At 40.4% G+C, this 118,143-nt stretch overlaps 2 protein-coding genes across 3 annotated transcripts; one reads left to right on the top strand and one right to left on the bottom strand.

Annotated features, from left to right (window-relative positions):
• Nucleotides 1-55,500: 55,500 nt before the first annotated feature.
• On the bottom strand, nucleotides 55,501-103,186 carry TBC1D22B (TBC1 domain family member 22B). Of its 2 annotated transcripts, XM_063297654.1 has the most exons (14): nucleotides 102,960-103,185; nucleotides 97,329-97,385; nucleotides 95,302-95,469; nucleotides 91,714-92,015; nucleotides 89,666-89,845; nucleotides 89,107-89,177; nucleotides 88,306-88,434; nucleotides 86,823-86,888; nucleotides 82,640-82,754; nucleotides 60,238-60,344; nucleotides 58,896-58,971; nucleotides 57,805-57,932; nucleotides 57,124-57,219; nucleotides 55,501-56,488 (listed from the first exon to the last, which is right to left on the bottom strand). In XM_063297654.1, exons 4-14 carry the CDS (start codon nucleotides 91,976-91,978, stop codon nucleotides 56,360-56,362), a joined length of 1,362 nt encoding a protein of 453 aa, XP_063153724.1. In that variant the 5' UTR covers nucleotides 91,979-92,015; nucleotides 95,302-95,469; nucleotides 97,329-97,385; nucleotides 102,960-103,185; the 3' UTR covers nucleotides 55,501-56,359. The 2 variants fall into 2 exon arrangements, with proteins under 2 accessions (XP_063153724.1, XP_063153722.1); XM_063297652.1 differs by lacking the exon at nucleotides 95,302-95,469 and having other exon boundaries at nucleotides 102,960-103,186.
• A 186-nt stretch (nucleotides 103,187-103,372) lies between these two features.
• Nucleotides 103,373-112,716, top strand: TMEM217 (transmembrane protein 217). The gene is made up of 3 exons (XM_063300103.1): nucleotides 103,373-103,467; nucleotides 108,293-108,399; nucleotides 111,831-112,716. Exons 2-3 carry the CDS (start codon nucleotides 108,397-108,399, stop codon nucleotides 112,422-112,424), a joined length of 597 nt encoding a protein of 198 aa, XP_063156173.1. The 5' UTR covers nucleotides 103,373-103,467; nucleotides 108,293-108,396; the 3' UTR covers nucleotides 112,425-112,716.
• The last annotated feature ends 5,427 nt before the right edge of the window (nucleotides 112,717-118,143 follow it).

Below are 118,143 nucleotides of genomic sequence, written 5' to 3'. Positions count from 1 at the left end.
GTCTAACTTTCACAGGCATATGTGGCAATTGAGAAGACCATGGCATGAGTCAGACACACCTTTGTTTTTAAACTGACATCTTTACTTCTGAACACTTTAGATAGGTCTTTGATGGCAGATTTTCCCAGTGTGATGTGTCGTTTGACTTCTTGATTACTACTTCCGTTGGCATTGATTGTTGATCCAAGTAGAATGAAATTGTTGACAACTTCAGTTTCTTTTCCATTTATTGTGACATTGTTTATTGATTCATTTGTGAGAATCTTCATCTTCTTCACATTCAAGTGTAGTCCGTATTGCTGACTACAATCTTTGATCTTCATGAGCAAGTCTTCTTCATTTCCAGCAAGCAAAGTTGTATCTTTGCATATTGCAGGTTGTTAATGAGTCCTCCACCAATTCTGATACCCCGTTCTTCTTCGTACATTCCTGCTTCTCAAATTATTTGTTCAGCAAAATTGAATAAGTAGGGTGAAAGTATACAACCTTGCCGCACACCTTTTCCAATTTTGAACCACTCGGTATCACCGTTTTCTGTTCTAACAACTGCTTCTTGATCCGTGTACAGGTTCCCCATGAGTACAGTTAAGTGCTCTGGATTTCCCATTCCTCATAATATTAGCCATAACTTGTTATGGTCCACACAGTCAAACACCTTTGTGTAATCAATGAAACAGAGGTAAAAGCGAGTATTGCTAAAGGAACTCACTAGATACTGGTATTGACCTATTGGTAAATACCAGTATCTAGTGAGTTCCTTCAGCAATACTCACTTTTATGCAGTTCAGTGGCAGAATTAGAAGGTGCAAGGTGGGATATATTACTTCAACCACAGGGTGGTGACAGTCTCTTTTGGGATACCTGTCTCCCCCTTCTTGGCCTGTCTTGCTCCAATATTAAGCAGTCCGCTTTGGGGTTCATGCTCTTTACGATTTTGCGTCCTTCCTGGGTTGAAAGACATTCTTCCAAAGTCTTATGAGCCAGATTGACTTTCCTTCATTCAAATGCAGCAAAGAGAGCCTCTCCTTCTCCATTGTCGGCTTCTATAATGACAAGTGCATACCTTCAGTCCTGGCCCTCTCCTTTGAGTTGGGGGAAATCAATATATGTGTTCCACTCCAGGAGTGCCTGTGACTGGTTTGTTAACTACGCGGGACCCTGAATGAATAGCACTCAGGTGGGTAATTTACCATCAGATCTGTGGGGATAAAGGGAAACCAATATAAATAGTCAGTAATAAAATTGTTTACTGACACTAGGCGTTCTTTAAAGAAGATTTGTATGCAGAGGAGTCCACCTCTGATAAGCTCTCCAGCTTACAATTATTGACTCTCTTGTTCAGTGGTGCTGGGGCTATTATTAGCATCAGAAAGCTGGGAGTCTTTGTCTTCATAAAGCACCTGATAATATTAATAAGGCAGGCAACCATACCTGAGTTGAAAAGAAGCCCGAGCACAAGTCAGCATTATTAGTCCTGCTTAAAGAGTAATCGTTGAATGCTGTCAGGGCCAACATTTTTTTCAAGGGGCAATGCACCATGATCCATTAGATTTCTATTGATTTTTCATCAAGTGCGAAGAATGCCAGAACTGCACAGGACTGGGCCTAAAATGCAGACGCAGGAGTGTTGCAGACATTCTGTGGGTGTGGGTGACCATCTCATATCTGACATCTGATATCATAGAATCTGACTAAATTGCATGGATTTGCCTCAGATTAATATGTCAAAAAGTTGCTTTCCCCCCTGTGATCTTATTTAGCAGCATGCTTGCTTATATGATGGGAATTTCAGAAGTTGGCAGGATGTATTTCTGTGGCGAGGACCAAATCTATTAATATATTAAACTGCCCTGCCTTGGGAGCTGTTTCATGTCTGAATGGCTGGTTGCCACTCACCACACCAAAGGAAAAAAAGTCTATAGTAGTCTTCATGTCACTTGGCATATTTTACACCAAATTTAAGAGATTAAGTATCTCAAGAGATACTGGCTAGGATTGTGCAAGACAGTTACACAAAATGTGATTGACAAGAACAGATTTAATCTTGCAGCAGTGGAATAATGTAAAGCTCCCTTAAACTCCAAAGACATTGGCAGTAGCCATTTGGAACTGTTTTTTCTAAAATGCATTTTCCAGGAAAATGTAGCATTTGAAAAAGCAAGATTTTTTAGAACCCCCTTTTTCCCATTCCTCTGTCCCTTTCTAAGAGGTCTCCTGAAAGATGCAGAATCTGGAAAAGTGAATATGCTGGACACCAATACCAGTGAGGTCTGAGATGTCTTTCAAGGTGTTTACCAGGCTAGTGAAAGTTGTTAATGAGATCCTAATTAAAATCAGTTGGGAGAAAGGGTTTCCAGAATTTCAGGCAAGAATCTTTCCCAGCCTTACACGGAGATAACAACTGGTGCTGCACTGAACCATGACCCTTCTCTAGCAAGAATATTTGGGGTATGAAGAAACTCCCATTTTTCTTTGCAGCCTTAAGAACAATGTGAAGGAAGGCTGTACAAAATAATGATAAGGAAAGAGGATTAAGGAAAGATCTTAAAAGAAAAGACAGAAAAGGTAATAAAAAGTAGCCTACTTCAAGCTCTGCTGGAGTATAAATCTCTTTACTTCTTTACAACAGTTTTTATAGTTCATATATTTTAATATCCTTTTTTCCTAGTTTTAAAAAAATTACAAAATCTTACGTCTTGTAATATAAACCCATTTATGCTGATCTGATTAAGATAAGTGTTTCCATGTTATCTTTTGTACACTAAATTACACATTCTTGCATTGCTAATTTGAAACAGATTGTGATTGCATGTCATATTGAGCCATAATTCTGGCTTGGTAGTCAATCTGTTGCCACTGAGTGCTCACATGAGCTATCTGTAGCTTGGTTAGCCAAATGCAGTATGATGTGTGAGCATGAGATGCTGACTTTACCATAGCATCATCCTCTGACTTTTCCCAGGGGAACAAAGCCAGACTTTCACATCTGCATATTAAACTAAGTTTAGCAGAACATGTGACTGATGGCTTGCCTGCTTGCATCTACTGGAGCTTGTGGTACATCCAGTAATAAACCAGCTTCATGCCTTAGCATAGCATGTAAATTGCTTCTCCATTCCTTTATTTTTGCAATTACCATGGATTTTCAATTAAGTCACGTAATTCCTTTGGTAATTAATGATGTACGTTGAATCCAAGATGTTGTTGTTGTTGTTGTTGTTGTTCTCATGTTCTTCTTTTGAAACTTATGAAAACTTACATATAAAGAAAGTTCAGAAACCCCAAGGAAGCTTCATTGATGAGTAGGAGTCACTTAAATAACACACACACACACATGTTTGTCAGATGAACAAAGCAATGGAATTAATTTGGGAGGGGCTGCTGGATGTGCTAATAGCTGGATGAGATGGTTAAGAACAGAGCAAATACATAGTTGTTACAATTTAGGGAGTGAAGTCTTATCTAAATAGTGTCATTTTTGTGGTTGATGAGCAGTGATAATGCACTAGTTGATGTTGTCTGTCAAGTTTGGGGTACATGTGTGACCCTCACTCTACAGTACTATCTAAAATTCTACAACCACTTTTGCCCAAAAATCTATCCATAGGAGGGAGCTGAGGAACTACCCCTCAGCCCCCCCCCACCCAATATTGACAGAAAAGGCAGTAGCAAAGGCAGCCTTCTCCCCCCAATCCCTGCATCCTTGATCCTGCAAATTATACAAACAACATTCAATTAAGTAGGTTTAGATAATGATTGTGATGATCATTATTATTCAATTGTTACCCCACCTCTTTTTATATTTTGGTCAACTCAAGGTGGGGAACATACCCTGCCTCCAATTTTCCTCACAACAACCACCCTGTGAGGTGGTTTGGGCTTTGCCTTCCCTTTATGTGTTGATTTTGGGGTGAAAAAATGTCTGCATAGAATTTCTGAAAGTGGGGCAAGATCGGGACAGTTGGTTTACCACTGTTTTTTTGTTTTATGTTTTTGCCTTAAAGCCATATCAATTTCTCTACACTTTGGATGAAGATACAATTCTGTGCACTCCTGAGAGAGTTCAGATAACTAGGACTGAGTTTGTTACTAAGCTTTCCCTAAAATTGTGCCTGTAAACCAGTAATTGTTCATATTTCTGTTTAACACAAGACAGCCAACTTAAGCGAATGTGGGTCTTCTAACATTTGGAAGAATTAAATATTTAGAATGGTTGAACTGAATTCAGATATAACTCAATGGCAGCAAAGGAACAATGCATTCAAATATATTTATTATTTCTTAGAGTTTTACCCCATCACAGTCTAACAGACTCTCAGCAGCTTACAAATAGAATATAAACCCAATACCAAAAGCAAAAATAGTCTAAAAACCATAAAGAAAAATAGTCTAAAAGCTAAAGAAAGAGGTATTGTAACCCAAATGCCCTCTGGAAGAACTCTGCCTTCAACATCTTTTGGAAGGTGGCCAAGGTGGGAACAGTTCTGACCACAACCCGGAGACCATCCCAAAGGGCCAGTACTGCCACCAAAAAGCAACACTTCAAGCTTCAGCTCCCTAGACCTCAAAAAATATACAATGCTTGGCTCTTATTTGATGAGCAAAGAAGAAATGTGAAGTTAAATGCCCTGAAATCAATATAAAACCCATCTTAAATTTTTTTGAGATGTTTCAATCATTCAGAATTTAAAAAGACACCTGCCATAGCTGGACAATTCATTCAGTTGTCCAGCTGACAATGAGCATGCAAAAATGACATGAGCGGCAATTTTGGGGCAATGAAATGGTTTATTAAAAAGTACCTATGGAGTGTTTCTAACTAGGATTTTATTGCACAGAATAGTTGCTGGGCTATCAAATCTCCATCAAACACAGAAGTACTGTATGGTTATATAATTTTAGACCCTGGACTTAACTGTCTTTTGGTCGGGACGATTTGTTAGATGGAAATGTCTGTTATGCCCCTGCTCATTTTGCTGAGCAGGGCCTGAGGCCTCTGCTCCTAAGTCCTGTCCTAAATGTATCCCTGCCTCTGAAAAGGATTGTCCCTAAGAGAACGGTGTTTCATACTACTACTTATTTAATTCACAGGTGCAAACTGCATTTCTCCCTTCATCAGCATGTATTAGAACTTGAACTGCAATATCCTTCAACTGATGTACTATAGTAGTTAGGAATATGAACTGGAATGTCCCTGATTCCAACATTAGCTGAGCTATAAATTCTCTAGCTATTCATTTGTTCTTCATTCAGTCATTCATTCATTCAAAAACATATATCCTTTTTTCCCTCTAAAAAGTAACTGAAAGCAGTTTATTGCTATAAAATATGCATTCCATAAAACTAAACCTGCAGAGTAGAGAAACAAAGAGGAAATAACCAACTTCAGAAAGTAAATCAAAAACTGAAGATCACTGTAAATGATAACTCATAGCCCACCCTGTTCTACCAAGTGTCCAAGCAGTGATCAGGTGCTCAGACAATTGGTTCTTTTAGATCCAGAGATAATAAGCACACCAGTGGATAAAGAGAGTTTAAGCTTTATTATAAACTTAAGCAAACAAATTTAAACAGAAACACATTTTAATCAGAAACTCAGTTTAGACAGATTAAACAAAAGCATAAAAAGCATAGCATAAAGAAAGGAAATCATAACATACCCAGCAAGTTGAAACCCTATCCCCTTAAGCTGTCAAGAGTCTCTTGACCAAGACAGCGGAGATACCCCAGGATGGCTTAATTTTCATAGCACCCAGCGTTCAGGTCTGTGCAGAAGCTCCCAAACTCAAAAAACAATTCTAAGGGTTTTATCAAAGTCTGGCCCTAAAACCTTGTGACCCTTTTTCCATGGTACCAAGGCTGCAGGACCCAACCTTGACTGGGATAGTTCCCAGAGTCTGGAGCACGTGTTTCCAAGAGCCTGGGAAGCTATACAGATAAGCTAGTGCTTAACCAAAACAATCTGGGGTTTTTCTCTTATCTCCCCCCTACTCCAAACAGAGAAAAAACAAGCCAGCTAAATGTTAGTATAACTCAAAATAAACTCTAATCTTCGTGTGAGGGAGAAAATCAAACTATGCCACTTAAACTCCTTGAAATAACAATGGTCTTCTGTGTTGCCACTACGCACCCCTAACTTATGCAAAGGCATAGATTAAGGAAAACACCCTACACACTTATAATGAGGAAAGAAATGTGTATCAGTGGAAGGCAGTTCTTGGTCATAAGTTTAAAACCATGAAACTCTATAGAGTGTAGTGCAGGGTGTAGTGGGGTAGCAGTCACAGGGCTGTATTGGATTGCAGAGAGCCAGGTTCAAGTCCACCATCAGCCATGGAAATTCTCTAGGTGACTTTGGGTCAGTTATGCTGTCTCTCAACTCCACCTACTTACTACACAGGGTTTATGTTATGCAAAAAACTTGGATGCACACTACTTTGAGATCCTGGAGAAAAAGTAAGAAATAAATCTAACAATTTGGCAAACTACTCTTTCCTCAGCTTCAGCTGAGGTCATAGTTAGGCATGCCACATCTGGACTGCAAATGTCTACATGGCTACTAGGGTGGCAGGGTGCATAGGACTCTGGCTCATTGCTACTATCTAGCGGCCCTCAGGTTTGCAGCACAGTATGGTACCCTAGTAATAGTATCTGCCTACAAAGAATGCTCTGTATATGGAGCCTTCTCAGTTAGAAAAAGAACAATTGATCATTTTTGTTGTTAAGGACCAGAGACCAATCTAAGCATGTTTTATGTGGCATAGCTAGCAACTTGGCTCACCTGGAAGAGCAATGTTAGAAAATGGGTAAATGTAGCTGTATGTCTCAGCACGTGGTAGCAGCTGGCTGATCTTGGTGGCTCAGCAGGATTGTGCCTGGTTGATCCTTGGATCGGAGAGTCCCACAAAAAGGCAGTAGCATGTCTCTCTGTACTATTACCCAGAAAAGCTCTAGACATGGCCATGCAGTCATCAGGAGCTAAGCAAAACTTGAAGGAGGCTTTGCTTTAAATCTGTGTTTTTCAAAGTTGGCAACTTTAAGGTATATGAACTTCAACTCCCAGAATTCCCCAACCACACATTTTGAAGTTGCCAAGTTTGACAAACACCGATTTAAATGTAACTGAAGCTTCTCTTGATCTCTCCTAAACCCTGAAAACTATTGTACATTTACCTAAGATTTATTAGAAGATCTTGAACCTGGATGAACAATATTCAAGTCTCTGATTTGGTCTCATTTGAAACTTGCCTCAGCTCTCTATCTGCAAAATGGCAACATTAAGGAGATGCCTCACAAAATTGTAAGAATCCACAACCTTAGGGTTTTGCGTCAAAATGATTAATAACTACAATTCAAATCATGTATACCACTGCCCTCTGCTGCAAAAAAACAGAATTGCTGTGTTGATCATCCATCAGGAAGAGGTGCTTGCTCTTTCTAGCATTTAGGTTTGTCATAACCCGAAAGCAGAAACTGGTAAGGTAGGCGGACTGTATGCATGTGCATAATCCTTTGGTTTAGCAAAACAAGCACAGCTCACCCACCCCTCCCCCACTCTGCTATTTGCACAGAGTGGCAACTGTTGGCAAGTTCCCCTACAGAGGACCCACACATGGCAAGTCGAACAGAGAAGAGGACACTTGATTGAGTTTTATGAACTCTTACTTCCTTGTTTATATGTGGGCGTTAAAACCAATCAATGCAGATGATACCACTTTGATGGCTGAAAGCAAAGAGGAACTGAGGAGCCTTATGATGAAGGCGAAAGAAGAAAGTGCAAAAGCTGGCTTGCAGCTAAACCTCAAAAAAACCAAGATTATGGCAACCAGCTTGATTGATAACTGGCAAATAGAGGGAGAAAACATAGAGGCAGTGAAAGACTTTGTATTTCTAGGTGCAAAGATTACTGCAGATGCTGACTGCAGCCAGGAAATCAGGAGATGTTTAATCCTTGGGAGAAGAGCAATGACAAATCTCGATAAAATAGTTAAGAGCAGAGACATCACACTGACAACAAAGGTCCGCATAGTTAAAGCAATGGTGTTCCCCGTAGTAACATATGGCTGCGAGAGCTGGACCATAAGGAAGGCTGAGAGAAGGAAGATAGATCCTTTTGAACTGTGGTGTTGGAGGAAAATTCTGAGAGTGCCTTGGACTGCCAGAAGATCAAACCAGTCCATCCTCCAGGAAATAAAGCCAGACTGCTCACTTGAGGGAATGATATTAAAGGCCAAACTGAAATACTTTGGCCACATCATGAGAAGACAGGACACCCTGGAGAAGATGCTGATGCTAGGGAAAGTGGAAGGCAAAAGGAAGAGGGGCCGACCAAGGGCAAGGTGGATGGATGATATTCTAGAGGTGACGGACTTGTCCCTGGGGGAGCTGGGGGTGTTGACGACCGACAGGAAGCTCTGGCGTGGGCTGGTCCATGAAGTCACGAAGAGTCGGAAGCGACTGAATGAATAAACAACGACAAAACCAATCAGAAGCAAGGAACAACAACACCCTGAACACTGGGTTGGCAGAGAAAGTGATTATGTGATTTGACCCTTTATGACAATCCTGTCTGCTAGGGTTTGCCATGTCCTTTTTCTGAATCTTTTGGAAGTGCTAGCTAGCTATTCCCAGAGGCAGAATGTTTATCTTGTTTATGAAAGTTTTCCTTCAAGAACAGTTCAGAAGTTATAGCAGATATAAAAGGCGCTGGTCTGGTAGGGACACTACTGCACACATTTAAGAGCAGGTTGAAGGTTTTCCATGGGCTGCCAGTTAGTTTCCAAGCCATGTTACAGATATTCGTTTTGGTTTATATGACTACAAATAGCTGGCACCAATTCAAGATCTGAGATGCTGTCTGTTCAGCTGGTCCTTGTATTCTACTGAGGATGTTTTGCTGAACTTCCAAGAGCTTGCTGATGCTCCATACCCTTCATGGAGAAAGGGAGTCCATGTAGTGCTGCCCACTATATGAAATGAACTTTCTGGTAAATGAGGTGGGTTTTCAGCATGAAGAATTTCTACCATCAAGTACAGATTTATCTGTTTACCCATTATCCTTGACCAATGAATTGCCAGCTGTCCTCATGCAGGTGATAGCATTGTTTTCATGTTTTAGGGATTTGTTTAACTTATTGAATTATTAGTGTATTTCCGATGGTTTTCACTCTGAGTTTTTAAACAAAATGGAAAGCAGAGCAAGCATTTTTTTAAAAAGTATTTTTTTTTTAGAGAAAAGGAGATTCAGAAAGCTTGTGTTACAACTCTGCACTGCATTTCAGGGAAATTATGCTTTAGCACTCAGCACTAATTCTACATGATATGTTGAATTACATTTACAAACTCTGAAAAACATAGCCTGACAGAAAATAAGGGGCATTATCATTATCTCAGTAGAAGAATGGTTATTTTTCCCCATCATCCCACTAAAAGCTACCTTGCTTTGGATCTCTTGTGTGCAACCAGGGAATGGATAGAGGCTGAGGGAATCAACCTGGAAGTGGTTGATAATAGCTCCCTTACAGAAGAAGCAAAGTGGGAACTTAAAGGCTACATTTGTTTTTTTGCGCATACAATTTTGTGGACTGGAGTAAATACGTGGAGTCATTCATGTGCAAAATACAATGGGAGAAAAGTTTTTAAAAACAAACAAACAAGGAAGAGGGCAAAGGCCATGAAATGGCAGCAGTAGCAATTGGAAAGCCTTACAGGTTGTCCTCAACCTATGACCATTCGTTCAGCATCCATCTGAAGTTACAACAGTGCTGAATGAATGGTCATAAGTGGTTACGACTGGTCCTTGGAGTTGTGGTCATCCCAGCAACCCTACGGTTACATGATCACAATCTGGGCGCTTGGCAACCCATTCCCACTTACGACTGGTTGCCAAACACCATGCAATCATGTGATTCCCCACCAGCTTCACCAGAAAGTCAATGGGGAAGCCAGCAGGGAAGGTTGCAAGTCACTGAGGCAAGTCTTTCCCACCCATGCACCCTCCCCAGCTCCTCTGTTCTCGCGCTGCAGCAGCCACTTGTGCACCCCTATGCACCCTCCCCGACCTGTATGGCACCTCTCACACACCTCTGCACACACCCGTGCACCCTCCCTGACCCACATGGTGCCTCTTGCGCACCCCAACCTGTGTATGCCTCTCATGCACCTCCTTGCACCCTCGTGACCCTCCCCAACCCTCCCCCACACACCCTCACTCCCTCCCCCACCTGGCAACAGCCATTTACCTGCATACTGGCGTGGGACTTGCAACTTCCTGATGGCTTCCCCACTGACTTTGGTTGTGGGAAGTTGGCAGGGAGTCGATTTGCCTAACAACTGTGGGATTCAGTTAACGACAGCAATTGGGACTGCAGGGATTGCCATTGCTAAGCAATGCAGTCATGCTTTATGACCACATTGCTTAGCAATGGAAATTCCAATCCCAACTGTCGTAAGTAGAGACTACCTGTATTGCCATGCTAACTGAGCCTGAAGGAATGGGTCTGTCGTATTGAGGGCTGTTTTTGTTATAGCTTTATCTTACCATTACAGTAAATCCTTAAGTTAATAGACCTTGGTTTAGCAGACTTTGGATGCAGTGGCAAAATCTGTACACGGTATGCTTCTGCACATGCATAAAACCCCATTCATCAAGTTACTCATGCAAAAAATACATAAAATAGCATGCATAAAATCCCATTCCCATCTTTTGTATGCATAAAATACATAAAATATGCATTTTGTGTTTGCATAAAAATGTGCAAAATACAGACTTAATAGACATTTTGCTTAACTGATAGCCCTTGCTACTATTTGTCTGTTAAACGGATAGTTTACCATATCACAGTGGGCTCTGGTATTTGTAATTTTAAGAAACCTTGTAACACTTTTTTTTTTGCTAGAGAATTTAAAAGTGTTAAATATATGCTAGGAAGGCCAAATATGTGGTCTGAACAGTTCAGTGTACATCTCCTGAAGGCAGATGTACTGACAAAGGTAGATGTCCCAAAGCTATATTCATTCTTTCAAATCTGGTGAATACATTAATTGCTTCTTTGGGCTGGCATTCTCCCAGTACAATTAAGATCCTAATAGATCAACAATTACAGCCATGCACTGTGGGGAAGGATTAAATTGATCCCAGTTAACCCTAAGGCTCTGAACTGCATCAAGTTCTAATATCTTGACTGTTTTACTGTTAACAGCTTGAAAAAGGCTTTGATTGAGAGGGCCTTTTTGTGGCCTTTGCTATGTCAGTTCTTCCCATCCATCCTGCAGAGGTCTGAATGCCCTTAACTCCAGGCGTCATCACTCTTTCTAGCAGAGATTTCCCAACCAACCTTCCACCCTCCAGATGTTTGGGGACAGCAGCTTCTAGAATTTCAAGTCAGCACATGTAAAAGTACATGCTGGCTAAGAAGTCTGACAATTGCCATCATAAAAGCACTGAAACTTCCAAGTCTTTCATCTGCTATTGTATCAACCAGTAGCCTTTGCCCAGAATTACTCAGCTGGGATTGGATTTATTCTCCATAGCATTTGACCCTTGATCATGCCTCCAAAACAAAAAACCTGGTGGCAATTTTTGCCTCAGAGGCAATTTTTTTTAAAAAGGGCAGAAGATGAGGATCCCTGATATGGTGGCTGGGTGTATTTTACTCTGTTAGACTGTAAACATAAAAGAAGTAGAAAGCTGTAATTGTACCACTTAGCCTTGCCAACTGTCCTCACTGCTGAGCAGGATAAAAGAAGTTTTATTGCAGTCAATGACCAGCAAATAGCAATATAAAGTATAAAATATAGTAGGATTCAGTGAGGCATAGTTATACAACTATAAATACAATGATATACTATAACATAGAATTATGAGCATTAAATCTATAAAAAGAATAATTGAACAATACAGGAGCCAGAATACAACCCTGCCTAACAACTTTACTGATCAGGATTCCCCTAGTATAATGGCCCTGGACAGAGTACCTAACTTTTATTCACAAGTTGTCATGGAGTTTTTGCAAAAGTAAAAGTAAATATTTATCAATAGAAGATTCCTTCAGTTTTTGCCACAACCTATTTCTGGAAATTTACAAAGGCAGCATATAATGTTGACCTTGGATTATTTGTGTATTTTTCAGCCAAAAATTGTATTATTAGGGCTTGGTCTATATGGGACCATCTTTCCCTAAAGCCAGCTTGCTCATCTGCCAATATATTTTTTGCTTCAGGCCATCAGCTTCTCTCTTAAATGAATGGCATACCTTTGCTGATGATATTAAGTAAGCTGATAGGTTGATAGTTGGAAGGAACATTCTTTTTGCCTTTTTTATATATAGGCCCTAAAATTGCTAGACTTTCCCTTTCCCATGGGAACCTTGCAGGATAATGTATGACTTTCATCTATTGTTTTGAAAATGTCTAATAGTTCCAAAGGCTTGATAATAATGTAATTTAAATACCTACCAGAATACTATATCACCTGTGATGCCTATCTTTCATCCCTAGGTAATGTATGCCCAGTTCAGCTCCTTGAATTGATTAAACATATTGATATCAAAGGTCTCAGTAAATTAGAGCCTGTGCTCTTGTTTCATTATCTGGAAATTAGCCATTTACCAAATGCTCCCAATTCCTTAAATAGTCCATATAACACATGACAGAAGAGAGATGCAACTGAAAACTTTATCCCCAATGTGATTAAATGGCTGCCCACTTTTGGAGACAGAATGCTGGACTAGGTGGAATTCTAGATAGATGCAGCAAGGAAATTCTTAATCTTTATAAGCAACTGTTTGGCTAGGTTTTCAGAAAAGTAAAGGTATCCCAATAGTGATTTCTGATTTGGAGATTCTTGCTTGTGTGTAGGCCACCCTTTTCTACCATGGTGCCTGCTCACTGTACTGCACTACGCTCACATCACGCCCTGCAAATGTGGTAGTGGGCATCACAATCCAACACATCTAGATGTTATTAGTTTGGAGAAGGCTTGGTATTGATTCCAGAAAGATATTGACAGGTTAGAGACATTCAGTAGAGGGCAATAAGATGGTGACGATGATGATGATGATGATGATGATGATGATGATGAAGAATTTGATTTAATATAGCTGCCCACTCCAGTGGATTCAGGGACTTGAGGACATGCCCTATGAAGGAACTGTAACATTCGGTCTGGAGAAAAGAAGAATGAGGGGAAACGTTCAGGTACATAAAGAGAAACTACAGAAATGATAGTCAAGAACTCTTTTCCATGACTATAGAAACTAGGACCAGAAATAATGGGTATAATCTGCAGCTACCTCAATTTTATTTAAAAATAAGGAAGAACTTCCTGATAGTAAGATGTGTATAATAATGGAACAATCTACTTATGGAGGTTGTGGGTTCTCCATTCCTGGAGGATTTTAAGAAGAGGCTGTAAAACCGTATCTCATGGATGGTTTAACTGGTTTTCCGGCATTGCAGAAGGTTGGACTAGAGGACCTTTCTGGTACCTTCTAACTCTACAATTCTATAACTCTATGATTCAAAGCAAAACATTTCACAAAGAAAAGGCAAACATAATATCATTTCACTTGAAGTATTCCTCGTAGCAAATTCACTAATTTGTGGGAGTTCTGTGAAATACAGGGCTTGAGGCAACCAGAATAGAGCTATGGGGCAGCAGAGAGAATGCCATGCATTAACATTCCATCCCCCCACTTTTTAAAACAAGGCTATATAGGGAGCTATTAAAATGATCATGGAGTGCACAGAAGAAGAACTAGAAAATACTGTGGAGGGTCCTTGATGATTTCAGTTGAACTGAACCTGCTGGCAAATGATTTAAACAAGTGAAGCCCCAGCTGGAAGCACTGCGGTAGGTCCTCATACCCTGAAGAGAACCTGTATCTTCTTCACAGTTTTTGAGTGACGAAAGTGAGGAGCTAAATTTGTGAACTCTTCATAATGCCAAGGATTATAAGAGAGAATAATAGTGTTTTCTCAGCAGCACTTTGGGCTCAAGTAAGTATTCTGCAGTGAAATGAAAGCACAAGAAAATGCTGGGATGCCAGCAAGTTGCGTGTGCAGCCTAGCTCTGCTTAGCTCCTGAAAGAGGCAGGAAACTTCTCACTAAGAACTGACATACCATAATGCCACTGCAACCATCTGTGGAACCAATTGGATTGCAGCTCCATAACCTCTGCTAATTGGGAATGGTGAATGTTGCAGTCTATCGTATCTACAGGGCAGTAGGTTGGAGCAGACTGACCCAGGCAGTGAAAGCATCCATAACCAACCAGAAAAACAAGAAGCAAAAGAAGAGTTCTCATGAATATGGCAGAATCTGTTGTTTCCTTGCCTGTGATGTGGCTGCATGCCCACCGTGCAAGTTACCACCTAATAAATGATGCTCACCATTAAATGGCTGGATTCACCCAACACACTGAAACAAAACACAAGTATTAGCTATATTTACATAATACATAATTCACAAGCAAATAAGCATACTGTTGTTGGAGATGTTAACAAATCAGCATGCCTCATGTTAGCATATTTATGAGTTGCTCTAGGATGCAGACCCTCTATGTGTGAGGAAGCTGTTTGTTGCCACTCCAACCTCCTCTCTCTCTTTCTCCTTCACCACCAGGAGAGAAGCATGTGGCTGCTGCTTTCCCTCCATCTCTGGGTGCCATGCAGTGGGCCTAGAATTCCCCTATCTGCATGCAGCTCTTAGCAGCTATAAGGGCTAAGAGTTCATTAAGTTTAGGGAATGGAATAAACAAAGAATCTTCATTTTTCCACTGAAGATGGATGTAACTGAACCAAGAATAAAATCAGTAAAACTCTTTTTACTTTTAAACCTACTTTGTCTAAGCGTGTGATTCTTTATGCTTGGGAGGGCTGAGTGTGTAAGATCAATAACCTGTACTTCTCTGATGTGCTCATTAAAGCTATTTAAGATAATATTCTTTTTTCTGTGTCCAGCTTCTCCACTGTGTTAAGCTCTGTTCCATTCAGTGGTCCTAGCTGTCCACTAATGGTTTCAATAGTAGCCTTACCAGATGCCTGGGAAGACAATGCTCAGTTTCCATCAACACAATGAACCACAAACTACTCAAACCCACTTTAGCCAAGTTTAGTGTGTTTTATGAACCTAGCCCCTGTCATATAGACATTCTGACATATATCACTCTTTTGTTCAAAAGCCAACTATGATCCAATATTGTTTCAAGGTGAAGTGAGAGAGACTGACTTACAGATGGCAATCCTGTAATGGTAAGGTTTTTGTTCCATGACCAAAGCTGTCTTTTCCCACTCAATTCAAATGCATTTCATACTGTATAAAAAGTTTTCTCTGAGAAGGATCTGGTCAGTAAGACCCAGAGGAATGACAAGCGGCAATCTGAGATGGTCTGCTTGCATGTAGCTGAGCTACAGCTTCCCATGACGTCATTTTTGACTAAAGGACAAGAGCATCTCTTCTGTCTTGTGTTGTGTGGACTATTTAAGGAAGTAAAATACAAGCTTCAGAAGGAGTTAAACAAGGGGAGGTGCATTTTTTTTTCATCCAGTGGCAAGTTCCCACAAGAAAAAACAGATCACAGTGGGATCCCAAACTGGCTACCACAATTCTGTTGTTTTTTGAGCTGGAAGATGCTGGAATGACTTGCAATTCCTTACAATATGCTTGCGCTTCCATAATTTTCATTTCCTAAAAAGGACAAGCAGCAATTTGGGGGCCCTGAGGGTCTGACATTCACTTCCTCAACCTGCTGCCTTCCAGATATACTTTACTATAATTTCCACCATCCCTCTCAGAATGGTGGTCATGCTGACCCTGGAAGTTGGGAACTACATCTGGAGAGCAGCAACTTAGGAAGGCTGGTTTAACTCAACGAGGAGCATAGAAAGTCAAGTATATAAAGGTGAGGAGCAGAAGCTACAAGTAGTAACTTTTAAAACTGTTTTAGCTGGCAGGTATTGTTTCCAATGTTACTGGGAGCTGCTACAAGAAAATGGGGTCAGAGGGCTATTTTTATAACGTCCAGAGGTCTATTATACAAATTATACTATGAACAAGGACTTTTCATATCAATGTTTTTAAAAACAGGAATAGGATAACTACAGTATATTGAACAAGGTAGGATTAGATGCAGATGAAGTCCTACTCAAAGTAACCCTATTGAAACCAGTGGAATATTAGGCATGTTTAACTTTGATTGATTGATTGATTGTGGTAAATCTGACTCCATCTGGATCCAATCCATTTAAAATTAAAATGGTGTTTCTTAGAAATGGGACTATTCTATGCAAAGTGGCTGGTGCATACATATTCTATAGTTCTTTGATCTGAACAGCTGTGCCTTATATGGTCTCCAAGGACATTTTTATCATAGAGAAATACGATAGCTGGACTTTTCTCCTTGAGGCGCTACCTCTCCTGAACTGGCGAACAGTAGAAGTCATAATTTCTCACAAGGCAGAATGCCAACATCTATAGCGAGGATGCGTGTGATGTCATAGCAGAGTCATGGAATTTTTTCAGTAAGCTCTTGCTTCTGAAAATGAGCTTAATGTCTAAAGCCAGACTGCATTTAATCAGTTTAGTTGTATTATTATATGTTCTTCAATACCTTGTGGTGAGAAGCTGCACAATTTGCTTTCTCTAGAAAGAGCAACCAAAGCTTCTGTAATGATAGCTTTATGTCTGCATGTACAAGCATAGCAAAAATGGAGGCAGAGGTACTCCAATTTTTTACTGATAATCTGATCCAAAAGGTATGTTCTCTCCAGACATCAGTCCATAGTTATATTAAGGCACTTTCAGCTTGCTCACATTCTCTTCTGCCTCTTCAGAATAACAAAGTGCTGTTATTCAGATAAACATGTATACATACTTCAGCAGATGTCAAAGCTCTTCTGTATACAGTATGTGTGTGTGTTATACCACTGAAGTGCCAAGATTGCTGTTATCAGAAAATTATTTCCTACCCTATTTTGAACTATCAACCAAATATTCTGGACTATTTTTTTTATCTGTCTCAAAAAAGAAGCAGTCTTATAAAAATACAGTATATTTGCTTGATAGTATCACAGTTGAATATCCATAGGCTCAAATGAACTTGCTTAAAGAATTGGCCTGTGTGCACTAACAAATGTTCACAGATTCTATAGCCCTTGAGAAAACCAACTCTGCAGGCTTTTGAATACATCTATATGAACAAACACAAGGAATAATGTGATTGTTGCATTTATCACAATGCAAATGTAGTCTTATGAGCTGAAAATTGACCTGTGGAAATTAATTATAATTTCCAGGGGATTGAAAGGACTAGTCGTAAGTCACTTTTTTCAGCACCTTTGTAACTTTGAACAATCACTAGTTTTAGAAGGGGGAAGAAAGACCTTCTTAAAGGCTTCTTTGGTCCAGAGCTACTCTCTAAGATGGAATGTTAAGAAGAGATAATAACGGTAGGGTTGTTATACACACCACAGAAATGCAAAGAGATATATCCCTAATTTACATCAACCAATCAAATATTCTGCTTTTCTTGTTTCTTCCATCTCCTTCTCTGAGCCTTCCTAGCACTCCAGTGTATGACCTATAACTCCATCCCCAATTTTGATGGACTCTAGTTAATGCAGACTCCAAGTCACTTTTGTTACAACCAGCATCAACTTCAGGACAGCTTGACACAGGTACATCTACCCCCAGGTACATCTACCCCAGTTCACAGGTACATCTACCCCAGTTCACTTTGCTTGGGACACATCAGCAGCAATCTTCTGGCCTCAGAGAGCTATCAGCTTTCTAAATCTCTTTCAGTAAGCCCCTGTACACCCATCCAGACTCTGTATCAGCCACCACTAGCAAATTTGTTTGTCTTTGTGGGTAATGGTAATGCCAATTTCATAAGTCAACTTTTTAGATCCATTTCTCTAAACTACACCTTGCTTCAGAATGTTGAATTCTGTCCTGAGCAATCAATATTCACCTAAGGCTACCCAAGCACCTTAAGACCATTTCTTATATGAGGAAAGGACTGAGAACCATCTTATATTTTACAAATCAACTGGGAGGTAGGAAGCATCTTTAATAGACATAAAGGAAATCTCACTACGTTCTCATCAGCATTCATAAAAATGTATTGACCTGTATAGCTGATCAATAGTGCTGGACTTAGTGACCTTCTTTGAAGAAAGCAATAATACTAAACCTACAACTCAAGTACACAAACAATAAAGAGCCTAAGGGCACCTTAATATAAACAATGTACTAGCAGCTTAGAGTTCAGTTCATCAGATACAATTAACATTATTACTTGCCTTTGTGTTTCATAGAGAGCCAGTGGTGAAAGTGTTAGACTGTGGGAGTGGAAACCTAGGTTCAAACCCACCCTCAGCTGTGGATACCTACGGGGTGACTTTAGTTCATGGACCCACTCTCAACCCAGCCTGCCTCACAAGTATTTTGTTATGGGAAAAAATGACAGTGGGAGTGTTATATATACCTCTGAGTTTCTCTGGGAAAGGTGGGGTCAAAATCTAATGAATAAATAAAAATAATAAGGCCAGATGAGATGTTTACAAAACAGTCCTATACATGTCTATTCAAAACTAAGAGTGTCTTTTGCTCCCAAGTAAATGGATATAAAATTATTGTCTTATTCCACAGAGCTACACTTATGCATATTCAGAAGAAAGTCCCTTTCAGTTCAAAAGGGTTTATTTACAGGAAAATGGGTATAGGGTTTCAACTTTAAATTGCAATTCTGTGGCTTCCAGGCAAAAAACAACAATAACAAACAACTCTCCTAAGATATTCTTGAGTCCTGCACTAGAGCATTATTCAAACCATCAGGTGGAATTGCTGTGCCTAGGGTAGAGAAATAGTAGGCCGCCTTCCCCAACCTAGTGCCCTCCAAATGTGTTGCACTACAACCCCCACAATCTCTAATGCTGTAAGGGAAATTCTGGAAGCTACCCAGCTCCTCTGGAGGGAACTGTGTTGGTGAAAATCATTTTGAAAAATAAAACAAGCAAACCAAAAATTAATGTTCAAAAGCTCCATCTTGTTTTCTTGCCACTGAAAGCTGTGAAATCCAAAAACCCTTCCCCGTGGTTTTGTGGAGCCTGTAATAGATTGCCATTCTCTTGCAGGGCTCCTTTGGCAGTAACTCCCATATTCTGACATGCACAGCCATTGGATTTTTGCAGCTGCCCTAACAGTGACCTGTTTGCTTCCCATAGACTATTGCCTTTCTTTGTCTTGGGGCTTTGCACAATTTGTCAAGTCAAGCTGCCAAGAAATTCTCTTTTTTGAGGCTTCTTTTTGTGCATGTACAGTACATATAGGCACATACCTAGGGCGCTCATAGGCTCATTCCTCCAAGTTCTTGTTTGATGGCAGGGGAATCTGGGAAGGTGAGCTTCTTCTTTGGGACTGACCTTTTTCTGTTAGTATAAGAAAAAGCTGGGACAAAAGCAGAGCTGCTGCAAGCATTCATATTTCTCAATTGAGTGAAGCATTGGGTATCATCAGGAATAAATCACCATAGCAAAGACCTGGTCAGTATGAAGAGCAGTTTCCATAAACTTGCCTAATATAATTCACCCATTGCTACTGCCTAAGGGTATTTCCTTCCTTCCTCCTCCCTTCCTCCCTTCCTCCCTTCCTTCCTTCCTATACTGTATGTATATATGTGTGTATATATATATATCAATCTTGGCAAATTTAAAATGTGTGGACTTCAATTCCCAGAATTCCCCAGCCAGCTGAAGTCCATGCATCTTAAAGTTGCCAAGATTGAGAAACTCTGATATATATTCAGGTGGTGACGGGTTGGGGGTGTCATGGCAGGGGCCAGAGAGTGGGCCATTGTTGGGGAAGGCGCCCCCAGTGTTTGGTACCAGTGGCATGTTCTGGCCCTCTGTGCTCAGACCCGGGCCCTGGACAGCAGACCCATCAAGGCCCTGGCTTTCGGCTGCTGCTTCTGAACACCAGGTCGGTCAATAACAAGGCTCCTCTCATACGTGAGTTGATCATCGAGGAGGGGGCAGACCTGGCATGTATTACCAAGAACTCGCTGGACTCAGAAGTGGGGGGTTCCCCTTTTGGAAATGTGCCCAGCCGGGTTTACAGTATGGCACCAGCCAAGACCCCAGAGTAGGGGAGGAGGGGTGGCTGTTGTCATCTGGGAGTTTCTGGTGGTCTTCAGGGGCACTGCTCCACAAGTGGCCAGTTGTGAGACCCTGTTCTTCAAGTTGGGTTCCCGAGAACAGTTGGGAGTGTTGCTACTGTGCCAGCCTCTCTGCTCTGTAGCAACCTCCCTACCTGAGCTGCTGGAGACTGTCTCGGGGTTGGAGGTGGAGTTTCCCAGACTTAAGGTTCTGGGAGACTTCAACCTGCCATCCCTGGGGCATGCCTTGGAGCCATGGGCCTGTCCCAGATTATTCAGGATCTGACTCAAGACAGTGGTCTCACACTGGACTTGGTTTTCTTGTCAGAGCAGTAGCAATATGATCTAAGGGGAGAGTTGCATCTGACCCCATTGTCATGGTCAGATCAAGCCCTGGTGACCTTGAGATTCTCCTACCCCACCCCCCACTGCAGGGAGGCAGGACCCATTCGATTGGTCTGCCCCTGGTGACTGATGGACCCAGTAGGGTTTCAGAGGGAGCTGGGAGTTATACCCGCAGATCTGCTGCATGGTTCAGTAGAGGCCTTGGCTGCTTGGAAGCCTGTGCGACCTCTCTTGTCCCAGTGAACCCGACACGCCCTGTGGTTCATGGAGGACATGAGGGTTCTGAAGAGGATTAAGAGATGTCTAGAGCACCACTGGAGGAAGACAAAAACCGAACCTGACTGAACACAAGCTAGAGTCACTGTTAAGGCCTACCTTGTGGCGGTAAGAATGGTGAAACATCAGTATTTCTCCACTCTTATTGCATCTACAGAATGCTGCCCAATGGCCCTTTTGAAGATCACCTGATCCCTTTTGGGGAAGGTGGGTTCAGAAACCCACCTACAAGGCCATGCTGAGGAGTTTTCCAAGCATCTGGAGAATAAAATCACTCAGATTCGTTCCAAGTTGGATGCCAAGTGTGTAGCAGGGTCTGAGGAGATGCCTGGGGAGTGTACTTACCCAGTTATCTGGGAACGGTTTGAACCTGTTGGGCCTGAGGAAGCGGACAGGGTTCTCGGGTCTGTAAATACCACCACTTGTCAGTTAGATCCTTGTCCTTCCTGGCTGGTGAAGGCAGCTCGGGAGGTGTTATGTGAGTGGGTCCAGGTGATGCTGAATTCATCCTTAGGGGAGGGAGTGTTTCCGACAGCCTTTAAAGAGGTGCTGGTGCACCCCCTCCTCAAGAAACCATTGCTGGATCCTACCATTCTGGACAACTTTCGTCCAGTCTCCCACCTCCCCTTTTTAGGGAGGTGGTTGAGAAAGTGGTGGCGCTGCAGCTCCAGAGGATCCTCGATGAAACAGTTTATCTGGATCCCTTTCAGTCGGGTTTCAGGCCAGGATATGGGACAGAAACAGTGTTGGTCACACTTATGGATGATCTCTGGCAGGAGCAGGATGGGGGCAGTGCATCCATCCTGCCTCTTCTTGACCTCTCAGCGGCTTTCGATACCATCGACCATGGTATCCTTTTCCGGCGGCTCAGGGAGTTGGGGGCGGGTGGCGTAGTCTTATGCTGGTTCACCTCCTTCCTCCAGGGCCGGTCCCAGTCGGTGTTAGTATGGGAGGAGAGGTCGAGCCCACAGCCCCTCTTCTGTGGGATGCCGCAGGGTTCAGTACTCTCTCCCCTCCTATTTAACATCTACATGAAACTGCTGGGTGAGATCATCCATTCCCATGGGATGAGGTATCATCAGTATGCTGATGATACTCAGCTATACATTTCCATCCTGGGGGAAGTAAGTGATGCTGTGGCTGCCCTTTCCAGGTGCCTGGGGGCTGTTGGGGTCTGGACGGGGAACAACAGGCTTCAGCTGAATCCTAGTAAGACGGAGTGGCTGTGGGTTAGCGGCCCCTCAGCTCCTAGGAGCTTGCCATCTTTAGTTCTGGATCGGGTTGCACTGCTCCATTCAGATTCAGTGCATAACTTGCGGGTCCTCTTGGACTCACGACTCCTGCTCGAAGAGCAGGTGGCAGTTGTGGCCAGAAGGGCCTTTGCACAACTTCGTGTTGTGCGCCAGTTACGTCCCTTCCTGGAGCGAGAGGCCCTTCAAACGGTCACTCACACCCTGGTCATCTCCCAGATAGACTACTGCAATGTGCTCTACATGGGGCTACCCTTGAAGAGTATCTGGAAGCTTCAGCTGGTCCAAAATGCAGCTGTGTGGGCAGTTATTGGTGCCTCAAGATCAGCACATGTGATACCACTGCTGTGAGAGCTGCATTGGGTGCCGGTTTGCTTCCGGGTCCAATTCAAGGTGTTGGTTATCACCTTTAAAGCCCTACATGGCATGGGGCCAAGTTACCTGAGGGACCGTCTCATCCCCATAACATTGTCCCGTCCCACCTACTCATGCAGAGAGGGTATGCTACGGACCCTGTCTGCAAGAGAATTCCATCTGGCGGGGTCCAGGAGGTGGGCCTTCTCTGCAACAGCCCCCACCCTTTGGAACACCCTTCCCCCAGAAGTGAGGTTAGCCCCCTCCCTCCTGGACTTCAGAAAACAGCTGAAAACCTGGTTTTGCTGCCTTGCCTGGAATAAGGAGGGGAAGAGCCATTCTTGGGGCTGGCTGATTCCCTTGTGCTGCGGGGACCAGTTTTATGCCCTTATGGTTGAATTAGATCCACCATGGCTTGGATTTTATTGCATTTTATTCTGATTGATTAATGGCTGTATTTATGATTTTATGGAATTTTAAATTGTTTTTATGGTGAACCACCCAGGGTCCCCCGTCTGGGGGAGATGGGTGGTGATAAAAATTTGATAAATAAATAAAATATTGTTTTAATGACATTTTATTCTTCTATTTCTAATTGTCTGTAAACCACCTAGAGTCGTTGTAGTATGAGTTGGGCAGGGAGAATTATGAATAAATCAATCAATCAATCAAATACATGCTTGAACAGTACAGTATGACACCCTTGTCTCTTGGTAACTGCTTGGATTTCTGCATTTCCCCCCAGTTTCATTTTCAGTAACAGGAATTTAAAATTTCATTTTCCTAATTTTTTCAGCTTCAGTTAATTGGTTTTGGGAAAAAACCATTCACACCCTGGAAAACTAACATGGGAAACATAACATGATACAGGAAAATGTTATATGGAATATGCAGGTCTTGCAAACAGAGCATCTATTGGCTAGGGCCCATATCAGCATGAGGAATTGGCAATCATGAAGGAGCTGGGAAGGGGGCAGTAGAAACACTGTTTTTGAGATGGAGCTTAATCCGTTACTGCCAGTAAGAATGACACCGTATCAAAGAATCTCTCAAAAAACCAATTATAATGTTAAGAAAACATTCAGTCAGGGACAGCAATGATTTTGACACAAATTATGTTTATGCATATGATGCACAGATGTCAGGTATATCTTTAATGTGGCCTTTGCAGTGGTTGAGCAACTTAATAGTTCTGATCCTGACAGGCACTTCTTAAAAAACGTGTTTCTCCCTTATGTTTGTTTTTATTAACATGACAATATGTGTGTCTAGGTGTGTTGGGGTAATAAATGGCTAGGGTTGAGAACCACTGAGCTAGAGATAGCCAACACAGGACCAGGAAAGGACCTAAGCTGAAGAGAAAGAAAGCTGAGTACTGTTTAACCATTTTCATGCAATCCAATATCCTATAGTGTAAGGAATGCCTAAGACTAAATAAAAGACTCAGACTCTAAAGCAAGTTTAAGCTCTGGCTTTTATTTAGAATAAAATGCACACCAGTAAAAAGCTGAGAGTGAGGGAAGCGTGCCAAAAGTTGAATTAAATAGTCTCGCGCCAAACAGCGCTCCACCCCCACACTCCCCGGGTGTGCCCCACGAGTTCCACTGAGTGACAGGCCATCAATACTTGATAGGTGAGAGGTCGTCCAGCCCCATTCGCCTTGGGCATTGCCCCGTTTATCTTTCTGCGGAGTAATGGTCCATTACTGGGCGATTAGACTTCAGTATTCCTCGAAAGCGCCTGGACACACCCTTCTGAACCTCGCCCTGATCATTTCCTTGACAATGGTGTCAATGGTCGATTACCGGGCGATGAGAGCTTGTAGATCTCCCAAACCCATTACCTTCTTTGTCCGGTTTATCGCCCGCCCCTCTCCAGTCATTGACAAGCCTCCGTGCTTTGTCATGTGAGCCGTTGCGATATTGCAAACATTGCAACAGCGATCATGACATACCGCCCCCCTAAAGAAAATCAAGCCGAGGGCTTGGAGGGATATGCCACATGGAAGTTGCGGATTAGCTCGGGGGCCTGAATGTTGCGGGCAGTGACCCACTCAGGGTGGGGAAAGTGTTTCCAGCATACTAAGTATTGGAGGGAGCTACGAAGCTTGCGGGAGTCGAGAACCTCCTTGACTTTGAAGTGCCGCTGTCCGTCGATCATGACGGGTGGCGGGGGGGAGTGCGTGGATGCCACCGGGAGGGGTCACTGGCCGGCTTGAGTAAGCTGCAGTGGAATACAGGGTGCAGCCACTTCAAATTATGAGGTAGATCCAAATGCACCGTGACCGGGTTCACAATTTGTGTAACCTGAAAGGGGCCAATAAATTTGGGGGCCAGTTTCCTGGAAGGCTGAGGTGACTTGATAAATTTAGTGGAGAAGTAAACCATGTCCCCTACTCGAAGGCGGCTGTTGGCGCCTGTGCCTGTCAGCCTGAAGTTTGTATGCGGTCTGTGCCTCCTTGAGAGCATCCTTAATGATGGGCCAGGAGTCTGCGAGTTTAGGACCCCAATCACAGGCCGCCACTACTGGAGACGGGGGCTGTGGAAGCTCGGGAATGGGGATGAAGTCCCGACCCAACACCACCCCGAAGGGGGTTTGTCCCATGCTTTGATGCACAGCGTTGTTGTATGCAACCTCCGCGAAAGGGAGCAAATCCACCCAGTCGTCCTGGTGGTAGTTGATGTACGAGCGGAGGAATTGTTCCAGGGTGGCATTGAGGATCTCAGTAGATCCGTCCATCTGGGGATGCCAGGAGGTTGACAATGCTTGCTCGGTGCCAATTAATTTCAAAAAAGCCCACCAAAACCGTGAGGTAAATTGTGTGCCCCTATCGGTCACCAAGCGAGAGGGGCAGCCGTGAAGGCGGTACACATGCACCAAAAATAGCTTCGCCAGCTGTTGTGCCGATGGGATAGAGGCACAGGGGACAAAATGAGCTTGTTTGGAAAAGTAGTCCTTGACTACCCAAATGACTGTTTTCTTTTGACTGGGCAGTAAATCCACGATGAAATCCATAGAGATTTCATCCCAAGGGCGTGAAGGGTTAGCCACGGGCTGCAGCAGCCCCTGGGGTTTACCGGACAGTCGCTTAGACATTGCGCAAACAGGGCAGGATGCCACATACGTTTTGACATCCTTCCTCAGCGAGGGCCACCAAAATTGGCGTCGGGTCAAGTGGAGGGATTTGAGGAACCCGAAATGACCAGCCTGTTTGCTGTCATGAGACCGGCTGAGGATAGTTGACCGTTGCGAGTCAGGGATGTATAAATGACCCTCCACCCAGGCGAGGTCTTGTTCCATGGAGACCTTGTCAGGATTAGCAAGGAGCCAGGGATCAGATTTTAATGTGAGTGCAAAATCTGCACGCAACCCACCCAGCATCTGTGGTTGCCGGCGGCCTGGGGCAGGCTGTGCCGGAGTTGTTCGCAAGGGGGGGGAGGGCTGTTCCCGAGCGCGACTCCAGGTGACAGCGGCCAAACCCAATTGAGACTCAGAGAGCACAGTCCCCACAATGTCGGAGACAGGCTCCGTGTCCTGGGGCAGTCGGGAAAGTGCATCTGCCAAAAAGTTCTTCTTCCCTGGAATAAACTTCAGCTGAAAGTTAAAACGGCTGAAAAATTGAGTCCAGCGAATCTGCTTAGGGCTGAGGCGCCTGGGCGTGCGAAGCGCCTCGAGGTTGCGGTGGTCTGTCCAGACCTCAAAAGGGCAAGTCACCCCTTCTAACAGGTGACGCCAAGCCTCCAGTGCCGCTTTTACTGCAAATGCCTCTTTTTCCCAGACATGCCAGCGCCTTTCTGTCTCGGAAAATTTCTGGGAGAGATAGGCACAGGGCTTCAAGAGTCCGGCAGGATCCTTTTGCAATAGGATAGCCCCAATGGAAAAATCAGAGGCATCAGCCTGCACGACAAAAGGCCGTTCAGGGTTGGGATGGGATAGAATTGGCTCCACTGTAAAGAGAGCTTTCAACCGGTCAAAAGCAGCCTGACAGGCGGGAGTCCAATTGAGCATGGCCCCTGGGTTTTTTACCATGTGCGCCTCCCTGACGCCTTTGGTCCGCAACAAATCAGTCAAGGACAGGACAATTTCTGCGAACCTTTTTGCAAAGGATCTGTAGAAATTTGCGAATCCCAGGAAACTTTGGAGTTGGCGCTGGGTGCGTGGGCGCTCCCAGTTCAAAACAGCCTGAACCTTAGCAGGATCCATTTCGATGCCCTTATCTGAAATCCTGTAGCCTAAGTAATCCAGGCGCGACTTGTGGAATTCGCACTTGGAAAGCTTAGCATAAAGTTTAGCGTGCCGGAGCTTGGTGAGAACCTGTCTTACCAATCTTTTGTGTTCTTTCTCAGTTTTGGAGTATATCAGGACGTCATCCAGATAAACCAGTACCCCTTTAAACAAATGGTCATGCAGAACCTCATTAATTAGTTGCATGAAAACCCCCGGGGCCCCTGCAAGTCCAAACAGCAGTACCTTATACTGGAAGGAGCCCAAGGGACAGTTAAAAGCTGTTTTTCATTCGTCCCCCTCCCTGATGCGAATGCGGTAATACGCCTCGCGGAGGTCAAGTTTGGAAAAGACCTTTCCAGTCGACAAGTGTGCCAACATGTCTTTCACGAGGGGGAGGGGGTACTTGTTTGACAAGGAAGCTGAATTTGACCTGCGATAGTCTGTACACAGTCTTAGGGTACCGTCCTTCTTTTCGCGGAACAGAACGGGCGCTCCAACCGGCGAGTTTGCCGGTTCGATGAAGCCCCGTGTGAGGTTTTTATCGAGGAAGTCCTGCAATGCCAACTCCTTTTGTGTCATTGGGTAAATCTTTGGCTTAGGCAATGGGACATGAGGGAGTAGTTCGATGGCACAGTCCGTCTTGTGATGGGGGGGTAACTGGTCCGCCTCCTCCTCCCCGAAGACATCTGCGAAGTCTGCGTATTGTTCCGGCAACCCCTCCATGGGGGAAGTGTGAACTTGAGGGTCGACAATCTCCGCCCTCCCTACAGTCAACGTGCGGGATTTCCCCTTGGCAGGTGCTTGGTAGAACCCATCCTCAAACGTTATCATACGAGTCCTCCAGTTAATGTAGGGATTGTGGCGAGTTAGCCAGGGGATTCCCAGAACCACTATAGGCTTGCCCACCGGGGTGACCACGAATTCTATGGTTTCCCTGTGCATGCCCATTTGTAGGGTAATGTTCCCTGTACCCTGGGTGGCTGGCCCACCCCCCGCCGTGGAACCATCAAGTTGCTGGAAGAGCAGCTGCTTCGGGAGCGGGAAACAGGGTAACTTTAGCGCAGCGACTAGGTTGGGGTGGATCAGGCATCTGGAACACCCGGAGTCCACCCAAGCCCCAACTTCGATGGTCTTGGAGCAGTAGCTCAGTTCAATTGTTACGGCCAGGATGGGACAGTCTGCACTCACCCTGGTGTCATCGTGCCCATTCTCCACCACCTGTCCAGCAGTGCTGTTTAGGACAGGTGGAAGGCGTTTTCCGCCGGCTGCTTCAGGGTGGCCAACCCGTCCTCCGTGAGGTAGACATCCTCTTCTTCGTCCTGGGTCGCTAGTGCCGCTGTCAGCCGTCGGGGGGGAGGGTTGGGCGGTTTCTGTGGAGCCTTCTGCATTGGTCTAGATGGGCAATCTGCTGTCCTAGCCTTGTGGCATTCTGCCGCGCGGTGACCAGCCTTACCGCACTTGATGCATTGCCCACGGGCAAAGCGACGTTGTCTTTTGGCGTCCCATGTTGGGCCTGACTGTGGCGCTGGCCCTTTCCCACTGGGAGGGAGCCTGTCCCTCTTAGCCACCAGCATGAAGGTGCACTGGGCGTGTTCAGCCTTCCCAGCAAGACAGATCCAGTCATGTAGTGAGTCTGGATCATCTCTGTACAGCACCATTGCAACACCTCTCAATTGAGGCCATCTTTAAACATGTCAATCAGGGTGGCCTCCGACCATTCAGGGATCTTCCCTGCTAAGACCTTAAATTCTAGGGCATAATCCGCGACCAATTTCTGTCCCTGATTAAGTTCTTTCAGTGCGCCTTTAGCCCTCTCCTTCGCCAAGGGGTCTTCAAAGTACGCTTCAAGGCGGTCAGGAAGGTGTGGAAGGTAGCTAGGGCTGGGGCTCTGGACTCTGACATTTGAATGTACCAGTCCACGGCTCTGCCCTCCAGTTTAGTGGCAATTGCCGAGATTTTAGCCCCTTCCAATGCGAAACAATGTCCGTATAGCTGGATGTAGTTTGTCGCGTTTGTTAAAAAGAATGACAGGTTCGTGGGGTCGCCATCAAATTTGACTGGAAAGTCTTTAGCGATCCCACCAACTGAAGAAACCCCAACTTGTGTGTGAGTAGGGGTGACCCCCACTGGAATAAAACCATGGGGCCCTGGGAGTAAGTCCCACGTCTGGCCCCTTCCTCTCGGGGTTGGCGATAGGGTGGGTGGGATGCTGAGACCCCTCCCTGCACCCTGTGCGGCAGCACTCTTTGTGAGTTCACTCACCACAGTTGACAGGGATTGCAGCAGGTGCTCTAATGATTGCACCTTGGATTCCAGAGCCCTGATCCTGTCTGGTGTGACGGGATCGTCCATCCTCAGTGCTGCCGGTTGTGGCCCGATTGCCAGTCCTGCGGCTTCCCTCTCGGGCATCTGGGGGTATTGGAGCCTCCAGGTGGTGTGGGATGTCCCCGGCCGGGGGTCCGTGACGACGTCCCGCCTGAAGTGTTGACTCACGCCTCCCTCTTCCGTCAGGGCCCTCCACTCCGTGCTGGGGCTCCAGGCTCCCAACTGGGGTGCGGTGTGGGTAGGGAGGGGGCTCGTGTCCCACCTCAGGAGCGCCGATTCCAGAAGCTGCCTGGTTGCCTCCCCCCCTCACGTTGAGTCCTTTGCGTCTCCGCTCTGAAGCGCCGACTCCAGGATCGTCCCCGGTTCAGTCATCGCCAGCTGCTTCTCTCGCAAAAAATTTTTTTCTGGTAGAGGCTGGTGAGGTTCGTTCTTGAAAGACTCTCAGCTTTATGTAAGGAATGCCTAAGACTAAATAAAAGACTCAGACTCTAAAGCAAATTTAAGCTCTGGCTTTTATTTAGAATAGAATACACACCAGTAGAAAGCTGAGAGTGAGGGAAGCGTGCCAAAAGTTGAATTAAATAGTCTCGCGCCAAACAGCGCTCCACCCCCACACTCCCCGGGTGTGCCCCACAAGTTCCACGGAGTGACAGGCCGTCAATACTTGATAGGTGAGAGGTCGTCCAGCCCCATTCGCCCCGGGCATCGCCCCATTTATCTTTCTGCGGAGCAATGGTCCATTACCAGGCGATTAGCCTTTGGTATTCCTCGAAAGCGCCTGGGCGCGCCCTTCCGAACCTCGCCCTGATCATTTCCTTGACAATGGTGTCAATGGTCGATTACCGGGCGATGAGAGCTTGTAGATCTCCCAAACCCATTACCTTCTTTGTCCGGTTTATCGCCCGCCCCTCTCCAGTCATTGACAAGCCTCCGCACTTTGTCATGCGAGCCGTTGCGATGTTGCAAACATCGCAACGGTGATCATGACATATAGGCCGTAATGGGATCAAAATTTTGCACATCCCCTTGCTTCTTGTTGCATTTCTCAACATTCCATTGGTTACTTTTTACTATCCTCTTTGAATCTGAGCATTCTTCTCTATTTAAATAGAGACCATTTATCTGCCTTTGAAAACCAAAATAAGGAGCAGACACTAGCAAGTTTAACCTTTCATTATTTAACAGGAAATCCTGCTATTAGAAGTCTGTGTCTTGTTCTGATATACTATATATAACTCCATGTTTTTATGCTCTACAAATAAGTTTACTCATCCTTTAAAATTGGATTTACAGATATCATAGTGTGCACAAGCTGGGCTTTAACCCCCACCATCCTTGTCCCATATGACAAATGTCTATCATATCTACCCTGTCCAGTCTGTCTATAATCTGCTAGTACTTGTTGTCACTTCTAAATGTCATTTCAGATTTTACTTCCATCTTCCCATGCTGTAACTCATTAGATTATCTTCACCTGGGCATGCAAACAAAATTAAATATTTATCCTAGTGGAGTTTGGTTAATCTCAGAAGCTAAACAGGTGAGCGTGGTTAGTATTTGGATGGTTTCTGCCTGGGAATTCCAGAGCTGTTGGACAGACTGAGGAGTTGAAAAAAAACGTTTTTCAGGAAGAACGCAGTGATGAAGCACTATCATAATACTGCCAATAAAACTGCATGCACACAGTCAACAGGAGTTGAACTTGGCCAGACATCGTCATTTTACAAATACATACAATACTGTTAGGTGCAATCAAATGCTCCAATCAATGAGAATGCCAACGTTTCAAGCCTATTGACAATTTGAATTCATTAGGAATATGCCACTGAATGCTTATGGCATTTTCTAATATTTATGCTTAGTTACAAACATACAGGTTGAGATAGCTGGAAGTTTATAACTTAAATCCAGCTCAACAGCACCATCAGATTTTGAGGAGACCACTGGGGCATAGAATTCTCATGAAGAACTTCTTTGCTCTAAATCCTATTCCAATATATACAGGCTTGCACATATATTTGACTAATTTATTCTCTTTGCTAGGAGAGTTGTGGGTAAGGAGGCTAAAAGAGAAAAGGACATTTCAGCCTATTACTTTATGTTTTTTGGAGGTGTCTTAGTTCTCAGTGAGACATATCATCTGAATATTATGAGGTATCAACAATATTTTGTCAGAACTTAAGAGGTAACTATTAATTACTAACTAATAGTTGAAATTATAGAATTTGAAGGGACTATTTAGCCTATCAAGTTCAATCTCCTGCTTACTCAAAGAATCCAAATTAAAGCATCCTCAACAGGTGGCTCTACCTGAAGGAGAGACCATTACTTCTCTTGTTCAACTTTCAAACTGCTTTTAGTGTTGGGAAGTTTTCTCTAACATTTAATAAGAATCCATCTTCCTCTAACTTAAGTCCATTATTTTGTGTCCTGCATTCTAGAATGACGGAGAACAAGTCTGGACCTTTTTCTGGATGACATCCTTTGAGGTATTTGAAGAGTACTATTAATCTTCTTTTTTCAAAACAAAACATACCCAGTTTCTTCAATCTCTCTTCATAGGAATTTGTTTCTGGTTCCCTGATCATTCTCCTTGCCCTCCTCCAAATAGAATTCAGAAAATTCCCATTTGTCTGAATCCTTTTTGAAATACGGTGCCTAGAAGTGGACATAATACTTGAGAAGAGGCATAACCAATACAGTTCTGAAAACAGAACTAAAAAAAAAAATGATATAGTTGAAAGGACTTCTGGGAGCCTTCCAAATGAAACCCATTCAACTTACAACCATTCACTTTAATTTAAGGTATTGGCAGTTAGGATTCAGCAACCCTAGTCTACCTTTATCTTAAAAAGCTAAGCAGATTTGGGTCTCGTTTTGGATGGGAGGCTATGAGAAAATCCCAGGTCCATAAATTAGATTGGGAGATCTGAAAAACATTGCCAAAGACAAATGGCAAACCATGGTCATATTTCTACCAAGAAAACTACATGGATTTTGAGCTTCCTTTAAAGGACAGTTTACCTATCCAAACAACTGTTTTTGTTTGCTTATTTAATTTACATTTCATATACATTGGGGTAAGCTTAATGCAAGCCCTATTTTTATGCATAGTTACTGATTATGTAGTTTCATTTAATCCCTGAACTCACTTTGTAATCCTGGCATGAAGGCTGATGTTATATATTTTATATATGGTAAATTAAATCTATAATTTCATCTCTGTTAAATCTTTATTGCTACCGTTATTTTAAGGAGTTTGGTTGCCATGATCCCTGAGGTGGTTAGGGAGTAACAAAGTAGTTAATGTTGCTTAATGACTATGAATGGTCCGTGGATGAGCAATTCACTTCCATAGGTGGAGCTGAGATTAGAGTTTTGCAGTGTGAAACTGCAAGCTTGGATTTTGAAATGACAGACAGAACACAGAGTTTTCAGTTGGATTAAGGATGCTATGCCTGTTTGCCTCCATGGTACCTTGTTTGAACAATAAATGAGTAAATAAACAAGCATTGGAAAGACACTAGAATTCTCCTATATTCATGCACCCATTACCATCTGTTGTACTGCCAACTTGATAAGACAGAAAATGTTAATGGGGAAAAATAAGTATGCTGGAACACATCTTGTTAAAGCAACCAGGACAAGAATCAGCCAGGAGGTGGGAGATAAGATTAAAAACCATAAATGTGATTTATCTTTACTTATCAGGAGTCCCACAAGGAATAAAATTATTACATTGACTGATGGACTAAATGCCTAAAATAGCCTTCACCAATTTGATGCCTCAGGGTGTGTCAGAGTAAAACTCCTGTCATCATTATGGCCATATATTGGGTGGGAATGAGGTATAATCACCTGAGGTATAATCACCTGTTACAGAAAAGTATCCAAGAGGACAATGAGAAATCTAGGCCTACGACTTTCTGCTCAATCTCTCTTTTCTTCAAAAATCACTTGAAATTTAGGCATCATGGTGGCTCACACTAGATTTTTGCTGCTTTCCTATACAGTAAATCAAAGCATTTATGTAACTCAGATTTAACACCCAAAATAACCATGCCTTTAAAGCAGTGTTTCTGAACCTTGGGAACTTTAAGATGTGTTGGCTTCAACTCCCAGAATCCCCCAGCCAGTAAAATGCTGGGCAATTCTGTGAGTTGAAGTCCACAAATCTTAAAGTTCCCAAGGTTCAGAAACACTGCTTTAAACTTTTCCACAGCAGACTTAACAGAGCTTGCAGATTACATTCTGAGAACTTCTGATCTACGCAACTGCTTCTCTTGCTATGAGGATGGACTTGCTTTCAGGATTAAAGTCCCTTTTCTGGGGGAAACCACTCCCACTCTGCTGAATGCTTCCTCCCAAACGCAGCAACTCTTAGGAGTCTCAGAGTTAGTTACACTTTCTTCATAGTGTAGGAAAACAAACAAGCCAGTTTCCATGACAACTCCAGCAAAGATTGCTTCAAATGACAACAAAACAAGATATAATTTCTACTGGAGGGGAATATCTGCAGAAACATGAGGGGGAGAGTGAAGTAAATTATTCCCTTAAAAAACAAACAGATCAGGGTGTACCATTGACTTATGTAGGTGAAGCGAATAGGGTACTGTCAACTCTAAATAGCAATTAGTTTCTGTGGCCCTTGTGAATCTTGGGTTTGCAAAGGTCTTAAAGTCATTAATCTCCTTATACAGTAATGTGAGCCAAAGATTCTCCCCCCGCCCTCCTATTTAGGAAACATTTCCCATGAGCAACTTCTTTAAGCTAGATTAGAACCTAAATGAGATAGGAGATATTTTGTAGATAGAGCTCACTGTCTATGTGTAATTCTCACACTAACAGTTCATTCTGTGGAGACTCTGGAGGCCATTTCATAATGTCACACATAATTGCAAAAAGACCTGCTTGGAAATCATAAGAAAAATACTGTGCTTAATGTGATACTCAAGGGATCAATTAATGGCACCGGTTAGTTCAGCATATCTTCTGTTTATTTAAATGGAAGTTTGTATGATGTCCATTCGACCATACTGCAGATGTTAGCTCCCCATCTGCATAAAGTTAAACCCTCCTCAGATGCCTGTGTGCCTGCTTAAAACATTTAGTCTGTATATAGGTAGAGTACAAAGAGTCGAGTAGAGTGGAGACCTGTGTTAGTTCTACCAACCCCTATCTCAACTTTGTTCTTTTCACATGACTATCTGTAGTGTAATGAGGAGCTTCTTTTTTTAAAGAATTTTATTAAATTTCAGAAAAAAGATAAAAGATACAGAAAAACAAAAAATAAAATAAAAATAAAGAAGTGTGAAAACACAAGAGAAAAAATTTAAATAGGTTACAAAGAGAAGTGGCTTCCAACTTTAAACATCAAGGATATACAGCAATTTCCCATAAGCATATTAAACCAAAATCACATTATTTCTGCAAGTCAATCCCTTAGCACATTATAAGAATCACTAAATACCATTGCTCCCTCTACTTATATTACAAAAAAAGAAATATAAATCACCTAGTTAACTTCTCCCCCAAAATAACAATTACTTAATTATTCCCTTCCTACTACTATTCTATACATTCCTGTCTACTATGATAAAAATAAAAAATAAAAAGCATGTAAATTGTCTACCATTGTAATTAGTAATACAAGAAACATGAATTAATGTTAATTTTTTTAAAAAAACCTTAATAATCATAATCTCAATCATTAAGAATAAGTAAACATCCAAAGCCAAAAGACCATGCAAATAAATATTTTTGGTCCCTTAACCCACTTCAAAATAGACCAAAATATTTACATATCCCCATAATAAGCACAGAGCTATTTTCTTAAAGAAATCCCAAAGCCCACCTGCTCCCCTCACAAACACAGACTCTTCAAAAAACCTCTCATACATAAGAACCCCTTCTTTTCCGTAACATTCCAACAGAAAGTCAAATTTACTCATGTCTTGCAGCTCAATTTCTCCCTTTAAGTTCTTCAATTCAGCATTGTCAGTTTCATCCAGGATTTCAATAGAAGCCTGAATCTCATTCTTGGGAGAAACAATTCCATCGCTGTTAGATTCTTCCATTTCATCCACAACATCCCCAACCAGATAGCACATTTTAGACCACATATTTTCTGCAATGCTCTGAATGTCTTGCATAATAGCTTGACAGGAATCAGAAAGAATCTGCTTAATATTCTGCTTTAGTGTCTCTATGAAAGTCAAAGAGAGCCTGGTTAAGGTCCTCCATATCTGAGGCATTAGATTATGGCGCCCCCTAGAGACTTAACTGGCAGAAGTGAAAGGTAATGGAAAATTTCTGAACTGAGTTAAGATAAGGTATCAGACAGTTCCCCAGGGAAAGTAGTGGCAGGAAAGTAAAAGTTCAGAACAGCAGATTCAACATGTAGGAGAAAAGTTAAAATCTTCAAAATTAACACAAAAATAATAACAGGGAGACGACAACATACTCTCAACCCTCCTTAGCATTGGATAGAAAGCAAAATTCAAAGCTTAATTTAAAAAAAAATTAGTCACAGAAATAGTGGTAAGCACCAAGAGAGATCATTTCTCCTTAATGTAGAAAGCCTCTCTTAGGGTACAAATACTATACATACATACATACATACACACTTTATGTATGTATGTATACAAACACACACACACACATACACATACACATGTATGTATGTACACACAGTGCTTTAGAAATGGGATGGCTGGACTTAATGTCCCTTTAAGGCTGCAGCATGGCTTGGAAATGGTGATGTCCCAGCCTCCCGGCGAAGTCTTACCCATCAATTGTGAATGCTGTTTATGATCTTCTGGCTGCAACCCACCATCCAGAGGATGAATGGGTCAATTCCGAGTGTTTTCCTTGATCCAGAAAAATGCTCCTGGGCTTCAGGAGATACCAGCCTGAGCCCAAAAAAACTGCCACAATGCCAGTTTTGCCTGCAGAGCTGCAGTTTTGCCTGCAGGGCAAAGCTGTTCAGTCCGCCATGATCCTACTGGAAGCCTAAGGAGGAGTTTCTTGATCTCAACAACTCTTTGATTTCAAGACCAGGAAAATCAGACTTCTAAATTAGAAGTGTACAACCTGAGGCTGAGCTTATCTGTAGCACCCCAAATGTCTTTGAAAGTTGTCTTGAAATACATTTTTATTGTGACTGAGGGGGTCTAAATAACTGGGGAGTAACTGAAATTGTATTTGAGCTTTAATGTTCACAATGAATGTATTTTTTCTGTTTGTTTTTTTGTGCCTTTGAGTCAGTCTTGACTCCTGGCAACTACCTGGACAAGTCATGCAGTTTTCTTAGCAAGGTGTTTGGAAGTAGCTTGCCATTGTCTTATTCCCAGGACTGAGAGAAAGTGACTGGCTCAAAGCCACCCAGCTGGCTTCATGCCTAAGGTGGGACCAGAACTCATAGTTTTCTGGTTTGTAGCCTGGTGCCTTAACCACTACACCAAACTGGCTCTCAATGTAAGTTAAATATACATTAAATTATCCTAGCTGCATCTACATCTTTGGCCTGGCTCAGTCCAAATCTTGGTGTGTGGCTCGCTGACCTTCCATTCAAAAGCCAAGTATAACCCTTGTTCTTCCCCTATATTATCTATATCCTGTATCTGGGGGAGAATTGTGAAAAGCTGAGGAGATTCCCCCCCCCCCCCCACACCGCTTCCAATACTGGGTTAGATCCTACACGTGAAGATTGGGTAGCCTAACTCTCATTCCTTGCCTCCCGGCTATATTTAGAATCTACAGCTTTGCATATGTCTAAAGAGGTTCTACTCCTCTTGAAATTAATTTATTTTTATTCATTTTACTGGGCTTATAGGCAAATGACTCTAGAAATGTTAGTTTTGTCTAGATATCAACTGTATTCAAGCACAGTTAGGCATTACAGATTTCTTATGAACCAATCAGGTCCTTCACATTCAAGGTTGATTGAACTGAATTTAAATTTTTCAGTGCTGCAGAACTGCTATACATTAGCCTTTCTCAGGCATCCACTTTTAAATGCGAGGCAGCTACCTAGTGGAGGCTGCAAGGTGGGTTTTGGGGGTCAGATTTGGTGTGTGGAGGTGTCTGGGAATTGGAACAATTTTTTCCTTGCAAATCCTATGATTGGAGTGTGCTTTCCATGCTGTATAGTATTGTATATAATTCTACACATGTTTGGAGTTCCCTTTTTGAGATTAAAGAGAAATTGAAGTCTGATTTGAAATGGAAATCCATGTCCCAATTCTACTGGCTTCTATGCTGGATCTTTGCAATGTCAGAACTCAAGTCAGAAAGGACTAAAAGTGAAGGTGAACCAGACAGGGTACTGGATCTTCTGAACTGAAAATCCAGCAGCTTCTGCTCCTTCAAACAGCATGCATGCATGCATACATATATATGTTCTGTACCCATCACATTTTCCTTACAGGGTAATGCAAAGCAAGAAAAGGAGTAAGAAAAGAAAGGTCAAATAAATTAAAGGCTTATGATAAGAAAAAGAAATATAGCTTTATTTAATTTACACCAACATAATTCAGTCTACCACTCCACATCTTTCTATCCCTGCAAACCCTCCTTGCTTCTGCTACTACCACACACCGATTCATAAATTATTTTTTGTTCTTCACACTTCTCACCTCTCCTTTGTTTGAAGATCTCATCAACTCCATCTAACAATGTTTCTGTTGGTCCTCCTCTTTATCTCAACCCATTCACTCTTTCTTCATAATACATCTGTTTTGTGATTTGATCTTTATTCATTCTTTCTATATGACCAAACTACATCAATGTACTTTTTTTATAGTAGTCACTTATATCTGTACTCAGTCCACATTCATTCAGCACCCATTCATTCTTGGCCCTGCCTACTTTTGTTCTGCAGTACATACTTCTTGAGCACCCTATTCTCAGTCTGTTCAACTATGTTTCTCCTAATATACCCAACTCTTACTTCCATATAACAAGGTGCACAACAGCACTCTCTTCCACACCTATTTTTACTTCTAACAAGTATTTCCCACAACACACCATATACTACACACTAATAGGTTTCTTCTCAAATAGACCAGATAGAAAATAGTTTAAAAAGATACCCAAGAATTCTAGCATTTCTGATAAATTTATTGAAGGAAAGCTAAGAAGCCATTGTGAAGTAATTTCAGCAAGTGCTGCATATCAAAAATGAGTTTTATTTATAGTGAAATCAATGTTCAGATTTTTATGACTCTCACTACCTGCATAATACAAAGATATAGAAGTGATTTGCTTTTGGGCACTAGAGACAGTTACCATTTGTTCCTTGTTTCAGTAACTGTTTTAGAATCTGGAATCAGGCTGTTTGCCTTTGAACATGTGATAACTTAATTTCACATCACTTTTCTACCAACATTTGCAAATCTTAAAGTTTCTCCATCCATTTCCCCATGTTTAGTAAACAATCTGCCAAAGTACACAAATTCATCTACTTGCTCTAGCTTTTTGCATGATCTATTCTAACATATGATGTACACACAGAAGTACAAATCATTCATGTCCCAAATTAACACACCTCTAAGTACCACATCCATTCCACAAGTGATATGAAGTATGTATGTATGTATGTATTTTATATACTGTATAATGTTTTAAGCTGATCAGAAAGGGAACAAGTTAAGACAGCTGAAGTTATAGACCAAACTGTAAGAACTGTATTTAGAACTGATAAATGGAAACAAATTAAAGGAAATATCTATATATTATGACTGCATAATCAGGGCTTTGGTCATGCTTGTTGATGACCTGTGGCAGATCCAGGATGAGGGTGAAGTGCCCATCTTGGTGTTCCTTATCTCTCAATAGCTTTCAGGACTGTCAACCAGGGTATCCTACTGGGCCATCTTCAGCAATTGGGAGACATTATTCTGCAATGGTTCTTCTCCTTCCTGGTTTCAACTGTTGTTGACAGGGGATGATGCAGGGCTTGACTCTCTCTGTCCTTTTGTTCAACATGACATGAAACTTCTGGGTGAGGTCATCCATTGGTCTGGGTCAGCTGTCATCAATATGCCAATAACAGCCAATTATACATCTCAACCCTGGGCTGACCAAGTGATGCTGCTGAAGTCCTGACATAGTGCCTGGAGGCTATGCAGGCCTGGACAGGGAAGAACAAACTCGGGGTCTTTCCTTACAAAACTGAGTGGCTTTGTTTGTTTGACCACTCTGGTTATGGGGATATTCCATGTTTAGTCTTTAACGGGGTTGTACTTCCCCATGTCAGATTAGTGCACGATCCGGGGGTCCTCTTAGACTCACAGCTCCTGCTCAAAGAACAGGTAGCTTCTGTGACGAAGAGGGCCTTTGCACAGGTGCTCCAGTTGCACCTGTTTTTAAACCAGAATGCCCTTCAGATCTTGACTTCTCAGTTGAAATACTGTGATGCACTGTAGATGGAGCTGTCCTTGAAGACCATTTGGAAGCAACAGCTGGTCCAGAACGCAGCAGCGCAGGCAGTCATCAGTGTGCCGCAGTATGCCCAGCGGTCCCTGCTGTTTCATAAGCTGCAGTGGCTGCCATTTAGCTTCTAAGAACAGTTCAGGGTGCTGGTTATCACTTACAAAGCCCTTCATGGTATAGAACCTGGTTAGTTGAGGGCCACCTGGTTAGTTGAGGACCATATATCTCTGCCTGTCTGGTGAGATCAGCTACAATGGGCATGCTCCAGAGCCCATAGAATAAGCAGTATTACCTTGTGGGACCCAGGAAGTGAGCCTCCTCAGTGATGGCTCCTGCCCTGTGGAACACTATCCACCCAGAGATTTGTACTGCTCCCATTTGACTTTCCACAAATTGTTAAAGATCTGGTTTTTCTCTCAGGTCTTGGGCTAGGATGGTAGTTAAGCTCCTTTGGGTTTTGGGGTTCTGTCTTCTGGTCAGCTATATTCTTTTTCTCTGATATGTTTTGTTTGCTGCCCAGAGTCACTGTGGACTTGGGCGGCCTCAAAATTTAAATAATAAATAAAATAAAATAAATCTTTAACAGCCAGCTAGAAGCTGCAAAAGTCATGTGATATGACAATATAGTAGCAGACTTTAGGGAGAACACCAAGTATAATGTACTAATCTGGGCAAGAACTGGCTAATAACATCTAAGAAAATGTTAACAGAGTAAGACAATCTATCCCCTTTTTCATTAACAAGAAGCAGCTTCCAGGTTGGGAGCCCTCTGCAGCATTTTTTGCTGACCAGACACTTCATTCTCAGTGTTGCTATGAGCTTAACACAGCCTGACTCTGATGCAGTGACTGTAAAACACATGTTGGCACAGCTCCCAGGCTCCAGCGTATCCCTTGCTCGACAGGGTTGGACTCTATGCGGAGGGATGGGCTGAGGGATTAATAGGTGTGAACAGTTATTTTCTCAGCTTGTCTCTTTCAGGAATAATTGTCTTGACTTGGCTCTTCACAAAAACCCTCCCCACTTCATAGCACCTTTGGCAACACTTAACACAGTTGGGCAAGTCGTAATGAAGCAACCTGACCTTCCTACCCCAAAAAACTGAAGATGCTGCAAAATGAAAAGACAGAGAACTCTTCTGTTCCCATGGTTACATCACGGCCCTTGCAAATTGTAACCCCTCTACTCTCATTTACCTTTTTGAACTGTTGTTAGAATGATTCAGCAATGATGATTTTAATTTTTAAAAAGCCGATCAGCATTAGATACAGCTGTTAATTTGCAGATCATTTAATCTTTACCTTTTCTAGCTTAATCAGAACCCTGCAAAGTAGACCAGCATTTTCATTCTCATTGTACAAGTTACCAGATGAGGTTAAGAGAGTGCAACTAATCCAAGATAATTCATTGAGAACAGAGCAGGGGTAAATTTGGAGCCAAGTTAGGACTCTCACTGATGAGAAACTATTCCAGCAAATCTGAGGGTGGGGAGGGGAGGACAGAGGACAAAGAAGTCAGGATAACTATTGAAGTAGAGATTATAAAGACTAATTTTCAAGCTTAAACTACATCTCTAGTCTCTGGAGATCAAGAGCTCATAAATCATGCAATGGTAATCATATTCTGTGCCATGTTGTGGCAAGTGATTAGTTGATTTCAATCAGTAATATATTTGATATATTTCTTCTACTAATTCTTTTTTCCTTCTTGGCTTTTTTATAGATTAGTTTGTCCAAAAAGGATATCACTTGAGTCAAATTTCCAATCTCTTTGGTGTTAAGTGCAGACAAAGGTTGATTTTGGTAACAGCAATTCTTCAGTCCTCTTCTCACTTCCCCACGAGTAAGCCCCATTAAACACAGGGGGGCTTGCTACCAAATTCACCAATAAGCTTGTACCATTAAGGGCTTAATTTTCCCAGGACACTCAAGAGGATGCCCAAGTGCTTAACGTTGCCTGGCCCTGTTGTGTTTAATAAGCAATATGCTCTCAGGAAGTCCAGGGCTGGATCTGAAATGTAATAGATGCTGCTATTATTGGCTCCATTTGCTAAACAATTTCTCCAATATCAATATCAATGTTGAGCTCAAGGCTATAAAGCTTACTGGAGATAAGATTTTAGGAAGGGAGAGGGGACAGAGCTTTGGAAGAAAATAAAGGTGCTGGTAGGTCCAGTAGGGAACTTCTGTGAAACAAATTAGGCTATGGGCTAGAAATGCCAGTTTGTTATAAATTAAGATAGAGCTAAGCATGTGGAATACCTGTATTTTGTGGCTTCAAAGGGTTTGAAGATAAGCAGCTATGAGCTAAGATTGGCAACTGTGAGCAACTTTTCCCCCAAAGGCTTTTTCAGAGCAAGATTATGTGTTTGCAACCAACTCATTAGTATCCTGATGTCCCTTGATGAAAACATCAGGTGAGTGCCAGCAGCCTGAGAAGGTGCAGAAGTGAAAGGCTGGTATTTAGAAATCCACCTATACAGACAGACCTGACCTTTAATTCAGAGCAATGCTGGATTTTTGTTTATCATGTCAGAAAACATCATGCTTGCCTGACTAAGTGCAGGCAAGGAAAACACACACCAAAATAGCAAAATAATAATAATAATAATAATAATAATAATAATAATAATAATAATAATAATTCTATAGGAAAGGTGAATGAAATGTCAGGTACCTGTGACCTCCAGAATGGAACCCTCCTTGCAATGTAGAAGAGAACCACTAACCTTCACTGCAGCATATGCAGCACTAATATGATTTCTGGAGTCATGGAACCAGCTTCAATTCTGACAGTGCTCCAGTTGTTGCATAAGCTTAGAGATGATTATTTTGCTTGCTTTTGTATGAGCAAGTCTGTGTACCTTGGATTACCTTGTACTTAATTGCTGATTCAGTCTGAGCAGCCTTCTCTCAAAAGTCTAATTCTGTCCTAAAGTGTATGTTTCTCATGTGCAAACACCTGAGTAGATGTCAAGGCCAGATCAGGGTGATATCAGTTCCGTTCAAGGTCCTTCCTTTCGCGTAATTTGGATTTCCACATGCAAAACATTGCTACACAGAGAACAGCATGCAACCTGAATGCATGTTGTGAAATATTGTATTTGCTCACATGTATTTTTAAAAATTCAGCTACTTCTAGTTCAGACAATAAAGCTACTTTAGCCCAGTTCAGTAAGACAAAAGCAAATTACAGCAGCAGAAGATTAAACAGTTCAGAACCAAGTAGCATCTCAAGACAAGCACCCACAGACCTTTGTCTATGGCTGGCCAGATTGTCATAGAAATCACTTTAATGTCTTCTCCTCTCGACATGAAAATTCCTTTGTTGAGCTACATTAAAGCATCAAAATAATACTTTATAAGTATATATAACAGAACAGTCCCTAACAATTGTTATAAATTATAATTCCAACACTCCGATTGTAGTCCAACAAAGGAATTAGTACAGCCAGAAAAGTGGCAAGATAGAACACTGGATTAGGACTGGGGAGCCCTGAGTTTATATTTTTAAAAGGCAATATAAATATGGCATTTTTTGGCATTCCTAAGAATGGAAATCTGACTTCAGAAATGATTACTGAAGCAGGTTTTATATTTATACCAGAAAGAGAATTCATTTATTGGAAATACGTTACAGGGATAGGGTGGAGCCTAGCTACATCCTACCAGGCGGAGAGTCTAAGAGCTTGTGCTCTGAGTATGTGTGCCTGGGGAAAAAAGGCAGAAGGAAGTGGCCTCAGATTAGCAACCTCTTAGAGAAAGAGCAAACTTGGGGCTAATGAGCACTTCCTGTATGTCCCAGCACAAGGAAGGCCCACCTACCATTTTGGAAGGGCAGGATTGGATGATACTGTCTTTAGCTGCCCTAAGTTGCTGGAGAAGCAACCACCACAAGAAGTGTTTTTCCTCCTTCACTGGTGCAAGTACAGCACTCCAGTACACCTGTTGCACTTCCCTGTCTTCTTCATTGTACACAAATGGCTGGTGGGTGCTCCGGGGGCAACTCCCCTCCCCTGACAGCCATTTTATACTGGGCTGCTGGGCTGCCTGCTATGAAAGGCCAGGTTCTGCAAAGGAATGATTTAATGCAAGCCTTTGCATTTTTTTAAGTGGGTGAAATTGACACGAGTTCTCCCAAATTTCCTCTTCTGGCCATGTATCTGGAAGAACTGTGAAACTGTTTTTTCTATCAGTCCTCAATGGACTTGCCTACAGAAGGAAAAGCATTGGTGCTTGTTATTCAAGCATGGGTGGGAGGAGAAAAGAAGCAGAGGAATACACCAGTCGGGAGGCCTTAGTAATGGCTTTCTGGGCAGAACATCATTGTGGTAAAAGTAGAGGAAGGGGCAGAAATCTGGAAAAAGGTCTCATAGGCCAGCTTGATTTCTAGCTGATTTATTCAAGGAAGACAAGCTGCTGAAGGCTGTTATGTAGAAAAGCCCAAAGAGGGAAAGCAAAGTAAATCCTTAACTATCTACATTCAGTGTTTCTCAAATCTGGCATGTGGCATTTAAAACATGTGGACTTCAACTCCCAGAATTACCCAGCCTACTATCCCCTTATGACCAGTATCCCCTTATGACCAGTATGACCAGTAGCTCAGATGGGGCTGACAAGTCATTGCCACTGAACCTGCACCACCAACATCGATGTGTCTTGGTTGTGAAGTGAACTTGGCTCAGTCCCTCTCAGCCTTACCTTAAATTTGTAGGAGGATAAAGAGATATAGAAGAATAAGGTATTCTGCCTTATGCTCCTTAGGGAAGGTTATGATAGAACATAGGAGAGCTACAAGAACATTTTGTAGCTCAGGGATTCCAACCAGCTAGCCATGTCCTCCTCTGCTGGATTTTCATTTTTTCCAAGAGCACTCAGTCAGCATACCCAGGCCATGAAGCTTGATCCAGGGATTTCTTCTTTTCTTTAGATTTTTGTCTTATTATTTCTTCTTTTGTACAACAAACTTTACAGTTTGGTTATGTAAAGGTATACCCCTGGAAAAAGAAACAGCTATTCATACATAGGATGAACAAATAGAATGTTTTTCCTGTTTCCCCAGCCCAAGATCAATCTCTTATAATGTTGCCTCCTTTGGGCCAATGATAGAGAGCACTCAGTGCTGGGGTCAAGCCCTGGCAGTAAATAAGGTGAATAGTCTTGCTTTCCTGAACAATGGAGATGAAAAATAAGGTTAAGACTTGGCCACAGATAATTTCTGTCAACTGACACTACAGCAGAATGATCATCTTTTTGGAATAGATTTTCTTTACTGATCTAATCTGAAGGATCATACATATTTGCTTTGCCTTATTTTTTCAGTTCAGCACAAGAGTTTCAACTGTTTGGTTTCTTGTTTGTTCATATTTTACATTACGTGATATTTTTCTCTGTGACCCTGAATGGCTTGTGCAAATTCAAGGAAGTAAGCATAAGGTTCCTGTCATTGATTGTGTTAGAACTGGACCTTCTGGAAAGAAATTAGAAGAGACTAACACAGGGACACAGGAGTTCTTATAGCAGCTTTGGATGCTGCTACTGATGACGATGATCGTCATGGCACTAAATAGGTAGGCAAATCAAGCTTTTATATGGACTAGATTGATGAAGCAATGGCTCATTTTGAAGAACATCCTTCAAACTCAGGCTTAACTAATACAGATGCCTACACATTGTATGTCCCAATGCAATTTAAAATGAATATACAAACAAGAAGCTCTTTTGCTCTGTGTAACAAAGAGGTGTTAAAGCAATACTGTATGGTAATCCATGGCCGCAACTAGTGTGGGGGGGGCAAGCGGGGCATGTGCCCCGGGCGCCATGCTGGGGGGATGCCAAGATGAGCATGAGGGGGCACCAAAATGAGGGCTGGGGGGGCACCAAAATGGGCGCAGAATCCATGTTTGCCCTGGGTGACACAGACCCCAGTTGCAGGTCTGATCCATGGGGGAAGGTCAATCTCATTCTTGTACTTCCATGTTAAAAATCACAAAGGAGAGATTATGTCTCAGATATCCTAAAGTAATTCATGTGCACTTCACAAAGTTGTGATAGAACACAATCCCTTCTCTTAAAACCTACAATTGCTCTTACTCTCACTATTTCTCCAAGGAACACTTCACCCCCTTTATGCTTCTTTGCTTTGGAGTGACTCTATTTAAAACGGCTAGATAACCTTGCCTTCAGTTTCTACTCTTACAGATACAGTTAAGTGTCCTATGCTTAAAATAACATGATCACATCCTCCAGTACTGTCAGCATCTGGAACAAGGCTTGGATAAAGCGTCTTTTCTATATATATTTCACATATATATGCCATAGGAATTCAGTTGTGGTGATGGGAATGTGGGATTGTGGGTTCAGTTTAATGCTTTCCTACATTAAAATAATGTGTGAAAGATGTTGAGGTTGCAAGGCATACCTGCTCTAGTCAGGCCCTTTTCCTCAATAGACCACATCTGCACTGCCTTGTTTGGCCTTGGGTCACCACTTGCTTACATCTCCAGCTTCTTACGAGAGCTCTGCATAAATATAGAAATGAATCACTGCATGTGCCTCCTAGCTGGTGGGATCTAGGCAGTACTATGTTGATTAGCAAGATAATTTCTAAATTAGAGATCCTAGCTTGCATAGCATAGCAAGCACATGCTTCTGATAAAATGGCCATTTGGTTGAGCTTCTGCCATACTAGCCAAAATCTGCCAAAACTTTATTGCTAGTGGGGAATGCTGCACATTGCATGACTATGACAAAGGCTGCTGGCCTAATCTATACTGTTTTATTGTAAACCGCCTAGAGTCCCTCTTTGGGGGGAGATGGGCAGTGATAAATTTGATTAATATAAATAAATACGTTCTCTATATTACTAACAAATGTTATGTGAAACCCACTGTAAGGTTCGAGTCTGGCTCTGGCTCTGACTCTGAAAATGAAACTTATGCAGAGCCAGAAGGGGAAAACAAAACTTATCAGGGGGGAATTGGAAACCAGGAGTGACTCAGCAGAACGGGAAAATGCGGAGACACTGATTGGGCAGAAACTGGAGGACGGTTCGAATCCTCCAATCAGTGCTTGTGAGAGGAGAGCTGAGAAACAAGCTAAGCAAAAGGCAACTCGATTGGCTACTGAGGAGAAATGGTGTGAAAAGGATCAGATAAAAAGGCTTCCATGCAAACCTCAAACTGTCAGAGACAACTGATCCACTGAGCTCACAGCTTCTTCAGGAGAGTCCTTGCCAGAACCCAGAGCCTTGCTTGCAGCTGACACGGAATCAGTGCCAGCTCCTTCCAATGTGGACTTAACTCCTCCTCTTCACTCCATTCCAGCCGAGTCCTGTATTACTTCTGCAGTCAAGCCTTGTCCCAGCAACTTAGCCAAGCCGCATTGTGCTTCCTGATCCAAGCTGCATCTTGCTGAGTCCAGCCTTGCTTTCCAATCTGAGCCATGTCTTGAGAAGTCCAGCCTTGCTCCCAGATTCAAGCCTTGTCTTGCTGAGTCCAGCCTTACCTCCAGATTCGAGCCTTGCCTTGCCGAGTCCAGCCTTGCCTCTGAAGCCAATTTAGTGGCCTGCTAGAACCACTGAAATGGAGCAGAGCTTATAACACAGCTGAGAAGCTGGCACAGAAAAAGAATATTATCTTAAAATAGCTTCAGTGAGCACATCAGAGAAACACAGGTTATTGATCTTATACACTCAGCCCTCCCAAGCATATAGAATCACACACTTAGAGAGATTAGGTTAAGATAAGTAAAAGAATTTCTTACTGACTTAATTGTTGCTTCTGTTACATCCATCTTGGTGGAAAAGATGAAGTACCTTTGTTCTTCTTTTCTTTCTAAATACTTAATTTTGCCCTAAACCCTCAGCCCTATTTTGCTACCAAGGGCTGTGTGGAAGGAAGGGGCAGAATTCTTCATCAAGGCCCGAGTACAAGGCCCTGATGAATGGAGAGCAGAGCAGCATGCTTGCTTCTCCCTGGATGGAAGAAGGAGGAAGAGAGAGAGAGGAAGTGGGAGTGGCAACAAACAGCTACCTCAGGGACAAGTCAATTGTGGGACAAGTCAATTTACATGCTAATTCACATGCTCATGAGGCATGCTGGATTTGCCAGGACTTCCAACAGCCTCCAGATTCAACCCTCATCGTGTCGAGCCCAGCCTTGCCTCCAGACTCAAGCCTTGTTGTGCTCAGCCTTGCCTTGCCTCCAGATTCAAGCCTTGTCTTGCAGTTTCAGCCGAGTCAAGCCCTGTCTCTAGCTCCAAGCCTCATCTCGCCACTCCAGTCAAGCCCTGCCTTGCCTCCAGTTCGAAGCCTCATCTTGTTGTTCCAGCTGAGTCCAGCCTCATCTCAAGGTCCAAGCCTAGTTGCACCAACCCCGTAGAGTCCAGCTTAGCCACCTGATCAGAGTCTAGTCTTGTTGCCCCAGCAAAGTCCTGTCTTGCCGCCCCTGCCAAACTTAGCCTCACCTCCTTGCTTTCCTCCACTACCTGGATGGACTTGAGTGAATAGTGCTATTTAAACTATGAACTCTTTTTGGCTGTAAATAGTTAATTGTAAATAAAGAACTTCCTTTTATAATCTGCTTGGCTGTCTCTTAGTCCGAACAGGACACCCACCAAAGTCACGATGGCAGAAGATGTTAATATCTATGGACACAGCTGGTGAAAACCACGGCATACAGTAGCTTGGAATGCAAGAGGAACAGTAAAGAATAACATTGAATGAATGAATTGAATGAAAAATAGATGTACATTTGTGAAAGTTAGAAGTCAAGTACTGTCAACCTTTGAGACCAGACCAGACCAGAAAACCAAAATCATTAATAATAATCTATGAAATGCTTTCTCAAATTACACTTTTGGTTTGGGCTTAGATTTAGTTTATCAGACTGTTGTCTAGGCTGTGGCTCTTCCTCCTGTCTCTCAAGGTGTTCTCACAGCCCATTACAAGTACTTACAAAAGTAAGGGCTAAAGTAAGAAATATGAACTGATGTCATTTAGATCGTTGCTGTGCATAAAAATAGGAAGTCATTGGCTGGTGATATTTGCATGTAATGCTTCAGTGATGAAGGAACAATCAGCAAAGAATTGGGCAGTGTTGGGCTTCAGGGTTTAGTAACCGTGGTTTAGAGAACAGATTTCCTGACATTTTGCCAGCAACATGGCTGGCACAGTTGACAAAGATTTTTGGAAAAATTGTGCATCATTCTGAATGAATGTGATCCAGGGGGGAAGTGATTCAGTTAGGAGACATGAATGGATGGGTGAGAAGGAAATGAGAGAGAACAGAAAAATTGATTGGGCAATTTGGAACTCCAAGAATAAATGAGAAAGGTGACTGTTTAGTGAGCATCTCCTTTGACATGGTTTAAGAATAAGTTTGTTTAAGCATAGAGAAGGAGTGAATCCAAAATCATGTATTGCTTTCTGATAAAAGATTAAGAAAATTAGTGAAGGATACAAAAAATGATAGGAGGTTCTGAATGTAAGACAGACTTTTTTTAAGGATAGCATTAAACTCAGTAGTGGATTTGAGGGGGGAATACACACGCGCACACACATAGTGTATATATATCGAGAATGGAAGAAAGATGTTGCATAATGTGTACTTCAAGAAAAAGATAGTGCTAAAGAATGTAGCCAAAAAAAAAAAAAACCACAAGGAACAGTTAAGATTAAAAGAAGCAGAGAAAATGCAGAATGTTTTGATGGAAATAAAAATCGCTTTTCAAGTGAAAATGGCTAAACCTCTATCAGAGTGAATGAAATTAAAGTAAGTGATGAAATTGTTTAGGATAAAACTGAAATGAAAGAATGCTAGAACAAGTATTTAGAGGGAATGATGGTGATATGTTGAAAATTGAAATAAATGAATGAAATAAATATTAGTGTCCAAGAAAAATGAATAGAAATTATAAATGCTATGAGAATGTTGAAAAATGGTAATACTGCAGGTTTAGATGGTGCAACTACAGAAATGCTAAAAAATGGAGATAATTTGCTTATGGCATGGCTGTGCTACTTGTTTGTGTGAACGCACCATCTATGCCTAACCATTCCAAGAACAAAATTAGTGTTATCCAATACAATACAATACGGGGAGAATAAATATAAAGAATAAATATAAAAAATAAGGGGCGTTAATTTGTTAAGTGTGCCTGGAAAGGGTATTATGCCAGGCTGGCGGCAGGGGTGGGGGTGGTTGCAGACAAGATTTATGCTCTTCAGAAAGTCATTGAAAAATGTATCTGAGAAAGTTTACTGTATGTTTGATTTAGTGGAAGTGCATGACAGAGTGAATAATTTTAATTATGGAATGTTTTGCATAAATATGAAGTTGAAGGTTGGTATTGAATGTGTTAAGAGCAGTTGTATGATGGAAATAAAGCATGCATGAATTTAACAGGAAAGCCTAGTGTATGGGTCAATATGGATCAGGGAGGAAGATAAGGATGTGTGATGTTCTGTTTGTTGAACAACATTATGCATTTATCCATGAATACATTAAATTTCATGAATAAATGCATGAATGCTTTGGTGACATTATAGCTGTATTTGTTGGGGCCAAGAACACATATACACTTTTGTATGCACACACTGCCATGGCGTTGGCTGAGAACCCAATGACTTACAGCAACGTTTATTTATTTATTTAGGCAATTTATATAACTGCCCACTCAAAATGAACAAAACACCAAAACAATAAACAATCATCAAATATAATAGAATGAAAATAAATGTTCATTGAAGGCAATTTTGGACAAGTTCACAAAACCTCCTGATTCAATACCTGAGGGGAAAAATAGGTCCTCAAAGCCTTATGAAAGGCAGGCATGGTTGGAACCATCTGGATCGCAGGAAAAATACTATTCCATACAATGATCTCATAAATAATGTTTTTACCCCCACACTGCATTTGGGACCAGTTGTAGCTTCTGGGTGATCTTCAAGGGCAGCCCTATGTAAAGTGCATTACAGTAATCTGTTGCGGTGGGACAAAGAGCAAGGAACCAGGAAACAGGAAGAAGGAAACATATTCGGGCCGTTCCATAGCACACAGGGAACGCTTAGCCAATGAACAATGAAAACCACCAAGGATTACCATATATGGCAAACTTTATGTGCTAATGAATATTAAGTGACCATGTGACCTTTTGTCACGCGATTTGTAACTCAATAAAAGGGAGTGGTGGAGACCGTTAGAGGTTCTTGTTCTTGTTCTCTCTCTCTCTACTTCCCCCACCACGAGAAAGCATTTGTGTCTGTGTCAATTTGTGGGGAAGAGAACCCGCCGGGTCAGTCGGACCTGGTGCATTCGTCCCAGTATTGTGGCACTCACCTCTCATCCCGGACGGGACCAGCGAACGGCCACAGTAATCCAAATGAAAGGTGATCAAGGCATAAGCGATTGTGAGTGGAGCTCCCAATTCAGGAATGGGTGCAACTGGATTTGTGGATGGATTTGTGCAAAGGCCCTCTGAGCCATGGTTGCCATCTCTCAGCAGGAGTTGTGAATCTAGGTGGACTTCCAAAATGTGCACAGAGTCTGTCTTAGTGAGTACAATCGCATTCAGAACCAGACATAGAAAATCTCTGGATCCAGGATACCTCAAAATCCACAGCCACTCAGTCTTGCTGGCCTGAGTCTGTTCCTTCCCATTCGGACCTCTACACACTCAAGAGAGAGTGAGAACCTTGATGGCATCGCTTAGGCAGCCAAGGGCTGAGATCTGTAATTGAGTACTATCAGTGTTCTGATCATACCTTAGCCCCAGGATGGCAGATAACCTCACTCAGTGGCCTCATGTATTAGTTGGGGTGGGAAGAGAATCAAGCCCTGAGATACTCCAGAAAGCAAGGACTGAGGGCTAGACCTGCCTCTTCCTTAGTTGCATTAGGTAGTCTATTTTAGGTAGACTAGCTGATGCATCAAGGAGTATGGATCTCAAAGTTAAGGTACTGAAGGCTAAAGTGATTGGGTATGCCAAGAAAACTGAACAGTTACAAATTACACACAAACAGTGAAAAAGCAAGCAGATGAATTTGTTATCTCCCTTGGTAGAATGTTCACTGCAAATGGAAAGTGAAGAAATCTGAGGATATATGTGGTCATCTGACTAATGAATTTTTGCTGAAATAAGTGAAAATAGCTGAGTGAGTTTCTGCCCATTTTGCTACATGGGAGTTTGGCTAGAAAGTAATTCCCAAGGTACCTCACAAACTTTACATTGAATGATTCTGATTCCCTTTCTTTTCTCTTATAGCATGCTTTGAATTTAATTTGCTTATTATTTCTTACTTCTTTTCTGCATTGCGTAACATTGCTTACCCAGAAAAAACATAGTGTATGTATGCATATATGTAAATAACAGCCTTCCTCTAATTTTACAAACCTACAGCTAGCATGCAAGTGATTGCAGTGATTTCCTTCCTTAAGGAATATTCTGTACATGTTTATTAGTGCTAACCATTGTTCATAATCTGATAAGCAGCCTTTTCAAGTTAAGAGGCTATTTTTTAAAAAGTGTCTCTGGGTAGTGCTTTTGTGTATGGCATTCCATTAACTATTTTCCAAAAGAGCACACTTATCTATAGCAAGATAAAGTCCACAAAAAGCACCACCATATGTTATTAATTAACTGGTTTAAGACCAATTGAGAAGTAACAGATTTATCAATAGCTGGTGTACCTTGTAACCATGTGGCTCATTAGCATCTGATGACTACAGAGTCATCTGAAGACCTGCAAAAATAAATGACCCATCATGAATTAGGCCCCAGAAACTAAACATCCCTACCCTTGTTTAAAAGCAAGGGCATCAGCTCATATATTTAAGCAACACGTTGAGTAGTGAAGTGTGAAATCAGGATACATAAATTTGTGAACAAGACATAAAACCTGAAGCATCACAACTGTGGATTGGCCTTCAGCAATTAGAAAGCTGTTTTGCAGAATCAGTGTGTAATATAGCTTTTCTAAGTGGGTGGCCTACAGAAGCTAGCACCTGGAGAGCACCTAGCTGGTCTACTATATTAATATGGCAAGGCAACCAAGACTTGGAACATAGACTACTCCAAGAAGGCATCCAGGTAAAACAAAGAGAATACAGCTGAGGCACCCAAATGAAGACAACTGTCCTGACAGTCAGAATCACGCTGAGACGAGGAGTAGGTCTCTAATGTTTATTACTGCTACATTAACAGAATCCTAACAAACTGAAGAAGCGTGGGAAAAACCCAGACATATAAACCCCAAAGGCTAAGGCGGGTCTGATTTGTGTCTCTTTGAATGGCTGCTTAATTCCTCAGTACTACGCATGCGTTTTCCACCCTGGATCGAGGCCCCCTCCTGCTCGCCATCATTACTCATGACATCAACTGCAGTCAATATCACAGGACACTCACGTGTTCAAGTGGACTCTGGCTTTTGTTTTTTTCCTGGAAGAGTATTAATTAGATAATTCCAGAGTGAAGCAGACCATTAGCAATCAATTACAACAAAGCACTGGCAATAAATGCAGATAATTAGGCTCCCCCAAAAGTAATTACTTTTGTTCCACCCCAATGAACTTTTTATTTTAATAGTAATTAACTTAGGGTGGGGAAGAGAAAGTTTGAGTGACCTACTGTGCCCAGTCCTGACTGCATGAAAAATGGAATGATACCCAATCATAGCTATGAGCACTTTTCTCTAGGTTAAAAGCTATTCTGGTTGATGGGCAGTAAAAAAAAAAAAGGAAGAAGGGAATAGGATTTACAACATAGTAATTCCTGTATTTGTTTTGTGGAGTCATATTTGTACATTGTTTTGGCTGGCAGAATCTTCCTATCATCGTTGACCATCAATAGCATCAATTAGATCAGCAAGCCTGAGCAACTGAGTCCACAGTCTAATGAATCCTTGCAAGAGCAACAGCTTCATTAACGGACAACCTGAGAAAGGAATGATCCTTCATCCCAAGGTTCTTTCGAGACCTACTGAATGATGCTGTAGCAGTGTCACAGCAATGTAGAACTGCTTCCAGTGAAAATGTTTAGCACACCTTCTCAAGCCAGTTCATGCTGTTGCATATTACAGAAGCTCAGAGTCAGGCAGGATTGTTTGACAAGATTGTGCAGACTGGCAGAGGCCGCTGTTTTTGAAACCCAAGGCTTTCTTCTACTTACTGATCCCACTAAAGGAGAGTGGGGAGGAGGAGGAGGAGGCTAGCCTTCAGGCTTGCAAGAGATATTTTCTTGCTTACATTTTGATCTTACCAGAATTCAGACATTCACAATTTGAAGCCAAATGCAAAAAGATGACTCTGAGGGCAACTACTTGTTGATTCACAAGGCATTCATCAGACTCAACTGCTTGCATGTATGTAAACCTTCTTATGTACAAAAAGTTAGCACTGATCAGCGATCCTAATGTAGACCATATGCTTGCTATTGTTAAACTATAGAATGTATGATTAATTACCCAGAGGTCTACTCATAAATATCCCTGATCTTTGCTAAATTATGAAATTGACAGGCACAGAAATCAGGCTTTCTCTGATTCCTAAAAATGGTATCACTATGCAGATAATTCTGGCTTGATACTGAAAAGACAAGGCACTTTGCATTTTCATTCCTCTGCCTCTTTCTCAATAGTCATCAGGTGAGCAACATTTATATGAAGCTAGTGAAACGCCACCCAGTCTTTGCTTTTGATCTACCATGATCTAAATCTTAGAGCTAGGGTAGATGAGATTTACGGAAAAGATTAGAGAGACTTTTCCCTGATGGAAAAAAATTGGCCCAACATGGGTTTTTAAATGATACAGAGGTCAAGGAATACAGAGAAGGGAAAACATTTTGGCTTTTGCCTAGTTGGGGTGCTCTAAAGGTTGCAAAAGGGGCATTGTGGATTCATATGCAGTCCATGTGTTGTGCATCTAGTGTGTAGTATTTTGCCAAATCAGGCCTCTGCAGTGTATACTGAAGAATTTTCATGAAGAACAGGAGCAAGCTTAGAGTGAAGGTTTTCAAAGAAAAATTACAGTAGAAATAAGCCAGAGTGGAGAAAGAGAGGAAGATTCTCCACTCTGGTCACTCACTAATAACCTCATGAAATCCTAAGAAAAAAAGACTGGCAACACAAGAAGGATTTTTTTTTAATCAGTCATATTAAACTAAAGACCACCAGGTTGCTGTCTGAAAGGAAACAACAAATTCACACACACACACTTACAAAGGAAAATCCAGTCAATGCCTGAGAAAACAATTCCAGCTTAGGAAAGCAACTTGAGAAACGCTGCTTGGTGTTTGAATTATGGCAAGGGTCTTGTCTTCTTCTGCCTCAAATCTCCCCCGATACCCTCACTGAAAGAAACACAGTGGATTGTCTTTTTTCAACTCCAAGAAGAAAAACAAAACAAGGTGGGTACAGTTGGAAGCCTGATGAGACAAGCAGAAGTCAGCCCGGCACAATCTGAAGAATTTGGCCTATGGAAACAAATCTGATTTGAGAGGTCAAAGCTTGGCACTAATGAGACTGTTCTGCTGCCTGCATAAACCAGTCAATTAAAAATATATTCCTTTTTTCACTGGAAATCACATGGCAATAATGGTGGAGGAGAGAGGAGGGGGACTTGGTACCAAAGCTGCTGTCTCCCCAGAAGAGTTTGGTTTGGAGCCTTGAAAAAAGAGGTCTCTGCCTGGAGAAAGGACTGGGTATAGCTGAGCAGAAAACATCCAGAAGACACAGGCTAGAACCCATACCTCATCCAAGACATGGCTACAGCAATGTTCTTTGCCACAGCTGGAGAACTGTTTTTCACAGGGGCAAGCTCAAGTGCTGTTGGGAAGTGCAGGCATTCTGCAGAAAAGATTCCATCAAATTCAAGGTGTCTAGTTCAGCAGCAAGTTTTTAAAATCTTCAGACCCTCAAATTCCTTGGCACTGGAGGTCATGCAATGTCATTCTGCTTTGGAGTCAAGTTTTTCCTCATAAAAATGAAATGTGCATTCTGGGGAAGGATAAATGTGCTAGTGCAGATATGTTGACAGCTCCAAAACCTGATGGACAGGGGAAGCAGGAGGCCCACTGTTATTTGTAACCTAGGCAGCGCTTGCACGCCAGAGACGCAGAATATAAATATAAAATCATATCTGCTACAAACAGAAGACTTATATTGTACAACTTTTACCCATATACACAAGAACACAATATACATATAATGCCTTAGAGGAGTGTCATTGTCACAGAAAGGAGTTTTTCTAAAAAAGAAGGGGAAAAAAAGCACAGCTCCCCCCCACCCCCGTTCAATGCACACACCAGGTTAGGCAGTCCATCAATCACAGGTGGAGTTCTGTTGTGTTCACCTGTATTATTCTGAACTGTGCATGGACAAGGCAGCCTTTTCAACGTATGTGCACCATCCTACACAGAGATGCTGCACTAGAGGAGTGTGACAGAGTGCACATGGAGTATATATGTCTTTTGTTAATGCCTGAAATGCCGCACTTCTTCAGACATGCAGAGTGAAGCTAAGGCCTGAGAGCTTCTTGTGTCCAACAGCACTGCCTTCTCTTGGGCAGGACTCTTTGTAAGGCATCTTCATTGGGGGGTTTGAACAACAGCTGAAGAAGAAAAGGGGGGAAAGAAAAAAAGTAACAGGCTGAGCTGGAAGTGTATGAGCTTGTCTGTGCTTAGCAGGTTAACAAGAGGCTGCAGGACTAGACTATCTAGGCTGAAACTTGGAGGGCATTCAGAAGTTCTGTTTATTCATTTCACTTCCATCCAAGCTCAGGCCACCATCACAGCATGGGACACTAATGGTTTTTGGAGTGGCACGTCCACACACGGAGTGGCAGGCAGGCACACACAAAAGTGAAGACAGAAGTCTGATGGGAGCTTTTTACAGCAAAGAGTGGCTCCTGGTCAGTGTGTCCGAGGGCTTAGGTGATCAAATGCCACGGTGATTGAAACTGTGCCAGCACAACGAGAAGCAAATGCAGAACCCTAGTACCTATCGGCGGTAGTGATTGGGAGCATCTGCAAACATGTACTTTAGTCTGTAGGCTTCAGCGAGGAGGAGTCCAATCTCTTCATTACCCCAGTGTATGGTGGGCAGATTCTGTAGCAACATTAGAAGGCCCTGAAATGAGGAAAAGACTTCAGAACAGAGACAGCTCAGAGATGTGACCTTGGCTTTAAATGTGCGAAAGTACCTTTTACTTTCTGGTGGCATTACCTTTCTTTTTTATTATTTAATTTATTCAGGTTTGTTATAGCTGCCCAACTCCAATGGACTCTGGGTGGCATACAAAACCAAAACATCCATAAAAACAGATAAAACATAAAACCACACAGACAGCCTTGACTACAACGATCTCAAAGTCTTCATTCTTGCAGTCTGTTCAATTCAACATGAACTACAGCCACTGGAGAACTGATTCAGCCAGTACTGAGCCTGATAACCAGTGGGAAAGAATGTTATCCCATAGTTGGGATCAAAGCCCTAAGCAAGAAATCTTCAACTCCTTGAAGCTTTATTTAGAGAGAACGCCTCAGAGTCAGATCTCAGATCTCACGGCTGTAGAAATTATTTTACTAAAGCACACATAGAAAGTGTCTGCATCTCTGGGTAAAGTGATTTCATGCCTGTAATCACATACCAGAAATACTGCTCTACATACTGCATTCTATTCTCTTACCTGAAATAAATAAATTCTCAAGCAAGATAATTACACTGCATCCTTTTCTAAATGTGGTTGCCTGCTGATGATTTACCTGGAAGTCCTCTTCATCCAAGATCTCTTTCCGCCACTTAATCAAGAATGCAGCACAGACATATAAATGGAAATGAGAGAATCCCTCAGGCTCAGACTGAAAAGAAAATATCACTTGGGGTTAGAAGTAATGTATCAGCAAGCCTTATTTCCCACTGCTTTTCTACATTTTACAGAGTTGTGGGCATACATATAAGTTATGTGTAGGGAGGGTGGCAGAGCTCTATTTTGTGATGAGGCTATAATCACTGGCCCTTTGGAACCCTGAGGGGAGTTTGGCCCAACCCTATTGGCTTTCCGGAAGGCCCTGAGGAAATATGGAGCCATCCAGGAAATATGGAACCTAGAAAATGGTCGCACTGCATGTAAAACTCTGAATGCACTCTCCTGTTTTCTGTTTATATTTCTTAATTGTTTTAGTTGCTTTAATTGTTTTTAATGGTTTTGCTGTAATTATTTTGACAGATTTTTGCTCTTGCTAATTTAATTGTGTGAACTGCCTAGAATCATATATGTGAGATGAGCAACTATATAAATCCAATCAATCAATCAATCACCTGAGTGTACTGCCTGCTTCATGCACAATTACTGCTGGGAAAAGGTGTCTGAGTAAAGTCACATGCCAACATTTTTATTAAGACAGGCTTCCAACAAAGAAATGGGGTACTCTAAGTACTCATACCTGATAAGTATCCCAAAGGCGAATGGTGCAGCGAAGAGGAAGCTCCCTCATCAGAAGATTGTTCATCCATCGAAAGGCAAATTGCAAGTACTCCACTTCATACTTCCTAAAGTGACTATGTACCTGCTCTGAAACAGGACATTCTATTTGCAAGTGGCAAATATTTGATATATTTGCTGTCATTAGCTCAGAAACCACATCTCCATGAAACAATATCTTTGCTTGCTGTCTCTATTCTACTTCTGGGTACAATTCAATATGCTGGTTTTGATCTATAAAGCCCTTCAGCCTACTCCTATCCATCTGGTGCCCGTGTCTCAGGCAGGACGCTTAGCCCCATTTGAGATCTGGGGAATGTGAAAAACTCCTGTTTTTCTCCTGTTTTTTAAAATCTCTTGTTTTTAATCAAGGAACTACCAAGGAGAAAACCACACCCCCACCAACACTGGCAGTGCAAGCTACTATATATAAACAGGGAGCAAACCCCACACTCACTTGCACTGATGATGTTACCTAGTCAGGTAATGAAACCTCTGCAAGCAAACAGCCAAGCTCAGGGAGCATCAAGGACTCCACAGTTCGACCCTGAGCTACATATATTCTCTTCTATTGGAATAACATAAACCTCTGTTTTTCATCAGTGGCACCCACCCTATGGACCAGCCTCTCATCAGAAATCTGGAAGGTTCAACTGCTTGAGATCTTAAAGTCTTAAAAACAGAGCTGTTGAAAACAGCAGTTATTTAAGACCTGTCATCAGTGTGCTCATTTTGGGGGGCTGCCCACACAGAATGCCTTTTACTGGCATTTTAGACACTTTAGCCCTTTTTCTGCTGAATCATGTATTCTCTTATATGCCTATCAGCTTAGGACTTCTCACTCACTCCTTCTTCCCAAGAGTGTTCCATTTCTAACATACGTTAATGGTATTAACATCCCGGTCTGATTATCACCCTAAGACAATTGAGTAAAGGAGCCTATGACTTTGGTCTCATGTCAACAGTGTGCATTCCATACCCTGTGTTTTTCTCTCAGTGAGAATCCATGAGCGTTACAATTCAGTTGCTGATAACAAAATCAAATTCACCTACCATCAATACGACTGACAAGTTCCTCCAGTGCTTGGACTTTTTTTTGGATCCCTGGTTGTGCAAACGTGTAATTGTCCTGAAGCAAAGATATATTGTGTGTTTAAGAGGATGCAAGACCAGCAAACATGTTTATACCTTTTTAGTTATTGGAAGTACTTTTCCAGGGCTTTCAGTGGATCTTTCCAAAAATGCCAGAAATGAAACATGGGACTGTATATATTCAGTATGCCCTACCATAAATTTCTGATACATGGGACACATCTGATGGACATGTTCCCTTATGGACTGTTCATAAGCAGTACACAGTGGTGATGAGAACTGGGTAAACCATTTTTTACCCTCCTTAATTGTCTGTAACAACCTCATGTTCTCAGTTTGTTTATGCAACACCTCATGGACAAAGTAGGAGGAACTTTCATTTGTTTGGAAGACATTCTGGAAAGCCTGGCTCCTCGTGAAGTACAGAAATTATTTTCTATGCATGTAATATCTTCAAAATTAAGGATATATTACAAAAATGATCCCCTACCAGACTTTCAGAAATTCTGTTTTTGAGGTAACACTCTTAATATAAATGTACATTCAGACTATGACTAGCATATTCCTGTCAAAGGCAGTAAAATTTCCCTCAGTATCCACCTTGCAGTTACACAAAGAATGTATGTGGATAAATAACTCCTATTTTTACATCAAGTATTTTATGGTCTATATGGCAGTGACTCTGATCAAATTGAGCTAGACTGTATTGATCTGAATATAGCTTTTGTACAGCATAGTCAAAACCTGCAAAATAGTAAACTAGGAACTCAATTCAGTTTCCTGAGAATTTCATTTTTGTTTTACGTTATGTTTCTAGACCTTAGAGCTGTGAAGACATGCCTGACTGTATGCTTGTAATAACTACATGAATTTAAGCAGAGGGAAGAATTATTAAGATTTTCAGGGACTAGAAAGTGCAGTTTCAGTACCCGTGTGACTCCTTCTCTTTCTCTAGAACTAGCAAACCCAGAATAAATTATACAAATGTAGAATGAACTATAAAATAAATGATTCAACTGTAATAAACTGCCATGATCCAAATAAATTGCAGATTTGGGAGGCATAGTATTTAGATAGCTGAACATAGCTTTTCAAATTCTTTTTTTAACTTATGGAGTACACTTGCTCTTGTATATAACCTTCAATGTTGAGGCCAAAGCAGATAAAATTATGAAAGCTGTAGACTTCACATTATCCTTGGGTGACCATGAAGCAGTAAAGAAGGTAGTATGACTGGGGCTGTCCCAGTGCCAAGGAAGAGGTCCCCTGGAGTCCTGAGAGTGAGTAAAGATATATGTCCTACCTGGATCCCATCCAGCAGTTTGCTCATACACCAAAAGCTGTCAGCTTCAATGCTTTGTAGCACATCTTGAGATAGGTTTGTTACATCAAAGTTCTCCACATCCTCTTCTAAAAAAAGAAAGATTACTATTACAGAATAAGGCTTAGGGATATACTCCCCTTATCTGTCTCTACTATTTATTTTGTGTCTTTCTAAAAATAGAAGCATATATATAGATCGTATCAGGTCTTCCATCTGCCTTGTTGCGGTTCTGCTTCTTTTTGTTGGAACCATTGTTACCTATACGATGTAAAAGTCCATACAAACATGGAGGAAGAAGGCATAGGCAGTTAGATGCCTAATTCAATGGCCAATCACATATAGGGTTTTGTTTATTTATAAGTACATTTATAACCATTATGATTGCAGGAGAAGTTTCAAAGTCCTGCTCAAATCTCAAGCTGGAGAAGACTATGACTAGAATTGCTATGGTTCAGAAGTTGACAATGTGCACAACTTTAATCCCATGACTACCAGCACCTGAAAACACTCTGAAAAATATGTACAGTATGTGTACATGCACATATAACACACATGCAAACTTGAAAAATGATCAGATTTTATCTGCTCTTAGTAAAATTGTGTATGTATACTTGTGTATATGTATCTAGCAGAGAAAACAAAGAAGTACCAATATTCAAGATTACATTAAGGCAAATATGATATAGTTGGCAAGATACTATTCTTGAAAAAAAAAGGATCTGGATCCTGAATATAAAATAAATTATAGGTAGGCAATAATATCACTTTATTGGAAAATTGTTTGCTAAAAAACGCCTGCTTTTCTTGTATGATCTTCTAGATCCATTTCATTTGATTATGAGGTCTGGATCAGAAACAGTCACCCTGCAGGATGATGTTTGTTAAGAGGGACAAGAGATTATTGAAATTTAGAGTTGCACTGCAGTTGTTCTATTCCCCTAGAGGGCCCTTACACCATTAGCATCTAAACAAAACTACTGAAGAGAAAAAGATCTAGGAATGGCCAAGATTAAAAGAAGCAGAGAAAATGCAGGGTGATTTTGATGGAAATAAACAATTGCTTTTGGAACTAGGTGAACAGGGCTAAACACAGAGCCCCAACAGAGTTACTGGAATTAAAAATAAAAGTGATGACATTATTTGGGAGGAAACTGAAGTGAAGGAATACTGGAAGGAAAATTTTAAAAATCTGTTTTGCAGTAATAGTTATATGTTGAAGAGTGGAATTGAAACAAATGTTATGTTATTTTATGTTTATTTTATTGTTATTTAAGTTTTTGTGCAAGAAATATAATCCTAGATGGAAGTCAATGCTGGGAAATTATTGAGAAATAGTAAGGCTGCAGGTATAGATGGTGTACCTGCAGAAGTGTTAAAAAAGGAAGTGATTTGCTTATGGAATGGCTGTGCAACTTTATCTGTGAATAATGACTGCATATGTGCAATCAGATGGGTAGGTCAGAAAAAACAAAATACTTTGAGTGCAGCAGCATTATTGAAAAAGAATGTGTATTCAAAGAAGAAAAGATAGGTTCAAGAATGAATGGATGCTGAATGAATATGGATTGAATACAAAAGCAAGTAACCAGTACAAAAGAAGTAACTTGAGGTGGTTTGGTCATGTACAGAATTAACATTTGAAACAAATGTAGGAATGGAGAGTGAATGCACTGAGAGGGAGGGAAAGATGGAGAAAATTGTGTTTGGATGGCGCTGAGGAGATGCTCAAAGAGAGGTGAGAAGTTTAAAGAACAAAAGGCAATGTATGAATCAGTGTACTAACGCAGTGGAAGCAAGGACAGAAAGGTATGGGGAGGAATAATGAATAATGCTGGTATAAACTACATCTGTTTCTTTTTTCTTTTATCTTGTGTCTTCATTATCTGGTTCAGAATTTCATACCCGTGCTTTGCTTACCCCAAGAGGGAATAGTATAAGTATATACAGTATGTATGCATAAACCTACAATATACAAATGATTCCACACTCACTCTTTGTCCACAGATTTTATCTTCAGATAATATTAAGCTCAGGCAATTGTTGGTACTGATAAGGGGAAATGGCAAGACAGGATTAGCATGTTTAAGAAGCATGCCTTAACTTCTCTTATGCCAAACTGCTATTCACAAATCCACTCAAGGCAGAAAAGTACATAAATCTCACTATTCTTTGCTTCTCTTAATAGCAGATGCCTTGCTCACATCTATCTGAGAGTGTCTTTACTAAGAGATGCTTTGGCTGGCAGTACTGGAAAACAGCTAGAAAGCAATGGAGAAATCATTCAAACCTCCCACAATAGTAAGAGCTCTCAATCCAGTTAAAGAGATTGACAGCTGTGAGCTCCGAAGAATACTTGTTTTTAAGAGGCAGGCAGTAGTCTTCATGAACTGACATCAGGATAGGACTAGCCAAAGTTGTTTTGGGCTTTAGTTTCTTGCCTTGGAGATTGGTGCCCTAGAACCCTATTAACCAGAAAGATCTTTACCATCCATCTTGGAACTAAAATCTTGGCAGCAGGACTGCCATTGGTTCTTTCATAAGGTGGGATTCAAATATGGCTTTTTCAATAATCTTAGTTACTTGATTGTTGCAATTTAATCTGGAAAGTACTTTTCTTTTCTAGAAATTAATTTCAGTGACTAATACAGAGTTGGCTATGACACCAGCTTTGTGTGAATTCAATAGAAACTATAAATTTCAAGAACAAGAGGTAGACAATACATGACATGGAGAATCAGTGATATGATCTCCCAGCATCTTTTTCACTTAAAAATAATCATGCAGGGTCTTGGAATCAGCAAGATCTTGGATCAGAGGGGTCAAAAAATTGTTTGTGCGCGCTTGTGCGTGTGTTTTCCTTTCTGAGCTGCTTCTTAATCTAAACCAGTCTCACAATCAGCTACTGTCTGCCTTGTAAGGGAAAAAAGGCTGTGTGACCACCCTCTATATTCCTGTGTTGGCTCAATATTGCCCTCTCTGGTACGCAGGGTATCTCTACACTGTTTGAGAAAAGCCTTAATAGAACAAACCTCACTGTTTTTATCCAAAACATTTTTTCACAATAACCTGGCTTTTGAAATGTAAATGTGGAGTTCTTAAGAAGGTAAGCCCAGCAGCTAGGCACTTTTTTATTTGTTATCCAGAAAGCTGACATACTGGACAAAATATGTCAGCTAAAGGACTTCCTTTTTTTCCCCTTAGAATAGAGTGGAGGGGAAGAATTTTTGGCCAGAGAGATCAGACCCACCAACTCCACAAATCTGGGCAACTGGTATGTTCAGATGAAAATAAATTAGGCTGGCACTCAAATGCAGTATTAATTTCCTTAGGGTTTCTTATAAAGAAGGGAACTACTACTATAGTTTGGAAATTCAATCATTCTCCCAGATCTTTAATATATAGGTACTTTTATTTCCCTGACAGCATAATGAAACACCAGCTTGGCAGGGGAGGAAACAAGAAAGTGGAACAGGAAAGGCATAAACAGCTTTTCACTCAGATTTCATTGTTTTGATAAATTCTGAAGTCTTTTGTAGCTACTTAAAAAATAAAAACAAAAACACCATTCCTATCATGGATATCCATATAACTCCTTTAATTGTTTTCTCCAATTTATTAATTTTGCAAGTGCAATCAAATGGAAAAAAAGAGCAGAAATAGAGCAGAAAATAGATAAACAAGAAAATTCACAAACACTGTAAAATTAGGCTAAAATATTTCAAGAAGACATTAATATAAACTGCCTGTTGGAATATCTTGTATCAGTTCGAAATTTTATTACAGTTCTAAAATAAGTCAATATTTAAAATGGGTTACTAATAAATAATTAGTAACTGTAACCAGTATAGCTCAAATTATATATTATAACCTGAGTTAAAGTTAAATTATATATTATAACCTGAGTTAAAGTAATTAAAAGTAAACAAATTTAAAAGTAAACAAATTAAGCAAACCATAATAAAATATTAAAGAAAATCTACACTTTGGATATGGTACAAACTTGAATGGAGCATTGTTCTGTTGGATTTTATTTGCCTTTTATTGTGGTGTGCCTATGATAGAGCTGATCTTATAATTTTCATCTGTTTCCCAACCAAAGAATGGGAAACTGTGGCAACAATTTTCAGCAATACTGGGGGGTGGGGTGGGGGTGGACTCTGAGGGCCAGAAAAAGGAGACTAAGGGTTCAGGTTACCCACTGCTGCCCTAAGCAATAATGTCAAACGCAGCACATCAGCTGGTATGCTGTATGATGTGTTAGAGCTGGCCTTGGCATTTAAGTGGGTCAATTGCTGTGATAAAGCAAAAGGATGCAGAGTTATTACTTGGGTGCATAATGAAGCAATCACACAGTTCCTCCATCAAAATGGACCAAATTCTTCTAAGTTTCACCCATAATGTCAACTGTTCTTTGAATGCATGCTCTTTGAGGGAGATGGGTGGTGACAGAATTTGAAATATAAATAAATAAATAAATAATGATTTCACAGAAGGTTAATTCACATTTTACTTCTCTAAAGTAAAAAAGCATACAAATATCAAATGACAAAGTATTTGTGCAATGGCATCTACTGTGAATGACTCACACACGTTTTCATGTGTCTTAGTAATAAACTTGGAAACAAGAATGAGGAAATAATCTGCTCTTGAAATGAGCACTGAGTAACTGCACCAAATCTCAATTTCTAGAAATACTCAGACTAGTACTTGAATGTTTGGAAAAGGGCTAAAAATAGTGTAGATACAGTTCTATAATGTCAAGAACCACTTTTCAGACCTAACTAGTGGGAAAATATGTAGTGGGAAAATATGCTTAGAAAGAAAAACAAAATACAGATTTGGCTTTTAGTTCATATTCATTGAAAACTCTGTTTCAGGTCTTGAAGAGCAGCTCAGCATAAAAAGGATAGTTTTGGTTATCCAATCTGAATAACCTCATTGGATGCTTTGCTGATTTTATTTGCTATCTCAAGAACACGCTCACTGTGATTTGGGGAAGAGATGTATTTATTGGCATTAATACTAAATTACTTTTGGGTCTGGCACTGTCAAGAACAGTAATTCTAATGAAAGTTCTTGTCCCTTTTCATGTATATAGCAAAAGACTCCAATATGTCCTTCCTAGAAAGCTTTTATCCAGAAATAATTGTCTCATATTCATTCTTTCTATTGCATTGTATTTTTATATTCAATATTTCTATGCTTTCCTTCAAAGCTTGGAATTTTCCAGTATTTGCAAAGAAAAACTGGCACAAAGATATGCAAACATATATTTGATGTATATTTCCCCTATGACCTTTGCTGTCTTTGATAGGCTTCAACTATACACTTATTCTCTATCTGCTTCTTGCAGAGGCACTCCAAAGATGACTTCCAGGATGACCATTAGAAAAGTACTGAAAATAAAAATAAATCTATGGCTAAACCATGTGGAATGATCTGTACAATTCTGATAAATGCACCCCCAAACTGCTGAGAACTGAGTAGGAAAAACAACATTAAATTCCCTTCTAAGGACAGTTTAGGGAGGCTGGCTTGGGGGGGGGGGAAATGGTAAATAAGAGCACATGACAGAAATGTATAAAATTATGTGCAGGCCATCAGATTTACAAAGCTGATGAATCAACTGATACCATTGTCAACATTCACCAACGAAGAAGTAAAGGACTGACCATGAATTAATGGAGGATAATGCTATTAACATGCTATCTCAGTAACAATATATTATTCTCAGTAGTATCCTTCCCAAAACCAGTTGCTGGGAACATGACTTGGAAGATGTTTTCTTCTTATATATCCAGCTTGTGAATTATCCTCAGGCACATGCTTGGTCACTGTAGGATGCATATATTGAAGTAGGTAGCCTTTCATCCAATGATTTAATAATTTTCTTATGCTCTGAAGTTCCCTGCTTGCTATGTCATAACATAAATGCATGTAGTATCTTTCATAATAGTTAATGCTACATATGTATCCTCTCAAGTTAAATTTGACTAATTAAATTACTTGATTTTGTTAAGGTGAATTCACCACCAAAGCACTTTTTAAACTAATTCCAACAATTTAATTGGAACGGTGAATGAAACTGGACTTCATTCGATATGACCCTCATTGCATTTAATTGGACCCAAACAGCAACTTGCTGAAGAGTCACAACCTTGTTTTTACGATTACTGTTTCCAAATATTAACCTTCAAGCTTAGACGAAAACGTATCACCAAAAAGCAAGAAGGCACCAATGCTGTGGCAGCCCAGTAGCAAACAGTGTATAAGAAGCATTAAAAGGTAAAGGTAAAGGTTTCCCTTGACGTAAAGTCCAGTCGTGTCCGACTCTAGGGGGCGGTGCTCATCTCCGTTTCTAAGCCTTGGAGCCGGCGTTGTCATAGACATTTCCGGGTCATGTGGCCAGCATGACGACTCGGAACGCCGTTACCTTCCCGCCGAAGCGGTACCTATTGATCTACTCACATTTGCATGTTTTCGAACTGCTAGGTGAGCAGGAGCTGGGACTAGCAACAGGAGCTCACCCCGCCGCGCGGTTTCGAACCGCCGACCTTCCGATCGGCAGCTCAGTGGTTTAACCCGCAGCGCCACCGCGTCCCTATAAGTAGCATTAGTATAATGGAAATGGCTGTAGGGGACACAGCCAGGGAAGCAGAGATAAGAGATGCTTCCAGGCAGCTCCCTGAATTTTTGAAGCATACATTGTCACCAATACTTATTGTGGATTTATGAAAAGACTTCACAGACTCACAAAGCCTAACAGCTTTTAAATAGTTCTTTTATCCATCAAAGGTCTGAAAGCGAAATCTGGCTCTAAGTAATTTGCAGCAATTATGAGCTGTCTCCCCCCACCTCTTTTTATCAAATCTATCAAATGGTGCAAGGAGAACACCATTCAATGAGACCAGCCTAAAGCATCAGCAGAGCAAATGAAACAGCCTCTTTAAGAGAGAAACCAGTCTCTACCCAGTTCTTCCAATGCTAGTTAATTCAGCTGCTAACAGGAAATGAAGGTCCTGACAGAATCAGAGGGATTTTTACACTCTCAAAGAAGCAAGAGCAATGGGCCTATGTTTGTGTCAAGTGACAAAGGCTGAAATCGTATCTGCCCACCAATCTGATCAGTTAGTTGTCTTTTAATAGTAACATTTCAATAAGCCTGCCTTTTTGGGAAACATTCAAATTAGAACATTAAACATGTTTAATACTATTTTTAATTGATTACTACAGCCACGTACCAGAACAGTCCCCCCAAATTAAAACGTTTGCTCTTTGCTTTCACTTCTATGGAATAGAATCTGCCCTGTCAAATGCAGCACCACCTGACTGTCAATAAATTGTTTTGAAAATTGTAAGTTACAAATTAAATATTATAGTCCTAGATTATATCAAGATCCTAGTGGAGGAGAAAATATCACAATACCCCAACTTCTGAAACTTCCCTGAATTCCTAAAAATAATGGAAGTTAACATTTTGTTGTCAGGGACTTCCCTGAAAGGCAACAATGGCATATTTGGGCGGTAGTGGTGGTGATGGTTCTGAGATTTTCTCTAAGTTTTTTAAAAACAGGATTATTTTACGCATACCCAGCCTTAACCAATTCTGTTAGGAATGGGACTGATTAAAGTCAGAAACCTGATCGAAAGCCTTCTCCCTAGTAGCCTGCAGGACTAATCAAGGTATGTGTCATGAGTAAGGATGGCGAGCAGGGGGCTCTCACCCAGACTGTCAAGCGCATGCGTAGCACTGAGGAACTGTTCAGCCATTCAAAGAGACACAGATCGGGACCGCCTTAACCTTTGGGGTTTATATGGCTGGGTTTTCCCACGCTTTCTCAGTTTGTTAGGATTCTTGTTAAGTACTACTAATAAATATTAGAGACCAAGTCCTCGCCTCAGTGTGTTTCCTGGTAATCAGGACAGTATGTGTGAGTCAATAAGGACATTCTTAATGTCCTTTCATTAAGCATTACAGTATTTGAGATTTATCCTGCATTATTGTTTATAATGTGAGTTACTATTTCATTCTCAAAAGCAAATGGCCTTATTTAAGAGCATACAATCACAGAATACAACTGCATAGGCAACTTTGAATAATATTTACATTCTTGCAAATTTAAGTTTTTAAATATTTTCAACAGAAGCAGAATGTAGTGTTTTTATGTACTTTTGATTCCAGATACAAGCAGATTTGGATCATTGGAATTCTTTGCCACTTCTTCATACTTTTTGCTTCCTTAGAAGAACTTGAAACAGAAACTCAAAACAACAATATGGTACACTGGCTCAAAAGACCAATACTATAGTTGTCAGTATAACAGGAACATGGTTTCCACATCTCAAGAATTCAATTTCACTCCATTTTTCACTGTTAAGCCTTCCTTTGGAGTATTGTGTTCATCACAATGGATCGAAACTTGCTAGAGTCACTGAGAATTTGAAAAAAAAAGTAATAAAGAAAAATATAAAAAGTTTTAAACCACTGTCCCTTTAGAGTCTTCTTTTTAGACCTTTAAAATTAAAAACAAACAAAAAACTGCATGTATAACTGAGAGTGGAAAAAAATCCCTCAACAACCTCTTCCTATTTATAAGGACAGTTCAGACAAGAACTATTTTCAGGGAAATGAAGAATGCCTTTCCTTGAGACTTTTTAAAAAAAAATTGGACTGGGGACCTATAGGAGCTAAACTATTTCTGTTTCTCACAGAAGAGTATTTTACTTAATGGTTTCTATTTTGAATTATAATGCCCATAAGGAAGAATTATATACAAAGAAGGAAGTAGGCAGCTAATACGCACTGCAGAGGCCTGCACAGCCAGACTCCCCCCAACCCCACAGGGTCATTAGCATCAATTGCCCTGTGGACAAGATCCCCAAAGGGAGAGAGAACGGGAAGAAGACAAGCCACAACCATCACAGAAGCCTCCTCCAGTGGGACTCTACACTTCTTTCCTGTCACTACAGAGACATTACCAGCAATTGTCCTGGATCCTAGGACAAGGATCCTAGGTATTTGGTTTTGGATCATCATCATCATCATGATTAATAGCCCACCATTATTTTGTACAATTCAAGGTGGTATATGTAATGCTCCATCCTCCTAGTTTCCCCCGTCAACAACCCTGGGAGGCAAGTTGGGCTGAGAGAGAATGACCCACCCAAGGTCACCCAGCCAGCTCCCATGAACTCAGTCTCCTGGTTTCTAGTCTAACGCTTTAAACAATATACCAAATGGACTCTCTTTTAATTAATATTGTTTTGTTATTTATAATTGTTTATACTACTTGATAACTCTTTTTGGAGGATTTTTACCCTGAAGAAAGGATATAAACAATTTTAAGCCACTGTCAGAATGGTCAATAGTCCAAAGTTGCAGGACTGCAGTCTAAAACATATGGACAATCTAGTTACCAATCCTTGATTTAATAACTTTTTTTAAAAGAAAATTATAATCTTGGTGATGCTTCTATTTCTGCTATCCTGTTTAATGTTGTAGTGGACCAGCTGAGCCTGTAGTGTAGAAGGCTGGAGGTCTCAAACTCTCTCCCTGTAGCCCTTGGGCCTTCATACCCTGACCCTACCTCCTGTTTTGGGGTAGTTCCTGCTGCCACCATCTATCTTTCAGGGGGTGCTCCATCTGCCATCTAGCTTGTAATTCCAGTGTCACACAGAAATAGAGCTCTCACAACCTATGCAGTCTTTCTAATGATTTAAAGGTTAAAAGACAGCCACTCTGGTGTAGTGGTTAAGGCATCAGGCTAGAAACCGGGAGACCCTGAGTTCTAGTCCCACCTTAGGCACAAAGGCAGCTGGGTTACCTTGGGCCAGTCGCTCTCTCTCAGCCCTAGGAAGAAGGCAATGGCCAACCACTTCTGAAAAACCTTGCCAAGAAAACTGCAGGGAATTGTCCAGGCAGTCTCTGAGAATTGGACACAATTGAATGGTTTTTTTTTAAAGGTTAAAAGGCAACAAGCAAAACATTATCAATACTGCAACCTCCTGGCTATATAGTCTAGAACAGCATTTCTTAAATTTTTTCTCAGGACCCCTTCCCACTTTTGTGGGAACAAAGCTTTTGTCTGTATGGGTTATATTTATCAATATTTACCATATTAAAAATTAAAATTGATGCATTTGCTGCTCATGATTGTTTGATGGGATTTTAATATTGTATTATTTTTCCACATAGGCTGGCAAATAATTCTGATTTTGAGAATCCCTGAGAAGGTCTTGGGGGATCCCCAGGAGTTCTGTGACCACACTTTAAGAACCACTGGTCTAAAGGACTATGATTAGACGATTCAGCTCTTTTGCCTCTTCTTGGGAGACAGATCAATCTCATCAGAGATAAAATCAAATGTTATTTAAAAAGATGAAAAGACAAATACTAACTTCAAGTATTAGATTGTACACATTTTTAAATAAAAAAGGACACATTCCAGAGTTGTCCAGATCACAACGAAATAGCTGTTTAAGAGAAATGTACAAAGCACCATACTCCAGGCAGACCACAGGCAGACATTGGTCTGCTACAAATAGCGTGATTCTAGTTTCCCAGAAAAGATGCTGCAACAGATGCTTCCCAGATTATTTTACAAATTACAACAATAGTTTAAGGACAATATTATTATTATTTTTCATGAACAAGCTAAGGTATGAATAAAATGGCTTGAGATTACATACAATTCCTGCACTTGAACAGAGAAATAAAAGACAGCTAGATTTGATTTAGCAACACACAGAAGAAAAAAAATCTAATCCAAATTCTCGGCTAGATTGGTTACCTATCTTACTGGCAACTTTTCAAAGTAGAAGTTCTTCTACTATTCTCCCAGACTTTCAGGGCAATTCTGCTGAGTTTTCTGAGGAGATGGCAAATGCCCATTCTTACCCAGCCTCAGTCCACAGATTTCCCGTTGAGATCCCTCCTCTAGTTCTGCTCTTCAATTTGCTCTTTAATTTTAAAAAGATCCCAAAGTCTCTCTCTGCAGCAGAGGGAGGGCTGGGGCAATCTGAATGTACATAACCAAGAGCCATGCTTCATTTGTGAATATGGATTCTGTCTGAGCCTGTCTGGCATGTAGAGTGGCCAACTGTGAATGTCAGAGTATGCAGCTTGCACATTAACAGACAACATATTCTGAGAAGTAGGCAACTGGTGAGCCAGTTCTGGACCGATAAATGTTATCCAGTAATTAATGCAATATATATGTTTGAAAATGAGTTTGGCTTACAATAGATTGAAATTTAGATTGGGAAGGGCAATGATTTTGTTGTCAAGGCTGAATTTTAACTTCTTTAGCCTCCTAAGGTCATAGAAGCCTTGGGCCAGCGACATCATCAGAAGAGGTTAGTCCCAAATCTTTAGACTGTTTTGGGGTTGGGGGCTTCTGCAAAGTATCTTGCTACCGAAAATCAATGGTTTTCCAGATGTGTATCAAAATTAATGATCTGGGAGCTACATGCTGTCTGTAGACTACAGATAATTTCTATCTTTATTTATTTATTAATCAAATTTATCACTGCCCATCTCCCAAAAGGGACTCTGGGCAGTTTACAATAAAACATAAATAAAAATATAAAACTGTAAAACACTATAATACACAATAAAATAAATATAATAAACTCTTGCCTTTATTCTTACTCTAATATCTAACCTTTTTTCCCTTTCTTGATCACTGTGTTAATTTTTGTTCCACCCTTCCCCATATTTTAAAAAAGATCATACCACCATATCATTTTCCCAGGTCCTAGTTATAAATTCTTAACTAGTTTTGCTGCTTGGAATGGAGGTTCAACTGCGGAAAGCTGGCTGAAGAATTTTTTAATCCTTAATTTTTTGTTTGAATTCTTAGCAAATCTTAAGATAGTTGCCTAGGGTTAATATTATGAGGAAAAACCAACATCTTTGCAATGAATGCTTATTTCACATGAAGGTTTGATAATGTTCTTCTTACAATACTTATCTCCAATGCTCCAGAGCCTTTAAAACATTTTTTAAAATAACTGCATTATTTTTTAAAGTATTAACATGCCCCATCTTCTCATTCTGAGACAAATTTCTTTCCTGTACTTTCTCAGCTCTGAATAAAATTTACTGTTTTTAAACCACATTTCCCTTCCCTCTCCCACCAAAATTTCCCACCTGGCTGTAGACATAATGGACAGAAAATGATTGTTTCCAAATTAACTCCTTTCTAACCCAAACAGTCACACAAGTTTTATCACTGTCCTTATTTAAGTGACTGCAATTCTATGCTTTGTTAGTATCATAATAACCAAAAAATTAAGTTTTTTGGCAACTGGTGTGTATACTCTGTGGGGGTTGTAAACTATCTTCTTACCCCACAAATAATTTGGCTATCCTGATGGTTAACTAAGCAATCATTAAGGGATTATAGAGAAGGGAGTTGGCATCCTTGTTAAATTTGTTCCCCAACCCAATAATCCTTTTCATCTGGTAAATCAAGAGGGAGCATCATCTACGGATTCAGCCTCAGTAGGCCACTCTAAATGATCCATTACATTTAACAGATGTCAAGTTCCCCCAGTCTCCCTGTGGTATAAACCCAGGGCAACTAGATGCGCAATTGATTTGGTCGACTTAGTATGCTCCTCAGTAGAACCGAAAACTATAACAACAGCTTTCAATGCCCAGATCACAGCAAAATAAATGGGGAGGAAAAAGCATTTGATCCCAAAGATTGCTGCTGTTTATATATAGGACTTCCTATATTATGCTACACTATCATTTGTTTAATCACGGTTTATTGAAGAAATAACAACTACATTGGTTTATACGACATGATATGTTACAAAACAGTTTATAAACCCATAATAGTTGGATTCATATAACTTGCCAAATTGTTGATTGAGCTGATGTGTGAACTCAGCCACAAACTACTAAAAGATTAAGTTTGCACTGCATGTAAAACAAACCAAAGTAATCTCTGTTTCGTCAGATAAAAGATTGCTGCATTTTTCAAATGCCAGTTGGTCTTGAATGAGCCGTAAGGATCAGAAAATCCAATTTATTTGCCACTACTCCTACCATTTCCAAAATGAAGGCAGCCATAAACTTACAACCTTTTAGTTTAGACCAGTGATTGCGAACCTGTAACACGCGTGTCAAAGGTGACACATCACGTTTTCGGTGACACGCCAGCGTTCACCAATACCCGACAACTGCCATGTCCCAGGAAGCAGCCACCACCCCACCCCAGTTCCAGTCACAATCGCTACCTCCACAACAGCTGCTGCCCTGCCCTCCACCACTCCAATTCACCTGGCCGTCTTCTTGCTCCCTCTTGCGTGAAGCTGGTTCCTGCAGGAGCCGCTTGCAATTTGCAAGCGGCTTCTCCAGGAACCGGCTTTCTAATAAATAAATAAATAAATTAAATAAATAAATATTTGTTTTTATTATTATTGCCCCTCATGCAAAGCTGGTTCTTCACTTTCAAGTTGTGAGAAGGGGCGTGAAGGGGCATGCCTTGTCGCAAAGGGGCACCTTTGAGTGAAGGGGCGTCCTTTTGCTGGCTTTGCACAAAGCTTTTTTTGTTTGTTTGTTGGGGGGGGTGTGACATGCCAGCAGAGTCAAATTAGGCATTTTCAAAGTTTTGACACGCTGAGCCCAAAAGGTTCTCCATCACTGGTTTAGACATTTCTAACTTGATTTATTGAGCCATGATATATACAAGCCTTTTCGTTACCCATCTTGCTTTCCTGAGTTGAAATTAATGTAAGTCATTAAAGGCATTTTTTCATTTTGCCCAAGTAAGGAAACCATGTTATTTGCCTGAGAACAAGCAATGAACTTATATGATGATTATATTTAAGATCTTGGCTTGGTCCAAAGCAAGTATCCATAGTTTCCTGGTTCAGACAAAACAGGATATTATGCATAGAAATTCCTGGCTTGGCTGCCATGTATCACACACACACAAAAGGACAAAGAGGACTGCTTATGTTGGCAAAAGGCGTATGCATCTCTCCACTTAGAAAGCTAAAAAATTACTATATTTCTTGAAAGAAGATACTTGCTGCATTTGGACAATCTAGTTCTGTGAAAGGATCCACCAAAAGCAACCACATTCAAGCCCAGAATCACATTTTTAAAAAAAACTACTCAGTCATTAGCTTTATAAATTCATTTCTACACAAACGTGTTTCTTCCCCAGTGATTTTGTAAATTTAGGCACAATAGTAACTACAGTTATCATCAAAATATGGTTTGATATCTTTACTTGGGAGCCCCTCACAAATCACTGTTTCCAAGTGAAGCATCTTTGGACCTCTTTTGCTAGATCAAGGACTGTTGGACCATGTCTATGTGAACTTAAAGGGAGAGAGGACAACTGTCCAGGACAGATGTTACTTTTTAAAATACATATTATTAAATACACAATTTTAAGAATGGATGCTGGAATTTGTTTGCTTTGCAATTCCCTCTCGTTTCTTTTTTCTGTCTTATCAAATCCTTTGGATTATAAATACCTTCTGTTTTAATATCTGTAAGTATTTGAAGAATTTAGGTATTTTACATGTGATGGTTACATGACAAACATGGTTTGGGGAAATATCGGAATACAGTCATAGTTGATATGCATGAAAGTCAGACAAATGTGACAATCAATATAGTTCATTCCCAAGCAGCTACTTCTCCCAAAAGAGAAGCAATGACTACAGTAGCACAAGCAACTCTGAAAACTACAGCTAGGAATTCTGGCAAGAGAAGAGAGCTTTGGAAAATCCTCTCTTGAGGATATTGCTCAACACAAACATCTGTTCTGCAACAGCCTTAGACAGGTCCCACATAAAGAACCTGGATACCCAACATATGGCTCTGACAAGAACTGAAAAGCAGCCAACAGCTTTGCAGCAGCCACTTGAAGCTGGCATGAAGAAAAGTCTAATGTGGCTATGATTGACACTGCAGCTCAAGGCACCACCAAGCTAGGTTAGGAGAAGATTAGTACGCACAACATTGGCTCACTATGCATGTGGCTGCTGGGAACAGCAAAGATCTCTGGACTGGCATTCAACCAAGAAGCTTGGAGATTGCTAACCAGCAAATGGAGTTAATTTACAGCAGGATTAGAGGCCAGCTCATCTCTCTGCCTGCAGGCACTGTCTAAAATATGTAGGATGCTGTCAAAAAAAAAAGGATGTACTTTTTCCCACCTTACTGGGAAACCATCCATTATAAAATGACAGCATGAAAAAAAAGCTACTGCTGTTTTGAAGGAATGGACTTTTGGAAGCTTCCTTAACTTTTATTTCAGCACAGAAGTGATGAAATAAAACTGAAACAATCGTATTGAAACTGAGGCAATCACAGAGGAAGACAAATTACTTTCTAAGTATGAATATTTACTCTGTATGCCAGCAGCCTAGAGTGTAGTCTTGACAATGTGATTCCTACAAGCTGCCCGCAGTGAAGGCACCAAGCTCCAGCAGCACTGGCAAGATCCCCTACCCTTACTATTTGTTTAAAATTTAATTTTTGTTTAAATGTGGAGGCTGAATGCACTGAAAAATGAAATGCTGGCTCTCATCCCACTAGCTTTACTTCTCCATGTGGGCTCAAAGCAGCCACTTTGCAGCACAGCCTGATCACACAATAAAATTGTTTAAAGAAGGGTGGGTTCTCCACAGCCATTGTAATCTACCATCCTAGCTGATGCAGGGATGTAACAGTAGGTTAGTGGGAGGCTGACAGGGTGGTTAGGACAGTAGGGATCCAGACTGGAGCTAAGAGGGAGGAAGGTAGAAGAAATATGTATCTGATGCACATGTGGGATGAGTGCGTGAAATAGGGAGGCGACAGATTTATATGTATGAGAAAGTGTGGCTGGGTTCAAATAACATATTTAGCTGGGTCAATGCTGGAGTGATATGTTGCATGAACTTGCTAATCCAGTCCAAGCCCCATCCAGTAACTCCTCCTGGAAAAAGAAATGGAGCTGCAGAGTGGCTGAAAAAAACCCTAACTGCACTAAATGCAGAGATCTACTCTTTGCCTGATTAACAAGGAAGCAGCTATTGACCATAATGAAACCTCACCAGCATTCTGGCAAAAAGGCTCATGGAATACCAGCCAGGACTGAAGAAAGCAGGAGTAGTTACTCCCCCAAGTAGCAGCCTTTAAGCTGGTTAGGGTGGCTCTGTGCTGCCAGATCAAAAGTGAAGAGTGTGGCTTGATTAGCAGCTGATTGCATTAAGAATATTGTCTGGGCACCATGTATGGATGGCAATCAGGGCTCACATATTAATTTGTGTGGGTATGTGTATGCACATGTGAACAGATGCTTGTGATTTCAAAGGAATCTTTTTTTTTCATATGGAACTCAGATTCCAGCTTGCCTTGCAGGTTGTAACGCAACTTGATTTTTAACAGGTCAAGTTTTTCAACTGTAAAATGGGATGGCTTAAGACGGGTTGTTGCTCACCAGGGCAGCCATTTTGTGAAACAGCACCATTGTCCCCTTGTCATCATTTAGTATGTCACCCATGACATTAGCTCAAAATCCCAAACATGGCCATTAGTTCTAAAAGGGGAACTCTCCACAGGCTTGTAGAGAGAGATCCTGGAGCTTGACTTCACAAACATAAGTCAGTTTAGTCTCTTGAAAGGAACGAGGGCAGAAATATTGAATGCAGTTATAGACCATTTTTTAAAATCTGTTCCACAGCAACTGAATCAATGTAAGATTTTTAGAAACCATTTTGTATTTACTGTCTCCCATATCCTCACTAAAATGGAATGGAGAGGAACTGGAGTCAGATGACTGCAGTCCACCCTGAAGAACTGGTAGAAGATTGATATATATTCTTGGAGGGTCTCCTACATTAATACCTGTATTTTCAAGACACTGTGAGATACTAAGGAAGTTTTTATGGAATGATCAGACTCCTAGATTTTCCTTATCAAAATTACAACTTTTACATGAAGACTGAGGTTTTAATTGTCTTCATTTTCAAGTATACCATTTTGTATATATTTTGGCCTCAATTGCTTCCTGCACTGGAATGATTTATTTTAAAAAAACATTACGGGCACAACTATAAAGCTATTATCCTGCCGCTTTAATCTCTTGGCAGTCCTAACTTTGTTTTTAGTTACAATTCAGCTGGTATCCCAGACAGCAGGTGCAGCAACAGAGAGTGCCTGCAGGCCTCCACACTCTCTTGTCTCACAAAGGCGGGCAACAGTGAGCAAGTTCTCAATGAGTTTCTGAACAGTACTTCACAGCTAATACAAAAATAAAGTATCTCCTGACTGTACAATTTGGGCCTGATACATTAGTTGCATCCTAAATTATTTGCTCTGGTGTACTGCAGTGGTTAAGGTGTTAGATTGGCACCAAGGAGTCCCAGGTTCAATCAGTCCTGAGTGAGAGAAGTTCACTGGGTGACTTGGAGCAAATCGCTGTTTCTCAGCCCAACCTACCTTACAGCATGGTTGTTGGGGGAAAAATAGGAGGAGGTAATGCTACGTACACTACCTTGAACTCCTGAACAAAAGGTGTGATAGAAATGTAACACATAAATAAAATGAAATGTTTTGAATTTAATTTTTGTTCACAACTGTAGAGTTGTATGAAGATTTGGGTAACTTGTGGATAATTTGGAATGAGCTGGAACATCCTGATTTAATAAATCAGTGTGGTCAGATTTTAAAAAAATACTATTCATCCAAGTATAACATAGGCTGGCTTTCCAATTCTCTATGTTGGAAGTGCAATATACAGCTAACTATAGTTTTGACGTACCAACCACCCTGCTGCCCACCTGGATCCCTATCTGAGCTCCTCAGTCTAGGGCTGGTGTTGGAGTTCCCCCACTTGATGGTGTTCAGGGGAGTTCAAACTCCAGGGCCTGGAGGCTGGGTCAGGGAAAGCCAAGGAGTGCATAAACTCCACGGCAACTATGGGTTTGTCCCAGTAACCTCTGGCTCAAAACACGTTAGTGGACATACAGTACGTCAGAGCTTCTTTTTTGCTTAAGAGCAGTTGTGATCTGAATATGGAGAGCATTATATCTAGCCTGTTGTGGGCAGATCACCTTCTAGTCCCGTTAAAAATGACAGCCACCTGGGACTTCTGCAGGGGCCATGGCTGCCTCAGGAATTGGGAGGGTTTCCAGAGGGCACGTGTGGAGTTTCCAAGTGATCTGGTTGGCAATTCCAGTGATTACCTGATTACCCTTTGGCAACAGGAGGTCTCCTGGACTCTCAACAAAACTGTCCCCAAATGGCCTCTTTCTGAGTGCTGATCCTGGGGTGCCCCTTGAATTTTTGAGGAGCCTTGGGAGATGAAGTCACAGAAATTATACACAGAGCACCAGTGGAGCACTAGTGGAGCAACAGTGGAGACACACCAAAAGGGAACCTAGCTTAGCATGAGGACAAGCAAAAGACATCATGAAAAAGACTTGTACTTTCCCTCCCTTATTGCACTGGTGGAATGTCAGCCAGCACCGTACAAATTTAGTAGTTGCTGTTGTTATTAACAATAATATTAACTTTTTTCCTATGCACTTTTTTGTTTGTATTTTTTCCCTACACTTCAGTTACATCTGGTTTAGCTGGTTGTTGTTATGTGGTTACCGTTTTCTTTTTTATATTATTTCATTGCTTTTTAACGTTTTTGAAGGCATAATATTGTTGGTTTGGTTTTGGCCTAGCACAACACAGCTGCTGTAGATACAACACTCTATAGCCCAACCAATAGGGCTTATTCAAACTATGGTTTCACATGAAGGTGACATAGTCACTATCAACTAGATTGCCCCAGCACTTTATTATGACTTTAAAAAACCTTTACCAAATTATATCAAATTCTGTCCTGTTTTTGCCTTGAAAAGACTGATTGAAGTTGAAGGAACTGAAAGTTGAGTTATTGAATGTATTAGTAATGGTAACACATGTGTGAGAATAAATGGAATGCTTACCAAATGCTTATTTTGTCAACTATAAAATCTCTTCCAAATGAGCATTCAACAGTCCTGCAGCTTTGATAAGCACCTGTGGGATACTAAAAATTTACTGCAGTTGCAGCTGTTATAACCCCCATAAGCCATTATGCCAGACAACACTGGCTGAAACAAGCAGCGCTCAGCAATGTTCAGTGATACAGATCTGTCACTGGAACTGATCCCTAAGTGTTCATGGGCTCTGCCAGTTCATGAAGGTGGCTCCCTTTGTGCAGCAGGATAACAGTGAACAATTTGAAGAGAGACAACAACATACAAGAAGAGGAGAAAGAGTTTGATCCAGTTCACTGGCCAGGTATCTGACTGGTGATTCAGCAAAAGCAATTTTGGGCTTATGAGAACAGCCCTGCTCACTTGCTAGTTTCCAAAGAAAAAGAGAAATGCTTCTCTCGTATTTGATCAAGTATCAGGAAAAGTGAAAATGCTTCCTGGATTTCACTATGTTTGATATCTAGTGAACATGGCTCATTTACCTAGTCCTGGACCTTCTCCATCTCTTCTACTTCTTTTAGATTCAGAGCAACCAAATATATATAATTATTGATGCAGAAATTCTCAATATGGTGTGGTGTGGGAAGGTAATACTCAGTGCCAATGGATGATTTCACAAATAACTTCCTTTGTAAACTCCTTGGCTGTTGTCTGTGATTTAATTCCCTGAATGACCCCTGAACAACTAACAGCCTCCCTCAAAACCCAAACAAATGATCAGACATATATATCAAAGAGCAAATCTTTGGTTGGTTTCTCAGACTGATCTAAAAAATGAGGGTGTCAGCAACACTTACCCCTACCAAAGAAGGATTAATGAGTGGCAGTGACCTTATGTGCCAAGGGTATTCATCACTACACAAGGATAGGGAAAGAATCCAGCAAATGCAATGTTAAGAGGAACAAGTGTCAGGACCAGTTTATCTGGAGATAACCAATTAAGAATAACTATCTCCAAATAAAGCAGTGATTTTCCTATACAAAATGCCACGAGAGCCTCTGCCGGTTTGCTGACTCAGCCACTGGAGTATAAACTGTGCTATTAAGGGACAGATATGTACAGAAACAGCTCAAAGCACAGCTGATGGGCAGCTACTTAAGGAAGTCTGCAGAAGAAGGGAGTAGTGGAAAGGCTGCTGTGAGTTCCAGATTCTGATGCTTCACTTCAGGAAAGAGGCTACATTATTATGAGCAAGGAATAGTTAATAGTCTGCCCAGGAAAGTGACTGGGGAATGGCCTTTTTAGTTAAAGCACTACTCTTAGGCTACCCTCCTCATAGTGAGGCTTGCTAAGTGCCTAATTTCATCATCAGTCAGAAATGTTTTATAGTAATATACAAGTCAATCACTGCAGTACTCTATTTTTTTCCCATGGAAGATCACTGACCAATTGATTGGGGGTGGGGGTGGCAGTAACTGGTGTTTGATACATTTTTTGTTTAATAATCACACACCACACTGAGAATATTTTGAAGGATTCATAAAATAGAATTAATATTTTTATAAAATGAAATTCAAGTGGAGCATTATCTTCCAAGTCCTACTGATAAGACTTTTAAGAATAATATCTGACATAAAGCCTTCCAGGAACAGATCAAAGGCCTAGTTAGCCCCTTTTCCCCCATAGTAGCCAGCCATGAAGCTCACACGTATAAAATGAAGCAGCACTCATCCTGCACAGTAGTTCTCGAGCAACCAGTATTCAGAACATGAACAGACATATCATTTAGATACACATTTAGAATGGCATGCATGAAGTAGGAACATGTCAGGTAAGGAGCATGTGGATTAAATGTCCACATTTCCAGGTTTAGAAGACAAAAGAAACATTGTAAGGCCAAATGTACCAATGACCAGGGGAGTTGAATATTCAATTCCCATGCTGTTCCTTATTAACCGTTATATTCACAAGTTCTATTTTATCTTATCTACAATTAGGAGAGAACACATACTTTATATGTTCAAAGCATGATCTCAAATAATCATCAATATTCAGAAATACATTCCTTATCAGATTTTATTCATGCCCAGTCATTTACACAACATGCACAAAATACATGATTTATGATTTATTCCATTCTCCATGAAATTGCAGAAACTGGATTACTAATCTTTGATGCATAGTAAAAAATAATTTATTAAGACTATCAATGCTGGTCAATTACCAGTTCAACAAATGAATAGTGAATGAATTATCTGTATAAATGAGGTTGATTAACAGCAGGAGGATTTGCACAACTTGATTTTGTTGTTCCATTATTTTTTAACTAAATAAACCTTACAGATCATGTAAAAGTAAAGTAGAACTTCTTCCAAGCTGAGCTCAATTCCTGATGACTTCATGAATACATCCATGCAGTTTTCTTAGCAACAGTATCAGTCTGCCACTGACATCTTCAGGGATGTTTTTTGCCCCTTCTCAACCTAGCCTACAACCCTGGTATTCCTTGTAGCTTTCCCAGGCACTAGGTAGGCCTGATCCTGCTTTGATCCTGAACCAACACAAAACCAGCCAGATGCCTTTAAAGTAGCTTTTAAAGTAGCACTTTTCTGAATATATAACTTGACCCATATAAGGCTGCAGGATTAGGAGTTCTTCATTTTCTGATGCTTTTTGCTCTACGTCAGAAACACACCACTATTATTATGTAGTCTCTTTAAAAAGCTCTTTCCTTCCTTAAAAGTTATTCCTAAATTCTATTCTCACAAGCTTTTTGTCTACATATCAATATTATTAAAAATGATAGAATGTGCTACCTTGTTAGTATTAACTGCTGATGGGTATTTTTGTTTCTACTGTACAGGGAAAAGGAGGTGGACTTCAATTAGAAGCACTGCTTTAATGTAAAAGAAAAAAAATCTGTTCTATGACTAGATCTTTTAATTCATTAACCATGCCAGATTATTCTAAAGGGAAGGTGCGAATATCTCCAAATGTGTTACAAGATACAGGATTGTAATACAGGATAGTGCCGTTCTGCAACCTTCCTAAACAATTCAGAGGAGGAATGCTCCTAGTACATGAAAATATGATATTTGCATAATGCATCATGATCGCAAGGTGCTGTTGTCTTTGGCAAACAATGTAAGTATGTTTGTTACTACCACAGTCATTACTCTTTATGGAGTTTTTCTCACTAATTGCTTGTTTTACCCTACTGACAATCACAACTAGACAACACCCTGTCCCCCCAAAAAACTTTTTCTGTTAGCATTAAGACATGACTGACAAAAGCCAATCCAGAAGAGAGATGAAAACAAATTAATATGCAGCTCTAGCTTTATATAATGGCAAAGCATTTCAGGGATGATGAAGCTGATCCAGTGATGACAATTTGAGTATTCAACAGCAAGAGCTAATCACATATTTCAGCCATCAAGCATTGCTTACCAACATATTCAGAGAGGAACACAACAAAGAATGGAGTGACCAGGTCATTAATCCCTTGCACGTAGCCGCTGGCTGGGTGTCGGATGGCCCAGATAAACAGGATTCGTTCAAAGATCTAGAGAGGAAGAAGGAAAGCCAGGTGCTTGAGTTAGCCATGCCCAGGGAAAGAGGAAGAAGGAGAAAGCCTGAACAAGTGCAGGGGAAGAAAAGGGTGTGGTAAGAGTTAGAAATGCATAGTGACTAAAGAAACAGCCAGGCTTAGGTTCTTAGCAGCAAAAGAAGACTCAGCATACAGTGTACCTGGCTCCTAGGATGCCACGTGCAGGAGAAGCCAGCAGAAATTCAGAAGTATCATCCACATAGAGGAGTATCCTGCAGTGTAAACAGATTGCCTGCCCTTTTCCACTGTCTGCCTAATATTAGGCACCCAGAGGGTTATAAGCCAAAAGGCAAAGGAGATGCAATTTGGGGATTACCTAGCTTTACTTCCTCCATGGACACACATTCACAGGTGGTAACCCCTGAGGTTGTTTCAACCCAATCTGCAGCCGTTTGAAGAAAGGAGCAGCTCCAAGGAAGGTTAGACTCCTTCTCACCTTCTCAACTTTTTCCCTTTTGCTTGCAAAATCAAAGTTGCTTCTTTTCAAGAAAAGGAAAAAACACACTGGCCAATTAATTAATATGCCTGCTTGTTTGTTCAAAAATTTCAGCCAAAGGGAGCAAAAGGCACCAGGCTGGCAGATTAGTACTTCACTTTTTTTTTAAAAAGTATGTAACAATTTAGACTGTGACAGAGATCGATTTTACTATTGTGAAGTATGTGTATTTAAGGTTGCTGCTTCACAGTAAACTTCTCAACGGGTTGCATATACTGTACCTCAGCCTCACCTCCACTATCACATTTCTGACTGCGGGCAAGACAGAATTACACAGGATTATTGTCTGCATTCATGTGTCTCTGTCCAGATTTTGTTTGTCTTTGCTGTCTTGGAGGAACAAAGGTGGAAGAGGAATTGGCTAGGCCTACTCAAACTCTAGGATTTTCAAGACATTGAGGTTTAAGCTGATTTGAACCCCAGTGTATAACATGCAAATTAATATTTTGCTAAATGTATCACCATTCTCCTAACTGATTTCTTTCAAACAGATGGTTGGGGACGAGCACAGCTCCAGAACAAGTTTAATGCATGTCATGCCTAGTTAAAAAGAGCAGGTAACAAAAGATGGGAAACAGAACTACCCAACATCCTGGAGAGGCCCTGTCAGTCAGAATACACAATAATGGGCTAAATTCACAAGTATTCTGATGTGGATTAAGGCATTTTCCCATTGTTCTATTTCAACATGTCTCCCACCTCTGCCATGTAAGAGTCTTTCCAAGTCACTACCATACATTTTGCAGATGCCATTATATCTACTTTAAAAGCTCCTCATTTTCTGCAGTGAGGTTTCTTATTTATATGTTATGGATTAATGTAGGCAACAAAAGGCCTTGTCACAGCTATCTGGTGGGGCAGAAATTCATGAACCTTAGGACGAGGCTACTGCTAATATGAACACAGCAGCCCAAAAATGCACTGTCAAGTTGAATAAATCACTTCTGCAGAATCAGCAAGGCCTGACAGACCATACATTGCAGCTCCTTGACAGAGTTGCTCTAGAATTCTCTTGTTTCTTTCAAATATAAGAACAGGGCTCAGACTTGAGGTCCCTGAGGGGTTGTCCAATTGAACCCCAGATTCAGAAACATTAAACCCAGCATGCTTCTAGTCTTCATGGTGATTTCTCTGATTTGAGAGATCTGACATTCTCTAAAATACATGTCCACATGTCATGCAACGCGCTACTTGTGCAATAATAATAAACGAATAGTTTCTCCATTACATTTGCATCCACAATGACTGAATTTGGTAGGCAAGCATCTGAAGACTGTTCCTTTGAGAATACAAAATCTTGACAGAGGCATTTATTGCTAGTTGTAGGAAGCTGGTTACAGCAGAACAAAATAAGCAACATTTCAGTGCCCTTGGAATAAATTTCTTGACCAGTTTTTCTTTCAAGAGTTTGCACAGGTTACTTTATAACTTTCAAGATAGTCAGCAGTGGCATTCAACATAATTGTGACAGATAGCTCTCATTAATCATACTTTGAACACGGCCGTTTGTTTTGCAGCACTACCACTTACATTAATGGTTAAATATTCTAGCTCTTAAGCTGATCAAAGCTTTTAAACAATATGCACAGGCCATTGTCTGTTACAAGGAGAAAAGGGGCATACACCAGAAAACAAGCCATGACAATGTGCCTATTCATTTCAAGGCCAACAGCACAGGACCTTGTTAGGTATTTATTTATGCTCCATAAACCTGAAGAACTGAATCAATCTGTTATGGTTTTAGACAGTCCTTGCATTAGTAATCATAAATTCCCAAGCCCAATCAATGCTGACTCCTAAATATAGAAAACCTTGTCTCTGTGCTATACACAAGGGCTAGGAATGGATTGAGACCACTTAAGCTTGACTGAAATAGCATGATTTGCAGGCATCAGTAAATAATCAATAAAATAAGATTGGTCAAAGCTATAATGATTAATCGCTTATAATGTAAGTTTAGTTATTAATATTTGGAATTCAATTAGTTCAGCCAGAGGTCTGCCATTTAAAACTCTACTACTAAGATATTTTGTCTTCTTAGGCAAGTCACCACATTGCTACAGTATGGACTGAATGCAGTTTTGCTGCAGATATACATTGAGGGGGCACTTAAAAATCAGAGATTATTCCTTCATGAGGGCACTAGTTTCTGTTAAGAGTTTCTAAAAACGCTGACTTAACTTCTATAGAACCCCATCACTGTTCACAGAGAACATCTAGAAAGCCCATGCAGAGTCCTGCCTCTTACTCATAGTAACCTCCTGGGTATTATTAGCATCCTCAGAAGATCTGTTCTGCAAAGAAAGATGGAAAATGCGTGGAAAAATGGACTCCTTGGTTTTCATGCCTTGGGTTTAAACTCTCCTTCAAAGGCATTCAAAATGGCATATGGTCAATTTTTCTTCATCAGAAAAAAAAATCTTTCCAGCTGCACTGTTCTTATTGTTCCACTAATCTTACTTTGATGCTAGAATACTATCTGTTCTACTAATGTTTTCATATTTTTCTTTTGTTATATTGGTTTGTAAGCCACGCTGGGAGTCCTTATAGTCCCAGGATATTGAAGGCCTTAAACAGATATCAGTGCATTATACCCTTGCAAGTAACTAAATATAATTGTGCATAGTAGAAGCACTTCATATCTAGTGTATTCTAAAAGGTAAAAAAAAAATATGGGGAAGTAGCATCCAGTTTCCACTCTTTTTGCTGTTGCACGATTGCAATTTCATGCAAAGTTTGGATATATACTGTAGATCCTTATGAAAGTCCATTAACAGACAGTGTTGAAGCTGCCTGGCTACAGATTGAAACTTCAGTATATTTCTTCCTTTTGATTTGCCTGCAACATCTAGTAATATATCATATATGATACAATATCATTGTGTTACCAATTTCTTCATCCTCATAGCAGTGGCTGGTAAAATAAAAGAGGACAGGAAACAGAATGCAATGATATCCTATCATACACTTGGTATTAATACATATCCCTAAGAAGAAAGAGACAAGGAAATATTTATCCAGTGGCAGTGTGCATTTTTTTATTACTTCATAACTACTTTTGCATATACCAAACGGTGTACCTAACTAGAATATTAATAACAAACTCCTGCAAAAATAAACCTGCCTGCATTCTTTGGAATGATTCATTTATACTGAATAGAGCATAGAATTTGCATTTTGGAGATGCAGCATGTAACACTGCATAGCCACTCAACTTTTAGAGTTGCAAGAAAATACTTTAAATGTGTGATTTTTAAAAAAGTCTATCAGAACAGCCCTTGAATAGTACAAGGCAGCTAACCCTGGAACAGTGTTTCTCAACCTCAGCAAGTTTGAGATGTGTGGACTTCAACTCCCAGAATTCCACTCATCTTAAACTTGCTGAGGTTGAGAAACATTGCCCTAGATAATCAGTAATACATTGGACAAAACAAAATCTTCAGCCAGCATCCTTGACCACCAACATCAAGAGTTAAATGGCATATTGGGGGGGAGGGGGGGGAGGAAAAAAAAAACCCTCTTCTCACCTCTTGAACTAATGGTTGCTGGAACAGAGGGATGAGGGGATTTGTCCGTGGAATGTCTATATGGATCTGAAAGGGATTTTTAAGAAAACAAAACACAGATATTAAGGACTGCAAACTAATCATGCAGTCTGCAAAGACAAGGCAATATTTCTACAGCCTGATCAAAACAGTACAGTAATTGAAGACAGAGTGATGAAACTGATTCAGAGGACCAACATTATAGCATGTTCTTGCTCGTCCAACTAAACAGAGCCAATGGCTCAAGGAATTAATATATGGTAACGGTCCAGCACAAATATGCAAGCCTAGCAGCAAGGACCCCTTCAAAAAGAGTACCCTAAAAGAGCTAGGTGATTTTCAAAGTAGCTTCCCTCTGGGGCAGGGGTGGCCAATTCACAGAGTGACTGCAACTCTTGGAAGACACCCAGGCAGCTTGCACTGCCGGATCCAGGCAGCCTGGTAGTTATTAGGTTGCATGGACCAGTTTTGTAGGGAGAACAGGGGAAGCCTTCCTCCCAGCAAAAGAGCAATTGCTATGCACCCACTGCCGTTGGCAGGATGGGCACAGTGATATGGAGCTGCTTCAACAGGAAGGAGTACGGAAGTCTTATATAGCTTTCTCCTTCCTTCCAGTTAAGCAACTCCAGTAGCACTCCCTGGAAAGAGATGGAAGAAAGCATCCTACTTCCTAGAGCAGTGTTTCTCAACCGTAACAACTTAGACGTGTGGACTTCAACTCCCAGAATTTCCCAGCCAGCAGTGCTGGCTGGGGAATTCTAGGAGTTGGAAGTCCACACATTGTCAAGTTGCTAAAGTTGAGAAACACTGTCTAGAGTCAGGTGTGTTAGGTGATTTAGGACTGCTGGAGACGGTGGGACTAGACTTCCACCCCATTCCCAGCAAGCATGCTTACAATCACAGATTTCCCAAAATGGTAAACCACTCACTGATCTGCAAGCACATTCCTGGAGAATGAGCGGAGTGTTTTGTACGTGCATGTATGTATGTGTCTGCTCAGTATATAAAATGGCTGTATATGTGTATCTGGACAAGTGCATATGTGGCCATCAATATCTGTCATAGCCCTGAGAGGCAAAAAGGCTGCCTATCCCTGTTCTAGGGTCATTAGTCGGATCAACATAATGTCTGCTGACTTTTGGCAGCAAATAACACCTAGGAAGTCTTCTATGGTATTACCAGTGTTAATTTGGGAATTTGGATCAGGAAGACCCATTCAACTACTGAACTCGCTGAGTGGCTTGTCCAGAAACTGTCTCAGCCAATCTACTTCACATGACTATTGTTGTGAGGGTAAAATTAGGGAACTCCCTCACTTTCCAAGTACATTGCTTTGGAGCTGAGAAAAGGTGGAATGTAAATGCAAACCAATTGTAACTAAATACATAATGGACAGAATAACAGGCAAATGGGTAAGGGTCCACTATTAAGAAATCTCCAGACTACAGATTAGGGGTCTGAGTACCTGCCGATATGTATCTTGATGGTGCTCCTCATTTCTGGAGTCATAATACTGTTCAATGAAGCCAAAATATTCTTCTCGCTTTCGTTGTAAAGTCAGCTTCCTTCGTTCCATGTTGGCAGGGAGATAACCCTGTAGAAGAGAAACTTGTCAAGTCAAAATTCCTCTGCTGTGTTCCAAATTCCTATCCAATCTTCACTCCAACCTGCCCAATGGTAGCCCACAAGAAAATATTCTAGGAGAGGATATAGGGTTTAATAAGAGTCCAACAAAAAGTTACAGAACCAAAAGTTCTGAAAATGTACTTTCTTCTGCTCAAGTATTCCACTGAGGGAAGAAACTGCAACTTTCAAAATTCTTCCTTGCACCAAATGCTTAAAAGCATTGGAGACAGTCTTGCTTTGGAGCCTGCAATTCCAGTATCACATAAAGGTTTCCTATGAAATAAGGCTTTTTGGAGGTCAGAAAAACTATTGCCATGTATCTTCTCTCATTTTCTGCAGAGACTGACTTCTGGAATTCAGTGGCATTCTTGCTTTTTCATGGTACTGTATTACTAACATAACGTATGGGCTATTTTTATTTCTAAATCAGTTTTTACAAACCTAAGCATAAAATGTACTGTTTTCCCATGCTACAGTGTCATATTCCTCTCAAGGGATCTCAGGCAGCTGGGTTAAGAAAGACTCAGGCTAAAAATCCAACCAGGAGCTGTGTTTCCCTGGAGCCCAGTTATGCATCTTGGAAACATTTTCAATATGTAGATGATACAAGTTGTCCTAGGTCAGAGGATGCAGCACTCACTGATAAAAGTCGCCAAGTCACAGGACGGACCTCTCTGGGGACACCAGGCCAGCTGCATTTCCTCAATTCATCTGCAAAGGGGCAACAGTTAGTTTATTCATATTAAGTATTGGCATTTTTAAAGAAGGAACAAAGAATAAGTTCTTTCCCTCTGGGTAAGTAACTTGTTGCTTAGATTTGTATAGCAATGGTGACTATGTTTCTCTTTATAATATTTTTTAATTTAAAATTTGATTTAAAATTATGTATGGAAGTAACATTATAAATCAGATATAAGAAGGGTTAATCATTGGGACTGTGTGTAGACCTAGAACTGTACTGCTTTAGTCTTTATACAATTCTTGCTTAATGAGATGTCCTCAAGTGTATAACATGAACATTCCTGGCTAGGGATGACTCACATTGGAATCTCATGCTATACGAGGACATTGGTGATACCCTAAATATGGTTGCACCCCAAAGGGAGGGATGTGGTTGGTTTGTTGGATTGTTTATTTATTATTTCTAGAAACCACAAAGGTTCTTGGAGAATTTTTATCTTCCCAATCCCTAGACTCACCTAGGTCTGTGTTTTGGCTGGACAGAAGCTGTCGGAATTTTTCCAAGCGAGTTTTCTCACGCACCGTCATGGGAGGAGCCCCAGAAGCATTTTGGTCAGAGATGCGAGCGACAAGTGGAATGATGGGTCGGAGTGGGAGGGATTGCTGTTTGTGGAGGGGGTTGCGCATACAGGCATCCTCTAAAAGAGTTTAAAGAGGTCCATCAGGAGTATACTGGGCAGCAGCAAACACTGGAGCTTCCAGAATCCATTGTTTTCTTCATGCCTCCAGAATCTCCAATTCCAGGAAGGCTTCCACACCTTTAAACACACACATGGCAAGGAAAGTCTCCATACCCGTGAATTTTCTCTCCCATCACTGAATGATGGCAGAAGCTTCACATGTTGAACTGTTTCCTGCCATGCTGTTATTAAAAAGGTACATAAAGAACTTGAGGATTGGTCAAGATAAACCAAGAATTGATCCACTCCTGCTGAGTAAGTTATCAAACTGCTCTGTTTCATTCAACACCAAGAACTCCTGTGCAGGAACACCCTGATATTTTAGGATTTTCACTATGCTTGACAGAACTCTTAAGGAAAGTACAGAGATTCAATGAATGTGACGGTGAAAGCAGAATGTTGTATTGTTAGCAATTTAGATGGATGGCTCTTAAACCACTTTCACTGATGCCAAGATTACCTGGCCTGTCCATCAACATTATATAAAGCCAATGCTCTTACAGCTCTTCTTCCATCGTCTCCTCCTGTTCAATCCCTTCCATCTGTTTCCAGATTTCAGGCTCTTTCATTCCTTCTTCCTTCAGCATGCTAAACAACAAAATCAATAGCACAGAAGAGGAAGCACGACACCTCAAAGGCAATCTACAATCCCAAATTCCTCTATACCTCTATGCTAAAAAGCCAACCAATTTCCAGAAAAGAAATGTAATGTGGCATGGGCTTTGATGCCATCTGGTGGTAGCTTTGCAATAAGATGGCTAATTTTTCAAAGCCAGACAGCAGAGTATACTTTGCTCACTGCAGTAGGACTCTACATGCATTTTCTTAATTATTTGATTAATATTAGAAGTGTACCATTTCTGGCCTGAAGACTGCATTAGGCTTTGTGACAGAACCCATTTCAAGGGGAATTTCAGGGATTTTGCAGGATGAAATGGGTATTTTTTTTGCACCTGCAAAGATTAAGACACTGATTTCACCCCTTAACCTTCCCTAAACTCCAAAGCCACCAAAGAAGGTGTCATAAAGATTTGGCCGTTATGGGAGGGGATCACAAAAGGAATGCTGGCAGGATGTATGAGGACTCTAGGCTGTACATTTTACACTCTTATCCTACATGCAATATCAAAATCCCTTGGTCAAAACTCTATGTTCTTCCCAAAAGTTTCAAAAACTTTTGGCATATCAGTTTGCTAACCAAAAGTCTTTTATCATCCTCCCCCACCCTCCAGCAAATATGCAATGACTGTGCTTGGTAACCGTTAGTATGAATGACTAACAGATACACTAATCACTGCCCATGGAACCCTATCAGATCTGTGCATGCTCTGCAAAGGAATGTGACTTTGTAAAATACACCATTATAATTTCACTGGCAAGAAAAGCCAAGATCTACCAACTACACTACTGAATCAGACCCCAGGATTCACCTTGTCTAGCACCCAAATATAATCAATGTCCATAAATAATTATGAAGCTCAAGAAAATATTCATATATCTGCATCAATTTATTCTGCTCCTGCTAAAAACAGGACAAAACAAAAATTTAAAGAAGGCATGTAAGTCTTGTTCCCTGGAATATTGCACTGAGCCATTCATCAGCTTTCAGGATTTCATCAGGAATTAGCCACACACATACAAGCCTATTTCTTTATCCAAAAGAAAAAAAATGCATTTCTTGGCTAAAGTCAAATTGAAGATTTTCAGAATATTCCATTCTGCACCTGACTACAAATGCAGCATTTGTACAGAACTGCAGAACTCACACAGCTTTGATGGGATACAGTAGTACATTGCAAAAAAGCCAAGAGCCACAAGCAACGTACCAGGTCCTCTGGATAGCTGAGCCTCACTACTGGACTTGATGACTTTACAATTGATTGGTGCTTCACTGAGAGCTGCCTGGGGCCACTCGGGTTTCATACGCAGCCTGCTGTGATTCTCCAGGACTTGTGCTGCTGTGGCCTTGGCCACTTTAGAGTTCAATGTTTGGAAAGATGAGAAATCTTCATCTTCATCATCCCCAATATCCCAAGCATCACTGGTGTCACGAGCAAACTCATGAAAACTGCTGGCCTTCTTATTTTTCATAGATAGTGCATTGATCTTGGAGCGTTCCTTGATGAAGCTAAAAAAATAAAGGGTGATGCATTGTTGTACTGAGAACTGCATTCAGTTTTGATACACAAATTTTCCTTGTCTGTGATTATCTTTCACCATCAATTTCATTTAATGTATCAGTTGCTCCCCCTCCATCCCACTGTTCCATCTCTTCTCTTTTGGTGAGCCAAAGAACAAAGAATGCAAAATAATTTTAGGCAATCTCTACCAAGTACAAAGTTCAAAACCTAAGCCAGAGCTTTATAGTCTTGGCAAGAGGCCAAAACATTTCTGCCAAAATCCTTGCTATAAAAGGCTGCTCGTGAAACCTCCTATGTGGTAAGCAAAGTAAAACTCTGGTTTCATCTAATCTAAGTAGAATACCAAAGAAGTATAAAACATGAATATTTAAGACATATGAAAGTAGATACATTAATATAGCACTATCCAAATTAACATGCACACTGAATAAAGACACAATCAGCCCCATTGTTTGTACAGTACTGTTAACTTGCACTTGCTTTATCTTCAGTTATATGAATCAAAGTCCTAGCACCAAAGAACCCAGGATAAAGTCTGTGTCTGTTCAGGACAAAAAACTAAATGAATTCCAAGAAAGTAAGGCAGATCAAAATGGAGTTTAAAATACAAGAAAAGAAATTCTTAAGAATTCATCAGCAATTCCTACCAATAATCCAAAGTTAGCGACGGTAACTTCCGTCTTCCGGTGGGGAACATGGCCAGCTGAACAGCCTTGTCCGCGAGCTCCGCAGACAGATCTGACAACGTGGGGTTTTTTTCGGCTTCAGGTTCTTACCTGAAGCCCAGAGCTTTTTCATGAGTTAAGAAAAAGCTCGGAATTATCCCATTTTGTCCTCCAAAACGTCACCTTGCAGCCTGAGAATCGCAAACAGCGAAGACCTGGTAAGAGACGATGGGAGGCTAGGGAAGCCATCATATCCAGCCTTAAAGGACATTAGGTCGAGCCCCACAACTTCTAAATCACCCAATTCATATTTTAAAGTTTTCTTACCCTAAGAGAGGCTTTCTACAACAAGAAAAATTGGATTCCCTTGGTGCCTATCGTTATTTCTAAAAAACTTTTTTTTAAGTCTTTGGCTTACTTCCAGTTTAATTTTAAGGTGGACTGAGAATAATTAATAATCTCCCCATTACTATTTTTTAATTTAATTTGAAGGACTTAACTTTTTCCTACATGGTGAATTTGCTGTTTTGACATTTCATTTTTCTGTTCACTCTCTGTAGCTGCTGGTTAGCACACTTTTTCTTTGTCAGTTTCATTTAACCCACTAGTTTCAATCTGTGCTAACCAAATATCCAGGGGCGCCATAATCTACTGCCTGAATTATGGACAACCTTATGGAAATCTTCATAGAGCTTCATTCTGGACTTCGTTCTGATTTCAAAGAGATTTTTATGACACTCGCCAAGCCATTATGCAAGATATTCAGGATATTGTAGAAAATATCAGTGCTAAAATGTGTCAACTGGCTGAAGACGTTCTGCGGGGGGAGGAAGAAATTTATCAAGAGGGGGATTTTTTTCCTGACAGGGAGAATGGTCTCTTTGAAGAAATGCCAGGCAACGAGTATACTTTAGTGAAGAAGGAGTTAAAGTTTAACTTGCAAGATACTGTTCAAGCTGCTTTCCCGAAGGATTGTTTTGAGAAGGAAGCTATGTTGTATGGGAGGTCTTCTACTGAGGAGTTTGATTTTTTTTTTAAGGGGGGCAGTTGGACTGTTTAATTTTATTATGAAAAATGCCTTATGCGTAAGATGGAGACAAGTAAATGTTCTGGTATATTTTGATGTAGGATAAGGAATTAAGGATATGTACTGTATTTGGATTGATATTAAGGCTTGTATGATTCCATTTTTCTTTAATGATTTAAAGTTTGATTTTTTAAAGATTTATAAGATATAAGAATAAGTGTTTGGTTTTAGGTTTAATAGGGTTAAGATTGCTATAGCACTATTATGTATAAAAGTAGGTAATGTAAATGTTTTCATAATCTGATTTTTATTATAGTGGCCAGAAATATATAGAATAGTGGTGGGAAGGAAATATTTAAATAAATGGGTTCCTGTGGGGGGGAGTTGATTTAGAGGTTTATATATTTGTTTATTCTTCTTTATATATAAGGGGAAGGAGCAATTGTCTTTAGTGATTTTTATAATGTGTCTATGGAATGATTTATAGAAATAATATGATATTGGTTAGATCTAGAGTAAGGGATTAATTATGGAAATTGCTGTATATTCTTGTTGAAAGTCGGAAGTTATCTTGTAATTTCTTAAAAAATAGTTTTTCATTTTCTATTTTTTCACTTTTTCTCTTTTTTGTAGTTTTTTTTGCTTTTTTGTAGTTTTTACCTTTCCTTCAAACTTAATAAAATTCTTATTTAAAAAAAAACAAAGTTAGCAATGGTACTGAGCCCCCATTAGTTCCACAGGTCTTTGCTAAAAAAAAAGAAAAAAAAAAAGAGGCAGAGGGACCTCACATTTACTTTTTCAGTCATAAATTTTAATACAAAAGGAACGTTAACTAAGTTGACAATTAGTAGTAAGTTCTAAATATCTGCACGATAATTCAGAACTCAGATGCCGATAAAAAATAAAAGACCAAATTCAGCCAATCCCTGCATACAAACCAACATGAAAAGAGGAGCATATCATTAACATTGAGTCCAGAGATAACAATGCGGGGCATGTGACCTTCCCGGCACAAAAGTTGTGCCCCTTGAAATTCTCAACCTTTTTTTTTTTTTGGTGGTCATTCTGGGGATTATTATTTAAGGACTAAAATGAATGCCTTAAATCAATGGCTCCCAGACTATAGTCTAAGAGAATTATGTACATGGTCTCCATCAAAAATTCCAAAATAAAAGTCGTTAAATCCCCTTTTTAAAATATAAATTGTATTAGAGAGCCAGTTTGGTGTAGTGGTTAAGGCATCAGGCTGGAAACCAGGAGACCATAAGTTCTAGTCCTGCCTTAGGTCATCTGGGTGACCTTGGACCAGTCACTTTCTCTCAGCCCCAGGAAGGAGGTAATGGCAAACCACTTCTGAAAAACCTTGCCAAGCAAACTGAAAGGACTGTCCAGACAGTCTCTGAGAATCGGATACAATTAAAAGGAAAAAAAAGTTTTAAGAATTTTTCATACAATAAAAGATAAATCCAGAGAGAGAGAGGAAGAGAAGAAAAGAGAAGAGGAGAGGAGAGAAAAAGTGCAAGGAAAAAAGTAAGAAAGATAGAAAGAGAAACAAAAGTCAAGAAATAAATAACTTCAGACCTTCTTTTCAACAGATATTTACAAACTTATTATCCCTCCTCCCTCTTGGATGGTACAAAAATCCCTTCAATCCTTTATTTTAACCACATCTTTTTCAGTCCTCAAATCCATAAATCATCCTTTCATTTGTTTCTTCCTTCAGCAAAAAGTCCATAAAAGTTTTCCAGTCTTTCAAAAAAAAAAAAAAAAAGTAGCTAAATCCCAAGAAAACTGCAAAACGTTTTACATTCTCACCTGAATAGATGATACTTTTAAGGCAAACACTAATTGCACAGACAGACATTCTCATTGTTTATACATTAATCAATAATGTACAGACTAAATTCAGTGACTCCAATACACCCACTTCAAAGTTTAACAATTTATATTCTTGAAATTATCATCCTTATCCAAAGATTGATACAGTAAGTAAAAGCAGTGAGAAGGATTTATAGTAGATGATTTATTCTTCTACAGCCCATCAGAAAAATGCAGTAAGTTAAGTGACATCAGTGTGAATGAATGTAGCTTTAGGATAGCCAAAAGTTAAAAAAAAAATCATAACACTAAATCAGTATAGAACTTATTACGCATTTATGAAAACATAAAATAGCGTTTCAAATTTATTCATAAAAGCTATATCCACTATCTAAATATGATACCTCTTTAACACCCTGGAGGAACCCCTGAAATATTTTTCAGGCCTTGGGAAACCCCTGCACATTCAGGCTCAAATATAGGCCAGAAGTTACAAAATTATTATATTTGTTTCATGGGTAGGCCTGTTTATATGCATCAACAGTGTTCTTAAACTAAAAATAAAGAATGAAACTTACCTCTTTAATGTCAAGTTGCCCGAATTTGAAATAGTTTTTTAAATAAATTGTGATCTCCCAGGGAACCCCTAGTGACTTCTTGTGGAACCCTAGGGTTCCATGCAACCCTGGCTGAGAAACCCTGCCCTAGTTAACGTTAAAGTCATTTAACACAAAAACCATGATCAAGTCTGAAATTTTGTAGGTTTCCCCCTTCCCAAAACTCCATAAAAGAGGTTATTTTTTGTAAAAACTCAGCCACTTCTTCCCAAACAAAATCTAGAGGATAAGAAAACCCCTCTCTGGGAAAAATGCTACACCAAATCCCCATGCATCTATCTGTCTGCAAATTGCCAAGCTTCAACCCTTCAGAAGGGACTACTACATCTGCAAATTTCATGCTAAACATCAAACAAGTAATAACTATGTGTTGATTTCTAATGATGATTAATGGAGGCATAAAACCCCAGATTTCCCAAATTAAGATCAACATCTGGAACCAAGTTGAATCAGGTGCCTCTGAAGCAGACCAAGCAGAATTGGACTATTTCCAAATGTCTAAATCAACATTTCAATCAAATATTTTGGTTAGTCTAATATAGCCTTTACTTTGCTATATTATTTGTATATAGAAAAGACCATGTAAACCAGATTGACACTAAAACTGGCCTATATATGTCTTTGCCCTTCTTAAATCCCACCTGCCCCTCTCCCTTTACAAATTAACTTAGAGATCCAATTCTATAACCCACAGGTCTCTTGATTTCCTGGCTCAGTGAGGGCAATGATTGTCATGGAGATGCCATCCCTGAATGATTTAATAGTTAAACCACCAGTTCGTTATATAACCTCCACTTAGTGGCCAATATTTTTTAAGGAAGCAAAGACATAAACCTCAAATGAGTACTGACTGGTTCAAATACAGTACCCAATGCACTTCAACAGAACATCGTCAACCAAGGCAATATGTTTTCCTATTGTAAAAATGCTTCCTCATACAGGACGTAGAATAATTTGTCATTTTTACTACATATATGTGTTGGATGTTCTCTTTAAGCTGATACATTCACTTAAGGCACCATTCTGATGTGCTGCTTGTTTTTGCAGCTACCTCCTCACATAGATGGCATTCCAAGAGTGTAAAGCAAGTTTCCCCTCCAAAGTAAAATAAAGTACACCCTATCATGGGCACTAAGAGCCTTCCTTCTGAAAAGATGAAGGAAGAGGACTTACTTTTTAGTGAGCCGTGGGTCCAGTGGAGGATGCTGAGCTCCATAAACAGGTTGAATACTGTGAAAGGGACAAGAGACACAACTAATTAATGTATTTATTAGATGTATATCCTGCCTTTCCTTCAAGAGCTCAAGGCAGCCTACCCTGTCCTCAATTTTCCTCTACAACAACATTTCTGTGAAGCAGAATGGGCTGAGAGATTGGGTCTGGCCCAAAATAATCCAGTGAGCTTTGATGCCTGAAGATGAACTTGAATTTGGGTCTCTCTCACCCTCGACCAACACACAGCACTGGATTTGTGAATAACTGTACAGTACTTCAATACCAACAAAAATTTCAGCATCCTCAAAGGTTCAAAATCATACAGAGTTGAAGGGTAGTTCTTTTAAGAATAAGACAAACACTTCTTTTGAACTGCTATGGTAATATGAGTATAAGAGTGGGGTTGTGAAAAGTTAGCAGTTAAATGCAGAGCATGTTTTCAACCCTAGTCATAATATTAGAGTGGCTGGGTTTGGTGCTTCACATTAAACATAATATGGTTGTTCTGAGCCCATCAGTTAATATATAAATCTTGCTTTTGACATTAGAACCGTTACAGAAATAGTTTAAAGAAATAATAAACCACACTACTGTGGTTTAGCTTACATGAGAACCAGATCACTATGGCTTGTTCAATAAACCATAGGTTTAACAAAACCTGACTTAGTGTGAAATGTGAAATTAGTATGGGGATTTTGTAGTCTGTATATAAGATTTAAATATTCTGTAAAAAAAATATTTTATGCAGTTCTGTTTTTGCTCCAGTAAGATTCCAGCACTTAAGAAATACAAATGTCCATTTCCCAAATAAAACTTGCTTGTTTGTTTGTTTGTTTGTTGGACTTACAGGGCTGCCCAACTCAAACAATGTGACTTTGAGCATTACACAGCAAAAAACAAACAATAAACCAACTCCCTCAAAACAAACAAGACAGAACAAAACAAAACAACCTATCCCACATAACATTAAAAAACCTACTAGTATATAAAAGATAAAATGGCAACCTAACACGATAATTAAGCAGCCAAAAAGAGATTCCACTCAACTGGACCCAAAAGCCTGGGGAAAAAGCCAGATCTTAGCTGCTTTTCTAAAGGCAAGCAGAATTGGGGCCTGTGATATATTGGGGGGGGGGGGGATTGTTCCAAACACAGGGGCAACCATAGAAACAGCACACTTCCTAAGTCCCATGAGATGGGAAAGTTTAGAAGAGGGAACTTGGAGCATGCCCTCCCTGTGGGAGCATGTGAGGTGGGCAGATGTTCTTGGGAGAAGTCGGTCCTGCAAGTAACCCAGTCCTATACCATGTGCAGCTTTAAAAGTGATAACCAGCATTTTTTTTTAGAACTTTATTAATTTTCAGAGTATAGTTAAAATACAAAAGATAGAATATAGAAAAGATAGAGTACAGGACTAAATAAAAAAGAAAAACTATAAAAGTACAAAACAGACAGAAAACAGAAACAAAGTGACTTCTGACCTTCTCCAATACAGATATGAATGCATTTACAAATATAATCTCTTACCATTAGTTAAATCTTAGTAACATTATTTCTATCAAATCAAACCATTTAATCATTAAAACCCAAAATCAAAACTTCATTTTTTTCTGACATAAGCAAGTAGTCTAAAAGTGGTTGCCAAATAGCAACAAATCCAGACACAGTATTTTCTCTTATCAACGCTATTAACTTTGCCATTTGGGCCAGCTCCATCAACTTAATCATCCATTCCTCCACTGTAGGCATTTGTGGTTCTTTCCATCTTCGTGCATATAAAAGTCTTGTTGCTGTAATCACGTATAAAAGCAAAGCCCCATGGTGTTTCTCAAGCTGCTTCTCCATCAATCCCAAGAGAAACAGTTGTTGTTTTTTTTGTAAGTCCACTTTAAGGATCTTTTGAATATTAACACATATTTGTTCCCAAAAATTTTTGGCCTTCTCACAAGTCCACCAAAGATGATAAAAAGTTCCTTCACCAAGAGAACATTTCCAACAAACATTCGTTACTCCATTATACATTTTTGACAACTTATCAGGAGTTAAGGCAATGGGTTAGAAACCAGGAGACTGAGAGTTCTAGTCCTGCCTTAGGCATGAAAGCCAGCTGGGTGACCTTGGGCCAGTCACTCTCTCTCAGCCCAACTCACCTCACAGGGTTGTTGTTGTGGCAAAAATAGGATGAGGAAGGTGTATTAGGTATGTTCTCCGCCTTGAGTTATTTATCAAATAATAGAGGCAGGATAGAAAATAAAATAAATAAATAAATTTTATAAAAATTCTCTTTTAAGTTATAATTCAAAGTAAATTTCAAACCTTTGTTCCACATGTTCTCCCATTGCTCCAACATAATATTATATCCATAACCAGCATCTTGAATTGCACCCAGAAGCCTATTAGGAGGCAGTGCAGCTCACAGAGTAGTGGCATTATATGGGCTTAATCAGCTGTGCCCATATCTACCAGCACTGTGGCATTCTGGACCAACTGAAACTTCCAGATGGTCTTCAAGAGCAGCCCCATGTGTTGCAATAGTCCAACTGCAGTAGTCCAATTGGGAGGTGACTAAGGCATGAGTGACCATGAGCAGGGCCTCCCAGTCCAGGAATGGGTGCAACTGATGCACAAAACACAGTTGTGCAAAGGCCCTCCTGGCTACAGCTGCTACCTGTTGTTAGAGCAGGAGTGTGAGTCCACGAGGGCCCCCAGATTGTACATCAAGTCTGAATGGGGCAGTGCAAACCACATCCAGAATGAAAAATGGAAACATCCAGATCCAGAATCCATAACCACTGTTACGGCAGGGTTCAGCCACAAGGCTTCAGCTTCCCTATGCTGACTTTCAACAGTCTCCAGACAGTGGGACAGAGCTTTGACAATTTTACTTGGACTGCTGGGGGTAGAGATGTACAACTGGGTATCATAAACATAAGCCCCTCACATATAAGTTTATTTTATCCAGAGTTTAACACATTGAAACAGAGAACAGGAGTATAACGACAAAACTATGCAGACAATTCAATAAGCATTCTTAATTAAGCTATCCAGCTGTAAGGAGAAGCAATAACAGAATTTACAATCCATTCTAGATATCTCTCCTTTACTTGGTGCAAATAGATCATGTGGGAGTGATTTCCCATTTTGATAAGCAAAGTTGCTAGTTTCCACAACATTTGGCCCATATTAAAATATCTCTTCATTCTCTTTTAGCAGATTTAACAAGCCAGCTGACAGAGCTCTATGCATGCCAAGTGAATTTTTTTCCTGCTTAGCCTGGAACTTGCTGCCTAATGGGGAAACAGATCATAAGCCTTTTTTCCCCCCCAGCACAGGTTAAAATGTATACAAAATGGCAAACTATGTCTATTATAAACAATTTAGGCATATTTATATTATGCAGCTCTAGGAGGATTGAGACAGCCATTTTAGAAACACTGTATAAACTGGCCATAATTTTGATAAAAATTATCAAACTTCAGGGCTTCATAAAATAATAAAGGGGAAACCTTGCACTCCAGCTAGTTTAAAAACTCCCTTCTTTTGATGTGAGATAACACAGAATTTTTGGTCCTGCAAAGTGCTCACACCAAAAATGGAAGAAGTTTATGTTTATTGGTTGGGCTCAAGTTCAAGTTGGCTCATTTGCCTTCCCCAAACCAGTTTAGCTGGTTGAGTCAACTTTACTGTTTAAAACAACTGTAGATGCACGTGAATTGTTGTTTCACAGAAAGCCAATATCATACGCAAGCAGGATGTGGCACTATGGTAAGACACCCAAGATAACAAGCTGCTAGTGCACTTACAAAAATAATACTGTCCCTTTCTTCTTAAGAGCACATATTATACAACATTCATCTACAATGCTCCTAGACTTCTGAACTATCCAAGCATTCTTGTAGCCAGAGAAGCAGCTAGAGAATAGTAAAGATAGAAACAAGAATTACCTACTTAGGCAGAATTTAAAGCTAGCAAAGCATTCTAGACACCTCACAGTGGTACTTACATGGTCAAGATGAGATTAGAGTACCAGTCTGTGAACTATACAGACTTTGCTCAAAATAGTTGTCCATGAAGACTGCTTCTTAGTTTTCTACACTTTTCAATGGCATATTAATTTCTGCTGCATCAATTCATTATTCATAATTTCTTAATTCCTTTAAGATGGCAAAAAAATTGTGCAGTTTTCTCACACTTTTAAATGGTAAAAGGGAGAAATCTAATCAAAGCTCAAAATCCAAATGATATAATTAAGCAGAAATATATTCCAAGAGAATTACTGCTGAAGTTCAAGAGTATGATCTCGTATGTGAAAAGAGCTGAAAGAAGTTTATGCATGCACAGATTTTAACAGCAGCCCAAAATGTATATTCCTATAGTTGTTCAGCACTCCTTGTATATTGGGCTTATGGGAGGACAGAGAGAAGTAGGGGGACAAAAATCCCTCTAACTTCTTATGATTCAAATATTAGAGCCTCCTACTTAAGTTTTATGAGTGAGGGGTTACAACAGGGGTCTGTCGCATCTTTAAAAATGGAATAACTCTCTAAGAAGTTTGGTCTACTGATTAAGGCACCAGGCTAGAAACCAGGAAACTGAGAGTTCTAGTCCCGCCTTAGGCATGAAAGCCAGCTGGCTGACTTTGGGCCAGTTATGCTCTCTCAGCCCAACTCACCGCACAGGGTCGTTGTTGTTGGGAAAACAGGAGGAGGAAGGAGTATAGGGTATGCTCCCCACCTTGGGTTATTTATAAAAATAATAAAGGCAGGACAAAAAAATCTAAAATAAAAATTTGTATCTTCTGCTTCCATCTTACAAAACGGCCTTATGTTATGGAAGTTCTCTGAGGGACTTTCTGGGCAGATGATAATAGGGAAAAGTTTGGCAATCACTGCTATACAGTCGGCCTAACACATTGGTTCGTTTTAAATAAGACCGATTAATGCTCGGGTTTGTATTTTAACTTTAATCGGAACTCTCCACAAAAAGCATCGGCCTAATAAACATTACATAGATGCAAACCGATTAATCTACACAAACGAAGACGCGGGCGGCTTGGCTTTCCGGGAAAGCCGCACGCTCTGCACCTGTCTACAGCGCTACCTCAACTGACTCCTGGCCACCAACGCGGCCCGCAAGGCAGAGGTGACCGGGGCATCGCATTTCCCAAGGCGGGCTTGGAACCTGAGAGCCGAGCAAGAGCCCCACCACTTTGATTAACAGACCGGGCGTCACATCTCCGGGTGGCAAAAGGGGACAGGACTGCGGAATGCTGCCGACGAAGACAGGCAGCCCCACAGCTGGAAAGATCCATCTCATGCCCTCGATGCCAGGCAAAGGGAAATTCCGCTTCAGACTACCTCCAGGGTTCTCCCCCTTCCTTCTCCCCCTACTCCTCCTCCATCCACAGAAGCGATTAAACTGAAGCAACTATTCGCTTCAGGAACAGAGCCTCGACCCTTCAGCCGCACTTCCGAGAAATGAATGGCGGCGAAAACTAGGCGCTAAGCCGGCTTCGCTAGTCGACCTCTGCTCCCCGGGGAACAAATGATCCGTCGGCATCACTACCGGGACGGAGCCTCCTTTACTCACCTGCCCGGTAGCTTCGCGCTCCGCTTCCAGAACTGCTTGTTGCTTTCCGCAGCCATACCTCGGACAGAGGCCGAGACCCCTCCTGTCTCCGGTAGGGAGAGGGGACGAACCGGAGCGGTGGGGCCCGAATCCTCCGGCCGAGACCGTTTCACCTCCTCCCTCCCGAGGTCCCGTTTCTAGTCCCCAGAGCCGCCATCTTGGATTCGGGCGGGCAGAGTGCACCCATTGGCTGCCTGACGAATAGTCCCCAAATCTTGACCAATCCTGAGTCACATCTATAGATCACGTGAAGCACGAAGGGAAGAAGAAAAGCCCAAACTGGAGGAATCAGAAGCCTGCCAGAGAATGAGAGGCGGGACAAATCACCAGGCTATAAGGGGGGCGCGGAGGGGGAGAGGGGGCGGCTCCGTGGAAGGGGAAGCGGGAAAGGCGGTTTAACTGTCAAAACGAGGCGCGGGAAGAGAAAAGCTGAGTAAAAAACAAGTCTCCCGAAAGTCGCCCGAAGAAGGTATCGGTTTGAGTATTCAGGAAGTTCTTGCTTTTTTTAAAAGCAAAAGCAAAACAGAGCGCCAGTTATTTGGTCATATGGTCGCATTTGAATATACATAGATTTGAAATTGACCCTCCCCTCGCGCTTTAAAACTTAGAAGTAAACAGTTTAGCAAACAGATAAAAATATAAGGCTATGCTGAGGTTCCCAAGTGGAAGCTTTACTGTAGTTCATGTTATGCTATATGTTATATAACTCCCCTGTAAAAAAGGAAACTCCTGTTCTTGTAACTACATGGACATACCCTTGTTTTTTGGCAAGTGCACAGTAGAGGTCTCCCATTGCCTTTTTCTGGGACATTTTTTTTTTACAGCTTCTCAGTCTAACCTATAACTCTAGAATTCTGATAGTCTCACATCCAAATATTAACAAGGCCTGAACCTACTTAGCTTTTCCGAGATCAGTCACCTAACAAAATGTAAGGCAGTAGATTTCCTCCTTGGAATATCGAAGTGCATCCATGTGTGCATTGGCAGCCACAGTCTGCTTGATGTCTTAGCCCTGCTTTCCTCTGACCAGCAGTTTGCAAGAATGGATCAGTGGCTGAAAACTGGTTCACGGAAGGGTACAGATGATAATACACATGCTGCAACAGTAATCTACTGATGATTGCAGTCATATAAAGATTGAAATTGTTTCCAGTTAGTTTCTTATGTCAGTTATTTCCCTCTTAAAAACCATACATGAAGTGTCTTGAGTTTGCCTTGTTGTGTGACATATGATATATAGGGGAAGAATTTTTGCTTAACTATAATCAAACTTCTGTTCTGAACGTATATGTAAAGTTGAACCCTGGCAAGACGGAATGGCTGTGGGTTCGGGGCTCTTTGGCTTCCAGAGAATTACCATCTTTGGTTTTGGATGGGATTGCACTGCCCTGGACAGACCTTGTGTGTAACCTGGGGGTTCTGGAGTCATGACTCCTGCTCAAAGAGCAGGTGGCAGTTGTGGCCAGGAGGGCCTTTGTGCAACTGTGTGTTGTGTGCCAGCTACACCATTCCTGGACCAACATGTCCTTCTCACACTCACCCACGCCCTAGTCACCTCCCATTTGGACTATTGTAATGCGATCTACATAGGGCTGCCCTTGAAGAGTATCTGGAAGCTTCAATTGGTTCAAAATGCAGCGGCCTGCAGTTTTGCGCAACCTAGATTTGTGTGTGTGTTGACTCTCTTGTTGGAGCTGCATTGGTTGCTGATTTGGTTCTGGGTCCAATTCAAGGTGCTGATTATCACCTTTAAAGCCTGTAATGGCTTGTGGCCACATTATTTGCAGGACCACCTTTCCCCAGTCACATCTACCTGGCCCACTAGAGCAGGGAGGCAGGGTATGCTGCGGGTCCCTTCAGTTAGGAAAGTTCATCTAGTGGGGCCGAGGAAAAGGGCCTTCTCCACTGTGGCTCCCTCCCTTCGGAACATCATCCCCCCAGAGATAAGATTGGCCCCCTTCTTGCTTCTTTTCCAGAAGACCCTGAAGACATGATTTTGTCAGCAGACCTGGGGACCCCAGATTGCTTCAGAGCCAATCAAGTGTCTGATTTGAATGTGTTTGCTGCCTTTGTGGGGAGTATATTGTGTTTTTATGGTTGTTAACTTTGTAAACCAGCTGGAGTCACTGTGTATGAAGTGGGCGGCCTTATAAATTTGTTTAAAAAATAATAAATAAAATGTATACTGTTAATTTTGCCATAGCTGCATATTCCCCAAGTTTAGTTTTCCAGGTTTGGTCTACTTGGCCCAGGCCCCTTAGGATTTAGAGATTTCTCAAGAATATATTCTTGACCAGTAGGCTTATGCTAAGAGTTGCTATTATGGCACAAAGTATATAAAATAATTCAAGTGGTAAATAAATAATCCTAGTTTATTCCTCTAAGTTTATAAAAAGCGTTGTAAAAGCCTTGATTGACCAAAGCCATAATGGGTGGAGAAAGCTGGTATCTGTTGTCCATAGATAATCTAAGTCTAAATCTCATAAGTTATGAGTACCTGCAGGTATTCAATATATTGAGTGACTGGGGGTATAAATTTGTCTTTCCAGTGTTGCAGAACTAGTCTCTTATCAGTAAAAAGTACATGGAGAATCTATTTCCATTGTCTAGCTATTCATTTCCATGTAATAAGTACATAGTTGAAAAGAATATGGATGGCAAGAATATTAAATACTGTCTCAAAGTCAAATTAATATACTTCATAACTTCTTCCTAGATTGTAACCATCTTAGGTTATCACAAAATATGTTTTCAACAAAGTATTATTCCCACTTTATCTCTAATAACACAATGATTTACGTGTTCCTTTTCTATACAAATTCAAAGTGTAATAAGTATCAAATATTATTTTTTGTTCAATAGTCTTAAGATCTATTAACAGTTTTATACTGTTGTTAAGACATTTTCCCATGGTTTCCTTGAAATGGGGATCTCCAACTCCTTGTTCATTCCATCTTTAAAATTTGCATATCAAATTGATTTATTGATAGCAAGTATTTATAAAGACTAAGTATAGGCTTTTGGTTTCATAAGATTTCATGATAACTTCTAATAATTTAGATGTCTCTGAAGCAGAAAATGCTGCTACTACAAATAGAGATGTCAATAAACATTGTACTGCCAGTTTGTGCCAACAGACAGATGATAATCATTCTTTTCTTTAACATAGAAAATGATGAAGATTTATCCTTATCATCTGATAATTGATCTAAAGCAAAAATCCCAGTATCCATCCAAATCTTCCATATTTTATTAGATCAAGTTTAAGGGCTGGATTACCTCATAGTGCCAATATGGCATGAGAGAAAGCATCAAAATGCATTTTTCCAGAAATAGTATTTTGAATGGATATAATAGTGACAAGAGATACTGTATATCCAATCTTTTATACTTTCAACCCTAAACAGGGCCCAGGAAGGAGAATTTATGATAAATGAAGCCATCTGAAATTTGGTATAGTCAAAGGTTATGCATGATGTTATACTGTAATTCAAGTTTGGGAAACTAAAGCCAAAGAAAACTAATAATTACATCTTTTTCAAAGGTATCTTCAGGATGTAAGAACCCCATAAATATTTACAGAAAAATGTAATGAGTTTTTGAAAGTGTTTTCCAGATAGATATATAGGAATTCCAAGCAAAATATTAAGAATTTTGGGAATTACATTCATCTGAAAGTGTTTAACATACCTTACCTCTCAGTGTAAGGTTTGAAGATTCCCATCTATCAATATCCAAATAAACTTCTTTATATATTTTATTCATATTTAATGTAATTATTTGAGAAATGTCACATTGGATAGGAATACCTAAATAGTGAATCAATGCAGTACACATATGAAAATGATAATTACCTAATGTATTAATAAGGAAATCTTTGCCTATTGCCATCAGTTCCAGCTTAGAGCAATTAACAGAGTATCCTGCAAATCAAACAAGTGCATCAGAAGCAGAATTGTGAAGTTCAAAAATAAAAATAAAATATCAGCATATAATATCCATATTTTAATGAACTATGCAAAATACCCCGGATATGATGATCCTCTGTACTGTAGTAGCATAAAGTAAGGATTCTAAACAAAAATCAAAGATAAAAGTAGGCATCTTAGTCTAGTACACTTATAGTGAAAAAATACAGTATATGAAAAAGAGAACTGAGCTTTATCTTCAATTTGGGGGCCATATACAAAATCTGGAGTCATTTTATAAGTCCTTTGGGAAATCCAAATTTATCTAACGTACATACATACATACATACATACAGTGTCTGAATGTTATCAAAAGGTTTTTCCTTATCAAGTGATAGAACTACAGCTTTGTATTTTCTATCTTTATTCAAATCAATCAGATCCACTACAAGCTGCATATTATCCATATCTCCTTTCAATAAACTCAGCTTTTTTGTTTGGTTGGTCTGAAGTGTTGGCTGTTCCTTGAGCACTGGGGTTACTCAAATAATTTATAGCCTTCTTACTGCTAGAAGGTATGTAATCTTCTCAAAGTCTTTTGGGGGTTGGAGTGGTATATGAACTCAAATAAATAAATAAGATATTGCTTAATTCAGCCTTTCTTAACCTTTTGACCCTGGAGGAACCCTTGAAATATTTTTCAGGCTTCAGGGAACCCCTGCACATTTAGGCTCAAAGATAGGCCAGAAGCTACAAAATTATTATATTTGTTTCATGTGTAGTCCTGTATATGTGCATTAACAGTGGTCTTACACTAATAATAGAGAATGAAACTTACCTCTTTAATGTGAAGTTGCCCAAATTTGAAATAATTTTTTAAATAAATCGTGGTCTCCCAGGGAACCCCTGGTGACCTCTCACAGAACTGTAGGGTTCCACGGAACCCTGGTTGAGAAACCGTGGCTTAATTTGTTGTGGAAATAAGCTGTAAGTATACAGGTAGTTTTTGCTTAGCGACCACTTGTTCAGTGACTGTTCGAAGTTATGATGGTGCTGAATGAGGTGACTTAAAACCAGTCCTCAAAGTTGTGGCCATCACAGTGTCCCCACGGGCAGATGATCATGATTCGGGCCTTTGACGACTGGTGCACAATTACAACAGTCACAGCGTCCTGTGGTCACATGATCGCTATCTGCAACTTTCACTGCCAGTTTCCAACAAGCAAAGTCAGTGGGTAAGCTGGCAGGAAATCACAAGTTGTGGCTACATGACATTGCACTTAATGACTGTGTGTGATTTGCTTAATGATCGCTGCTGGCACTGCTGTTTTAAGTCGGTGCAGTCACATGATTTTTTTGCTTTATGACTGTCCTCTTTCTTTACAGAAAGGATGTAAAGATGGTGTTCTGGTTTTATAATCCAGCAGTTAAGTAATCCAACAGAGAATTGGTCTATGGTCTGATAAAAGATTAGAAGAACCAGACCTGTCATGGTGAGAAGAAATTTTAATTTTAATTTTTTGCCAGAAATTAATGAAAGCAGATACACATAAATCAGTACTAATTCTGGAATGCATATGGACCAATGAACATCCGAATAAGAACAGTCTTTATGTGAGAGCCACAGGAAAGCATATTTGTGATTTTGATTCCATTCACATTTTAAAAAGCCAATTTGTTGAATGAAAAGATGTAATTAACCAAGCATAGACTGAAAATATAATTATTCCACAGTTCATCCATTTTAAAAATACAATGAGTTGTAATGATTTCATCCTTTTTAAAAATCAAAAAGAGCACAGTGTGTGAGTGTCACAGTAAAACTTTTATGAGATTTTGATGCAATTTACATTTTAAAATGCCTACCCATTGGATGCAAAGACAAAGTTAACCAAGTGTCAATTGAAATTTTAATTTGTGTGGTGTCATTCATCCATTTTAAAAGTAAAAAAAGGTTATAATTCCTTCAAGGTAGATTTCTACAAAGTTCTGGGGAGGTCACTTATGACAAGGACAAGCTATTTAGGGCATCCAGATATTTTGGAGTTGTATCTCCCGTAATCTATGACTGTCATAGTGGTTATTGGATTTTTATACATTTGGAGATTTTCAGATGACCAACTTTTGACTTAAGATAAAATGTCCTAGAGGTTAGTATCCTTTATACTACCATTACTATCTGGATTATGCCCTCATCTTTTTCCTGATCCGGAATGCAGTGGGAAGAAATATAGAATATTTCTAATGTATTCTAATTGAGAAATATGGCTGGAAGACATGGACCAGAGCATCTCATTATGTATTATTTTATTTATTTATTTTTCAAATTTCTATTACTGCCCATCTCTTCCAAAAGGGGGACTCTGGGCAGTTGTAGGTGCTTATAAAGCAATCTATAACAAGACCCTTTTTTCTAAGTGGAAAAAAGGGGGGAGGGCTCTTCATTTTTATTTAAGCTACTGTATGTATCCCCTTTTTCATGAATACTGTGAATAATTTTACCTGTCTTCCCACTGCCACTCAAATTTAGGATATTTTAAAATTGCACTTCCCTGTGAATAGGTAATCACATTGGGATTAAAATTGTGGCCAAGCTCTGTAATTTTCTGAATTTGAGGAAAGGTGTTGATATTTCTGGTAAATAAAATAAAGGGTTAACAAACTAGTGGAGATTTCCTCCTGCCTCATACATGGTATGGCCACAACCAGGCAGCCCAGCCCTCCTCTGATGCTACATGATGACAGTGATAGTATCAGCCCTTCTGCTGATACACCAGCCTTCCCTACTGGTCCCTTCCTGATCATCCTTTAAAGGGTTTTTATCATATTTATTTTATTATGTATTATAGTATTTTACAGTTTTATATTTTTCTTATTTATGTTTTATTGTAAACCGCCCAGAGTCCCTGTATGCTCAAATACAATGTCTAAAATATATTTTTATTTGTGCCCGTAGGGTCACAAAAATTCTGTTCAATATTATGTATATTGAGCAATGATTAACACTGATTTTGGCTAGGATAGCCTGTATGATCTATTTGTTTACTTCAAGAGTCATCAACAAAAGCCTGATGCAAAAAGACTTATAGATACATAATTCTAGCTAACAATTGAGTATCAGGAATGAGCAAAAGTTACAGTAGTTCCACAGATCTTTCTGAGTTGAGTCTAGAAACATAGGATTGCCAGGAATGTTGAGGGAAGTAGCCTTGGAACAGAAAAGAGAAAGTGTCATTTCTGTATTTTGGATAATGACAAAAAATCTCAGAAATAGTATGCTTCATATGATTGTTTTTTATCTTGATGCACTTATGAAATATGCTGATTGTGGGCAAATGACTTAAATGTATGTGCTATGCTTGCAAGTTTGCATTTTAACGTAAGTAATGGCCTGCTTTTTGAAAGTTCTGTCTCCAGATGACCCCACAATACCTTGCTTTAGGCACCTTAACTTAACCTGTCTAGGCAAGTCCAACTCTGAGCGGATCTGAGGAATTTTATCTGCAGATAGCAAGTGTATTCTTCACAGGAGCCCCACAGATGGTCATGCGGCCCATCCCTCCCCAGCAGGGACCAGGTCTCCTTAAACAGGGCTGCTGGGTGGCCTTCAGCAGATGTAATAAATGGAAAAATAGCAATGTTTCATTGCCCTTATTGCCACAATGTAATCCCTAATATGGGTTCTTACTTGTGCTCGGGCAGATTCACTCTTCAACTTCCTCCAGTGGCTCTCCAGGCATCTCTTTTTGCACTTCATCTCCCAGAGCAACTCAAATAAGGTATACCTCAGGATCAGCACAGGGGGAAAGACCGCACAGGGTCAATCAGGTTGAAGCCTCTTCCACTTGCCCATTCTAGGCTGCAGCTAAGACTTCAGCCGAATTGCCCACCAGACTCTTGGGGAAAACCCCAACTTCCTTCTGGAACCTAGTTGGGTTCATCAATTGCCTGGAGTGGGGTGATCTAACAGGCCTTACCAACAGCTACATCACGCAGGAAAGCAGGACCAAAAGGTGGGTAGTGTCAGAGGCCTCCTGGGAATAAACTAGTGGAGATTTCCTCCTGCCTCATACATGGTATGGCCACAACCAGGCAGCCCAGCCCTTCTCTGATGCTACATAATGGCAGTGATAGTATCAGCCCTTCTGCTGATACGCCAGCCTTCCCTACTGGTCCCTTCCTGATTTGTTGAAAATGTAATTTCCAGTATTCCTAATAAATTGATCTTACTGGCTGGGAATTCTGGGTATTTTAGTCTCAAATCTAAAAGTATATGATTGAGAAAACTTGTTTAAACTGTGAAGAAAAGGGCTTATACAAGTAAAGATTACAATTTTTAAAACTTTAGAAGAATAGTGAGCATGGAGTTAAAAGCATGAATACTACTTTATGTCTGAAGACAGGAACCAGTTTTGATGACAGAATGCTGCCCCCTATATACTTTTGCAGTACCATATATTGTGCCAAGCCATAACATGGTTTGTTTGGTTTTGACAGAAGGTTGTGTAACCCCAGCTGTTTTTAAATCATCATTGTTAGGCTTAATATATGGTAACCAGTCAATTGTGGCTTACTGATCATAGTTAAACCTACCTTAGTGTGATGAAACAATTCATAAAATACTTCCCTAAATAGCAGTCTCCAAATATATTGGATCATCCTGGCTACTATACAGGGTAGAAATTGTACTGTTTGAAAGGCATCAGTTTGGGGAAAACATTGAACAGTAGAATGCATATAAAACGATACATCTATAAAGAACGGTATTACATATTTTTTCATGAATCCACATGTGCAACTCAATTTTCATCTTTTATTCTAACTTACTGTATATTTAATTTTTCTCCCCAGATTTCTTCTTTATATAGCTCTGGTAAATTTTTCCAAATTTTGTGGAATTCATCCTATTTTCTTTGTTTTTCAGGCTATTATTAGTGGAAAAGCAGTCGTCCCCCTGTTTGATGGTAGCATCTGTGGCATAGCACCAAAATCAGGGTCACTTCTTGCTGGTGTTTACATGATTTTAGTGACCAACATGTATCTTATCTTTGAGTTTGGACACCTAACCATTGCATCAAATAAGTTGGGAAAAACTGAAAAGGACAGCCTAATGGGGATTATTCCATATTGCTATTGCATAGCAATAGTTTTGGCTTTCATAACTTATCCTATATGTTTCTATTATTTATATTGTATCTACAAGAGAATAACTGTAGGTCTGTATGTGTACTTTCTTTGGATAATCTTTTATGATATAGCCAACTTAGTCATTCTAGTCTTGATTCACAGGGCTGCACACCTATCTACATTTAAAGTCAGTAATTTAGAATGGTTTGGATTGGCCAGTAGGATTCCCGTGGACTGTTTTTGGCTTTCTTTTGTTTTAACATATCTTAAGTTGCTTATTGAAGGAAGAAGTACAGGGAGGATATCAATGAAGCCAAGGCAGATAGCAAGACAGGTTGCAGAACCGCCTAAGTTTAGATTGGGTATGAGTGCTAAGAGAGTTCAGTGGTAGCTATCAAATTAGTGTTCTATGCAATTATGAACACCAGGCCTCCACAATGCATGGCATATAAAAAAATGCACAATTAATATATCTGTATCTATTTGCTGTTTGATACCTTTGCCTACGCAGAACAATAAAATTTGGATGATTGTCAGGAACCTGGCAGGCCATAATAAATGGTAACTTCAGGACCAATATATGTATTTATGAATCCTAAGTAATGTTTCACATTGTTTTATTTCACTATCTTATTGGGGTGATCTAAAAGTCTTTAATAAAGATAAATTTAATAACTACTGTATTTGGGCCTCTGGACTTGTTTGCACCATTGAGGATAAGGAGTTGATTGGGGCAGGATCTCCCTTCTGTTTCCAGCCTATAAGCATAATAAATATGCCTCTGAAAAATCAGGAAGAGATATTTTAGTGGAGGAAAAAACCTCTAACAACATGTGAAGCATTTTGATGCATACCTATATTGAAAACACAATGGGAATATTCTACTGCTAAATGCTTAATTTAGATAAACTAATTTGCTTTTTTAGGCCAAACCCACATACTCTTACATTTTTTATAATAATGATAATATCTGGGTTATTTGCAGTAGAGATGTAACTAGTATGATTAAGTATGTAATCCTTTAGGATCTTTTCCTAACAATTGTTTTTTTCCTTTATCAGGATGTACTGAAAAAAATGTTATGTGGTAAATAGATTTTATACTACAGTTGGGCAACCCTTGGCTTCCTACATATTTTGAACTTCAGTTCTCACCATGGACAGTGTACAGGAAGGAAGGGCTAAACACATTCAGCCTCAAAATGATTAGTTTTTCTGTAAAAATGCTTTCCCCATTCCTGAATTGATTTTCAGCAGACACAGAAAGGTGAACCCATGTAAAATTTTGAAAGAGCAATGTGGCTTTATGCTAGGCAGATAGTATACAGAACAGGTTTTGCACTTCACTAGATCACTGAGAAAAGTATAAATGTGAAAAAAAGATTATTGTACATTTATTGATTTAGAAAAGCATAAAAGAATGAATAGGTTTTAATTATAGAATATTTTATGTGTATATAGAATTGAAGTTTGGTTGCCAAATGTGGTAAGAGTACTATATGATACTCACTACAGGGTGAGATATCATCAATATGCAGATGATACCCAATTATGCATCTCCATCCCAGGTGAAGTAAGTGATGCTGTGGCCACCCTTTCCGAGTGCCTGGGGGCTGTGGGGGCCTGGATGGGGGACAACAGGTTGAGGCTGAACCCGGGGAAGACAGAGTGGCTGTGGATTAATGGCTCCTCGATTTCTGGGAAATTGTCATCTTTAGTTCTGGATGGGGTTGCACTGCCCCAGACAGACTCGGTGCGTAACTTGGGGGTCCTCCTGGACTCACGGCTCCTGCTCAAAGAGCAGGTGGCAGCCATGGCTAGGAGGGCCTTCGTGCAAGTTCGTGTTGTGCGCCAGTTACGCCCCTTCCTGGAGCGAGAGGCCCTTCGAATGGTCACTCATGCCCTGGTTATCTCCCATATAGACTACTGCAATGTGCTCTACATGGGGCTACCCTTGAAGAGTATCCGGAAGCTACAGCTGGTGCAAAATGCAGCTGCGCAGGCAATCTTGGGTTTCCCAAGATCAGCACACATCACTCCTTTGCTCCGCGAGCTGCATTGGTTGCCAGTATGCTTCCGGATCCAATTCAAGGTGTTGGTTATCACTTTTAAAGCCCTACATGGCACGGGTCCAGGTTACTTAAGGGACCATCTCCTCCCCATCACATCAACCCGTCCCACCCAGTCGTGCAGAGAGGGCATGCTATGGACCCCGTCTGCAAGAGAATTCCATCTGGCGGGGTCCAGGAGGCGGGCCTTCTCTGCAATAGCACCTGCCCTTTGGAATATCCTTCCCCCGGAAGTGAGATTGGCTCCCTCCCTCCTGAACTTTAGGAAACAGCTGAAGACCTGGTTCTGTAATTATGCCTGGGGTGGGAGAGAGAGTAGCCATTCCTGGGGATGGTTAGTTTCTTAGAAAGACCCAGCTCTGCCTGCAAATCATAACTTCCAGCCATCAAGGTTTTTATTATATTTATTGTATTATGTATTATAATGTTTTACAGTTTTATATTTTTATTTATGTTTTATTGTAAACCGCCCAGAGTCCCTTTTGGGAGATGGGTGGTGATAAATTTGATAAATAAATAAATAAATAAATATGATGAACATATGTGATGATAAATTGAATGCTTAGCAAATGATTCATTATTGAGCAGGGAGTAAGACAAGGATGTGTGATGTTGTTTAATGTTTTTATGGGTGAGTGTACAAGGAATATTTGTGGTGAGCTTAGGAGTGTATAAGTCAGAGATGTAAATATATTTGTACTTTTATTACCTATGATGCTATGTTGTTGGGTGAGAACATGAATGGTAATCCAACTCACATTGGAGGGCACATACTTGGTCTGGATTTTACTTTGCAGCAGATTTTATTTCACACCAACCTTGAGTTTACCAGAAGCAGCTGAAGACCAAAGTGCCTGATAATTCAGCTGCACAGGTCCAGGTCTGGGGCAGCTGACTTAGAAGAAGTGACTTGAACTAATAAGTGGATCCCGCTTCTCCTGGAGTGGCCTATCTAGTGCCTCCCACAATATCTTTTGCTGCCTGTCACAAGCCCCCCTCAAACCAACCCAGAGATAACTGGTCCCTTCCTCTTATTCTTTTCAACATGTCCACTGCCAAATCCGCTTCATCAGTATTAGTGATATTAGCCACAATGGTCACTTTTGCTGGCTAACCTAGTTAATCATGTACTGTATATGATTAACTTCCACTTTAACCATCCATCTTTCTTATCCTAACCTGCATTCTATCCAGATCTACCTAATCCATCTACCTATCAACAGCTCTCCCCAATCATCTTCAAGCACCTTATACCAACAATTATATATATACCAACAAGTATATTTATAAAAATATATATACCAACAACAAACAAAGGACCAACAAACCCTGCCAGATTTCCCAATTCCAACTTCTTGATTTTTCAGGGTGGGGGGGGTGGAAAACTATCAGCACCCCCCAGCCTTTTCTGGATATATCATATAATAACTGCCAATAAGTCTCAACTTGTCTGCAGTCACTTTTGCTCTTTCAATATCTCCCCACATTTCTTAGCACCCGGTAGTCCTCTTCAGTCCACTTCTATTCCACTTTGAGCCAATTTCTTTGGGTCTTACTACTTTTTTTTCAGTGTTTAGCAGAACATTGCTTACCTTGAAAAGGAATAGCTGTTGAGTATGTATGAATGTGTGTATGTATGACATGGTTGCCATGTAATCATAGCAACACATGACAAAGTAAATTGTATTCCGATCTAGTTAGCACCTGATATTTGTACTATTTATAAATGTAAACATTTATCTGAAGTATTTGTGTTTAATGCTGTGAAATAGTAATACAGCCTTCTTGCATTCTGATTTCTGATTTTCTCGAATAGGAACTTTAGTGAAAGAATTTTAATACATTTTGAACTGCTAAGCTAAAAAGCAAAAGTTCACATACTGCCTGTGACAACATGCATTTGGCTCTCTACTAGCCAGTCACATTTCTTTCAAGCTGATAGCAGACTCTGAGAGCAAAGAGATAAGGTATTTTCCCATAGGAAACGGGCTGTTGTGGCACTGGCACGGAAGAGGAGAAAACTGGAAAAGTAAAGCAAGAAGGGGAAGAGAAGGGTAATGGCTGGCAAACCAAAGGGATTATGGACATTCCTGGCTGTTGAAGGTTGGTTTTTTTTTAATTTTATTAAGAACTTTATTCAATTTCAACATATATAGTTACAGTACAGGATAAAAAATATAGAAAAGCAAGAAAAGATAGCTAAAGAACAAAGAAGAAACTATAAAAGAGAATAAACAAAAGATGGTTTCCGATTTCTCCCATGCAGGTATAAATACAATTTGAGGTGTAATCTCTTACCCATAATTAGACCATATTAATACTGTTCCTTTCAGAGCAAGCCATTTAGTCACTAAAATCCACAATTAAGGCTTCATTTCCTCCCCCCACCCCCCATCACATGCAGGTAGTCTAAAAGTGGTTGCCAAGTGGCGATGAATCTTGAGACAGTATACTCTCTCATTAAGGCTGTTAGCGTCACCATTTGGGCCAAATCCAATCTTCCACTGTAGGTATATGTGGATCTTTCCATTGTTGTACATATAGAAGTCTTGCAGCTATAATCATATGTAAAAGTAAATTTCCATGTTACTTCTCTAGCTCCTTCTCCATCAAGCCCAAGAGAAACATTTCGGGGGGGGGGGTTGTATGTTCACTTTGAGAATCTTTTGTACAATATTACATATTTGGTCCCAAAGCTTTTTAGCCTTCTCACATGGCCACCAAAGATGATAAAAAGTTCCTTCCCCCTGTAAACATATCCAACAGACATTTGTTACACCATTATACGTTTTTGACAACTTATCAGAGGTTAAATAAATGATATATCATTTTATATAAATTTCCTTTTACATTATAATTCAGCATAAATTTCAAATCTTTGATCCACAGATTTTCCCATTGCTCCAGCATAATATTTCCAAAGTTCTTGGCCCATTTAATCATACATTCCTTGACTTGTTCATCTTCCAGATTCATCTGTAACAACATCTTATATATCTTAGTAATAACATGTTCATCATCGGTGCAGAGTTCCATTTCAGATTGGGTTTTTCCATTAACAAATTTATAGTTCTTTTTATCCACTTTAAAATGTTCTGACAATTGTACATAAGTAAACCAATGGCATGTAAAGCCCTCCAACTCTAACTTTTCCCTTGATTTAAGTTTTGGTTCACCCTCTTCAAAATTTAGCAAATCTTTATACTTTAGCCAACTTGTTCCTCCCACATTTTCTCTCTGTAACAGTACATTAGGAGACAGTCTTGCCTTATATTTGTTCCAGATCCTCAATATAGCACCCTTGACACAATGATTTTTGAACTCCTTATTTACTTTGATTTTGTCATACTACAAGTAGGCATGCCACCCAAATCTTAATCCATGACCTTCAAGCAATAATAATTTCTTATTCTTCAAAGTTATCCATTCTTTCATCCAAAGCAAACAGCAAGCATCAAAATAGAACTTTAAATTGGGCAAACCCAGCCCCCCTTACTCTTTGGCATCTTGTAACAACTTATACTTAATTCTTGGTTTCTTGCCTTGTCAGATAAACTTTGAAATATCTTTTTGCCATTGTTTAAATGGCAGATCTGTCGACAAGATCGGTATGGTCTGAAAAAGAAAGAACATCCTAGGCAAAACATTCATCTTAATCACAGATATTCTCCCCAGGAGAGATACTTGTAATTTTTCCCAACTTAACAAATCTTTTTTCACCTCATTCCAAATTTAACATAATTATTCTGAAACAATGTGCTGTTCTTAGTTGACAAGATCGCCCCCAAATATCTAACCTTTTTTTCAAAACCCATCTTACCCATCAGCAATTCTTGATTGGACAGGGTCATATTTTTAATTAACATCTTTGGTTTTTGTTTGTTTACTTTAAGCCCCACCAATGACCTGAATTCTTCCAGTTTCTTCATCAGATGTTCCACTGTATCCAGGGGATCCTGTAGTTGTTGTTTATTCATTCAGTCACTTCAGACTCTTTGTGACTTCATGGACCAGCCCATGCCAGAGCTTCCTGTCAGTCGTC

Source organism: Candoia aspera, chromosome 3, assembly GCF_035149785.1.
Source record: "Candoia aspera isolate rCanAsp1 chromosome 3, rCanAsp1.hap2, whole genome shotgun sequence".
Classification (NCBI taxonomy): Eukaryota; Metazoa; Chordata; class Lepidosauria; order Squamata; family Boidae; genus Candoia; species Candoia aspera.
Note: the sequence above shows the minus strand (reverse complement) of the source record. Positions and strands in the feature narration are given on the sequence as shown.

Coding starts and splice junctions, on each gene's coding strand:
- TBC1D22B (XM_063297652.1), bottom strand. CDS start 103,015: ATGGCTGCGGAAAGCAACAAGCAGTTCTGGAAGCGGAGCGCGAAGCTA. Junction 89,178..89,665: donor CAGCCAAAACACAGACCTAG/GTGAGTCTAGGG, acceptor GCCCCTTTGCAG/ATGAATTGAGGAAATGCAGC. Junction 57,933..58,895: donor ACTTGTCAGTCGTATTGATG/GTAGGTGAATTT, acceptor GTCCTGTTTCAG/AGCAGGTACATAGTCACTTT.